The sequence below is a fragment of the Barbatula barbatula genome, assembly GCF_947034865.1.
Source record: "Barbatula barbatula genome assembly, chromosome: 5".
Taxonomy (NCBI): Eukaryota; Metazoa; Chordata; class Actinopteri; order Cypriniformes; family Nemacheilidae; genus Barbatula; species Barbatula barbatula.
In genome coordinates, this window is record NC_136769.1 from 22,260,128 (window position 1) to 22,396,206 (window position 136,079).

The 136,079-nt window shown below is 37.9% G+C and overlaps 2 protein-coding genes across 2 annotated transcripts; one reads left to right on the plus strand and one right to left on the minus strand.

Annotated features, from left to right (window-relative positions):
- Positions 1 to 25,400: 25,400 nt before the first annotated feature.
- On the plus strand, positions 25,401 to 102,891 carry mgat5b (alpha-1,6-mannosylglycoprotein 6-beta-N-acetylglucosaminyltransferase B; the record flags this gene model as incomplete). Its single annotated transcript, XM_079457418.1, has 17 exons — positions 25,401 to 25,468; positions 28,262 to 28,374; positions 45,706 to 45,850; positions 52,541 to 52,650; positions 55,520 to 55,593; positions 56,849 to 57,016; positions 57,698 to 57,862; positions 60,498 to 60,667; positions 79,914 to 80,045; positions 85,230 to 85,363; positions 88,223 to 88,353; positions 95,757 to 95,912; positions 96,011 to 96,157; positions 96,829 to 96,945; positions 99,409 to 99,483; positions 102,090 to 102,361; positions 102,693 to 102,891. The coding sequence occupies 17 exons, from the start codon at positions 25,401 to 25,403 to the stop codon at positions 102,889 to 102,891; spliced, it is 2,376 nt and encodes a 791-aa protein (XP_079313544.1).
- An 11,967-nt stretch (positions 102,892 to 114,858) lies between these two features.
- Positions 114,859 to 120,674, minus strand: LOC306894402 (uncharacterized protein). The gene is made up of 11 exons (XM_079456921.1): positions 119,893 to 120,674; positions 117,887 to 118,004; positions 117,597 to 117,771; positions 117,240 to 117,516; positions 116,987 to 117,164; positions 116,821 to 116,897; positions 116,547 to 116,727; positions 116,130 to 116,378; positions 115,838 to 116,009; positions 115,615 to 115,760; positions 114,859 to 115,502 (listed from the first exon to the last, which is right to left on the minus strand). The coding sequence occupies exons 1-11, from the start codon at positions 120,175 to 120,177 to the stop codon at positions 115,357 to 115,359; spliced, it is 2,004 nt and encodes a 667-aa protein (XP_079313047.1). The 5' UTR covers positions 120,178 to 120,674; the 3' UTR covers positions 114,859 to 115,356.
- Positions 120,675 to 136,079: the final 15,405 nt, after the last annotated feature.

The following is a 136,079-nucleotide window of genomic DNA, read 5'->3' on the forward strand; positions in this document are numbered from 1 at the left end:
CACATCAAGTTTTCTATTATCCAGGAAATGGTAAAACACTGTGTTAAAGGTCCAATGTGTAATATTTTGGAGGATCTATTGACAGAAATGCAATTTAATATACATAACTATGTCTTGATTGTCTTCAGAGAAATGTATAAAGAGCTCATACACCGAAGCACTATGTTTTTATTATCTTAGAATGAGATATTTCTATCTACACACAGCGCGGGTCACCTTACATCTTAATCCTGTGTCAGCCACCAAAGGGATTTGAAATGGAGGGGAGTGAGCCATTGGTTGCAATGCACAACCTCACCACAAGATGCCGCAAAATTACATACACTTGATCTTTATCCGTTTAGAAGCAGATATAGCAAAAATAGGCTGTTTTCACAGAAATTCTAACACAATGTGCAATCATCGTGTGCAAGGTATTATTTTTTTCTTTAAATAAATGAAGGTTATTGACCATTACTGTGTGTGTGAGATTGTAAATAGAATAAAAATAGACAAACATAAAAAATTCACTTCACTTCAGACACTTAGTAGTCAAAACATACTGTAGTAAATGCATTTTAGTGTCACTCGTGTACATAGTTTTCATTCATGAGCCTTTTATTACCCCAAGTGTATTCTTTTGCACTATTCACTCAAATGTGGTGGTGTCTGAAGCAGGTTTTGTCTTATTGTAAGCACAGGCCCACATCACAAACGTGTCAAAAATCATCCCGATCGCCTCTTCTGTTGTGTATCTCCTCTTTGCCATGTTTTGTTTGCTCATTTTATTAGACCGAAAACAGCCGCTCCGTATCTACCAGTTTATATTCGCCTCGTGCCGCTCTCCACAAAACCGGCTGCAGTTGGCTGACAGAACGCGAGACATTACCGTAATTTACCATACAGTATATCATCAAAAGGCACAGTTTGGCTACTTTTTGGAGCAAGTCAAATGTTTATTTTAGAGTTATGGTAAAATGAATAGGCGATGACACGTCTGGTTTAATAGGGTGAAAACAACATTTGTGAAACAGAATTTACAGTATGATAATTGCATGCTGACTTAAACACAATAATTATGGAAGTGTTATGTTGTTTGGGCAAAAATGACTTTCAGTAAGCTTGTTTAATATACAACACAATACTGTTCTCTTCACAGTTGGATGAATTCTGCATTGCATGAGACAATTCTTTATTAAATGGGGTGGCTGGCAACCCTATCTGTCAGTGTCAGATTTTTTAGGTCGTAGTCCTGTGGTTTGACAATTCACACAATACCCCTCTAAAGAATAGCTTGCAATTAATAACACAGATATCTGTGTGCCGAGGTCACATTGCGGGGACTATTTACAAAATAATATCTGTTTTAGCATTCCCTCAATGGTATCATTACTACGCACTTTTTAATGAACACGTTCCCTCTCATCCAGCCTAGAAACACATGAGACACTCTGGCAACCGTAACACGTCAATGTTAGCACATCGTAATTGCACATATTGCAAAAGAAATAAAATGTCTGCATTTGAACTGTTTCGCTTACTAAATATTTTCTGAATCGCAGTTATAGCCACACGTGAGCTAATGACAGTTGTCCTTATCAAGACTTTTATTGGCTTTTTGAAAGATGTTTCAATATAGCCAATGAAATAATCCAGCCATTCATTACAACACACAATGCCTGAAACTAATAAAACTCTTCTTTTTGGTAAATTAGCTTTGTTATAAAGGGCCTGCCTCTGTCCAAACATTCAAGAGTGCTTAGACGTTCTTTTTATAAATCCCCATTCAGTTCAAACTGTGTATGCATTTAACTGCACATTTGGTGTCTGTCATGCTCCATTGTTTCTATAAATTCACATTGAGACGAACGTGACTGCATACTTTCTCCAAGGCTGGCTATCATGCAGGGGTCATTTCAGAGGACAATTTACTTATATATATACTGTATATACCTTTGGAGTTTGTTTTCCTTGCTGCTGTTGGCCTGTAAAAATAGCAAATGTGCTATACATCCGAGGAATCTTTCTGTTTCTCAAAAGTTACTTTGTGGCGAAATTTTTTTCTTCAGATTACAGAAAAGTAAGAAAGAGATGGTTCTTTCAAAGATCCTTCGACCGAATGGTTCTTTGTGGAACCAAAATGGTTCTTCTATGGCATCGCTGTGAAGAACCTTTCAAGCACCTTTATTTTTAAGAGTGCGCTGCTGTTTAAACCGTCGTCTCAAGTGTGGATGTTTCACAACATTTCTGCGAAGCTGATCTGTGTACAGATCAGACAAAAGTTTAACTTGTTGGCACATGTGGACAACACCGCGTGGAAGAAAAAGGGTACTGCACACCAAAATCTCATTGAGAGTATGATGGAACATGGGCTGATTTGCTGGCTCGGGGCCTGGACACCACAACGAAACCAGACGTGTCGAGAAACATTTTATATGAGAATGAAACTGAATGATGCACAAAGACCCAAAAAACCTCATGTCTGCAGAAGACTTGTGGTTTTGATGAGTTTAATAGCTATATCATTTTTTCGGTATTTCATACACTAATGCTCCTCATTGAGCTTAATGGTCGAAGCTTGAATGTAGAAGAACTACATTGAAAATCCTGAAGTCCCTGTTGCCATGGAAACAAGAATCGGGGCAAAAGGGTTACCACCCAGTCTCGTGAAATGAATGTGTTGGGTCATTGGAAAGTGTGGCACAATATTAAGATGCGATATTTAATGCATGACATCCTAAAACCACAACATGAAGGAGGAAAAACTTTTTTTACGCGTGCTATTTTAATGCGTAAAGATTAGTTTTATGTGACAAAAGTGTCGAATGAACTTTGAACAGAACAATTAAATAACGTTATTAACCGGTTATGTTATTTTAAGTCAGTGTTTTTATTAAAAACTATTTTAAAACATGATTTCAGTTCCGTTTTTGTTCCAAAACGTGACTTTTGGATTGTTATTAAATTCTGCTCTCATTTTAAGCTATGCAATATATTTCTAATGATTTAGAAACTATCAAGAACTGAATCTAAAGAGGATAGTGTGAAGGGCAGATGTTTTATGAACTCCACGCAGTGGGTTTTATTTGTCGACATGGAATATTAGGTTCTGTGTTTTTACAGGTTAATTTCGGGAGCTAAAATAAAGCCCACGCCATATGATTGTGTGTGTCATCTAAAACACCCCTGTGCGATGCCTCACTGTAATTGGAAGCAATCGTTCATCCGTTAAGGTGTTTCTGCATAAAGATGAGCAGATGGTGAGCCGCTTTGTGCCGGTGAAACTTAAGAAAGTCTAACAGGCAATTACACTTCTCCTATGCACAATTTACTCAGCTGTAAGTAGACCAGTCATGCTCCTCTGAGAGGTGAAAGCCAATTTCTCTTCAACTGCTCCACCAATTAAAGGTGGAAACACACACACAGATGCCACGCTCACAGAGGAAAAACACAAGAAACGGGCAAAGAGAGAGAGAGAGAGAGAGAGACAAAGAAGACTGACACTTCCGTTACAAACAAAAGTGAACAGAGTTTTGCCGGACTTTGCAATTGAAGGTTCTTCCAATTGTATTTTCGACAACAGGAATCCGATGCAAACAAAGGGTCTACATGTGTGCGTCAAGTTTTTCTTTATATAACAAACGTTGAGATGTGTTTGCTAATGTCTTGTGCATGCTTCTGTAGTTCCAGCTTCGGCCACCGGGGCGCAGTCTGTAAACTCGAAAGCCACAAATCGTTTTTAGCTGACGCGGAATTCAACTTCCTGCGATTTCTTTTGAGGAACGTCTGTCCAATATCTCCCCTTCATGAAAATTTCAACTAATCGCCTTAAACTACTTCAATAATGTGCAAGCATTTAACAAAATGACACAGAATATTTACAACTCTGGCACATGGTTGATTTTGTTCTCAGCAGGGCACAGCAGTGTAATGCAGTTCACATTCAACCCCCCACAGCTGGTAATTTCCCTTTTTTTCATTCCATGTGACAATACACTCCAGTGTGCTTTTAAATGCAACGTGATTCTGATAATAACCAAAGACAATGAGACGGTCTTGTGTTTGTCTTCTGAGACCACGTGGATGTGACACATCACATCATAGTCTTCCTCGTGAAGCCAGATTTCTCTTTATGGAGTCCTTCGGCCCTGTATGTGTTTACACATTTAGATTTCATAAGAGCATTAATTTGAATGGGCGTATCGTTTCATACAGGCGTATACAATATATCAAAGTTTTATGGCTGCTATAAACTTTGTGGCTAAAAATGCGTGTAAGAAATTATGTAAAGAATTATTTAAATTTCTGCATGAATGGCTACAAATAAGTGATTTGTTTCCATATTGAGTAATACTGTTATAATTTGGTTTCTGCTATTTGTGCCTTAGTGTAGATACTGTTTACCAGTGGTTCTCAAACTGGGGCGGCCCAAGTAGGATCCGGGGAATCCTATTTTATGGAATATAGAAATGTATCATCAATTTTCTGCAATCAAACATCAGAAAAATAACACCACCAACCAAGAGAATTGATGTTCCAGCATCGCAACTGAATACGTTTTTGGTTTAATTAAAATTCTTCGTTTAAGATTATAAGTCTTTATTTGATAAGATTCAATTAAAACTTGATTTGTTTAATGATAATTAGCTTCTTTCTGGATGTTATTAATTCATATAATGACTATTGAACATCAAACTTTCTATATACAGCGCACAATTGCATTGCATTTTCCTCTCTGCATTTGATTGACAGGATGTATCGGACCTGATCATCAGTTTCAATCGGATGATTGTGTGAAAAAAAACATCAATATGATCAAATAATGGAAACAGATGCACCGATATGGCGCATACCGATATAGTTTATTGTGTAATTGTAAAGCATTTTCCTTTACAAAGACAGTGAGAGTAAAAACATGTTTGATAGTGAGAAGAGATAGGAGGGGTGTGTGTGGTCAGATTAAATAAGCCTGAGGTGACCTGTACATACTGTAAGCTTCACCCGGCAAAATTTCCTTGTGTTTCTGCCAAAGTCAAACTTTGTAATGAGGTCTTACCCAATGACACAAAGCATATTGTTTTGACCTTTGTTCATCTTCACAGTTAGTCATCTCATGACCGCGTGCATGCTGGGAAGTGTTTTGTAAAACGCGGCGTTGGATGGTTTGTAGCACCGGGGATTTGTATTAGTCATGTCTAATTAAACCTCTGAAATGATGTTTGTTCTGGTTCCTGTGAAGGTTAAAAGGATGGTTAGAGTTTTGTTGGCTTCTTCTATTAAATTATGAAAATGTATTATTGGACATAATTAGAATGCAAATTAATTCAAGAGCAGGTACATAATAGATCAGAGTATTCTCTGGAACAGGTGCATCTGCAGTCCTTTGTGCTGATTTGTTATTTGTATGACAACTTTATGATAAAGCTGATAAATTCAAATGAACTCATGCCCTCTTGTTATCAGCGGCAGTTCTGTATTTTCATCGTAGGGAAACACGCGGCTTTGATAACAACCTTTTGTGTTTCACAGGTTAAAAGTCACATGAGTTTGGAGAATGACAGAATTTTCATTTTTGAACCAAGATTGTGCAACTCGATTTGACATATAATTCATAATTGATGTAATGCAACTATCCAAGGTCTTTGGATCCATTTAGAATCCACTTGGCGTGGAAATAAAAAGAAAGTGAAAGTGAGTTTCAGAATAAACCTGAAGTGTTTCAACTGTGAATCTTTCAAATTTAGACTAAAATTCTTACAACTCGACTATGATCAAAAGTCAGCGATTTTTATATGAACTCAAATATTTCTTTATAATTTTTTCAACTGCTGGATTGTCAAACCTTTCATTACATATGTACATTAGTACTGCATTTGATCAATTGCATCTGTTTTATTTTTATCATGGGAGAAACGTCTGAAAGTCTGTCAAACTTCTGAATCCTTGAGGAACTAAATATATCCGACTACGAGACCAGACACTTGGTTTTCTTTTCCTTTAATCTTTTTTGTAATAGCTGGATTGTGCCGTTTGTGAGTCCACAAAAACACATCCACCCTCCACCAAAAAGAAAAAAAAACGGCTAAAAACACATTGGGGAGAAAAGAAATCTTGAGCTTCCCAACGAAACCCAAAAATATAACAGTTATATGTTAACATAGTCATTCACATTTGATACCCATACCTCCCCGTCCTACAAAATCCGTGCTTTGAGTAAATGAGATGACGAATTGTGACACTATTGGCACAAACAGTAAGTCCAGCACAGGCTGGCTGAAATGACCGCAGTATAGAAGATAAAGGTTTATCTGAAGACATGAGATTTCACATGAAATAATGAATTCGGAGCTCAGGGCTGCAGATCTTCTCTGGCTTCATCTCCTCACGCTTTTATTTATTAATGTCTCCATTCATTTTGCCCCTGCAGAGATCCAAGAACTCGGTTACCTGCAGAGCCAAGAAATAATCAACCTGCTACTGACATCCCAGAGAGATACATAAACACAACAATGAAGACACAAGGAACACAGAGACGACCATTCCGGCTTTATATAGTTATAAAGAAATCTTTCAATTTACAAAACTATCTATGATTGCAGAGAAAAGTAAATCTTGCTTTGTTTTTCCAAGAAATGCTCCAATTATTGAAACCCCCTTCAGATATTTTTCTTTCGACAGAATACACAAAGCTTAGTTTTTTATAAGAGCACATCTCCGTTGGGTAGCAACATAATTGGATCTATTGAAATGTTCGTGTTTCAGCAAAAATGCAGCAGCAACGTGTACATTTCAAAACCCAGTCCTGACCATAACAACAATCATTTGAGCAGATAACACAATGTTAAACTAAAACAGGCCGATTCATTTTGTTATAGGCCCTTGAAACGGCGACTCGGTTAACAATGGTCATCTGAAAGGAATGCGGGAGTGTGACGAGAAGAGCATCTTTTCTTTGTGTTTCTCAGTAGGGTTGCGTGAGTTTCTATTCTCAGCAGGTTCCTCTGATGCTCAGAAGATGTTGCTGATGGCAGGGAGCCGCATCATCACTGTCAGATATCCCAGAATTCCTTCTGCTTTGAGATCATCGGCTCAGTAGCATACAGGACTGAACAATAAATATCAAATGTACTGTATCGTAGAAATAGCAAAATCTTATACTAGGACCCGCCGGTACCACAGGCTTGTATAACGATACGAGTAATCCGATATAACACGAGATACTTGTTTTGCTGGAAATCAGATAACATACAGATCCTGGTGCATATTAAATTCATGTGTGTTATATAATAAGTTCATAAACATGTATTTCGGAAAAGTTAAAACAACATTTTTTATGTGATAACCATGATTTTATCACCATTTTCATCTCAGCTGTCAGTCTTTCACATTGCTGTTGGATGACTTTATGTCACTCCTGAGGTTTGATATTGTTGAAATTCTACAGACACTGGACTGTGATGTCAAATCACGCTTCATGACATTCAACTTTATCTTCAGAAGCTCTGAACTGTGGTGTTGTGTAGGAGCACAGGGCTGATGTGTTTATGCCGTCCCATTCCTACAGTTAAGTGCTTCATGTCTTGCTCTGATAGTTACGGTTGTAACCAACTTGAAAATAAAATCAACCATTGGACACGGACAGGCGAGATAATGGACATGATGTTAGCAGACGTTCCTGTCGAAGAATTACAAGACTGATTGCACTTCACAATGAATGGACAGCGATTATAAAGAAACTGGCGTTTAGGAAATCAATGAACAAGCCTTTTAGCAGGCGCTTATTATTGCTGTTCCTGTTTAAAAGCAGCTTTTATTAATAGTGAATAAATGTATTGATTTGAAATAACAATAGTGATAAAAATGAACATCATCATCCTTACTTTTTCTCCGGGGTATAGTGTAGAATATTGTATGCATGATGATCAATGGCAATCCAAAGCACTCCGTGCTCCGAATCACACGATTTAATGTGCATTTGTGTATTTCTACTGAAACAGGAAGCCCATGCATGATATATCAAGTAGCTCCACCCCTTTTTAAAATAACTAATGTAAAGTAACAAAGCCGAAACCTCTTTTTTATTATCTTCAGGCTCTTGAGAGCATTTGATTGGACGGGAAATTTGATGAGTACCGAAGTGCAGAAGGATGTCAACCAAATACTAAACAGCGAGCGACCGTAACGTTTTGAATGCTTATACGGCTAAGAAAAGGTTGTGGGTTTGGTTCCCAGGGATTTTATGTAAAGTATATATTTTTGTGGGTTTTATTCAAAGTAGCTTTGTATAAACGTGTTTGCTAAATGCATAAATGTCAATATTGTGATAGCAGAAAGTGTATGCTGCAGTTACATTCCATGCTAGATTCAAGACAAGAAGATGTCTCTCGCCAAAACATATCTTTAACTAAAACATGTGTTGCACAAACATTGCCGAGATGTTGGCACTAAAATAACAGTAAACAACATGCATACTGTATGTTTGTCTTCGGCGAATACCTGACACACAAATGATGAAGAAAAAAAAAACCCACACTAACCCTCTTCTCTCAACAGGTGGTTTTGTTGAAACTAGTAATTTTGTATTTGCTCTTGTATGATATATCGCTTATTGCTCCCTGAATTCTTTGTAAGTCGCTTTGGATAAAAGCGTCTCCTAAATGACTAAATGTAGTTAGCTATACTTTTGAGTTTGAAGTTTGATTGATATTAATTGGAGTGCCAAACTCTTCAAATATAGCGTATGTTGAAGCTTACATGAGGATGTGACGTGTCAGAGAGACTGACACAAAACAAGAAGTGATAACCGTCTAACAGGAATGCTACTTAGCGGGATCAAAGTAGCATGAAAGCGACTGGGATGATGGGAGATCTTCAGATGAGTTCAGGGACTTCACTGCACAGATGGCTCTCATACACACAAACATCACACAGAGCATCAGATCACTCAGACAACACAGAATATACATAATTAAAGAGAAACTTCACTCAATTATTTGACTTAATTTTATCACTAAATCATTCATCGTTTCAACGGTTACTTTGCCAGTTGTGAAATTGACAACACAATTGAATCTATTTTACGATTAATGCGAACGTGTTTGATCTCATTGGCACGTTTCGTGTGATTTGCTTTCACAATAGTGACTTCAGGTTCAGTTGTGGGGTTAGGGGAGGGGCTTCAATATTGCTTTTCTAATAATCGTACATTTTCGTGTGATTTATAGTGTATTATATTACATGCAACCACTTAGAGCTATGTGATAGATTTGTTGAAAGATATTTCTTTAAAGCTGCCATCTGCAACTTATTGGTTGAAATAAAAAAGCAAAACTTTATTGTGTTAGTACATGGAAATCAGTCCCGTTATCTTACTAATAATAAGCTCATAATACAGATTTATAATTTGTGGTGTTGGTATTTTATGGACGTCATTTGACTTCGACCCACGTGAATACAAATGTAAACTAACCTGCTATTTCACGTTTAATGCTACGCAGACAAAACATGTAGATCACGGCTTTAAGTAACTTAAAATGTAACAAACTACCGTACGAGTGAAAAGATTTATTTGAAGCTTTTTGTAACCTGACTGCCCTGGTTTCTATATGCTTTCTACTGTATAAAAAAGACCAGCATGCACAATCCCAACTAACATAATCTCCTTCGGTGTTCAAAAGAAGAAAGTCATACAAATGTGGAACGACATGAAAGTGAATAAATGATCACAGACTTTACATTTTAGGTTGCTCCTTTAAGAAACATACATGACTTTTTCTACCGCCTACTGTTCATTTAGCATATCTGGACCGGCCTCTTGCAGCAACCTGTAGTAACCTGATGACAACTCATTCTGTAATTTGAAGATCATTTTTATTCATATTATTAGTTTAAACTAATAACATATACATCTGCAGGTTTTTTTCTAGGGTGTTTTATTAGTGCTTAAAGATAAATGAGCCCCCGTTCTTTCTATATTCTAAAATTGGCTTCGGTCACTTGTTCAATGTATGTCCCTGAGACACCCTATGTTTAATCCTTAGGGGGTCGTTGAAATGTCAAGTATGAGCCATACTGAGGTGATGCCATTGCAAACAGCACTTAAAGAGACTAATAAAAGCTACATTGATTTATTACAGACAAGACAAATCAGCCTCATTCACTCTCTGAGTGATATATAGAGTTTTCTTTTACAGCTGGCAAGTGAAAAATGGCTTCTAATTGATGCTTCAATAATTATAATGCATTATGCATATGGCTGTCATGGTGTGAGCGGTGAGAAACAAATATTCTCCATTATTTATGAGGCAAATTTTCAGGATTATGCTGTAATGATCTGAGCGCTGATGTTTCAATGCTCTCTTGAACACTGAAGAGCACATCTAAGAGTTTGAGGACATTCAGATGCTCATGAAGATTTTTACCAAAGCTAAACACTAATTTAACAGAAATTATTTTCTCACCCTTTTTACAACCGTACAACCATTATTTAAACGTTGAGACTTCAACTGACTCTCAACAACATTTCCTCGTTGAAGGTCGGTCAAGTGCCACTTGGGAAGAATCATTGATGACAGTCAGATGCAAACGTTACCCTCTGGTGTTATTTGATCAAAATAAATGATTCACGAACTGTATAACCAAGAACTCTTATTTTGAAGTTTACTGTGCTGTGGGAGAATGGTCTGAAGGACTCAACAAAAAGAAGAGGGTCGAGTTAAAGTGTTGGTCTGAGAGTGTTGAGAAGTGCAAAGGACATCATTGAAGCAATAAGAAGAGCCATCATTGGCGGTCTGGCCAACTGGCGTATCGGGTGTTTTCCCACTAGGCCGCTATCGTTTGGGGCCGGTAATGGACGCTTTGGTATTACAACCCCCCCCCCCGAAAGAATTAACCATACACATCCCCCCGTCGACATAATTGGTGGAAGGCCGATGTGGTTGATCCAGGGCCAAAATTCTCTTCCCAGTCGAGCCCTGGTAACATCACAGAAGCAGCTGAGAAGACCTCAAGATGGCTTCGATTGAAGAAACGGATGCAGTGTCTGATCCATTATGGTGTTAAAGGGCTGATGACAACAGAAACATCACTAAAATCCATTTTCCAAAAGTAACATTTGCCGTATGGTTATTCACACATATGTCTATGTATGAGTGAACCATTTCTTTAAATGTGGAAATGTAAATGAAAGTAAGGGAGTAAGTCACTCTAATCCTTTGAACGTGTCATTATTTCTCCGTGAATTACACTTTGGCATTCTGTTTGAGACCTCATTTCAAATGCAATTCAAGACCAGAAATTGAATTTTAAAGGGATTTCTCAGTTCTGAATGGCACATAACCCCTTGACACACACCTACACACGCACAGCAGGTAACTGAGGAGTGCACCTCCTCTACTGAAGATCATTTTTCAGTCGGGAGAGTTTCTCTGGGATTGTCCTCCAGGGATACCGGAACTGCCAAATCCAAAGCGGATGGTGTTTCTGAGTTTCATGATTCTGGAGGGAATGTGTCAGACAACACAGAACTGCTGCTAAACTCACTTCTGCTGTCTCATTATGAATTCTGGGATGGTTTTACACACCTACATTTCTCATCTATAGAGACAACGGATGAGAGAAACAAACCCAGGAAGGTTTGAGCACTGTTACAATCCTCTTCTTTTTAGGAAAGAAGCTGAGTATCTCAGGTGTTGGAGCGATCTTGGAGGAAGTCTTACAAATTTCCTGTAAATACACATTATAAATCCCATCGGTTTTTAATGCCTAGTTGCTACGATGACACTCTCGTGATTCCATTTAAAACCTGAAAAACTGTATAAAGATCAATCGCTCTAGTGTTTATGTTATAGAAGTTTACACTTAACATGATATGACAACTTTGAATATGAATAGTGTGATACACTGAACGTGTAGGAACCATTGCTGCTTTATGTGGCCAAGGACCGCCCAAGAAGCCACGTTTTGTTTTGTGCCACCTCATACGTAGAAAATGTGTTTACAACAAGACCTTCATACCGTGAACCTTGCATACTTTTAAGAATGTATTGTTTAGTGATGAATTCTTAATTTTACTGATGTTAACACGACAGCTTACTTCTTCGATCAGACGGTTTCATGTTAGCCGTTAAAGAGCGCGACACACATCCTGCCGAATTCAACCATTCAGATGATGACTTTGAATCTGCTGAATCGTTTCCGGTTTAATGTGCTATGCAGCAGACATTTAGCCAATACACATTATGTCTCGTATTTGCTGTATGATTCCATGGCTCTATCCACCTGTCAGCAGTGGGTGAAGCTGAAATACAACCCGGTCATTTCAACAAGGTGTCCACATACATACTCAGGGGTGGTTGCATAAAAATATGAAATGAAGAGAGAAAGCAAGTTATTTCATTTCATTACATGTGTTTGTTTGTCCATCCGTTTCATTTCCTGTTATCGTCTTTAGCTCAAGAACAGATGAGCAGAGTGAAGTGACTCATGACTGCAGGATATCTGATCTTCTCATCTGCTGGATGCATTACAGATAAGAACACACACATACATACACACTCGAGCGCACTGCCGCAGAAAGAAATCGTAGCTCACAACTCGCAGCAGGCTGACAACTCGAGTGTGTTTCTCTTCATTTATTATCTTACTCACTTTCTGTCAGACTAGGACACACACACACACACACACATTGTAGAAAAGCTTGTTTCAGCAGTCTGTAGCAGGAGGTCAGAATGCAGATCAGACTGATTATATCCACAAACACAGCACAGTGCTTCTGTGAGCCGAATCCCAACGAATTGTCTTGAACAAAAATACGTCCATTTCCAGATTCAACGTCTATTGTTCAGAGGTTGCTCTTTCATTGCTCAGGAGATTTGACGGAGGTCTTAATTTTGGATGGTTTTCCTGAAATTGCTTATGAAAGAAACACATGAGATAATTATTGAAATACAAGAAGAGTACGGAGGTGTAAAATACATGTAGATTGTAGTGGGATAAAACAATCTAGATTTGGGTACATTTGATGGGAAATGTTTGAGTTCATATTGAGATCTTCAATGACTTTTGATTGCAGACCTGACATATCTTAGCTCTGTTCGAGACTTTGTTGAGATCTCTTCTAAAACTCCATTGGAGACTACAAGTTTTTTGTGAGATAACAAGTTTACATTCTTATGGTTGTCAGAGAAATTCATTTCAATTTGAGTTATTCCTCAGATATATATATATATATTTGCATTGAACTTCATTTGTAAAGTTTGATTGTTTTTTAGGTGATACACTCTTTAAAAAGGGGTTTCAAAAGGTTCTACGAAGCCATAGAACATCCTTTGGGATCCATAAAGAACAAAAGTTTATTTGTGGTGAAAAAGGTAAGAAAGAGATTGTCATTTAAAGAACCTTTGGCTCAATGGTTCTTTGAGCAACCAAAAATTGATCTTCTATGGCATCGCTGTGAAGAACCTTTTAAGCACCTTTTTTTTTATGAGTGTAGCTTTTTGTTGTTGATTCTGGAGATGTGTCCATGTTCTTCACTACTTTATAGATGGATGATAGTGACCTCCTACAGTATATGAAGGTTTTATCATCTAATCCTCTCCATCAAAATCCAAAGCTATATAAATAACTGTTGACCTCACAGCTGTGACCATTCATCTGGCTTTCCACCATTCAACCATTTCCACATTTACCTCCATTCATTTTTTATTAACTTTATAACTTTGCTGTCCAACAAGTCCCTTGGACAGTCAGTAATCTGTTTCTGATGAAGGGCTTACGTTTTTGTGCATGAAATCAACATTCAGTTCTTTCACATCTTTCACAATACAGCATTTCAAGACACTACTTCATCCAGTTCACAAAATAACACTTGTCGCCCCCCCACTAAACCCCTTGTTCCATCATAATGTGAGTTAGTAAATCACTGCAATCACTTGTCTTCATACACCTGCTGTGCACTTGTTACACACCTGTAGAGTAAAACAAGCAGCGCGGCTCGCTTGTACGTTATAAATTCAGGAGAAATTGTTTGTGTTAATGTGTCTGAAGCACCGCGACAGAAATGCGTTTCCCATCTCTGTGGTCCATTATCGACTGAGAGCTGTCTGGAGAGACCTCTGTTCAGATGACCTTGTGCTGAATGTGTTCAAAGAGCACCAAAGCTGATAAGAGACCAATTTCCCATCTGCTGCTCGCTCTATCAGTCATGTGTCGTCGAGTGTGTCTGAGAATGTGTGTGTGTCCATTGTCAAAGCTTTCTCACTCACCATCGTTATCGCTAACAAATAAGCTGAACAGGGTCGACCATGCAAGTGACCTTAAACCGGTTTTCTCATAAGAGAAGCTCAAAACTTGTTGTTTAAATGATTGTACCTTCAAATTAAACTTCTTTTCATTTAGTTTCTGTATATTCAGAAAAGGTGTTGCACCGGTTTTGACATCAGTGACATCAAACATCGTTGGCTCTCATGTGACTTTGTTGTGAGGCAGAAAGTTTGAATATGTGAAAGCATGAATAAGACTTTAACGCTACTATGAATGGCAGAATGAATGACTGGAGGGACCATTTTAATCATCCAATTTGCTTTAATCCTGTTTGACATAACCTCAAAAAAACACACATCACATCACATCACAGCTTTGTCTGTGCATAGGTGCCTAGTTTGGTCTGTATTGCAAGAACGCGAGTTTGACATTTCTCTCGTTTTACTTTAAATTGGTTCTGTTTAATAGTCAGTGGAATAATAATGGTCACTTCATTTAGCTGAACAAACTCTGCTTTGTTGAAATTCATTATGGAACTGATAAACTGGGCTGCTAAATTGCTTGCACCTTTATTTGTCACTGACATGTGACACTTTGCGGTCACACATTCTGCTTCCCAGAGATATGAGTTTATTTGTCAATTTTTTTAAAGTTAGGTGTAATTTGCTACTGTTTTTAAATAAAATTTTTATAACCTTTGCTGGAGATGATAATTGACAAGCAGCAGACCAATAGATGCATGCAGGCCTGATAGCTTTCCTGTAGGAATGCCAAGGTCGTGGGTTGGATCCCAGGGAATTGCACATACTTAGAAATGTGTAGGATAAAGCAATGTAAGTCGCTTTGGATAAAAGCTTCTGCCAAATGCATAAACTATATGTAAATAATTACAGTTGATCAGCTGTGGTGTGCAAGGTCAAAAAAGGTCAAAGCAACGCAACATGCACACAGAATTCATGCTAAATGTTCAGCAATATGAGATTAATGCCCAAAAATGTTGCCAAGGAGATTTTTGGGTGATTTTCTAGGATCCATTTAAAGGTCTAAAAAACAGGATATTAGGAAAATAGTCTCGATCTCAAACGTGCATTCCGTTGGATGAACAGCTTGGTACCAATAGCTCACAAAACTGAAAATGCTGGAGGATGCTATGGGACATTGTTAATTCCAATCTAATGGAAGATTATCTTTGGTTGTTCTGTTACGGTGTGGGAAAAAAGGTGGATCCAGTTGAAGTCATATAAAAATGAAACACCGTAGTAAAACATCATAAGAAATGGGAAAAAGAAACCAGGAACACTAAAACCATGAAACACCAACATATCAGGTACAACATCTGACAAAGGACAACTGAAACACTGGGGTCTAAACATACAGAACCAATGAGGGATCTAACAAGGAAACAAGACACACATGGTAAAACAATTCAAGGGGAACCAATGAACAAAAGGACTGAACAGGAAACAAGCACGAACAAAATACAAACTAAAAGTCCACCTAACAAGACCATGGAACAGGTAACAACATCAAACACTTCAATCGACCACAAAACGTCCTTACTATAGTCAAACCCCAAACCTGAGGAAGGAAAAGAAAAAACAATATACAATTCAGATCAGAGTGACAAAACAATCCTTTAATCGAGGTACATTTTATGATTTTTAATGAACCTTGCAGTGTAATAAATCGCTATAAGAACGTTATTCAAAACCTTTCAGTCTGTTGTTATATTAATGCTTTAAGAACGTTTTTGAAACGTTATTTAAACGTTCCATAGTCTTCTAATCAAGTGACATTTCACACCGGTTTATTATTGTGGGGTTCATGACGCTGAAGTAAGCGTACTGTAATTGGTTGCTTTATGTGTCGGTCCAACTACCTCCTGGGTGGTCCTTTGCAAATGAGAGCTGTAATAGAGTCCAGACCTTCTGCCGGCTGTCTGAAGGTCTGGATAAGTGAGACAAGGTCACCCTTTACTGAACCTTGAAACTTATAGAATCATATTTTACCAACATCAAAATATGATATGACTGATTTTGATGACCACTTGAAATCGTTTAAAATCATGAGCATTTGTGTACACACATACTTTCCTAATGAACGCACAGTTTACGTGAAATGTGGCAAGTATGTGCCTTAAATAAAACATTTAGGAGTCTGTTGGTTACGCCTTAAGGCATGCAGACAGAATTAATAACTGTTCTGCTGTTATCAACCCAGTGATCAGCATCACAACCCAATTCCCAGAAACCACGCTGGCCAAAATAAGCTCATGGTTTTCCTAGGTTAACAGAGCTCCAAACAATTTCAATGCTAATGAATTGATCGCATTTAATACGACGTGTCTTTACTTTATGAGGAGCTGTGAGATAGAGATAATTATCTGGTTCACACCCCCCAAGTCTACAGTCTCATTAACACAACACACTATGCATCTGCATGCTAGCTCACAAGACTTTATGAATGCTGTATGACAACATAATGTTCTCCTGCTGTGTCCTACATTTTTTATTGCAGTGAGCGCTTTAATTTCTCCTCACTTTTCCCTGTACAGTTCAGCTGAGACATGTATGGGGTTTCAGAGCATGTGGGATGAAATAGTGGAAGCAAATGAAACGATATTTGTTTATTGCGCTTAAGCAAATTTTGCCTTTATTTGTAATAAATTGGCAACATTTGTATTCGAGAGAAAATTAGATGAGAGAGGTTCACAAGAGAAAATACATTTCGTGCTCAATGTTGGGTTATTTTAACCCGGTTGGGTAACAGTACATGTGGCCAAACTCAACAGGTTTCATTTAGACCATCATTTAGAAGCGGTTGGGTTTCCACATTTGACCCAACGATGGGATGATACAACCCAGCACCCAGCTAACAATTTTACGTTATAAAAACGTTCCCGTAACGTTTCAATTAAGTTTTAAAAACTTTGATGTTTGAACATTCTTAGAACGTTCAAAATGTCCAGTTGTATTAATGTTATTGTTTATAAGAACATTATTCAAAACCTTTTTAGAAAGGTTCAGTCTGTTGTAAAACGTTATTTAAACGTTGCATTCGCCATTTTATTAATGTTCTAAAAACAATTTTTTTTTGAATGTTTTATTTTAGAAAACAAATTTTTTTTGGTTAAAGGAACATTATTCAAAACATTATTAGAACATTCAATTCACTCTGTAAACAATGTTTTTCTAACATTTCTAAAAACAGCGTTCTTTTCACTTAAACATTCTCAATATTTTTGTATGCAAATGTTATTGTAATTATATTGGTCTATAAACATACAATCTAGTAATGATCAAATGGAAAGCTCAACACTTATTCCCAAGTTATTTTTTAATTAAAACTACTATCCCGGTTCATTTAAAATAGCCTGGAATGAGAAAAAGACATGTCTTGTGCATTGTGTTGCGAAAATTTAGCTGCGGTAGTTCCAGCATCAGCCACTGGGGGAAAGTTGAAAATACGGAAAGCAAAGATCAATTTCTCCTCCTTTTGCCAAATTGAGACACGATCAGGTTGGCCGCGTTCTTATCTGCCGTGGGTATCTTGTTCATTTCTCATTTCACTGAACTAGCTCTGTTCCAATGAAATCACAAAACAAATAGTAACCAAATACTCCAGCGTTACTGAAATAAATCTGTCAAACAGATTACATTTAATAGTTTCTTTGAAAAAGTTAGCAGTCAAGCAAGATTCATGTCTAACCATTAATGCTTAAGAGTCAAAATATTTCTCAGAGCAACATAAAAAAACTCAGGAGTCTGCTTCCGGTAAGACTGAAGTCATGCATTAGCTTTGAATGAAACAATTGAGTCGAAAAGGTATTGCACCAGGATTGACGTCAATGACACCCAAATGCCAGCTTGAATTTGCAGAATGCAGAGTGAGATTTGATATCTGCAGTGGAGTTCTCTTTGCTTCCATCCCTTATTACATGAAATGAGTTACAGAGTACATGCAAATCCAATCACTGTCCCACAATTATAACCATTACTTGTGGTGAGAGGGACCAAAAGCAATTTAACATGTCATCAGAATTTGCAATTGCAATTCAAAATATTTTGAATTCATCAGAGAATAAATATAAATTAAAGTTTAAATTAACTAGAACATCATAAAACTAGGTTATTAAAAAAAGGCAGCGGACCATGTACATGGCCCTGTGGGGCCCCAGCAACCTTGCGCTAGCCCTGAACCAGTGCATGCATTCTAAGAGGTGATTTAGCTCCCACTGAAAGCCAATATGTAATTGGTCCACTGTGCACTGGTGCTGACTAATAACAAGCATAGTGAATACTGCTGAGCGTGGTGTCAGCTGTCAAAGCCCTTGTGACATGTGGCATTAGTGCCCTGATACAGAGCTGGCGATAAGGAAATATCTGGCTGTCACACTCTTGCACTTTCACTCTCTGTCTGTGTCTCTGCAGCCCTCTGCGCACGCCTGCAATCGCACCTGCAATTCATCTTCCTGTCCAGAGGGTAATGAAAATGAGAGGGTCACCGGTAATGAAATGTCAATGTAACACAAGCTCCATCTGTACAGAAGCTTATTCAAAAATAACGTTTTAGTAATGGTGCTAAAAGAGCACAAGGAAGTTTCATATGATGTTTAACATGGAAATAATTGAAATTTGCTAATTTTACAAATAAGTGTCAGACATCTGTACTGTAACCCACGGTCATGATAATGACATTGCACACTAACAAGTAACCCATTTTGAGGAAAAGCCTTATATATATGTGGAGTTTATTAACTGAATAATAAGTCATATGTGGATGTACATTTATAATTTTGACCTTTAGCTAAGCATTTACAACGATTATGTTCACCAAATAACATAGACTTCCATTATGGCCACACAATCTTATGAAATAACCTTATGGCGATAGAAAGCAATGGATGACAGTGTTTATTGAGGAGACAGTTGTCTGTGTCCCTTTGAAACACAAAGTGACGGACAGCCGCGATTTATAATGCATTTGATTTACTGTGGTTTGACAGAAAGTTTACTTATTTTTGTGAATCTTTACTGTGTTTTGAGCCTGACAGCACACAGCCAGCGGGAATAAAGATGAAAACAGAGAAGAGCTGCTGCTCTGGAGGAGACAGTACCATAAACCTCTCCAACAGCTGGAGGACAGACATCTGCCTGTTCCCTACGGAGAAGAGAAATGAAGTGAAGAGAGAGAGAGAGAGAAAGCTAATCAGAGCGTGTTGCTTTAGAGACCGGGGGTGCAGGTTTCATCTGTATAGGTGTGAATGGGAGTATAGTCACATTGAGGTCTGGTTGCAATTGATAGATAAAAATAATATTAATGAAAAATACAGTTCATTTTAACATGATTTTGTACTAACTTAAAGGTCCAGTGTATGAAATTTTGCAGCATTTAGTGGTGAGGTTGAAAACTGGTTGCACACTACGATGGTAGACACAGATCTAAGATGTCATCACAGTTTTGCCTCTTTGCCGAAGGAGATAACGTAGTTACGAAACACGCTCTGTAGAGAAGTTTGTCTGTTTAGGGCTACCGTAGAAACACCATGGAGAATTCTGTAAGTTGACCTGTGGTGTGTGTGTAGATAGAAATAACTCCTTCCAAGGTAATAAAAACACAGCGCTTCATTATGTAAGATCTTTATACACCTCTGAACACATAGTTGTGGATATTAAATTGCATTTCTGTCCATAGATGCTACAAAAAATGACTTTAAATGTTAAGACTGTCTAAAGTTAAATAGTTAAATACAATCTTGTATAATAAGAGGGGAACACTAAATTGCATTTATTTCATGATTTTACTGTAAATTATTTATTGTATCATGCTGGTAAAGATATGTTAAGTTAATGTTGTTTTCTCATTAAAAGTTTTGATTCAATAGAAATGATTAGTACTAAAATAAAGCTCTATACATAGCACGGTCAGCTGTGGCCTAATGGTTAGAGCATTGAGCTTGTGATCAGAAGGATGCCGGTTCTAATCTCAGTGCCAGCAGGTCATGACTGAAGGGCCCTTGAGCAAGACTCCCTACCCCTGATTGCTCTGCAGTAATGTGCCACTGTATAAAACTACTTGTAAGTCGCTTTGGATAAAAGCGTCTGCCAAATGAATAAATGTAAATGTAAAAATGTTGATAACACTTTTCAAGTGCCTTTTTTAAATTACATCTAGGATGCATCATTGTGCCTGGAAATGGCTTTCTTCTCCTCAGGTCCAGAGTCCAGGCCAGTCCGTTCTCGGTCAAAACATACAAACTGAAAACATGACACACACTCGCAGACATTTTTTCTTCTGTGAACATTTAGATCCTAATATATTATATTCTTGCATCTATATTTCTTTATCGTGTGTTTATATTGTTGTGGCTTGGTTCCATTGGTTGAGTGGCCTTTTTAGATTTGGATGACATTAATGAATTAATAATGCGAATAAATGTCACACTCTACAGACATACTGAATAATGACAACCACAACAGTGAACATAATGTTAGAAACGTGACCTGAAAACAACTTACAGTATGCTGTCATACTTTATGATAATATCTCGATTGATGCTGGATTGCCAAATGAACTGTATTAAAACATATAATTGCATTCTTTTTTGCACAAGGCACTGGTGCTTATTGAAAAGTGAATTCACTTTTCTACACTACTGTGTGTATATGTTTATACTGTATATCAGGGTATTCAATTAAAGTTCCAAGAGGTCCGGTCTTTATATTTTCTTCAAAACGGAAGTCAGGACAATATGTTTTTTTTAAATAAATGGAATCATTTTAGACCAATTGAATATACTGTATAAAAGATATGATCATATATATATATATATATATATATATATATATATATATATATTAATACAGTATAAATGATAGGCTCTGTGGTTTTAGAGGAATTCTCTTAAAATAAGTGGATGACTGTTGCATAATCATGTTTATTAATGAGAGAAATTAAAATGTTTAACCTTATAATGTCACAAAACAAAAAACCCTTATAATCTTAAATCATTTCTTATCATATTCTTTCTTTTATCATTTTAAGACATCCTTTTTGGGACCTGAATCTGGACATACTCGATGAGAGAGAAGCGTATGCTCTTAAGGAAACTCTCAAACATTGAGAAAAGTATTTAGAAGCTTTAAAATATTACACAAAAGTCCTCATGATATATTTGACTGCCGGAATTGTGAAATAACATCCCAGATAGCACAATCCATCTGGCTTACGTATATTTGACGCTTGCTTTACATCTGCAACACATCTGCGATGCATAGTTTGCTCCTCTGCAATACGTCTCGGAGACGTCTGAATGTCTGTAATACGTCTGCTAAACATCTTACAAAGAGCAGCTGTACATCCATTCTAAATCATAAACATCGTACAGACATCTTTTGGAGGTCTATATGACGTCTGACAGCAGACGTCTCCGAGACCTATTGCAGACGAGCAAACAATGTTTTGCAGCTGTAAATGCAGAAGTCAAATAGACGTTTGCTATCAGGGATGTCTGTGATTTGTTACATCGAGTATGGGTATTATCAGCTCCATACGGTATATTCAGATGATAGTCCATCACGTGATGTCGTCTAGCCAGTATGTTGGTCACTTGCCCTAGATCTGGGTTCTGGCAGAGTTGCTATAGTTGTCTTCACTGTAGACCAGGACGTTAGACAAATGACACCACAATAGCGTGTGATTAATGCACATTTAAACGCATACACACTTCATCTCTGAGCCTCCAGTTCTGTCATTCACGATACATGTGATTCATGAGGGTGATCATAACCAGTACACATGGGTGGAACTGAAGAAACGAGAGACAGAGATTGCCATTAATCACACACAGAACAGTCTATAAAGTCATTAAAAGCGACTTTCATTAGTGGAAGACCGATTACACAAACTATATACAACAACAACATCACAACAAACACCTTTTCAACCACAACAGTGTGAATCAGAGACTCCACGATAAAAACTTTGGAAAGCGTTCAATTATATAACCCAGCTCTTTATGTTTTATAATCATTTGAATTATTATGTTCTCTTAATATTGCTTTTTATCTATGAAGGACAGTTTAACATAAGTTTAAAATTAAGCTTTGTGTATGGGTTATATACGAGCTCACTATGTAATTGTTTCATTTGTGCAACAAAAAAATACACTTTCTCCCAATAACCATTACAGGTTTCCAGGGCATTGTGTGGCTCAGGTCCCTTGTTTAATGTACAGCATATCACGACTTGCATAGAAAACCAACAGAACACGGCTGCTAAACGTGCACATGGCGTGTGATGAATGACTGTGTGTGCCAATGTTTAGTACCTAGAGGTAAAGGTTTGTTTACATCCCTAAATTAATAATACCAAGAGTGAACGCTACACTACAAACAGTAATAATAATCCATCAAATGTAGTACTTATTTTGAGTCTTGATCCTGTTATTGTCATCATTCCTTAAGGTTTTGAGTCAAAAGGCCCCGAGGTTATAAAAGTGCACTCTTCCATAGCACCATGCTTTTAAAAGCAGCTTTCATAACATAATCGGAAAAGGATTGGATGAGAAATGCTAAATTAGATTCTCAGTAGTTGGAGTGGGTGGATAGCTCTTAACATACATGAATGAATGAGTGCATTTAGAGAAAGGGTGAGATCTAATTGAAATTGATGAGTTGTGAGCCTGAAGTGCTATATTGGCATCTAAACACACAAGTTGAGTGGCTGTCTTATAACAAGGAGTGTGAGATGAATGAGAAGGTATTGGAGACAGGTGTAAAATCGAGATCTTTTTGTATTGGAATAATATTACATGTTCTCTTTTAAAAGCAAGTTGGCGATCACATTTACATTGGATTCAAAGAGATGGCATAATAATTTGAAAAGTGGCACAGATAGAGTGTCACTCCAACTGGAGTCATTTATATTTCTCTCGTTTCTCACGAGTAACCACATCATTTTACAAGCTGTCCTCAGGGTGTGTTTAAGACAAATAAATTAAAATGGTCCTCTTTTTTTAAAAAACAGATAATTTCAACTGTGCTTCAATTAGCTTTTTTCAAAGCATATCTAAGCTGGAAGTCTTTTACGTTCTATGTTGCTTAGCAACCTTAAAATTCCCACAGTTATGTATATTATTTGGCATACAAATCGTATATTCTGATTATTGGGGATGCTTGCTATTGCTCACATACAAGGATCAGTTTGCACAACGGGCATGGGGTTGTTTTTGACACATGCTGGGTAAATATTGGATGGAACACACTGCTGGGTTGTTCCCACTCATAGTTGGATGAAGACTACCCAGCATTGGGTCATTTTAACCCTGCAGTGCGTTCTGTCCAAAATTGACCAAAAACAACTCAGCACTTTTTAGTGTGTGAGTTATATAAATGACTATGTACATTTTTGAATATGTGAATAATACAATAGTTCAAATCATATAGATTTAATGTATGGGATAGATCTGAGAAATGTGTCATATATAGACTTTGGCTAGTAAACAACCACCTAGCAAGAACACATTAGCAACACCACAGCAAAACTCTGGCAACCCCTCACAGCACCCTATCATTACTGTGGTGAGTTTGGACAAGTAGCACTCACCATTCATTTTCTTCTTTTGGACAAGTAGCAACACCATTCACCGCACCTTGTGTTACTTTCCCCTTAACTATTAATTGTACATTCGAGGAGCATTTCATTGCATTATTGGTGTTTTATGATGTATTTGCATTGTTTTTTAAATGATCATCTTCTTTTTCAAACACGCTTCCCTCTGCAACGATTAGAAATGCTGCCACCCTGCAGGTGCACTGAAACTATATGGATTCAGGATCATATGGATTTCACACAGCTTGAAAGTTCTGTACACCACTGTACTCTTTTTTTTTTGTAGTTATACTGCTACTGTGCGATTCTAGCTCTGGGAAATAGAGAAGTATTGATTTTCTTTGTTTGAAAGCAGATCCTCAGCATCTTAAACGGTACAGAGAGAGTCTTTCATTAATGGATGATCTGTCAGACTCAGCACTGGATATGAAGTGTGTCATCTGGAGGTGTGGGCAGCACTGATAATGGTCCTCTGGGTTATCGGGGCTCCAATGTAATGACGATGAGACCAGCAGAAACACAAGCCGTGCAAGTGCTACTCATGGTTTGACAAAGCTCTTTTTGCGCACTGAAAATGCTGTTGGGTTAAATAATTTGTATATATACCCACCGCTTGGGTTCGCTACTCTTTGACCTAAAGCTTCATGTTTATTGGTTGTAATTTTCTTAAAGATGACTTTTATTATGATTCTTTTTGGTGTAATACAGTAATGAGAACATTTCTTCCACAGAAATCGCAAGTGAATTCTCTTTTCAAGGCATGCTGGTAATACATACACCCTTAAAAATAAACGGTTCATTCAAGGTTATTTTTCAGGCTGTAGGGTTTCATTAGGAACCAAGTGCATGAGGTTCTTCCAGCCCTGACACAACACAAAAATACACTGACTGCATGAAATAGTCTTAGTCCTCTTGTGCCAGATGAGATTATCGCGGTACATTGGAATAAAACCATGGGATGGCGCTCTTGACGTCTCTTGCATTGAGCGCTGTCCAGCGTGCTGAAACCACAGCGGCGCGGTTTGTGCTTTTAAACCATTCCTCTCCAACTGCTCAGTCGCGTTCCCGTTACACCGAGAAACTGAAACAATGCCTTTCTCGAAGATGATACAGGTGATGGCTCATATAAAACAGAAAACGCCAGGTATGCCTTTGAAATGATCCGATCTCGTGTTGACGCTGGGTTTGGTTCTATTAATGCGCAGTGAGTTCTGGAGGGACGCGTTCATTCCCCTCGGGAGCTTCTGCCGGACTCATTCATACTTCCCTCATTATTTACCGACACGGACTATTGCCTTTGTGGACTATCGACTTCTGGCGCTGTTTGTAAACTGTAAGGAACGAGAGTTAATGTGACCAACTGGTGATTACTTTTTCCCAGCAATCTTTGGACTTACGGTGCATCGCGTTTCTCGGCAACTTCATCAAAGAGATTTCACGAAAAGGGGCTCTTTTGACTGCAAACTTACAAAGGAGACAGGATAAAGCAACATGATGAGAACAAGGGATGCGTTGTGTAGTTTGCATGTTGTTGTACAGTCGGAAAAATGATTGCGGTTAATACCGAGTGTGTAACTATGGGAAGAAGATGCCTTCTGACGTTCAAACCTTTCAGGTAAGACTTACTTCATCTTAAATATGAAAAGGTAAATCCGCGGTCGTTACCCTAGAAAATAAAAAGCTACGACCCAACGCGAGCCTTTAAATGATCTGTAACCCAGCATAAGGTTATTCAGATATAGGCTGTTTATTTATATATTTTTTAACCATGATACTTTAGTTCAACCATTAACCCGTGAAGTCGGTCAAAATGATTAATTATGGAATAAATTTTTTCATAAACGACACAAACTTTGCTTATTTACTATCATGGTGCTACCACATCGAGCACTTCTACAGAGACTGACAAAGGTAAAGACCTCTAAGTGTTTACTGTAGAAAATGTTGTTTGCGTAAAGATGTTATGGAGGTGGCACCATGTTCCTCTTTTGAGAGAAGATTTATTTAGGCTACATGTGACAATAAGAGGCTGAGCTCAGTGAATGTATGTGAGAAATAAGACATATTGATGTCATCTTTCGCGCGAACGCGAATCTTGCTGGCGATATTGTCTGGGTCAGAACCTTTTTTGTCCTCAGGATACTTTGACCAGAAATACACGAACATAGGCTACAAGTATTACCAATACACCATCTTTTTTTATCCTAACCTAACGTTCGAAGCTATTTTTTATATACATTTGATCAAATATAGAATTTTCTTTCATAAAATAGACTGTGGTCTTCGTGGGATAAATCTTTTTTTATTAGTAATGCTCTGTAAATCTACGCTTTTTGCTAATTTAACCCCTCACACATACTGTTCTTTTTGATAGGGCACAAAAAGTAATTTTCTCTTAAAACGCTATGAAACAAAATTACTTACAAACATCTGTAGTGCTGCTACAAATGGGGCTGAATTGATTTGTTGTTTAGGATGTGGAAAGTGGCAGGCCTGTTAAAATGAGATGTATTTGTGAAAAATAGTTAACTTTAATCTTTATTCTAAGATTTATTAGAACTTTATTATTTGCACAATGGCGAGATGTCTGTTAAAGCGTTATTAAAAAGACTAACAGGATATCAGGCACTATATTAAACATGAGCATGTCAACATACAGCATGTTAGGAACGGCTGATCTAAGACAGAAAAGTGTAAATAGGAACAGAAGTTTGCATCCCATCACTGTTAAAGGGATAGTTCAACCAAAAACGAAAGTTCTGTCATCATTGATTCATTCTCAGACTGTTCCAAACCTGTATAAATGTATTTGTTTTGCTAAACCCAAAGGAAGATCTTCGGATGAATGACAGTAACCAAACAGATCTCATCCCCCATTTACTCCCATAGTTTTTATTTTCCACTTTGTCGAAATGTCTGTAGGACAAACATGAATTTGCCGTGGATGAATAGCGTCACTTCGTTTTAGAGAATATTGTCCAGATCTGTTTGTTTTTTAACAATCCCCAGCAGCAGACAAGCACTCAATGAATTTAAACAGTTCCCTAATGAGAGCTTTAATGCGTCTAAGGAATTTGAAACTAGGCATTTCTGTAAAATGACCTCCAAAGCAAGAAGAGGAGGACCGCTGCACAATGTGTCTTAACAGCCAATATGCATGCTAATAAGCAACAAGTAGATATACAGAATCGGACTCTAATCTAAAGTGATTCCGTCAGGTCACAACTCATTCCAAATCTGCCTCCTGTGATTTTTCTCGCTGAAAACAACAATGTTCATGGTGACCATATCTGAGTAATGAAATAATGATGAAAAAGCAAAAAATAATGAAATGGAACACTCCATTGATGAAGACTCCAGTCTAATTAAAGCTGTTTTATTTGACATGAAACATAATAAATGAATCATGGCTGAATGCTGTATTAGCAGTTCTACAAGGACATTAGTAAGTAAAACTATTGCTGTTGCATGATTCATTGTCTACACCTGTAAGGGTCCGTCTCAATTCAAGGCAGCCCGATACTGACGACACAACAGACACAAATATACGTACCGTAAATCTTCCCATTGGCATCAGCCTTAATATCTTATTCTGCATATCAACCAATGTTTTTGTCACTTTTGGAGCTTGACAGACGTGGTTTCACACCTTCCAAGATTGATTTATGATGATTACCACATGGCTGCACGTTATTCTGTTACATATTACTTGCCACATATACAAGTATTTGGACACAAAGCATTTATTTGTGACTACATATTTTTAGTGTTATCGTGAACTTTTAGTTGGTAAAGTAGCCCGGCTGAGTAGTCACACGTCACTTAATCCTCGGATGTACGGTGGTTTCTGTGGAATCACAGGTCACTGAATAGCATGTGACATTTTTATAAAATAACTCATGATGTACAGGTGTGATATGACATGAGGCCGACATGAGGGCGAATAAGTTGTTTTCATTTAAGGTCACACTCTTAAAAATAAGGGTGCTTAAAAGGTTCTTGCCATAGAAGAACCATTTCTGGTTCCACAAAAAAACTATTCAGTCAAAGGTTCTTTGATGAAACGTCTCTTTCTTACAATTTTATAATCTAAAGAACCGTTTTTCGCCACAAAGAACCTTTTGTGAATCAGGAAGGTTCTTCCGATGTTAAAGGTTCTTTATGGAACCATTTAGACAAAAAAAGGTTCTTCTATGGCATCGAAGCACCTTTACTTTTAAGTGCGTACCCAAAGTGCACTTTCTTTAAAGAGTGTACATGGCCACACAAGAGGTACTGAAGCACAAAATTGTAATTAAGAATTTATAATTGTCGCATTATCGTCCGGGCCGGCACCCTTTCACCAACACGGTCTTTGTGTCAGCCCAGAACATTCATACATCTCTCTGTCTTGTTCTCTTCACTGCAGGATTTTTGTGGCGGGCATCGGCTTCTTCAGTCTGTGCTTCTTAATGACCTCTCTGGGGGGCCAGTTCTCGGCCAAGCGGTTGGGCGATTCCCCATTCAGCATCCGAACCGAAGGTACATTAATAACACACTGGTCTTTACGTCCACCTGCTCTGGGCGTCTGCGTGTCTAATTCATCTGCTGGCATTTAGAGAGTGTTAGTTTATGGGTTATTTAATGGGGGTAATGGTGGGTTTTGCGCTGGCCTTTAACAGACTTGATTATACTGAGGTCTTTGAGCTGCAAATAGCAGTTCTGTCTGCCAAGCGCACCCATTCGTCTTCAGTCATCACTTTTTACGGGTATGAAAATATATCATGCTAGAGGCCATTTCTCTGACAGCGATGTCATAAAAGAACGTGTCCGTGAGGAAGATGCAGCCACCTTTTAGAGAAAGGGAATATTTTATTTTGCAGAGATGCTTTTTTTGTGAGCTGTGCTTTTTCTTGGTCTTTGGTTAACCCTTTATAAGTGCAGACAGATTCACGCTGAATTCACTTGATGGGGGAAAATTGGTGAAATTGATTAAGACATAGTAAAAGGTGCAAAAGACTTGTGTAAATGAGGGGTATTAGTAAAACGTGTTCAAGATGTATCACTACATGCAAATGTGATGCAGTTCACAGTTGGTAGAAAAAAATTAGTGCTTTTTCCCTGAGGGGTCTGTTGTACCGTACCTAACTCGTACTAGTATCTGTAAACATAATTATATTTGCCAAATTATTTCAAAAACAAACACCTGAAGGGTTGAGGAATGTGTAACGGTTTATAAATTACAACCTCCAAATCCGTGGAAATGTGCAGAGCTTTCTGAGCTGAGCACTTCTGCAGACAGAGAAACTATGAGGCAATGGCCCTTCCTCTGGGATTCAATTAATAAAAGACTTCTGGGTTTGAGTTTGACTTCACCTAGCTCTCTATCACCCACATAGGCCTTCAAAGGTCCTGACAGACAGAGATGGAAATCAAAATGCTCTGCATAGGTATGCGGCAAATAAAAACTTGGTAGCACTTTAAATTAAGGTCCCCTTTATAAAGCATTTAAAAATGTGTTCATTAATGATAAATAAGTCATTTACAAATGCATTACGAAGCAGTTATAACTGTTATAATAAAAAGAGGGATTCTAACGAAATACCTGCCAAAAAGTGAGCTATGTTTAACTCACATGTTATGAATGCTTAATAAATGAATTTATTCATCATTTATTTGAGTCAAAAGCAGATTCATTATAATCTTGATGTTGTTTGCAATATAGTCTGTCTGGACAATGTAGGGTGTTATGTTGTTTTTATTTTACCCGCTCACTATTTGGCAGGTATTCGTTAGAATCTCCTTTTTATTCATGCAGTTATAACTACTTTATTATGCATTTGTAAATGACTTATTAACCATAAATCATACACAAACACATTTATAAATGCTTTATAGAGGGTACCTTATTGTAAAGTGTTACCAAAAACTTGACTAATGTTAACTTTCAGTGTGTTAAAACCTTATACACTAACTCTGATTTGAAGTATAAAAATAAATGTTCAATTTGATGTAACTCGAACTCTGTTTTACTACTAGTGCATTATAGGATCGCTTTCATCTCAAAGAAACAAGTGGTACTGTTGTAGATTTTGGCCAGAAGCACAAGCTGTTTTTTTGGGAGTGTGCCTTTGATGCATTAAAATGCTTCCTACTTAGAAATCAGGCTAATGTTTAGTACAAAGCCTTTGTATGCAATATTCATTTTTTGGGCTTTAACAATGTGCCCGAGATCAAATGGTGTACTGAAGTGTGTAAAATAGGTCTTACTGTAAGAGCTCCATTTGGAAAACTGCTGCGTGGTGTGTTCAGTGTAAAGCTGAAAATGATGGATTAGTGTTCTGTTATGTAGTGAGAGAGAGAGCGAGAGAACGAGAAAGAGAGAGAGAGCACAATCTGATTAATTAACCATTCCCAGGCTGACGTCTTGAAAAAGCAGCTGTGCACAATTCGCTCATTAAACAATGCCTGCTGATCAGCCTGACAAGGGCATCGTGAGTTTTTGAGCTTTGCTCCTCTCAATGTCTTGAGCTTCAGCGCTGTAAAAGATGAAAGGGTTACTTTAATATTTGTTCTGTTCTGTGTCAGATTGATTTTTAATAGCTAAAAAATACCGTTTTACTTTAAAACGTGTTGACTTTTCCTAATCCGGAAAAGTGATTACACACGAATTGCGATTGGATAACACTTCATCTGTCCTCTGTAATGTTGCATTAATCACATTTGGGGTCTTAGAGAGCCCAGCTGCAAGCGAAAGTTGCCTGCGCTTTTCAGTTCATTTTCAATTAGCGTGGTGAATGAAACAGAGAACATCAGATGTCCCGAGAGACTTCACTGTGGATCACCGATAGAGAAGTGTATGTCTGAGAGCTGTGTGGGGTTACAGCATCGCCTGTTGCTTATGTTACATATGCTTTATTTCTCCACTGCAAGGAAAATTAGGGCTAGTGCATATTAAGTTTAATTATTTCTCTATAAGCTTGAATGAACCAATTTATCCCAACCTAACATTTAACCTTGTCTACACTGGCAAAAAACTATAGAACAAACACTATAACAACTAGCCTCTTTTTTTCCTATAATAAACGTGTTATAATAATGCACATGTTTACAAAATATTTAAGAAATGTTATTTTAGATATTTTATTAGCATTAATATTAGCAATAGTTCATTTAAATTGTGTGACTCAATAAATGTGTAAAGCATTGTATAATAAAATGTTTCCCCTTAGTTCATTGGATGCAGTGAATTTATTTTAATAATTGAACAATTGAGAAATGTTGGGTTAGGGACCGTGTCAAAAGTTCACACTTTTCTTGAAAATGAAGTCACATGTTTTGTTGTTTTGGTCAAATGCTCGTGCAGCACAAAACTTGTTCATTTAACACACAGGTCATAGATTCTTGCACAATTTTAGAGGACAGGCTCAGTAATGCTCCAGCAATGCTCCAACCCCAGTAGAGCTCAATTTCAGTAATGCTTCACCCCAGCATGTTCCAGTTCACGCTTCCTGAATGGGAGCCGGTCTTTATTAGATTTACTAATACTCTTTCACACGAGGGATCCTTTCAGTTTTCACACCCTTTTTATGACCATGTTTTCCATGAACATGCTGAATATTATCATCACGCACAGTTTCTGGGATTAAGCCTCTAATGGATACTAATGGCTGTTCTAGAAGAGTTTTGTTTTTATACATTTTTAATGAACATTTATGAGTGGGTTGGCACAGAGTGCTCTTTACATAGCAGGCTTGTGTTAGTTAAGCCAGAAAAACAGAACGTCTAATTGCTGAAAGACAAGGTTTCATCAATCCTCTTCCATTATGACCCTGAAACCTACCTGAAATGTACATGAAGTACCTTTCAAATTCAGATTGCACACAATAATTTAAAGTCTGAGTTCATTCAACTTGTAAAAGTTACTAAAGACTTTCTGTGGTTTTCAAGACCTAAATATCCAGCTGTCTTTATGTGCACATTGTCAGTTTTACATCTGGCATAACGTATACATATGTTAAATAATGCATAGTTGATGTGCCAGCCGACCCACTGTCATCAGGATGAATGGGCACACTTTGGATAGATTTTAACCAGATATTATCAGTCGTGGTTGTTATGTTATTGATTTATATAATTTCAATGCCGCCCAGTCCCTACAGCTAAAATATAATTTGTTTTACTGAAGAATAGTAGTTTCAGTAATGGTGCAGTACTCTGACACCATACAATTTCATTGTGGTGTTCCTGTTATTGAAATCAAATCCGGGTTGGGTCCCCGCTGTCACGCCCTGTTGCTGGCAACTCGGTTTGCCACCTGAGGGTGCCATGCTATTCTACCTGGTTTTAACCGTATGTGTGTCTTCTGGATTCATATTAAACATCATTTACTGCATGTGGATCCGCTGCTTGTTTTCCCTCTGCTATCCGTGACATAACGATACACCAAATATGGATCCAGCAGATCTTGTTCCCCAGGAGCCTGTTTACTTATGCTACGCCAAGGCTGCAACTCCCTCAAGTATCATACCCAGGACTTTTTGGACCTCTCTCATCAAAACTCACTTTCCAGGTAAGTCACTTATTGTTTTCTACCGTTGCAGCTTCAATGAACCCCTTAGAACTCATCTTGCAAGTTTTGATCCTCAAGGCAGTTCTGTGAACTTTGTGGAGCAGGCCCTGGTGCAGAGAAGATCTCCCTTTACCGTGGGCTGATCCAGAGTCCACTCGCAAGATGGCCGCCGATCCAGAGTCCACTTGCAAGACGGCCGCCGATCCAGAGTCCACTCGCAAGATGGCCGCATCATTAGAATCTGCTGCTAAGTGGGTCTCTGGCCCAGAACTTCCAGTCTCCATGGTCCTAAGTCCTGTGGTCCCAAGTCCGGTGGTCCCAAGTCCATTGGTCCCAAGTCCGGTGGTCCCAAGTCCGTTGGTCCCAAGACCAGTGGCGTCCTTTCCTAAGGAGTTGTGCTTGGAATCAGCTTTACCAGTTGTACCTGCTGCTCCGCTGTGTGTCTGGGCTGTGCGCTGCTTCCAAATCTGCAGAGTCTTCTGCCTCGTCCAAAGTGGACGCTTCTGAGTTCCACGCCTCATCCAAGGTGGACGCTTCTGAGTTCCACGCCTCATCCAAGGTGGACGCTTCTGAGTTCCCTGCCTCATCCAAGGTGGACGCTTCTGAGTTCCACGCCTCATCCAAGGTGGACGCTTCTGAGTTCCACGCCTCATCCAAGGTGGACGCTTCTGAGTTCCACGCCTCTTCCAAGGTGGACGCTTCTGAGTTCCCTGCCTCATCCAAGGTGGACGCTTCTGAGTTCCACGCCTCATCCAAGGTGGACGCTTCTGAGTTCCACGCCTCATCCAAGGTGGACGCTTCTGAGTTCCACGCCTCATCCAAGGTGGACGCTTCTGAGTTCTCTGCCTCATCCAAGGTGGAAGCTTCTGAGTTCTCTGCCTCATCCAAGGTTGACGCTTCTGAGTTCCCTGCCTCATCCAAGATGGATGCTTCTGAGTTCCCTGCCTCATCCAAGGTGGACGCTTCTGAGTTCCACGCCTCATCCAAGGTGGACGCTTCTGAGTTCTCTGCCTCATCCAAGGTGGAAGCTTCTGAGTTCTCTGCCTCATCCAAGGTGGACGCTTCTGAGTTCCACGCCTCATCCAAGGTGGACGCTTCTGAGTTCTCTGCTTAATCCAAGGTGGAAGCTTCTGAGTTCTCTGCCTCATCCAAGGTGGACGCTTCTGAGTTCTCTGCCTCTGCAAAACGATCCTGGCCCGCTCCCACTTCATGGGCCAGGCCCTCCATCCCATCCCCGGTTCCGCCTCCACTTCACCGCCCTCCTGAACTATGTTATTTTTATGGGCATCTGGAATCTGCCCTTAAGGGGGGGATTTGGCAAATTGAACATAATGAAATGATGCTGAGTCAACTTTATTATGTGCAACCACAAGTACATCATTTCACTAGACTTTGGGCACCATAGTGTTTGCTTTCATTTATCAAATAGAGAAGGTGCTGTAAAATAGTTTTTGTAGCAGATAGCAGATATCTATATATTTCTCCAAAATAAAAATCAGAGATGGATTCTTTCATGACTGTCGAGATTCAGTGCAGGGTTCACAGACTGTAGCCTTTGACAGTTGACAGTTGGCACAGCAGGAGATCCATGCAAATACTATTCCTTCAGTCTGGTCAGTCTCTATACAGTGTAAGAATATCCTATACATTCACCTGAATGTGAATATCTCTCTTGCTTTCTGTTTAAATACCACACTGACATTCTAATATTTATGATTCTCCAGGGCTGAATGAAGGAAGGTAGTTCAATCAAAAGGGGTTGAAAAGGAAAAGGCATTTGCGACAACAGGCAAAATGGAAACAATTTCAGGGATTTATTAACAACATTTAATAATACAAATATGAATAAATAATATAAATATTAATGAAAAGTATTTGTTTTACTTGCAGTAACATATTAAAATACATCTTGAATTTGAATCTTCTGTGATGCTCCCAGGTGGCATACTTGAGCATTTATAATGATCAATTATATATTATTATTGAGAATACATCATCTATATCGCTAAGGACCGAAAAACATCATTTTTAATGATCTTATCTGTATTGGCCCCATAATAAAATCAGGCCGATATATTTTAGAGGATCAGTTATGAATCTCAGTTTTGAATTGAACCACTTCTGGTGCACATTGAAAACCCAGTACTGTTCCGTCTTTCAGACAGGATCATTCTCCTCCTGCTATTAGCAAACACTGTTGATGTACTGTAGGTACAGTACAGTATGTAGATATTTATGAATGTTTTAATCGGCCAATATATCGGTTACCAGCTTCTAATGTAATATAATGATCAGTTATCGTTAGCTGTCAAAATGTACATATTTGTGAATAAGTAATTATTACAACAATCAATCTCAGGTTCACAGGAAAGCAATATCCCACATGAACACGGGCAGTAGGGTTTAATCTTATGTCGACTTTTAAATTTGGGTACATACGATATGTGTTCATAGCGCTTCATATAGTAGCTCAACAGTTCAGTCCCTGATGCTAAATATCTTGGACAGATGTGGGCACACATTACATTTGGAGCTGAGAGGAGTTAGTGATTGTGGAGCTGTGAATTTGACCTGCTGCTCCCACGAAGCCCTCAGGTCACGTTACAGCTGGTGATTCATCAGTAAATCCATGCAGTTTAGTGGCAGAACCGCTTCTTCCCTTTTATAACGTACTCCCACAAGTACTGGGAAACAGCCAAGAAAAAAAGAGCTCCAAAATTTCACACTGACTCATCAGACAAAAATCCATATTTGTTTTCTTCACATTTTAACACCAACATGACTGAGTTGCGCCAAGTTGGTGGAATTATTAGATAAAGCATGAGCTTTTAGTGGAGGAAAATCAGTGGTGGTACTCTTTTGCAAATATTCGCGAAGAGTGCGTATAATGTGAACGTAAACCTATGTCTGCATTGAATTTTCAATTTCATGAAGTCCATGATTATTGTATTTGGAAAAAGCAATCTGTATTTTTTTTGTACATTTAGTTTAGTTTTTTTTGGGGGGGCACGATCATTCAGCATTAACAGGGTATACAGTTTTTTGTCACTAAAGACGATGTGGGGGAAATCACAAATTTCATTTTTGTACATTGTTTTTTATGAATCCAACCCAACGGGTTGTAATCATAACTAATAAAACATTGTGTTGTGTGATATTCTTATAATTCATGGGCTCTCTTTGAGTAAAACCGTGGTCATAATTCTTTTATACGAATGTATTTTTAGCTCAGAGAGACAGAATGAGATCTGGAACCTGCAGCAAGCAAACCCAGTTTCCCAATTTCATCTCTTTTGATTCTGATTCATACTGATTCAAAATCTACTCCAAATCTATAAACATAACTAGAAATCTTTCATGGGTTCATGGGTTTACGGGACTCTGACAAGTGATCATTTGATGTGTTCTGATAATTAATTCATCAGTTCACAGTGTGGGGACATGGCTTTCTATTTTTGCTGTTATATTGTTTTATATTTATTTTTGCACACGCACGCACGCACGCACGCACGCACGCACGCACGCACGCACGCACGCACGCACACACACACACACACACACGACTTGATTTCCTCCAGTGTAATGGTGTTAACAATAAACAACATATTTTACGCCCTTTATTAATCTCTGCTAATGTTAGTTAATGCAAATTAAATTGTTCATTTTTGTTCGGATGTTAGCAGAAATAAATATTTAAATATTTGTAAAAGTTCAAATGAAGCTCTCGGATTTATAAATGTCCTTGAAATTATGTTAAATCATTTTATCCAATATCTTATTTTGTGTTTCGCAGACGAAAGAATCATACAGGTTCTGAAAGACATGAGAGTGAATATATATTATGACTTTTTCCTGGGTAACCCTTAAAAAACAAATACAACCTCATTGTTAAATATAGAAAGAAAAATATGAAAACAGAACATCCATAATATATGTACAGGTAGTATTTACCATATTATATGAATTACCACTGTAAACAGTAAAAAATAATCTTTCTTTGTCAAGGAAATGTATCTTGATAGTGAGCATTTTCAGATATTTGTACTAGAAGCAAGACACAAATGCTGAGTAAGAAATGACTTTTACGCAGTGCGAATGAATGAGACATTGAAGAGACATCCTCTTTGTTCTGGCAAAATGGAGGCAAAACAAACTGTTGGCATAAAAGTTTACGATGCATAAACACTAGTACATCTGTAGACATGCAGATATTGCCAATGAACTAAAATGAGATTTGTTTAGATTGTACATGACTCAATAGCTTACTATATACAGTATGTCGTGCGTTGTGTGTACGGTGTAGCTTACGCATAGACGTGTACCCTACGCTATATCCTGACGTGCCCCTCTCTAAAAATGTAACAACACGTCAACTAAACGTCACAGTTCTGTTATGGTTTACTTGTCTGTCCATTCCTATGTTTATTAGTCTCTCTCACCTGTCTGTCCCTGATCATCTGTCCTATTTAAGCCGGTGCCTGTGTTCAGTTTATTGTCCAGTTTTGATTGTGTTTCGTGCGCTCGTGTGATTTTTTCCTTTGGATTCATTACAAAAGACCCTTTGGATTACCTTCTTCGTCATGCGCTTGTACTCGCACAACATTCCATTACACTCAATGCGGACCCCGCGCGCACTGTGATTGGTCTGTTCGAACCCCTCCCTCGGGTTGCCTACGGCGTTGAGGCCGCACCGTAGGTCCTACGCACAGCCACAACTTGCCCTTTACTCAGGCACGGCACAAGATGACCTGTTGATGTAAACCACAGAAAGAGTCACTGAACAAATCAATGAATGAATCTTTCGAATCTATTCCACATAAAGATTCCAAGAACTGGAATGAACCCTCATATCATGTCGAGGATCAACCTGGATTATAAAGAATTAACATGATTATAGTGATTCATTCATATTCTGGGCAGTGATCTGATCGTGATTAATTAGCTTTCATCTGATCATTACATTTTATGCTTAGGGGAATTGAAGCATGGGGATTACGTCGGCAACACAACGAACCTTTAACAGAGCTTGCACATGAAAAGCACGATGGGTGCTATTTATGACACTTTGACAGGCGAGCTTTTGATGCAGGACATCACGGTTTGGTTGGTTCGATGTGTGTAGAAGCTCTTCTCTAAATTCCAATGCACATTAGCTTGAAAGTGTGATCTGAAGTTTAGGTGTGTGGTTCAGCTTGGTTTGAAATTGGCATAAACAATCCACTACTGTACCAGAAATCACTTTCATGATGTACACAGTTCCATACAGCCATTCTCATTGCCACACTTCTCGACTGAAATCACAGCTTGTTCTTCACCTCTTTTGCAACGCTCGTGCTGTAATGTGTTAAGTAAAGGCATCCCAGAGGCACAGCAATACGAATAAAACAGTGAATGTGGCGTCTGTACCTGTCAAACAGCTGTCACTAGTACTCTGGAAACACGTGTTGATGATGCAAACATACCATTTAAAAGCAAACAATGCGATTCGGATCAGGCTGGGACCGAGTAATCAAACAAACATGAAAAACAGATACGGTTGTCAGAAATCACCTCTGTTCCAAAGCTCCATGACACGCATCACCGCCTACTGTTCACATGTCTTATAAAACAACATCCCAACCCATATGGAACCTTATAGGTGTTTAAACCTCAAGCAGTCTACATAAGTGTATCCGTTCTTCACGGTTCTGGGTATCTGTAAAAGTCCATGTTTGAGGTCTGCTTTTTTCTGACGTTCCCACAGGATCTGATTAGACTTTGGTCGTGTCAAAAGTGGGTGTTATTTCTAAGAGTTGTGGGAGAGATGTTTTCAAAATTATTAGAAAAGCATATGAAATAGAGTTTATCATCAATGTTGGCAAGTCTGAGGTAATTAATGAATGTAAGACTGATCTGTGATGGTTGGCAAATGAGATAAAACTAAAGATAGCCAATGCTGAACTCTCCAGAAGTTCATTACAGTACATGCAAGCCAACACCTTATACCTCAAACATTCTGGTTTCATCCAACTTTCTCTTCTGCAATTGATTTGGCCTAACAAACAGACTCCATTCATAAAGTATTTTGTAGATAATTGTCTGAATTTATTTTTGTTTAAATGTCACATTTCTACGGAAGCCGTAAAGTGCCAAACAAAACAACAAATCGCAAAACAAACAACAAATCTAAAAGCCAAAAAACGAATCCCAAATCACAATTACAAATCTGAAAAATAAATGAAAATGATCTAATTTATGTTTTTACTCACTAATAGCGTGGCACAATGAGAAGATGCCTGGTTCCTCTAGATGGTCATCGTTTAGGTGTCATAAGGGGCAGTAAAGTGTGTGAGGAGGAGCGTGTGAGGAGTCCTTTTCTGCTTATGAGGAAAAACGCATTCCTGCCCTCACCTCTGAAATATCATCCCATAGCTCTTTTGCCCTTTCACTAACAAGCCTTCTAATACCTCCTGCAGACTTCTTCACTCCCATATCTGCTCCCTGTGAAAGCATATGCTAATTTAAGCACATACACTCGATGAATCCCCAAGCGCTTTCATCACGAGCTGTCACTAGACGAAGATGAGACAAAGAGCAAGTCTGTGTAGACTGAAATGGGGAGAGAAGCAGGTAAACAAACAGGAAATAGTTTTTGATAATTATTTATATATTTATCTTTATTTTGCGAGAACGAAGGAAGGGATTACGTTTTCCGGATAAAATTGAGAATTCATTACTTTTCTGTTGCACACACATTTTTTTTCTTCCAGCTTCTTCAACCAAAATAACCTTTCATTTCATTTAGCTAGAAAAAGACTTAACTGTCTTTTATGTTGATGTTTAATATATCCACATATGCACTTGTATCCTAGTCATTCACTTAAAAATACGTTTTTATTGATTCACAAATAAAATCATGCCGTTCAAGAATATAAGATCCTGCACTTTGCATATCTTGAATTCAAACAGCACGAGACACTCTTGCTATATGCTTTGATATACATACTTTTTATGATGGGCGTCATAAAGCACCCTGGCAACCAGCCAGAACACCCTAGCAACCACCAATAACATACTATTAAAAGTTCCATGCTCACCATACCAAACACTGTCATTCTGGATATGTGGCACTTCACAAACATGTGACTTTAACTGTGTACCAATTAGCAATAACACATCTGCCTTTATTGCAGAAGAAAACCGATCTCGCACTGCTGAAGATTTCACCCAGCTGTTCTGTTCGCAGCTCTTACAAGACAGATGCCTTATATTGATCCCCAAGGGAACATTCAGCGGAGGATTCTTTCCATGCGCCAATATTTTACATTCCAGCATACTTGTGCTGCCCACTCTGCATAAACCCACCCCAGACAGCGCTCGTACTCAACACCTGCTTAAAAAGCCCATGTTTTATCCACTGAGCCAGCGAGCCTTACAACACACTACAATATCAACCCAGAGTCGATCACAGCAGTACACATCTCTATATTCAGAGGCTTGCAGCCAGCAGTGAATGTTTACCCATCAGTCTGAGCTGACTCTGAATGTTTACCTATCAGCCTGCTGCGCGAAGCTGTTCTTATAGAGTCTCTCAAAGAGATGCGATAGGCTCTGACTTAAAGATTGTATTAAGTGTGTTAGCGCAGCTGTGAGGCTTGCATTACACACTGCTATTCGTTTGCCTGTCAAAATCTGAATGCATAACTTATGTTACTTCATTTTTTATTTTCCAAAGGAGACATGTTACAGAAATGTGGAATTTCAGGATATTTTTTGATGGCTATTTTCCATCTATAGTATTGACACATGCTTTACTTTACTTTTCATTGCATTTCATTTGCAAAAAAAATACTAATGGACTACTGTGGTCCTACACTTAGATGGCAACCTGCTGCACAGACTCTGGTTTAATAGGCGAGTGGCCTGATCAAAAAAAGGCCTGGATTATGTCCCCACGTTCACTCCTGAGGGCACTGACCTCACTGAACAGGCCCATAATCCCATGAAACGTGCACTGATCTCGCACGGCAGTTACAGATGGACTGTTCATGAGTATCATTTTGAACCATAATATGGCAAATGAGACACCCTGCTGTACTCTGTAAATTCAAAAACCTACAAGACCATATTGTAGACGTAGAACGTACCTGACCTGCATGCCTTCCAGGGAAACCTGAGTATCTGAAGGAAACCCACGGCAACATGCAGAAAACATGTAAACTTTACAAAGAGAGGCCGTACGGGACAGCCACGCACAAATCAGTGACAGTCCTGCTATAAGGCAATAGTGCTTTCTCACCTGAGCCACTGTGCTCCCGAGGGCAGACAACAGATAAGACAAAATAAGGTGAGACTGTTTTGGTGTAAGGCTTACATTGTGTAATATGTCATACAGGAATACAATGTTTATGCTACATAGACAGTATAACTGTATTAAACCCTTTCACCCAGAATTAATACATATATAATCATGTCCTCAAGGACCTTTCACAAAGACACCTGCACACACAAGCATTTAAGTCCCTCATCCGGCTCCAGTCAGCAAAATACAGCCGCATGTGGAAGTCATGAATCAGCCCGAGTAAGATCCCACTGTTTAACAAATCGGGGATTTTCAGCAGACTAATAAATACATGAGGAAGCTGAGGCAGCATGTGTTAGCGGGATTAGTTTGATGGAGCCAGACACTGTTCACAACATTCACCGATCCCTAGCTTTACAACAAAGCCAACCTCAAAACAAGACAAACATCAAATTTAACACTTAAGGTTCAGAGCATCATGTATAAAACTCGCCGTAAATTTCATCCTTAACATGTACGTATGCACAAAAGCTAGGTTGCCCAGAACCTGCGCAAAAATCCCTTTGTATATCCCAGTCATAGAAAAATTGTATGTACGTGCATCTCCACCTCGTCTCCTCCCCGAAAGTACCATCTGTAATTTAGATCCTTCAAATACAGTTGTATTTTTCATAATGTTGTGGAAATGCCTTCACACGACATCAAGCTCTGTACAGCTGTGGTTGTACAGAAAACTTATATCATTACTTTTCAAACCGGACAATGGGCCGAGTACAGCAGTGTCCACCATAATATTGGAGAGCGCATCATTGATCATTGTTCAGGCTAAATATTTATACACTGCTCAAACAAATAAAGGGAATACCTAATCACAGCTCAACACCAAGTCAGTTAACCCTCAGGACCATCAATCAACCCAGTATGGAAGCATAAGTGATTGTGAACCATTTTCACTTGTTTTGGTGCAAATAAAAGTGACAACAGGTACACTGTAGAGGCAACAACAAGGGTGGTCTTGGGGACGACCATTCTCAGAGGGTCTTAAAAACCTCCATGTGCTATGAAGTACTGGGATGAAATCCTCAACTCTATTGTCAGATCTTATGCTGGTGCAGTGCAGAGCCCTCCTGGTGCATGATAATACTCTAGGCTGTTTCTGGATGATGAAGGCATTGATGACATTGACTGGCCCTCACGTTCCCCAGACCTAAATCCAGTTGAGAACCTCTTGGATCTCATGTATCCAAAGCCATTAAGCACCATAGACTGCCCAGGATCTCACTTATGCTCTGATCCAGGTCTGAGAGGAGATTTCACAGGAGACCATGTACCATCTCATCAGGAGTACGCCCAGACATTGCAGGGAGTTCATATGAGCACGTAGGGCCATACACATTACTGACAAACATTATGAGTTAGTTACTGTGGTAAAACTTATTATTGGGTTCCCACTAGTTATGCAAAGTATGCAAGTGAAGAGATTTAACCTGGATATTTTGTTCATTGAGATCTAATGTAGTGTGACTTAGGTGTTCCCGTTATTTTTTTGAGCAGTGTATTTTCTCATAACCCGATACATTGTGCACCAATAACATGCACTTCTGTCATAAAACATAGCATGCCGCAGAAAGTGATCAAGCACATCCACTATAAATATGACAAAATTTATATAATTTTCTTTAGCTTCTGCGTAATGTAAGAGTTTAAAATCTAAAACTTTTTTCACTCAAGGAAAAGAGTGTGTATGCACAGTCAAGAGCATCTGTACGGTGTACACATATTTACGCCAATATTTTTTTTTTGTAAATCCGGATTTGTGTGTGGAAAACAGCATAGGCACATTTCCATGCCCATTTTGTGCATACGCCTCGTTTATACATCAGGCCCTGGTCAACTTCACCTACAAATGAAGCCAAATTAAAAAGGAAATTAAAATCATGTTTCGCACATGAAACTTTAAACAGTATATTTCACCATTTCCGAAAATATTAAAAAACTAATCGGCACATCATGTGACATTAAACTGCTACTGACTGTAGTTAAAATGTCCCCAGAATACGTCAATGTTAATTTTATGGTGAACATAAACTTTCAGATAGATGTCCTAAAGTCCACAGGTAAAGCAAATAAAAAAAATCTTGCTCTGAAGAACAGTACGATTCTGAACTAGAGGAACATTATATTATGTACAAAGGAAGACATTAGGCCTATATATTTTTGTTTAACATTGTGAGTGCCTCATAGGCCTGTCCTGGGCCCACCACAACAATGACATATTTAGATGTCTCCCTTACCTTACCATTGATTCAGCTCACCACTACAGACCCTAAATGTGTATGCATAAGAAGGGTATCAGCTAGCTATAGAATAAAAGAGCTTGAATTGAAGATTATTAATATTAACCAAAATATACCAAAATCAGATTTTGAAGGTTAGACCAGACAATTCTTTCAATGAAAGTAGAACAGTCTTCCCCGGAAGAAAATATTCCCTACTGAAAATACATTTCTTTAGAGTTTATGTCAATTTGCATTGATGGTTAGTGCGGATTTGATGTTGACCTTGTTATTTAGCCCACATAGCCATCTTGCATGTTAAACTGTATGAGAAACCTTCTTAGTACACCAGTACACCAGCTAACAAGTATAACATTTGATGGAGAACAGTTGAGTTGTTTTCTCAGATGAGACACACAGAAATATTAGCTGTATTCTATATTCATTTTCTTTTTTTTGCACAGATACACAAATGCAGAATACCATTGAGCTCAGTTCTATCGGTACAAAACAGAGAAGACATTCTCATCAGATTAAGAAGCCCCTAACCACCATCTATTCTTGTAATTAAGCAAATGCTGTAGGGTTTCTATATGTAGTCTTTTGATAGGGTCGACTTTCTCATGCACAGTAATGACTGAACTGAGCCCCTGGTTTCACTATCTACAATACTTTGCCTGCTTAATAAGGTCGATTAAGGAACACAAAGGGAGAAATTTATAGTCGAGCTTAATGCTATCTGCCACTTCACAGCGTGCCTCTTCTGATTCAGTATTTGATAAAAATTGCATGAATTGCACTGTCTCTGAAAGAAGTGTTTCAGGCGATTCTCAACCGAATATATACTGATTGTATTTGTGGTAGTCTGTCGAATTTAAATAAAACAGATTCGAATTTAAAAGACAAGGCAAATGTTGATTTAACTAAATATACTCAAATATATGTCATGGTTTTGATAAGGGCTGGGTGAAGTTCCCAAAAAAGCATATCACAATCTTCATAACAAAGAATCTCGATCCACGATCTGAATTGAAATACAGGGTTGTACATTACTGTAGTGAGGTAGGCGGGACGAGACTCGAGATTCGAGGCCGGTGATATCGAGTGTCAGCTGTACAAGCAACGGTCTCATATCACAGAGGAGTTTGGGAGCATAAGAGGACGAGCGACCGGACCGTCAGGGAGATAGTACAAGGCCTTGCTTTTAGTTGTGGTTTGTGTGTGTGGTTTGAGTTATTCCACAGTTTAAATGAATATACTGTCATGTTTGGTATCTACACAAAACCAGTTACTTTAGTAGCCATTCAATATGGGACACATTAAATAGCAGTTACATAGAACACTTGCTGCATCACACATTTGCATACAATTCATTAGAAATAATATTCAAGACTAGAAAAATAGTAAAATAGGCAAACGTTGGCCAGATGGTGACCTCCTCCAGTGAATTTTAGAAGTGTGCTTCCATGCATCCATAATGCCCCCTAAAAACCTGTTCCTAGCTGACCACCAAATTGGTTTTAGACACTTCAGGCTGGACGCGTTTAGAGGATTTTCTGGGTGGCTGAACACCGGCACCACCATGTTTACATTATTTTTAGAACCCTCTGGGTTTCACAGTAAAGGCATCACTTTTGGTATTGTTACCCATAACTGAAAACGCAGCCATTGTTCATCACACTAATGTCACACTGTTCATTTCCCTACATGGAACAACAATTTACTGGCATGTTGACTGTCCACCTTCACAAAGATTCATAATCCGTTCCATGATACAATACATACTGTACAATCTGTGCACTTTATTCCAAATCTTCTGTTGCAACAGGATAGAAAACAAAATGAGGGTAGTGATTTACTGACAACCTCTAAGCTCTAAAAGCTTGTATGTAAATCGCATTCCTTCTTAAGACAATGCAGATCTTAGAAAAACCAGGCACAGAGTTCTTTGTCTTGTTCTTTAAAATATATTCGTCTGTAATGTTCTTATCGTTAGCTTTGATCGTAAGATGCATTTAGTTCAGTACGAAGCTAGCAGATCTGTAGGCCTTCAGACCTCACAGTTGTAGATATGTTCTGTTTAATTGGCCAGGTGAGAGACATCCATTGACTCCTTCCAACCAGCGCCTCGAAATAGACGGTTGGAGCTCCGAGATGTGATATTAAACCCCACTGTCATCCTAATTGGTCCCTTTTTCTGTTTTGTGCTGCTTGTATTGTTTCTTCAGATATGAGAGATGAAGTGGCTAATATGAGGCTTTTAAAAGCACCCCACAGCCTGCCCTGTTGCTTGTATTATGTATAAATGACACTGATATGACATCGGATTGGGCCATTCCATGAATTTCCGTCTTGATTTAGCTGGTGGACTAATAGACCCTATAGTCTCACAGTCTTTTACTATACAGGTAGTTATTTACTAAATATTTATACAAACCAACAAATCAATCATATGTGGTAGCGTGTAAAATTGAATTTATCAAAACCTTCAAAAGAGCTACTGTAGAAGAGAAGATTTTTGAGTCAATTGCGAGTCAACCTTTCTTAAAAGTATTTTTTTTGGCGTTCCATGTGGGGAAATAAACAAAGTACAATGAATGACAAAGTGTTGCTTAACAATGGCTGCGTTTCCAGTTATGGGTCACAACAACAAAAGGTTTTTAATGAGTAAAAGAGCGATGAAATAAGTTGTAGCCTTAGTCTGATTTAAGTGAAATGACATACTGTATTCATCTTTTTGACAGTGTTGGGTGGTCTGGAGTCTCGTGGTGTCCTGCGAAAGATCAGCGATATGTTGGAGATCATCATGAAAAGGATCGACACCCTATCAAAGCTGAGCAACAACAGCGAGTCTCAGAGACTGGAGGAGTTGAGCTCCGCTCTCCACAGGTACACCTTCACACGCTCATGATCAGAGCACAGCACAGCTCGGCTCAGTCAACACCTTCACGCTCACGATACAGCAAAACAACACCTCGGCTCCGTACACTCTTGCTTCAGTTCATGTTGACATGATTGGAGTCAGGAGGTGTAATTAGCACGGGGAAAATCTGGAATTTCTGGAGGCGCTGACTCTTTGAGCTCTTTAGTAATATTTCTCCTAGAAAACAACAAGATGAAATGAACAGAAAACAAAACAATTGCTGAAGGTACAGACACGATGGGCCCTATCGTACACCCGGCACAGTGCTAGTTTCAGTCCAACGCAGATCTCATTTTCCCGTCCTGCGCCGCCTTGTTTAAATAGCAAATGCATTTGTGCTCATTTGAGCGCCCGTGGGGGTGTAGGTCTGAAAAAGTGTGCTCAGGCGCCTTTTTGGCCCGTTGCTATTTTGAGGAACTGAAAAACACTGCGCCATAGACCAACTCACACCTGATCTAAAGTCTAAAATCAATGGCGCAATATTTGTTTAGTTAAACTAGCAAAAGTGGATTCGGACACACGCGTTGAATGCACCTAGGCTGTGCGCTTTAAACCATGTGCTTAGATCAGGATTAGACGATTGGTTGAGAAATAGGGCCCGATGTGTTCTGTTGGACTTGGGCATGGTACGCATGTGTGCATACTGGAAACATGACATCAATCATGTGTCAGTTCATTTGAAAATGGGTTTATTACAGGTCTGGTTTATTCATTGCCTCTGTAAAACCCTTTTGAAACGTGAGGCACGATTATGTGACAAGTCGCAAGCGTCATTAAACTATAGATTTATAAACATAGGCATGTGAGAGGACTGTGTGCCATTGCAACCCCCCAACCCCAAACATTATAAACCACAAACTAAAGAATATTATAACACGGACAGCCCACTGGCAAGTAGGCCTACCCATTGGATTTTTTTTGGTCAATAGGTACCACCATTGTTTAACATTTCAGTTGTGATTTGAACTGTTTGCTCTTCATATTGTTATATTTGCACAAAAAAAACTCAAAATCATTGGAATTGACATGGAATCATTGGGTGATTTCAACTTTCAACGATGACTCAAAAGGAAACTTTTTAATTAAATGTTTCTCATCTCAGAGAAACGCACAGCACTACTTGCTTATAAGTTATTTGAGACACTTCCTAGAGTTTTCACCTGTCACCATGGAAACAAAAGCCCGGCAAATCAGACATTCAGAAGGATTCTGGTGCCACCGCTTAGACATGATTTCACCAACAAATCACATGCAAAAAAAAACACCCACATTGCTTAGAATCCTCAATATGAAACTAGTTAATTTAAGTGGTGTTTAAAATATGACAAAGACAAAGTTCCCACAAAAAGGAAAAAATCTCTCATAATTTAGACACCTTCATACAATTCGAGATGTATGTGACTTCTCTTCATCAGCTTAACACAACTGAACTTTTAAGATATAAAAGGTCACTATATGTCCCAACTTGTTTGAAGCTCAAAAAGCACAAACATTAATCATGAAAGTAAATTTAAAGGTTTATAAATGTCTTCTGAAGCAACACATATGTTTGGGTGAGAAAACCTTTAATATTTTGAGCTTATTTAACAAAACCGAAGCCTATAATGGAACCAAATTGATTTAGTTAGTCCATAACTTCAAACACAATCTCACTGCAAAAAACATAACTATTACACGATGTGGCCTATTTTGGCACATTCGTATGAACTTTTCAGTACGATTTGCATTCCCGCCGGTGACGTTAGATTTAGGGGTGGGGCTTCAGTATTGCTTTTTTCTAGAATCGTACAAATTAGCCACCTCGTAAAATAGTTACGAATTCCCAAGACATCAGGTTATAACTTCAAATGTAATTGGTTCGGGCGTGTCTAATACTTTGTAGTCAAAAAAAATAATAATGTCACCGGACACGCAAGAATCAGATGCTTAGTAATGGATGTATGCTAATATTGTAATGGGTTACATTTCGCTAAGTTGTCTTTATTATGATAGATGGATGCATATGCATTTTGGAGCTTTAACAAGTGGGACCTATACAAGACCATAAAGTGAGTTATTTAAAAAAAACTTCAAAATTTCGGGCCAAACTAATCCTTTAAAACAAAAGATTCACAAACTTTTTATAAAACCTATTTTAAATGGTTTAAACGACATTGGCAAATGAAGAAAAAATTTATCTCAGAAGTACAGGGATCTCCAAAGTCAAACTTGTGTGTGACATCAAGGCCTAAACCCTTTGTTGTCTTCAGCTGTGCAGTAAGAAAGATCAGGGGTTTGTCGAGGTGTTTTGTGAGCATTCAGCTCTACGAGGTGACATTTATTGATAGTGACAGAGTTGCTCATGGAGGGGAGCTACTCGGTTCAGCATGACTCTGGGAGCCGCAGGGCGCGAGGTTGCAAGCGGCTCATGCGAGCGGTATTATGAAGAAATCAAAGTCTCTGCATGAAGCAATGATGACACACATTCCCTTCACTTACTGAAAAAGAGGTCCCTGTTTGTCTGACAGAGATTTAAGTCTCTTGGGGCAACTGAGATAAAACCTATTAATGTTGGTGATAAGGCGGATGTCAGAGTTAACCTAAAGTAGAGGTGCAGTGTGTACTCTTAAAATGTAAATGATCAAACCTTTATGATTTCTGAAAGGTCAGGAAAGGTGTACTGTATTTGGGACTCTGCCCTATTTCCGAGTTACTTAATCAACAGAAGCCAATTTGTGACATTGTCTATGTAGCTCCTTTGTAGAAAATGCCAGATTTCATGGCTTTTAAAGCACACTATACGTTCTTCTCATACTCAGATCATGCGAAGATAACATGGTTATCTCATCCAAACTCATCAGGTTTTGCACAAAGGAGAAGTTCTACTGTTATTAATGCAAAAGAGTGGTATTGCCAAATAGTTTGATATGCAGCTATGAAATTCCAGGGTGTACCCTTGCTGTGATCCAAGATGCTGGGAGAGACTCCAGCCCTCCTATGCAGAGGATTTGGAAGATGAACAGATAGATGGAATTTATGATGTATTTGGTTTGTTTTCACATAATTGATCCCCTTATGTCCATCGCCAGTTGGGCGCCATTGTATTAGACAAGGATTTGTATAGTTTTCTAAATTAAAATCTGAAAATGGACTTCTACTCTGGATTGGCGATTATTCTCTGTTGATGTCAGTGTGACGGTTTGAGCAGAACATCCATTAACCCCCAAACTCTTTGGAATAAACAGCTACTTTTATAAATCCAATCGTTTTCCAGTGAAAAAAAAGAAAGCCGAACCCTCTAATTTGTCTCGTTCAATAACATATCATACACTTACAGACGTTTAAAAAGTTTCAGATAGTAACACACTAACTGATCAAATCTACAGACTGGCACAGACTTTCTGCAACAAATCCAGACTGAAAATCTGGGCAAAATCTAAGCAAAAGTCTTTTAGTAGTGTATTTTAGACTTTAGTTTTATAACTTTGAAACAAAGGCTCAACTCTTCCTATGATAACCCAGAATACATTTGATCAGAAACTGCATCGTACTCAAAAAAACTAAATCAAAGTAAACAGTACCCACCATCAGTCTGCATCTCTAGGGAATTTATGATTCTGTAGCAGATTGAATCCGATTTTAGATGTCGGGCACAGATGAGCAATTTACTGCTGGATTTGACAAAAATTGAAAAGTTAATGGAATGGAATCTTTGAAATACATTTCATTTGAGGCCTTTTGGTTCGACAAAACAAGCCTCCGATTTGTATTTATCTTTCCAACTTTTTACAGACAGTGACACCATCATATGCTATAACCACTTTTTAGCTCTGTTATTGTGGTGTTATTATTTTCAGATTTATCTGCCCCTGAACAAAAAGTGATCTGAATATTAAAAGTCCCTCTATCCTCCGGAGATCTTTTAACCGAGTAAAATTGAGGTTCTTGGAACTCTGTTAAGCTCATTTTAGTCTGGACCTTATGGGAAGGTGAAACGCATTATGGTTGAAGATCCATTACTCAAGTTTAAACACTGCAATTGATGTTTATTGAACATCATCATCACTGTGCCCTTGAAGAGACTCTTAGCTCCAGTTTACGCCAGACTGTGTGTTCATATACTGAAGAAGTTGCATTCAAAGGTGTTTTAGAAGTCGTAACATTTTACAAATATATGATTCTGTGTTACACGATCAAACATTTCTAGATTATATGGATTTTCCCATATCTGGAAGGGTTTGTGTCTTTTAAAATAATCCTAATTTCATTTATTTTTTGTTGCATAATAAGCGAGACGCTTCCCCCAGGGTCCTGATCCTCCTGTCAGGGTTTATTTTGCGTCAATGAGCAGATGACTACGCATTATGCCTTACTTATGTTTCCTCCTTATTAGAACCCAAGTTTAAAATATCTCCGATCATTTCTAAAGCAGTCAACAGCGAGGGAATAAAGTCGCTACCGACTTAATTGCTGTAACGTCTGTCTCTCTCCCGGGGCTCGGCCTGAACGTGCCAAACAGCGTTTTCATTATCTCCAGGTATAAACGGTGTCAGTGCAGAGACTCTACTTCTTTCATGCTCCAAGCAAATCTCAGACAATTAGCATGTCCGATGGGTAATCACACTATTCAAGAGTGATACAATACAAAGGCACAACAAATAGAGAGAAATCTGCTGTAGCACAAGCTAGATGGCACGTTTGGTTGAATACATGTGCAGGTAGGCATTCATTCAGATTAGATACAAGCAATCATTTAGTTATGATTTTTACATGTGTTTGCCATGAACAGGGTTTGCTCCTGTCATGATTCCGCTATCATGTCATGTTTATTCTTGGTCTTGCAGCGGAGTCATGGCATAGCCTTAGGTTTTGTGTGAGAAAGACATGGCTTTGTTTTGATTCTGACATGCCATGTGCTTTCTCGTGTCTCGTCAGTGTTTCCCGCCTTTTGTCTCGTTAGCCTTCCCATTAGTGTTCCATTACCTTCACCTGCCCCTTAGTAATTATCCTGTGTTTGTTCCCCTATTTAATGCCCTCTTGTCTATTGTCTTGTGCTCGTTCGTTGTACTTGTATGCCTGTACTTGTTACCCTGTCTAAGAAGCCTTGTCCGGAGAGAAGTATTTAAGTTTATCCTAGTCTTGTGAGTGTTTGTTTAGCCTTAGTGTTTTAGAGTTGTGTTCTAGTTTAGTTTTCAGTTCATAGTATTAGTTATTGTGTACTGTCTTTTTACCCCCTCGAGGGTTTTTGTTTTCTGTTTATATATATTAAAGTCCTTGTTAACCCCTTCATCCCCGTTTCGCTGCCTGCAATTGGGTTCTCCTTGTCCATTCCATAACAGCTCCGTTTCTGTAATGCATTTTTAAACAAATATAACATCTTGTTATCATTTACTTGTCATCACGATATTGCAAACCCATGTTTTTCCCTTTCTTTTCTACAAGGAATGTTGGACAGAATGTCTGAGCTGCTATAACAAATCTAGATGATGATTTATGTCATATAAGCATATGGCTCGTAGACTATATATACAAGGAAAGTCATCCTAAGCAGCTGTCATGTCCATGTTTGCCTCCAGACAGTTCTTTCAGTCATAGAAGACTTGAATAAGAGAAGACGAGTCACAAGAAATCATTATAATTCCAGACAACATTAAACCTGACATCCATTTTCACCGGAAATAGAAGTTTGTTTCAGCATACTTTGATTTGCGACATTTTGGATGGATATTTTGCGAATTGGGAGTCAGGGAAAGGTCAAATTGCTTTAAAAAGAAAGTCTTTCTTCTCGGTTGTTGTAGCTACTGAACATGCTGAAAGGTTCACAATGCTCCAGACCTCCTCCCCAAGAGAGCATCAGTTGTTTGCGCCATTTTACTGGAAGGCGGGACTTACATAGCTAAAGTGGCCATACAGAGTGGTGCAGAGATTACATTTTTTTATGCAAATCCGGGAAGCGAGTTTTAGCACTGCCCATTCCTTCGGCCCAAAGTCTACAGGTTTTTTGAATGGGTTTTTTGGTAAATCGTCTGCAGTAAGAGTCGTGGTTAACAAAAGCTCAAATTTTTTTCAGGTTTTAATCTATGACATAAAGCAAACCAGTTATAAACCTCTCGTGGTTGTTGGACGTCATCACGCATATACATCTCACAAATAATGCAACACGGACACAAATCTTTAAAAACTTGGATGGGGATTCCTTCACGAAGTGTAAATACTTACCAGGGAACATGTTTTTAATGAGGTTTGAGAAAGTTGTTGGTGCTTGGTGGTGGTGACGTTGATATCGAGAAAGCGTAGTGCGATCTGTTAATAGCTTCATGTTTTCTTTTTACTTCTGCCAATTGTATTTAGGCTTCAAAAATTACAAATGTTGTGTTCATCTGTAAAGATTATCTTGAAAAGTATCATAAACCTTAATTAATCACAGATCTTAGTTTTTACTTCCAAAAGTGTGGCATATCAGGTTTGATGTCACCGAAGCCAAGCGTCATTGGTTATCATGTGTCATGCGATGCATTATGACAGAAAAAAACTGTTTGAAAACACAACCACATGGGGGCTGAAAACTCAGATTAAAATGTCTGTCCAATCCTCACCCACAGCAACTCTTTGATGTGTGAACTACTCTATTAATAGCACTGTTGTTGATGGACATCATCTCTCTCTCACTTTCTCAGGTTCCAGCCGGTAGGTCTGGTGGAGCGGATCCAGGCCATCGCCCAGAATGTGTCAGACATGGCTGTACGAATGGAGCAGATTCTGAAGAGGATAAACATGCCAAGCAGAGGTGTATATCTATTATCAATGCTGTTTTGGTGGCAAAGACACATGATGTAAGAGAAAAGAAAGATCGCAAATGGGAGCTCTTGATCTCAATTGTGTCTCCGAGGCACTAATGAGATTAAATTAACAGATAAAAGTCCCTCCTGAGAAGAAGACGCCAGTAATCTTAACACCGTCTCAAACTGTTACCAAGGATACCAAAGTCTGTAATCAAAAGTCAGACGTTCTAGTTATGATCTCATTATCTGAGTTAGCAGTCGTGCAAGCCCTTGTCCTGCGGTTGTCTTAAAACTATTTTGATATAACACATTTAGACAGAAACATCATCGGTCAATCAAATTTGATACTTTAACATCAGCGAAATTCATAATATCCGAATCTGTAAAAGCTCAACCTCAGAGCAATAACAAGTTCCTTCTTGGTTACCTTATTGCACATAACAAGAAAAGGGAAGAAAAAAAAACTTTCGTGCTTTATGAGCCAAAATTATACGAATGAGCCCTGGGCTGAGATCTGGGCTCTGTGCCATTTTTGTCAGGACAATACATTCCCTCTTTATCATTTCATGCAACTCATTTGGAATTCATAGCTATAATGCCAATCATCCTTTCTGTACGGCGAGCCCCACTGTGTCACGTGATGGCGCTTAATAAAGATTGCCAACAGACCTTGGTGAAGATCCAGCAGGTTTTAATTGAGCAAAGTGAACATATGTGCAGGCCGGGTGGGAGGTTTATTTACGCTTCTTAAATAAATCAGACTTAATTCTTACTTGCAAGCTCTGACATTCCAACAGAATGTTAGAAGAATTATTCTAAAATGAGGGAACACTGCATGTATTGTGTCAATGAATGCCTTTTTATAAGTCAGTCATTTTTGTAGGGGTAACCACATAGCCTCATGGGTAAAACATGTATCATGTGATCAATATCAAACCAGATATGATTTTCTTTTAACTCATATTATACTTGATGTTTTGAAGCAATATCCTTTGCATTAGGCCTTTTAAATGATTCACTTGAATTATCTGATTCATTACATCAGATGGTTCATTTCATATCTAGGTTACATTCTATCCAACTGCTTAAAAGCAAATGTATTATTTTAGAGCTGCTTTTATTGGTAGATTCGCTCAGAGATAAGAGGTAATGAAACAAGAAAAATATTATTATTTGAAGAGTTTGGTTTCAAAAATCATGTTTTTTTTATGTTATCATGTTTTAATTGTGTTTTATTGTGTAAGTTGGCTTAAATCCAAACAAACAAAATGCAGTTTGATTGATATTAATTGGAACGCACATTAAAAAATATATGATTTTTGAAAATCTGATTTTAGAACCAAACTCTTCATTTTGAAGAAGGCAGTTTGTGGGACCTAAAAACAAACCGATACAGAAATCGCAGATCAATATTTTACCCATGTTCTTTTTTCAAATATTGTTTATTCACATGTATAATATGTAAACATTTCAAACATTTCACCAGGTAATTTAGTTGACTAAGCAAAGACTAAAACTTGGCACATAAATAATAAACTGTGAATTGCATTACACAACAGCCTCGATATGACTGCCAGCCCGAGCCAAAACATAGCTGCTGTTTTTAATATATCATGGCAGTCCTTCTGAAACCCCAGATGGAGAAATGGAAAAAACACTTTACTTTAATATTTTACACATATACTGTGTAGTCAAAGTTGAGAAGCACTTTTTAATTCTTTCTATTGGTTGGATACTTGGAAACCCAGTGACAAACGTGATTAGTAACTTATATCAATGATTTATGGCAAACGAAATATGGAGATACAAGGTTTCAGAAGGGCGACATTTTCAATACACATCAATAAGAAAGTGTAGCGGAAAGGTAATGGGATTCAACATAGTCCAGATTCACACCTGAATCATCCCGTTATCCCACATTATGTGTCACACTGTTTCCAGACAATGTAGCTTCAACTGATAAAAACTATTTCTCAGTGGATGATACGGCTGTGGGGTTTGGTTTAGTCTGAAATGGCGACAATGATTCATTCATTCTGTTGAGACAGATGCTGTTTTTCCCTCAGTGTCAGTCTGTTCCTTCAAACAAAGAAGGTGTCTTATACAACTTATTGTAGTGTCTTTCTATGTTCGGTGATGTTTTAATATACACATGCAGTGTTCCATTCTGTTCTTAGATTTGCCAACCCACAAGTGCATTCGGTGTCAGACAATATAAACTATAACTCGCAAATTATCTGAGCTCAGCAATAGCTATAGATCTATAGATCTACAGAGTGTTATAGATCTATGCCCAACAATTGATGTATGTCTGTTCCTCCAAAGTTGGTTTTTAATTAAACTGAAATTCTCCAGAGCTGAAAAAGAGCAAACTCTGAGCAATAACATTTCCTCTGGGTAAATATCCTACACAAACAGCCCTCCAAGTCAAACCGCTTTTGCTTTAGGGGGTTGTGCGTGTTGTGTTTTCATTGCTGTTTACTGTCTGTTCATGAAGAATCTCCCATAATTCCCTGCTTGATTGATCTAATCTGGCCTATTGGATGAAGAAGCACCATTAATTAGGCTAACTGGGACCACCGGCTACCATTGAGCGATGGGAATTAATGAAGGCAATGTTTTTTTCTTCAGTCTTCACAAAGCAGAACCTTACCAAACCCCAAAGCAAGCCTCACGCAGACAGTGCCAGCGCCACTTTCATAATGCTTAATAAAGAAAGCGTAGAGGAAATTGAGGAGATGGGAGCAGATATGCAGGCTCTCCCAAAGCCTCATTAAAGCAGAGAGGAGTTTAGTCCCACTGGCTTTCCACAGCTCATAGTGTTGAAGATTGCTACAGTATCGGACTGTGACAAGCTGTCTTTTTCATCTGCAGGCCGAGATGGAGTTACGGGCCAGTGCGAGGTCCCCAAGGATCCGGGGTACCCGGATTGTGCCAGTAAAGTGGATGTGAGTTGACACAGAGATTCTTCTGAGAAAGTCGCACACTCCTTTTACACTCACATGTTTGCCTTAGAGAAAAACAGATTGGTAAACGCAACACAGACACCCGACAAATGGATTTCTTGTGGGATGTTTTCACACCTGTTCCATTGATTGATGATGTGGTCTGTTTAGATGTCTGTGTGTTGTTGTTTATTCTAGCACAGTTCATCACAGTTCATCGTGAACTGGTCTTAGAGTTGGCAATATAAATTCAACAGGACTTAATCGTTATTTCTAAAGCTTAAGTAATATCCATTTTTATCATAAACATTTTCTAATTCTAATGTAATAGCAATAATATAAACAAACGTTACTGCACATGCGCACTTTACTGGCCCGAACTTTACTTCTGGGACAAATTCGCAAATAATAGAGTCAATTATTTCTGATAAAAAGCAAAAGAAATAACAACTAAATGACATTAGCAAGTTAAAAGTATGTCTAGCCATGTATGTTAACAGTAGAAGAACCGTTACTTGGCTTAACTTAAATGCGACAAAGTTATACAACCCAGCCAACAAAATATAATCAAATCTACAAATTGTTTATTTCATACAATCAATGTACAATAAAATTGATAAATAATAATAATTAATTAAAATAATAATTGTTATATTATTTGCCACTAGCCAGATAAACAAACACAGACCGGAAGTCCACTTCAGGCCAGGCGCGTGTGTCCAATAAAACTGTCTATATTAATACACCTAAATGATATTAGCATCATGTTTGTGCTGTACAGTCCATGCCGCAGTTGCCCCTGACTTGCCCAATGGAGACCTAAAGATAAAGGTGTTTTATTGGACTGCTCAACAAGGACTCTAAGACAATTGGCACTACTGCTTTGTTTTCTGTAAAACCGCTTTGAAAAATGTTACATTATATTGTGAAAGTGTATAACTTGACACCATCATCCATGTGCAGTGGCTTTTAAATGAACGCCAGTTTAAACATTTGTTCAGCACTTCTTCCCAGAAAGAATCCTGAACGAGCATTTGAGAAAAAAAGACCACGCAAAGCAGCAGGCCGTGAAATCCACGGATTACCCTCCTCATCTCGAGTGCACAGGCATTAAGATGAAACTTAAACAAACCTGAAATTTATCGTGACTAATTTGTCTTGTTCCGCCATGTCAAATTTCTCATCGTGACACAGTCAAAATCGTACGTTATTAAAACGTTATATTTCAATAGATGTTTCTCATGTCCTAATGTTCAAGTGGATGAGATCCAGGTGGACGTCGGACCCTTGCTATGCCTTTTATGGAGTGGACGGCTCTGACTGCTCTTTCCTCGTCTACCTTAGCGAGGTCGAGTGGTTCTGCCCCCCGCTGGCCTTGAGGAACCACAGTACCCATCCAACCACCAGCACCCCACCAAAGAGACAGGTGAATGCCTCAAAACAGATCACAATTTCAATTCATGATTCCTTGCTACAGAGAGACCAGATGGGAGTCTGTGAGGAGCAATGGTGGCGAATTGAACTTTCTATGATTCTGTTTTAAAACCCGTTGATCTGTCTGCATACAGTGCAGCAATGTGTAAAGCATTTCAACCATATACTGCTTACAAATAAAACAGTTGCTAGAATGTATTTATTTATTAAAGTTATAACTTGTATATATCGTATGCTGTATAATTTACAATAATAATAATACAATTATTATTATTGTTATTATTATTATTATTATTACTGCAATTACATTTGTGTTCAGCCTTAGCCAGCATCTAAACAAACTAGTTTTTGTGTGCCTTTTCACAGGTTTACTAACTCTCACAGTGAGTCATTTGAAGGTTCCAGCTGTGTAACTTACACACAACATCATTGAACCATGCCAGGCTGAAATGAGACATTGCCTTTATTACATTTATTTATTTATTTCTGGGGTATAATATAGTGTTTTCAGACCAGGTGAAATGGCTTCTCTAAATCCGACGCAGCTGCTGCCAGTTTGAGCTGGAACTCTTTGAAACCGTGTCATTTGTCATTTGGAAACGGCAGGTTTTTTATTCGTATTGCTTTGGATGCCTTTTTTCTTTGTTCTCTTACTATTCTTCTCTTTCTCCAGGCATTTCTCCGCTTTGATCTGGCTGCGCTGTTGGAGCGGGTCGGCTCAGGGAAGGAATCCTTAAGCTTTATGAGGAGGCGTATGCGCAGATTGGCCGTGCAATGGGCTGCAGCCGCACGCAGACTTGATGAGCGTCTGCGCAGTCAGTCCAGAGAGCAGAAGAGGGTGAGCGGTCACACACTGTCTAAAGAAGGTGAATTAAAGGTGCTAAAAGATATAATGGGGTTGTTTGTTGTACAGTAAGGCTTACAGTAGCACTTTTCAGATCAGTGATGTGTTGATTTGCATAGGGTTGGATCTCTGTAAAGAGTGTTAAGTCACAAACTTTATTACAAAACCTACTGAAACTGACAAGGTATACTGTATGGTTTGTATAATTAATGTGTAATATAAATATTACATTTATATAGAAGGATAATACCTGACTCTAATTCTCAGTGAATAATCAAATCAGAAAACCTAAACCAGACTGATTATTTTCATTTCCTAAATTTCTACCAAGCCAGAATAAACATCTTCAGGCTCTTTAGACTAAATAAAAGTTGTCTCACTGTGTTGCAGTTTAGATGCATTTGCTCTAAATGAACTCTTATTTTTAGACAGACTTCTTCTGTCGCATAGAGAATAGTTTTTGCTCGACTTAGAGTTTGGAAAAGGCATTTGCTTGAGTGAAGCGTACACTGCTTTCAAGATGGGCATTTCAGCAGTTTCAGCAGCCTGTGAATCTGTTTGTGGATGCAGGTGAGATTTCCAGCATGCAATCGTGATTTTCTGTTTGTCAGTCTATTCTTCTGGATACACATCTTTTTCTCTGATATTGCTGAGAAATTCAAGTCCAGATTCATCCTGTTAAAGACCTTTGGTCATTCCATTTTTGATCAAAAATTGTGTAGTTTTAATGCTACACGTTTTCACACAACCACTTATGAGGAGCTGAACTCACTCTAGTCCAAGGATGTATGATGTTTGTGATGACATTCATAGTATATGAATACTTGAAAACCGCCCGTAAAAATGCGAGTCATGCACTAATATTTCAGAGAAGTCAGCATCTATTATTCAGAATATTCAGAATGACTGAAAATAAAACTTGTGTTAGGATGACGTTTCATTAAGCATTGAGTTAAAGTTGATACTTTCTAACTTTAAAAAAAAAACTTCTGCTTAAGTTTGACGAAAGCATGAGTTCAGAATGAGTCCTCAGCTGTAATATCAAAGGAAGCTCCCAGGCAAAACATATAAGCTAATATCATGCTCTTAAAAGACATGCGACAATTGTGTTATTTATAGTATAGTGCCATTTTTGTTGCTGATAACGAAATGTCTATTTTGAATACACAGCAACAGTAGCCCTCAGGTGTATATTTCCAGCATCTACCAGCAGGAGACAAACTGGACCGTGCTAACTAGCCAAACCTTTCCCAAGAGCCATTGAACAGCGTTTCCAAAAACATGTAGTAGTGTTTATCCATTCTTTAATAACATGGAGCTTTAGACATCTATTACATTGAATCGCAGGTTTATTTGCTCCAATGCTTCTTTTGCATGATAAAATAGTACAGTGGCAGTATATTGTGTCTTGGCATTGCTCTGGAACAGTAGATCCTCTAAAGCCTTGCGTCTGTCCCACCGCTTCACTGAGGCATTTACACTTCTTCCACTGAAATGGTGCTGGATTTTATGTCAAAACCAGCGCTCGAGTGACGCTCAGCCTGGGGATCTGCAGGCCTCTTACCGACCTACGTTTCCACTGACTCGACAGCCAAGCACAAATAAATGTTTCAGCATCTTTATTCCATCACGACCTGCTTCTGAGGCAAATTCTGAAACAAAATGCTTTTATGTTAGACAGACAGGGTAAATCAAGTAGTTGCTATATGACGTGACACACTTAGAGTCAACCAAATCTGCACTGCATCACATTTTCAGTGCTGGCAACTTTGTTGGATGTAATACTTTGTGATCTTGTTTTGAGTTGTGTCGTTTCTTGCCAAACTGATATGTTTTTACTTACTTTCAATGTGGAGATATAAACCGAGATAATATCATTTAGCAGATATGTGCTCTTTTTTCCGCTAGTGTTGATCCATTGACTTGGTCTTGAGTTCTTGATAAATAAATGAATGTTTTGGCTACACTTGAATATTTATTTAAAACATATTTTGAGGTGCCAGTCAAAACTGACTAGGACTTTATCTAGACTTCACACTATACCTGGAACTGGAGCAGAAAATCTATTTTTAAGGTATGCTACCTTATTCGTTTTCATATTTTGGTTATTATAAAACAAATACTTTTTTAGTCACTTTTATCTCTTTACATCTGACGTAGAGATATATCAGAGACATTATAAACTGGTATTTTTGTTTCTTACATTTGATTATAAACTCCTAATAGCATTATTGATGAAGTTAATTGTTGCATTTTTATATTATTAACTGTATGTACTTCATATTTTACACTGTTTAATAAATCAACGTTTTGCTACATTTATTCATTATTTGTTTTTTTACAGCTATGCATGTGATACACTGAAACTTGCGTTTTGATTGTAACATATTTTAAAGAACTTTGTGACTCTTTCTGTTCTTTTTTATATTTTCGTTTTATCACTTTCATCACCTTTTTTTTCTGGCTCGGGGTAAAAAACCTTCACAGTTTGCAGGAAGTAAGTGGCCTCCACACAAAGTCCAGTGTGGTTGTTTTCAGATATGGTGTGGATTTTTAGGACTGTATGCCTTTTGTAATTGTTTTTTTTTTGTTAATATTTATTTTACACCTTTTGCACTCTTCCTTTCAGATCTTGATACATGTGGGCTTTCTGACAGAGGAATCTGGCGATGTGTTCAGTCCAAAGGTATTGAAAGGGGGGCCACTTGGAGAAATGGTTCAGTGGGCAGACATCCTCACCACCCTTCATGTGCTGGGTCATAACCTCAAGATCTCACTCTCAGTTAAAGAGCTGCAAGGGTGAGTCGACCAGAATACAGTCAAACAATGAAAGCATGCTTCCTCTCGGATGGGTTTTCAGATGGGTAACCATTTCCACCTAAACTGTGAACGAAAGCAATACCACTAGACTGTCAGCTACACACATGATGACCTGTGTTGGTAGTTGATTGTGTTTGTTTCTTGATAGGACTGCAGCTTCCTCTAGTTTAAAATAAACCTTATGTAATTTGCATTAACGGAATTGAATGAATCTATAGTCTATTTTGGGCTCTAATTGGCTGCTTTTTCTTCATTACTTTGTCCAATTCATTAAGGAATCCATTATTTCATTCGTTCATTATTTGCCTACAACACAATTTACCTTCCGTTTCTTGGACCACATTGTGTGGGTTATAAAGACTAAGCCAGAACTGCCAGTGGTTGCCCATCAGATAATAGGCACATGAAGCCCACTGATAGGATGCTACGGGGTGGCATTCAGCACCACGGACAGCTCCCACGTACACATTTATATCTGGCCGGGTTTACTGTAGTTTTACACAATATCTCTCTGGAAGGTTTTAAGGCACTTCACTTTTACTTCACCAAAAGAGTGAAGTCATGGATGCTGAATTGGATTAGAGCTGAAGAGAAAGCTATTTCAAAATACCCTAGGGGTGACGCCTGCTTCAGTTTGTGCATGTAATGAGTCTGGCTTGGTCAAGTAATTGACACAGAAACAAACACACTGATGCAGACATACTTATGCACACTCACCCTTTACATCTTGTGAACTGTAACATGAAGCAAGTTTTAATATCTGCTTTGATAAATGCATATAAGTATAAAGCAGGTTTTGCTGTGGAAAAATATTGCCGCAAAGTGACACAATGAAGTCACACGCCCGTAAATTTGCTCCAATTTAAAGCCCCACAGAAACTAATTTTGCGATAGACAAGAGATATATTAGATTTATTCCAGAGATAGATATATTTAGGGAAGATCTCATATCTATTTTTGAGGCCAGATATGAATATATTATTGCTTTGCGTTTCATTTCAGTTGTTGTGAGGTTTGTGCTTTTGTTTCCCATTTGTGCGTAATTGGTGTACTAATGCATCTGGTAATATTGTGTTCATATTTGTGTTACTCAGCCATGTTGGTGGGTTTCAGGGACCCGCTGCAGTTTTGGGTCAAACACTTTATGTTAAAATAATTTAAAGATATTTACTTCATCCCAATCTAAACGGCATACATGGTTAATATTTGCCCTGTACCTTTGTTAGATCATATTTATGAATTGAAGTGCTCCACGTTTTCTTGCGGGAACGTCGGGGACAGTAAACTCACACTTACACACACTCTCTCTCGCACAAACGCACACAGAAACACACACAAACATACTAAAAGGAGGTCCAGACATGAAGAGGACACAATGAAGCACAGAACCTTTTCTTTCATACATTTTTTGGACCCGAACATCCTGTATGTAATATAAATGTGTAGGGATGTATGTTCTTCAAAAAATAATTAATTGTATTCTTTTCCTTTTGATAAAAAATTTAAACGGGTCCCACAGACCCGAACACCATACAAGGGTTAATGAACTGCATTAAAATGATCATCATTGATATGCCATTAAATTTTAAAAGCTTATACTGTATAATAATTTGTCATATTCAGAGTCACTGGAGCAATAGATTGCATACAAATCCTATTGTTATGAATATGTCATTATGATAATTGCTATATTCCACGTACCATTTCAATGTACAGACAAATATGCGGTGTACTGTGTGTGACAGCTCATTTGTCTTCAAATAATCCGAGGAACAAATGTTTTTATTCCAGTAGGACATATATGGCATCTTCCAAACTGCATTCACACACCCTTGCAGGATCGTGTGAGAAAAGGGACGTCATTTGTAGATGATTCCAAAATTTTGTTTCATTTGTGATCATGGATTAGGAATTTTCACAACTCATCTGGAAGTAAATGTACGCCGTGAACCTCGCATAGTTTTAGAATTAAGCATTTGGTCGATTGTGATGAATTCTTATAGCAACCTTGGTAAATAGACAGCTTACTTTTTAGATCAGACGTGTTCTAACGTTCTTCCATTTAATATAGCTGCTATACCAGAAGGAGACAGGTCAATCGTGCCAGCAGAACATTCAAAAATCCAGCAAAATATCAACACACTTCAACCTTTGTGTGGGGCTCTTGTCCCCATAGTGTTCTTTTAACCTAAGACATGTTTTTATCAAGATGTGATGCTTGGAATTGAGATAACATCAAACTAGGCATCATGATGGTCTGTAAATCTCAGAGTCTCAGAGCAGTGCTTTCTCCATGTTTCACATGATTCTTCGAACACTGTTAACATTACACGTTACACAAATTTTTTAAGTATTTTTAGGAATTAAAACACGCTCTTTAACCTGGAGTGGATTTGACTCACTTTACCATACAAGGCCTTGATAACAGAGGTGCAGAGAAAGAAAGAACTGATGAAACATTAATGCGTCACAATGCTTGTGGAGAATGTAAATGAGAGAGTCTAGTAGACACCATGACAACAGTCTCATTTCAGACTCAACAACAACCAGTCTGACCTTCTCCTGCTCGGTTCTTTTCATTAAAGTGACAAAACATACAAATGTAATAATTGTTAGCTACAGGCAGATCCTGTCAAAAAACAAACATCAGATGGCACTACACAAAAGAATAAGAAGCTATTCAAATACATAGTAATAACATGGAAATATCGATTTTTGTAAATGTTCCTTGTTGATTTAAAGTCAAACTGAGCGCAGTTGTGAAACTGGGAAGTTATGCGAATTGTCAAAGTTGAATTTGAACTGAAGCAAGCACCGTAATGTGGTGAGCAGAGTTCTAAGCTTTTGCCAACATTGGTCATCGTCCTTTTCTGTATAACAAACCATATTATCGCCTCTTCTCTGAGTAAAGCTTCTGCAGGCAAAACCAAATGTTTCTTTTCTTAAAGTTCAAACTTTCTTCTAAAAGTTTAGCTTTCATTTTTTGTCATTCGCTTTAACGGAATAAAGGATGTGACAATGGCTTTAGTTCTGGTATTTGTGTTCGACTAGTAGACGCTATTTTTTGATCTATTTTGTCCGTGTTAGCCCGCTAAAGTAATGATTCATATCTCTGACACACTTCAGCGTGCTACTTTGAAGTTAGATGAAATGTAATTTATACAGGCTTTTCACGGGAAGAAAAAGACGAATTCATTTTTCGTGATCTGATCTGTCTATAAATTGGTCCATGAAACTGTGATACTGAAGAGCCAAATGCGTCTATGTGAGAAGCAAACGAATAACACACTTTACAAATTCTTTCCAGTGTCTAGTAAAGTGATTGTTCTCGGCTGGACGTGTGTCACGGTTGTCAAGACGTATTGCTGCTCAGATTCAGTGAAGTGAATTGGTGAGATTCACGCATTGGCTACTTTTACATGCAATCTAATAATCTGGCAATAATCTGACTGCAGGAATGAAACACCTCAGTCTGAAAAAACAATCAGAGTGAGCTTCACTTAAACAGAAGAACATTATTAGAAATGTAAACCTTTGAATCTGTATACTTTATGATCAGTGTGTTCCTTTACATTTGAATCATGGCAACACACACTATTAAGGGTTTATTCAGCAGGACGCATTATGTTTTTCATGACATCATATAATTTATTCAAGCCCTCAAGTATATGTCGTGATGCTATGTCTAATTTTCTTCATTTGCCAAATAAAGCCATTATGCCATATTTTCACATACCGTATGTCAACAAAGCAAAAACACAATTTAGGGACTTTCTTCACTTCTTAAGAACACAAAAGCTTTAGTGTGACTACACTGGAAGTGTCAAAGGGATAGTTCAACCAAAATTGAAAATTCGGTCATCACTTCCTAACCCTCGTGTTGTTCCAAATCTCTGTTCTGCTGAGCGCATCTTGAATGAATGCCAAACAGATCCCATCCCCCATTTACAGGCACGGTAGGGAAAATAAACCCCATGGGAGTCAATAGGGGACGAGATCTGTTTGGTTACTGACATTCTTCCAAATATCTTCTTTTGTGTTCAACAGAACAAAGAAATGTAAACAGGTTTGGAACCGCTCAAGGGTGAGTAAATGATGAAAGAATTTCCATTTTGGGGTGAACTGTCCCTTTACAACTGCAGGAATAACACAATAATAATATCAGACCATTCAGTCTGGCCGTCTTTTATATAATTCGTATAAAAATTACTTTTTGGAATTTAAATTCAGTTGTTTACATATGATTAGAAATTAAATATATAACTTGAAGGGATAGTTCACCCAAAATGAACATTATGCCATCATTTAATTGCCCTTGTGTTGTTTCAAACCTCATATATTTGCAAGAACATTTGTAACCAAACAGTTCTGGGTCACTATTGACTACCATCAGCTGAATAGCAACTATTGTGGTAGTCAATTGTGACCCAGAACTGTCTGGTTTCCCACATTTTTCTAAATATCTTCTTTTGTGTTCAACAGAACAAACAAATGTATGCAGGTTTGAGGTTGAGTAAATGATGTCATTCTCTTCATCTATGGGTGAATGTCCCATTAAAGTAGTGGACCAGACCTGAGTTCAGAAACATCACAAGCTTGCTTTGATGTGATGTTTACTTAGACCACAAGTTATAGATCAAAATAAATTGAGTCACACATCCTGTATGATATTTTTACATTATTTAACTGGTCCATCTAAAATAAAATAAAGTGGGTGAGGTGAGGTGAGGAGCGGGATGGAGTCGATCATCTAAAGGCACATTGAGACTCAACACAGTTATGCTTTCACTTTAGACAGTTTTACAGTTTAATGAGGGAAGTTTGCTTTGAAGTGTAAACACAGCATTCGATATGATTTTAATTCAGAGAGTCATACCAGAATCGGATCTCATTGCATCTCAATTTTACAGCAGCTCTTTGGCAACGTGAGTTTCAACATATATCGTTGAAACTATTTTAAAAGCCTAAATAAAATATCTGCTCCAACCTGCCAATAAAATACAATGAGAGCGACATTAAACTCATTGTCAGTCAGAGCACATCTTGCTTTTAGTGGATGTGGATGCGAATGATTAACTTTCACGATTGTTGTTTGCGTATAAACATAATTATTTCTGTAAATTATCATTTACCCGATGACTTTTGTTAATGTGTGCCCACTGTGGGTTCAAATCATGACCAAAATTGTAATAGATTTTAATAAGCTGTGTTGCTGTCTACTGTAATACAAAAATAATACATTGATAAAAATATAAAATAGAATAAAGAATAAAAAATAGAGTAAAATATTTAGATGCCGTTTTATTATATTTGTTATATTTTTATACAAATAAACGTATTTTTTTCTAACCCTATGTATCATAACGCATAATCCTTAATTAGGCTAATATGGGAGAAATACAATTATTTTCATAAACATAATCTATATTTGTATTTATGTTTATACTTAACATATACTTGGGGATATACAATTATTTTCATAAACATAATCTATATTTGTATTTAGTTTTATACTTCGTTGATTTAATAAGCCATAAAGATGACTTTATTTACATGCACTTCTATTAGCTAAACTCATTGCAATGCATTCTGGGATTGCATTTTCTGTAAAAGAATATAAATTTGCCTTAGAACGTCAGCACGACGGGGCTTGTTATACATCCTACATATGTTGGGACCATCTCCATATCTGCTCACAGTCAGTGGAGCATGTCCTGATTCTAGATCAATGTATGACGACTCTGTGAAACCCTCGGACACGCACTCATTTTCTCTGGTGGGTCTCTCTAATGCAACTAGTGCTCTGATGGGCTTTCTCTCTCTCTCTCTCTCTTCACTTCATTTCTTTTCTCTGTAGGGAACAGGCAGATGTCTGTCCTCCAGCTGTTGGAGAGGTTTATGGTACTCTCTCCACCACAAAAGCAGCTGCTCTCTGTTCTCATTGTTATTCTTGCCGGCTGTGTGATATCGCTCTCAAAACCCAGCCTAACATTCACTGGGAACACACGCAATAGCAATGTTTCCTTTCTAAAGCCGAGCACACGCCACAAAACAGTGGCTTGTCCCCTTTCATCTTTTAAGCCGCAGATCGTAGCCAATTCTCAATGTCCAGACTGGGCAGTCACATTCAACCTAATCTCACGGATCTCAAGTAGCTATTATATGAGGTGACATTTTCTTAATTTGAATGATGGGAAACATACAACAAATAGCAAAGATGAGTATCTACCCCACACTGTTAAACCAAACCATCACTGCGGCTAAAGCAGATTGCCTACAAATAACTACAAAGTTGCCTTAATGCTTTGGGTCTGTTCTGACCTCTCATGGATCACATGACTTGAATTTCTCCTGTCCTCGTGTGTACATGGCAGTAAGAAAGCTACGGTTCACTCTCTACGGTCTCAATCTCTAATCAGATGCAGTTTTATTGAGAGCCTAATTTTGTAAATCGTTTTAATTGGGTGTTTTTGATGCAGAGCATGATGGGTATTTCTTGTTCTCACCCTTTGGCATATATTACAGTTTGCTTTGGCAAAGTTTTTAGAGAAGCTTTGTTTTGGGTATCCTGCAGAAATAAAATGCACCTATGGCTTTGCCTGCTCACTGTCATTATTGTAATTGTACCTCAGACACAAATCAACAGCTGTTGCTTTTGCAAACGTCGCAACTAAATTGCTAATCTGAACAGAACAACAGAAGTGCATTGTTTACTTTTCTTCAGTAGAGTCTCGTGTCTATTGCATTGTGTGCTCACCTCGGGGAGTTAAATGTTGTGGGATGTTGAGATGTTAACATTGGACCAAAGAACTATGCCACATTCAATACCACATTCATGACAGGCACACCATTTTATGCATTAAACATGCATTGACAAGCTACACAATGACCTTCCTCCTCCTTCCTATCCCGTAACCCAGGGGTGGGTCGTGGGGGGGCAAATGCGACGACAGCCCAGCCAAAAACAACGGTTAGTTTGTTTATTTAGTCAAGAATGATTCAAATAGAATTTTGTCTTTTTAGTCGTAGCTAGTTTTCAATCTTAAATAGTTTCATGTGTTTTATTTATAAGTTTGTAAATCTTTTTTTCTGTAAAAGTATCACCTTTCACTAGTTGCAGGCTTTTCCTATGTTGTTTGCATATGTTGGCAGTTAAACATGACTTTGTTTGGTCTGTTATAATATAGAGAGACACTCCACTCACTAAACACTGACATGTGAAGTGGTAAAGTATATGCAGTTGTGGGTTAAATGTTTACGCTTGTGACACATTATTTTGTTAAGAAACTTTATTTTTCTAAACTAGTCGCCCAATAACTTTTAAGTTAAGTTATTTTAGAGGAACTATTGACAAAAATGCAATATAATATCCATAACTATGTCTTCGGATGTGTATAAAGACCTCTTTATTACCTTAGAATGAGATATTTCTATCTACATACACCACAGGTCCCCTTCCACGGAATTCCCCATGTTGTTTCTACACCAGCCCTAAACGGTCAAGCGTTTCGTCACTGTGTTGGTGTTCTTCTACTTACTATTTCCTGTGTCGGCCACCGTATAGTGTTTCGATGAGGTACAACTCACCGCTAGATGTCACAAAAATGTACACATTGCACCTTTAACTACTTTCTGCGTGAAAGAGGCATTCACATCAGCAGAGACTTACAGCAAAGAGCAACATTTATTTTAAATGAGGGAATGTCAATTTTATTGTTGTTTCGCCATCTGATAACTATCAGGGATGTAAAAATCATTATAATGAATAAATGTTGTGAACGATTGTTGCCATTCAAAGTTTGGTATAATACAACACATAAAATAGTGCAATTAGACTGACATCGTATTACTTAAAGAGAAAAAAAGAAATGTCCGATATTTAAAAGCTTCGGCCAATTATGCAGCCCAGAAATAACATCACAACATTCAGCAAGGAAATTCAGCGATAAATTGTTCGACAGGAGTGGGGAACTTGTCTTGAAACATCAGTGTGTTTATAGCATGGAGTCTTCGGCATCTGCGGCTCAATAAGAGTAAGAGCAGAAGTCACTTGAACACACAGTTTGTCACAGAAGCTGAAATGCCATGTGGTACAAGACACCAGAAGTGACAAGAGAGACCAAGACAGCTGTCACGTCGCATCAGGAATCTTCCTTAACCAGACGTGATTACTTTTCATCACTACATGTGAGAGAGAAACGAAATGAAGATTAATGCAGTGTTAATGTTGTTTAGTACAGTCGGATCATTTGGGACAGCGCAGTAGTGTCTCTTCTTCTGTAAGCACCTATTACCATCATATTCCCTGGAGAGAAATGAGAGGACCGCAGTTTAGTTCTGTATTTTGAATCACAGCTGTCTTTACTTGTATGAAATGTTAATGATGAATGCCATTACACCCCAAAATGAACGTGCATCCATTCAGATTCATGTCATTACAAGACCTTCCGAGCCAAATGACACAGCTATATATTCTTTATTACTATTTTACAATCATTTAAATCAGGAATGCACCGAAATGAAAATTCTTGGCCGCAGCCAAACGCTGAATAGAAATACACTTGGCCGAAGACCAAATACCAAATTTTTGCATTCCTTCCATTTATTTCGTTAATGTTTTCACTATTGCCTAAACGGAATGATCAAAATGCATTTTTTGTGTGTCTTGCTTTTCAATATAGTAGAATTCAACTTAAAAATACTGAGCCAACCAAGTAAATACAAAAATATATTGTTCAATAATTCAATGGACTAACTATCTGCAGAAATACTCGCAAGCACTGCATGCCGAGACTGACTGACCACCATTTCAGTTCATGTCTCTCTAAACTCCGCCCACAAATGCTGACTGACTGTTCTCTCAGAGGGTGTACTGGGATGCACAGACATAGCTTGACCTTCCGAGTTGTTTAGTGCACCGAACTGTGTGCACGCTACCACTGTGCGATGCCAGAGGATTTCGGGAGTGGCTTCAGGCGCCCGCTGCCGTCTGAAGTACAGTGTACCGGTTTCGTCCATAAATTTACTCCCGCGCCGCAGGTCCCTTGTCTTGTCTTTCTCTGACACTTTAAAATGCTTCCACACACTGCCAACGTGTTTGCTGCATTAATAAAGCATCATGTTTCCATATTTCACTTATTCCACCGAACATGCTTTCTTGCCATTTTCGGCCGAAAAGATTCTGTTGCAGAACATTCGTTGCATCCCTAATTTAAATGTCCAGTCACCTTACTGGAACATAGACACTGATATCAAATCAAAGAGTTTCCATTGTAACCTCTTTGAGTTTCAACATTCAGCGCTCTCATTATTTTCGGATGCATTCTAAAGATAGCAGTCAATGTTGCATAGATGTTCCGCTCAGTTTTCCTTTGAATGCACTCTCAAGCCCTTCAAACGTTTCTCTCTCCTGCATTAGCTGTATCTTTAGTGCCACAAGGCCACTAGCTGCCTTTTGTGTTTCTTTTCCTCCCATTACTATAGTGTTGTGTAGATGTTTGATCTGAGCTGATGAATGCCGTGTTACATGGCCATCGGAGATCTGTGTCAGAATAAGATAACAGTTATGTCATGCAAAGACACAATGAGATCTTTCATTGCCACAAAACATGTTCTTATAATACCATTAATAACTGTTTGTAAGCTTTTTTACAAAACACAGATAAAATAATGCACAGTATTTGGAAACACATCCGTGCCCTGTGGTGCATTGATTTGATTTTCACTAAAACTGTGTCTTCAGGAGTGAAATACAGTATGAAGGAACTGTGCCGTTATGTGCCGAATGAGGGGCTTAAGATGTCAGGCGTTAATAAAACAGTAACACCTTTATAAAAACAATAACTTTCATGAATACAGACCTAATTTACTTTACAATATGACATCAGAAAGTAGTAAGAAATAAATGTTCAGACCAGGGAGGTTTTTGTTCATTCTACAAATTACAATACGTTTTCATTCATAACAAAACAGAACTGAATACATTGAATCAAGGCTATTGACTTTTTTTTAAAAGAAAAGCATTCAACTGCAGGTATGAATTTGCCATATAAACACATAAGGTTGATTGCTGGCCTATTACGTTTGAACAAAACCTGCGTAACCTGCATTGAAATAGCCGTTGAATTTCCTTAAATTTGCCAGCAACATGGAAATCTACATTATGTCAAGTACCTGGTATCTCAGGGATCGAAAACCTCTGAATCATTTATTTTCTGATAGATTCGGGGCAAGTTTTCTATAAAAAAAGCAATTTAAGCTTAAATCCTTTGCTTCATTCAGGAAGACCAACAACGTTATCCAGTAAAGACATTGGTAGTATTGTACAGGGTGCAATGACAAGGGCTATTCTCTTTTGTCCTGTTTGCAATAAATTCATTTCTGTCATGACAATTCTCGTAGGGTTTAGCATGATGGTGTACATGACATATAAATGTATTTGGTCTTACATTTAGGCATTTGGCAGACGCTTTTATCCAAAACATACATTTTACATAGGTATCTGCAATCCCCTGGGATCAAACCCACAACCTTGCATTGTTGACACAATGCTCTTACCACTGAGCTACAGGAAAGCTTGGTAAAATAGATCTGCTATGCTGCTGCCGCGGTGCAAGTACGGTGACTTGCTGCTGCCGATACATTGTTGCGACCTCTAGGAGTAAGCCGAAACAGGAAAAGGATACAACATTTGTAAAACAGGGAGTTCAGTAAACCAAGTTTATTGATACCATATGCGATTTTCTTCAGGGGCAGACAAGTCCAACATAATAAACAAAACAGTCTTCTTTTAGACTTCTTAATAACCTAAGAGTAGAAACAATAGAAAACAAAATACACAGTGTCTTCTCTGACTCCCTGAGGATAAACAAAGTTAAAACTGGCATGTAAATCAAAATGGCGTCTAACCCCCCTACCTCTCGAAACTTGGTGAAATATGTAAAAGGTGTTTACAGTGTGAGAGTGTACTTAAAAATAAGATGAAGTCTAAATCTACATATTCACAATAACGAAATCACATCAAATAACATAAACCAGATGAACCATCAACAAAATGGCACGAGAGCTCAATGGCACACAAGGAACACAATGCATCGAATGAGTGTTTAGGGCTGTACTTATAAACACAGGGCACCTGGGGTAGGACCCATGACCATCTCCAAGTGGTTGGTAGAGAATCTGGAGCAGTGACGTGTCTGCACACGACCAAGAGAAAATGCAAAACACAGGCTACACAATATAGCATAACGCACAAATTTCTCCAGGTCATAACAACATCCGCAACTTGCTGCTGTGTGCATAAAAGGAATGCTGCTGCTGCACATATAACATATATGAATAAACCCTCATAGCTTACGTGATCACCTTGTAGCAGATCTATACAGGTGGAGCTGGGGAAGGAGGTGGGTTTCTGAGACGCGCTGCACTGCTAAAACAATCACTAGCCAAGATTAAACGTAGAGCAGCAAGCTAAGCATTGGCTGCTGATACGGACCAATCTGCTGCACCATGTAGTAAGTTGTTATGTCAGATTTGTTTAGACGTTAGGACTGCGCCATCTAGAGTTTCATGCCGGAACTACACTGTCATTTATTTACTGATTATAGACAAAATGTACCCTCCTGTGTTTGGCAGCCTCTTCCAAGGCCAGAGGAGCATGCTGATGTCCCAGAGCTTAGACCCAGACTATGTAGTATAGTCCTTCATGAGGCCTGTGTTCTCTTGTCGGTCCTCACATAAGAAGGTCAGCTCTTATGTGTGATCCCCCCTTCAGCTTTTTATTAGTAGACCACCTCCACAAACATTACAAAAACGTATTTGCATTCAAGAATGAACGTTAAGCATTGATTGTTCTTGCTTATTGTATTTTCTTTAAAATGTAAGTAAGAGTGAGTGATTGTTGGAATTATTGTCAGTATACATCCCACATCTATAAGTTTCACTGTTTCAATTTGAGCTCCAGTGACCCCTTGGGCAGTTCTAGGATCTTACGTTTTTTGGCAATTTTTATAAACACAGGGTCACAGTGAAGTGGTGCATGCACTTCACATCCCTTCTGATGCAATATTTCACTTCAGGAGAGAGAGATTAGTAGGCCTTTATAGGATTGGTCTTTTGTAGTCAGCCGTGTATTACAAGAGCACGTACCGCATCCTGTAAATGTGCTTCCGCATTTGGTTTTGCCAATATTTCTCTCAGTGTGGGTCTGATCCCCACCACATGCATCTGAAAAATATCAAAAGGCCTAACACCAAACCCATAACAGAAGATATAACATGACAAAACCAAGAAAACCCATACAACGTCTGACAATGGAAACACCAGGACTATATTCGGGGCTCGACATAAAAGACTGCTCTATGGCTTGGGGCCAGCATTGGAGATCCTCTGGCCAGTTGAGATTACTGTCACTTGCCCGATCGGGCCAGAGCTGTATTGTAATGGAAAATTATAGTTTGTACGTTTTTAACACTTGCCTATTTAAATATTCCCAAGAAGATGCTATAGATTCGGTTCTCACGTACTGTTTGAGATACGCGCGTGGCCGTAATGCCGCATCAGACAAAGCGCAAAATACTGAATTGAGTTCTCTTTTTATTTCATTTCTTTTATTAAGACCAGGCAATATTTAGGCATAAATATTTCCAACTATTACAGTTGTATTCGTCCAGATGAGACCAGATTAACAATCCAGGGATTGAAAATACTATTTAAATCTGTACATGAACAGAATATATTTGTGTGTTGCTCCGTTAGACCGAATTAGAAACATGAATCATCAATGAAGTTTTGTGTGAATGTTTAATTTTATGAAGTACTCATTTTACAACTCGTATGCTACATAACTGCAAATGTGAACCACTGATTGCTCTGCGATTTCGTGCTGGAATTAACATACATCCCTAAAAGTATCTCGCAGGGTTGAGTTAATGAAACTGCCGTCTGCTAAATACGGCCTTGTGCACTTCCATTGTGACGTATTCATTCTCGCTCTGCCACACACCGGCACTTCTCTTGATTTGCCCGCCACAATTGCCCATCTATTCATATGCGCTCCGCCTTGTAATCTGTTGCATTTGTTAAGAAAACGCAAATTTCAGACGTATTAAAGACATGCCCTGCTGTGATGGGGCTCACAATTCCTTGCATTTTAGGAGAATAGGCTTTAGTTTATTATTATGTGCAAACAGACAGTTCTTTAGAGAACAGGAAGTGAATCTCGGGCAAGGGTGACTCTGTCATTCTGGAACATTTTTGCTCTTTTTAAAGGAAGGGACTGTAGATTCTACACTGCATTTAAAGAGCTTTAAAATGATTATAGTTGGCAGCTAAAGAACCGTTTTGAAGCCGTGAAGCTTAAAACGTATGAAAGGAATTTTAATGTTTAATTGCTCCACTGTTGTGACAGCTGAACCTGAACAAGTAGGCCTGTAGCAGTGAGACACTGAGGTGTGAGAAAGCTGACGTGTGGATGACTGTGTTACTGTGTGTGTGTGTGTGTTATTGACGTTGGGAATTACTGCTGTCTCATGATGTTTGATAGACTGTGAGGTAAAAGCTACTTTAAAGCGTTAATATAGAAACAGACTTAGCCTCTGGCAGCACCACAGACCACAGTCTGATATTGCTCACCAAACTAAGAATATAATATAAACATAAATATTTATAATAGAAACAATACAATATATATTAAAATATAGTGTAAATATGTATACTGTAAGGGTTATGTATATAGACTATTTTAAGTATTTTTTTCTTTTTGTGTGCCTAACTACAGCAGATATAAACGAATTGTAAAATCTGAAAATATTAACTTTTGATAAAGAAAATATCTGATGGTAAACATACTTATATCGGTGCTAAAATTATGTTAATTGACATTTGCAACATGGAAAGAGGGGTGCACTGTTCACAAGAGGGTGCACTTTATGTGGTCCTGCATACATTTATCACTATATAACATAAACACAAAGTAATACCTAAAAAGGATGTGAATTACGATCATTTAATAGTAGTAAAATATCTTTAACATGTCATAAAATGTATCATGACATATTGTCAACCATGGACATGTGCCACTTTAGTCTAACAAGCAGAAAGCACGTCTTGTTTTGTAAGCTGTGTATTTTCAATGACACTATTTAGGGCGTCCGTATAGTTCCGCGTATCACAGTCAGTGTTTGCCAATCTCGTCTTAATCTTGAGTGCCTATACAGTAATATTGCATACGTCTGTGAAATAAAAGAGAGATACAGCTGTACGATTATTTCCGGAAAAACACGAGCTGCTGGAGATGGGACTTTTATGGATGTGTATTAAATGTATTTGTAGTGCGCATGTATTGAATGATGATGATAACACCGATTAGGAGTGGTTCTTCATTAGAGGAGTGGACTAGCTTATGGCCGGGCAACCACTGTTTTCGTTCCCCCTTTTTTGGTCGTTTTTGTTGTTTGGTAAGTTTGGTTTTGTTTTCTAATAAGATGATCTTTGGCTTCTAATTCATTTGTTAGTATTGCTTGAGTGAGGATATTTTCTTATTCTTCTCCTATCATTTATTAGAATAGGAGCGGCGTAGATGTCTACTTAAGATGAATTTCCTACATAGGAAATTCCTTTTTATGTTCCTTTAGCCAATGGTCACCTTTTCACTCACGCCTTTAAGCAAGGCTCGGTCATATATTAGAGACAGCAGAACTATCTGTTTTATAACTCAAGCTTTTGTAATGGCTCGCTTTGCTGTGGAACAGTAGGCTAGCTTATAGATTTTACTTTTCAGCTATTGTTTGGAAAGGAGACATGACATTAACTCTTCCCTTCGGTGGAAGCTGAAATTAAATACTACAGCAAATTGAGAAATCCATAGCAGGGAAATAGAACAGCTGCATGTATCCGATTTTAACCGTGTGAGAGCATTTGCTTCACTAGGAATAGTTTTAGTGTGTATGTGTGTTTGTGTGTGTCTGTGCGCACAGGAGAATTGTATTACTCAGAGGTTACTCTTTTCGCACAGGACACCTAAAATGCCTAAAGAAAATAAAAATAGACACAAATAAAACCTGATCCTGGAAAATGGCTTGTCATATATCAAGAGCTAAAAACAAGATTGCAGATGGCATTACTTTATTCGTTTTTGGTCTTTGAATTGTGAAAGTTGATGTGTATGATAAATCTATACTAAAACTCTTTGTGTGGAGATTGTCAAAGCTGGTTCTGAACATCATTTCATTAGAGAGTTTTCAAGTGAAGCGTCTCCATTTGTTGTCTGAGACACTACTGCAAGCTGTTTTACACTGCAATGATGTCATCTTTCTACGGCAGTAGTAGATGGGGGAGATATATGATGTGTTTGTGTTGAAATTCTGTGTACCGCTCACCGTGACAGCTTGTATGTCTGTCATCTGTCACTTTCGCTGAGCTCCAGTGACCCACAGAAATACAGCTCACATTTTCGACTGTTGTTTGTGAAAAGAGAGACAAACACACACACACACACACACACACACACACACAGCTCTACGGAGAGCATGGAGGATGGGGACTATTCAATGGGAAACACATTGGTTTTTAGCCTTATAAAGACACTAGTCAAAAATAACCTGTTTACAGGTCTCTTGTGGAATTATAGGGAGACATATTGTTTGTGGTGTTTGCCCACTACACAGTGTAAAAATGGTTAGTTGTTATTATGAAATTACATTATAGGAGAATAAAATGCAATAATGGTCATATTTTACATGCGAATACATTGAATTACTGAAGCATTAAAGCTTCAAAACGACATTATAAATATTTGATTTACATTTCAATTGCTCTGACGTGAATTCACATCTTTGCATTAAGGAACAGCCTTTGTACTAGAACACATATGTGTGATTTTTCCTTTCTTCTAACCATTATATATTAGTGCTATCTTTGCACTACAGTATTCATTTAAATCATTTTTGTTTCTAATATGTACAGAATATAAAAGAATATGAGTCTTATTTTATACTAACTGGTTTCTGCAAACAAACTAAAAATCCAACTTGCAAAATGTTCTCCCTACAAAGATAAATGAGTAACTTGAACATAGATGTTTTTAGTTAAAGGACTCAAATGATTGTTTTACACATATTTCTAACAAAGATTAGTGTTTTAGTTCTTGCTGGCTTCATTCATGCTGTAATATCGTTGTTGCTGTTAGTCTTTTTAATGAATGATGGTTTTTTGGTTGAGGTGTAGGTGCATGACACATGGGCACACCATATAAATGCATTTACCACAAACAGTTAATAGAACAAAGTTTTGGTCTGTCTGAATGCAGAAAACGTTTACAATCGTAATGAAAGACAAACGCATTTGTTTATTTATACATAACCCCATCTACTGTATATCCTCTATTTATGTTCAGCTAACAACAAAAATATGATGTTCTGTTGTTACGTAAACTTGACTATGTGACCGCTAATGACTTTTTTAAGTTGGGTTGACTTCAGTCTCCGTTTCTTGAGTAAACTCAAAAACATGCTTGTGATAGGTTGCCTTATTATTTTAAATTGACTACTTTTAGATCTCCTGAACTTATATCTCTACCCTATTATTTCAATTTAAATTGATAGTACTTTGCATTAGGTATTCAGGACAAACACAGTAACAGGTTTTGGGTCTTGCTGATCCATGGCATTTTGTGAGTTGGTGGCCATTTTTTGTTCAGGGTTCAGTCAATATCCTAGTCACGTGTGAATGCTTCTTAATCTCTATGGTCTATATTGATCTGAGGAAGGGTTTGTGAGACTGCAGGACTTGCTTTGGGTCATGCTGCACAAAGACTTACCGGACCGCAGGAAGAATATAACAAAGTAGATCTTCGATGCTACAACCACTTCTCCTTATTCATTCCCGAACACAGGGACAGGACAGTTCACCTAAAAATGAAGATTGTGTCATTTTGTACTCACCCTCGGATTATTCCAAACCTGTAAACATTTATTTGTACTGTTGAACACAACAGAAGATATGTGTAAGAATGTCAGTAACCAAACAGATCTCATCACCCGCAATAATGGGAACTATAAATACTATGGGAGTCAATGGGGGATGAGATCTGTTTGGTTACTGACATTCTCCAAAGATCTGTGAAACAATCTAAGGATGAGTAAATTGTGACGGAATAAAAATGTTGGGGTGAACTGTCCCTTTAAGGATGAACGCCTCTAGTGCCAGCAGCTTATTACGACCTACGGCTATATGTGTATTGACGTGCCAGATATTCCGTTGCTTTAGCTTGTTCACTTTATGCATTTAATTCTTTTACGTTTATTATACAACCAATAATTGTATCAATATTTTGAGTTTTACAGATCCCTCACAACACAATCGTTGTCGAAAATCACACTCGTGTCATTATTACAAAATTTTACCGCAATGCGTCAGTTTATAATGTAGGTAGAGGCGTTCCAAGTGAATGGTCCAATGCATCACATTTGAGTTAAGGAACAAATGTTTTTTTGGAGGAAAGCTCTACTTCTACACAAGTCACGATCTATGATTATAGTATGTTATGTTGTGAGTCTAAAATGATGTACATTTGTAAATAGTTTATGTCTTTGTATGGATAAACATTAAATTCACATTTACCGTTGACTTTGTTATATCTCTTTCTTAAATTGTGTGGGATTTAAAGGGGTCATTTGACGCGGCTAAAACTAATTTAATTGTTTGTTTTAGATGGAATGCATCTAAAAGTCTTTTACAATGAAAATATACTCACAGGAGCCGTACAGTCCTTGCAGAGTTTTAACTTATGGAATTGCCCTACTTTTTAACAAAAGCTTCTGTGCATAGCCGGTCTTGATCTCTCCCAGATGTGTGAAGCAATCGTTGGTGAAATGCTCTGCACAAACCTGAACATTTGGATTGTTCGTTTTTTGTTGTATCGTCTTTGGCAGGTCAAACAAAGAGGATTTTCACAACGAAACACACATTGTCTCCACCACATGGCTGCGCCAGTGAAGGTAAAATTAGATTTACAAGACCCCCCACCTTACTTGCGTTTAGATTTGGGCGGTCTAAGTCATATCGTGTTACGAACCTGATGCATTTTAGGCAGGTCCGGGTGAGCATTCGCTTTTAGATAAAATACACTTACATTTTTGCAATTTCACTTGTCTAATACATGCATGGGCAACTTATAACACACCAAAGACAAAAAAAAAACATGCATTTCCCGCAAATCATCCCTTTAACAAGGAACTTTACTCTAACGGAAGACAAAAACATGTAAAGACACTTACATGTTACACATTTGCATGGCTGACGTCACAAAACCAGGTGGTTTACATCACCTACATTACCTTGTAAAAGCATCTGTAAGCGAATCTTTGTGCTTGTTTCTCGAAGGATGCAGGTAACCAGCCAAAAACTTCACACCCTCCACAAATCCCTCTTGTTCCCCATGGCTGCATTCAGTTGTTGAGTAATGGCCACTTTTCACAATCTAATAATTCTAGATTTACCAAAGAAATGGAATCACATCCTTCATATTTCTCATTGAATATCCTGTTCCTGTCTGAAATATGCGACATTACAGAAAGAAAATAGGGTTGCAGATGTTGCTTCATGTTGAATTTAAACGCTGCCCAGGGATCTCTCCTCTAATGTGGACCCACAAACCTGGTTTATGCAAGAGATCATCTCGCTTACAGTGGTGACATTTATATAGAAATGGTTCAAAGAACAAACTTTAAAAAGGCCTCACCATTGCCTGAGGGTTTGCACTGCTTTAAAATAAAAAATTATTTTCCAGTATTGTCTATTAAACGCTGGGTGGTGCCATGAAAGGATCTGACATCAAAAAAGTCATCACAAATGATTTTTTTGCGTCGTTCTAATCCAATTTCATTGCATCACTCTTGATGAGTAATGAAGGTGTGCAAAACCATCCCAGAATTCATAGCAGAAGTGAGTTTAGCAGCAGTTCTGTGTTGTCTGACACATTCCCTCCAGAATCATGAAACACCATCAGCTTTGGATTTGGCAGTTCCGGTATCCCTGGAGAACAATCCCAGAGAAACTCTCCCGACTGAATAATGATCTTCAGTAGAGGAGGTGCACTCCTGCTGTGCGTGTGTGTGTGTGTGCTATGGGCGATGAGGTTTACCAAATTCATCCGCAAGGCCTCAAGCTTCAATTCTGACTCAAATCCCACTTTAATAAATGCAGTTCGTCTATCTTCTCTTGTTAGGGCCCTTGGTGTGCCTCCGGGTAGAGGAAGTTGCCCTCTGATTGGTCCATTGCCCTTTGACCTCATCTACACAGACTACCACGGCCTGCAGCAGATGAAACAGCACATGGGCCTGTCATTCAGACGGCACAGGTAAGTCAAACGCTGCCTCCTCACTGCAATGCAACCTTTGAGTGTAATAATTTGAGTGGTTCTCAGCACGGAGGACTCATAGATCATTTTAAAGAGTTTGCTTCTAACATGTCACCAAGCTAATGATATTTTGTGAAATCCTCTTTAATATTATATTTTGTTCAATACCTAATATAAATATTCACAGTTATTAAGCTAAAATTATATATACGTGTACTAATATTAATAATCACAGTTATTAAACTCAAATAATATGTACGTGTACTAAATCCATCAAAGTATACGTGAATAGTTTGCTTTCATAAATAATATAACTCATTGTGCAATTAATATGAATCAAACTGCAGTTGGTTTGTTTTAATTTAAGCCATAATAACTAAATGAAAATACTGCTAACTTACACAATAAAACACGATAAAAAATGATTACATAATAAAACATGCAGTTATGAGTTATCTGATTTTGGAACCAAACTCTTAGTTTTGGTTTCCAATACTTTGTTTTGTAAGTTGAACATAACCCTGCGACAATAAACGTTTGTATTATTGTGTAATGTATATGCATTTTCTATCCCAAAACATTTGTAACATGACGATAACTATGAGCCATTGGTAACAGTATTTAGTGCCTTGGTTTTCTACAGTTGTAAGAACAGCTTCAAAATGTAACAGATTATTAATAAAGGCATTATGTAAATTGTATTAGAATTTTAAAGTTGTAGCATTGCAGCATTAACAAGAAACACAAAAAGATGCATAATAATAATAAATAAATATACATATTGTGAAGTTAAAAAATGAAATTTCTCACTTTATCTCGATAACGATAACACCATCATCTTTACATGTGATACAAACCACGACATTAATGAATCAATATGAATGTATTGATAGATTGAAAGACGAGGATACAACCAGATATTCAAAGTATATGTAATATGTAAAAATGAAGCTAAACAACTAGCGTTTCCAGTGGCGTAGAGAGCAAAGCATATGTTGACTACTTATTATCGTCGCAGGTTCAGATCATAAAGCCATTTATTCTTGATAAAGGAAAAAGATGGCTAACAAGTGTTTAATAATACGTTTGTAAGGTAAAGTTGGGGTGAACGACTGGCAACGTAAATAAACAGACCTCTGGCATTCATATTGTCTCTCCCGCCAATGATCAATGGTCCCACCGATGTTTTGACTAAATATTTAATTTCTTAAAATATTGTACCTTTATTTATTCTAATGTGATTACAAGCAAGCTGCTAACATCTGAAATCAATGACAAATAAATAAATGTCTTTTTGGATAATGTTTGATTGGCGTGTGTTCTCAACACTCAGCTTGTGAGTTTGTGGTTGGCTGCCCTGTCGAACTTTTCCAGTACTTTAGTGTAAAAAAAATTGACTTTTGGAAAGCAGCAAACTCAATAAAACATCACTTCGCAACTAATCGCATTGACCTACAACAGAAGCTCTCCATTTTACTGCAGAGAGCCGCTCAAGAGCAGGCAAAGCGGATTGTTATGCCCGCCGTGGCAAATCAGAGCATGGGTGCGATCTCACGTTTACGTTATAGTCAATTGTGAATAAATTTAACATTTTGATTAATCAGCACTTTATGGGGACGTCGTGGTCTTTGCTAAAATGAGTGTGTTTTTCTGCAAATTCCGTTTCAATACAAAGAAAAGAAGACTATAGCACTGGTTAGTTTGCTTTTGATTATAGAAGGAATAATGAGGCGAGCGAAGGACCCTTTAGTAAAAGGACTCGAACCTTGTGGATATGCTTTTTTCTCTTAACAGAAACCTGTAAACCCCTCCCACCCTCAGCAACCCCAAGAAAGAACGTCCTGGCGCCCCCCCTGACATGATCAATATTATAATATTTAATATTATTGTTAATATAATAAACATATACATATTTATCCTCAGAGAACATACATTGCAACACCGTGAAGTCTATTTTAGGAATGTAAACAACAACAAAGAAAACTGCAAAGTCATGAAACATTTCCGGCAGCTGCATTTTTCATCATCTAAAACCGTCAAAACAAAATGATTAGTGCTTTGTCTAAATAAAACACAACAAATATACACAAAACACAATCACATTCTGACTTGTTCAAATGCGTACCATTACCTGGACCTATAGTGCTTTACTACAAGAGAGGCGATGAAAGCACGGCACAGTTGGATGCTTATTTTCTCAGCAGCGTTTGATGCATCCCATTTTAATTAATGAAGCTGTTAACACTGTGAGTGTATGTCTCTGGCGGCTTCATTCATTATAATGAGAGTGATCTGAAAGGTCACCTTTACAGTCCCACACTCTAAAACATACTGGCTTGTTTTAACTCATGGTTGGGTTGAATCAACGGAGCATTGTTCAAGTGTATAGAGCAATTAAAAATAACTAGTCAGGTCGACTCCATCTAATAAACTTACACGCTGTTGTTCTTTTCCACTATCAGAGATGAAAATCTCTTTTACCTTTCCCCCTTTACCTGGTAGAACAGAAAGCCATGAAAACTAAAATTTATGAATTGGTCCAGAAAACAGACAAAGCTACAAAATATATTTGTATTTCCCTTTTTGGCTTTTACAGTCCAGGGGCCCTATATTTGCACTCCGCACAGCGCGTGTCCGAACCCACTTTTGCTAGATTATCATGGTCTAAACGGTTTGTCCCAATTCTCTTAATAAGTAATGGGTGTTTTTTGGGTGTAAAGTGCAATATACCAATCAGAGTGTCATCTCTCATTCCCTAAGAGCCAGTTGCGCTCGCGCCATGGCGGATTCGCTATTCTCACAGTAAAATTCAGGAGAGCAAACGCGTCTGCTCGCGTGAGAGGTTAAAGCACGCAAGCAGAACATCTACAGGACAGGCCAGACATTTATCTTTATGTCCACTATAATAATCTTTTACATTGTAATTCATTTGTATAAACATTTGTCATTATTGTGTGCTTCTGCGCGTCCCTCTGTATGTAATAAGCAAGATGTACGAGCGCTGTGCACCCGCCCATAGGCGTATATTCCCAAAGCGCTCTCTAAATAACAGAAAAATCGAATTTAGACTTTAGATCAGGTTTGAGTTGGTCTATGGTGCAGTGTATTTCAGTTCCTCAAAATAGCAACACGCCAACAATGTACCTGAGCACACCTCTTTTTCAGACCAACACGCCCCCGGGCGCACAAATGAGCGCAAATGCATTTGCTATTTAAACATCGCGGCGCAGGACGGGAAATAAGATCTGCGATGGGATGAAACTGGCAAAAACACTTACCCCAGATCTCAAGTCTTTTCAAGCTGCAACCATTTTTTTGTTTTTCTCCTTGGCCAGAGTGAATGACTTTCAAGTATTTTCTGTCGTGGTCTGTGAAATAGATTTATTGGGTTTTAGCGTCAGTGGCTGTAACATAAAAACATCTGACGGTCCTCAACGATTCTTCAAACTGTTTGTATGTAGATGTGCTCTTCATTCAGTATGTTACACAGAGACACGTAAAGCATTGAAACATCAGCGCTCAGATCATTACAGCATAATCCTGATATTTTCCTCTTAAATAATGGAGAATCACCGCTCACACCACCACAGCCATATATGCATAATGCATTATAATTATTGAAGCATCATTTAGAAGCCATTTTTCATTTGCCAGCTGTTAAAACGCCTGTATATTTTACTCTGAGGGTGATTTGTCTTTTGTGTAATAAATCATTGAAGCCTTTAAGATTGTAATTTATAAAGGAAAATGAAATACTGCCATTTACTCAGCGTTCACAAGTCATTCCAAACCTGTTTGCTGTTTTTATGGAATGTTCACACAGCAGAGTTTACAGCGATCATGGCTGTTAAACTTCAAAAAGTCATATCATTTAGCTAAATATTTTTCCTTTGTATTTGTATTTCAACTGTTTATTGCATTCTGTAATCTATCACAGAAATCAAAATTTTTATTATCAATTTCAATATTATATAATTACTTTACATTTTTAAATATGAATATAACGTTGGCAAGCACCAGCAGAGATCTGTCTTTTGTTGGCATGTACCGTATGGGCAGACTTTTGCATCCACTGTGACCATTACGACATATAAATATAAAGGTCTGGTCACAATTCTGTAGAAATCTTTAACAGTTAGTAGAGCTAAATCTTATTAAAATTTGCATTAAAACCATACTTCTTACAGTAATACCATGTGATGTGTCTTATAATTGTCCTGTTTTTATAACATTACTTTTAATTTCTAATTTCTTATTTTTAAAACAATTGCAGTAATATTTAATTCATTTGTATTCCTAATTCAATATTGAACGATACACAACCTAGTGTGACAATGTTTGCAGACAGGAGGCTGATAGCTGACTGCTGATCGTTCAGCTCAGCTCTAATAACAGTGTTTCCCATTGGCTGGACTGCTGACTTCACCTCTTTTTTCCAATCTATTCCCTTTTGCCTCTTTTTCTTCCCAGGAAGCAATTTTGCTGTGATCGTAACTCTTATATTTGTTTACCTTATAAAAGTCACAGTAACACTTTGTTGAGAAGCAGCAGAATGCTTTTACAATCTATTCCCACTACTGTGCAGTAAGGCCTTAAATAAGTGTAGAGTTTAACCTGTGGATCTTTCGGCCTGCGCCTTCCCTGCACTATTTTTGGTTAGTGAAAACAACACAGAATCTCAGCCAGACTGGTGCGGTTTGGAGATGTGATCTGACTCTTTTAAATTATTATTTCAATAGTTCCTGTGTCCACCACATCTGTTGAATATTGAGTGACATGGAGTCTTTTTTTTATTAAAAATGTCATTTCCACCCCAAAATGTATCATTTCATATCCAGATAATGTGTTTTATTAAACTGCTTGCTTAAAATCACATACTCTATGCCCTTATATTAGCAAAACATTTCAAGTATGTTGTCCTTTCTTACTTGAATGATGAAATTCAACTGAATGTGCTGATGTACCTGCACATGATTTTATTTTACACAAAATTGTTTTGAAATGTTAAAGTGCCTGAAAAGAAATGAAAAAACGCAAGTTGATTTCTGATACTGATACGAACAGGCATCCGTTAAACTCCCTTTTTTAATCATAGTTAAAATGTCGGAGCGTACACTATAGCATAAACCTTTTTTTGGTTTCAATGGAATGTTTTACAGTAAAGTGTCATATTTGTGTCTATAGGTGTCACATTCGTGTGATCGACACCTTCGGGACAGAGCCGGCGTACAATCACGAGGAGTACGCTACGCTGCACGGCTTCAGGACCAACTGGGGCTACTGGAACCTGAACTGCAAGCAGTATATGACCATGTTCCGTGAGTCCATCTTTGAGTCTTATTCGGTGTTGTTGAATAATGTTTGTTGTTTGGATGTGTCTGCAAGTGCATCCATGTCAAATACAGTCAAACTGATCTTTTAGACACAATCAACTAACCATAAGTCGCCAACTGCAGTAAAAGAAGACACCACGAAAAAACACAACTTCCTACTAGAAAATGGTCATGTACATCATTTACAGCAGTATTTTCTGGGGCTTAAAGAATGAAAATATTCATTTGGGTGTTGCATTGATACTTCAGAATTGTTTTAGTGATGTTACTTTAAGCACACGAACTAAGCTACAATTTTCCATTACTTGATAGTAGGTTAGTTTTTTCACACCGGTGTTCAGCTTTTCCAGGAACAGGCAATGTTTTAGTTTTTACATGAGCTGAACACTGAATGCTCAAATCTGGGACACTCTCCAGAAAACCTAGGATTGTTAAGCAAATCGGTTTGATGGCGTGATTTGTTTTAATGAAGCATCCCAGACGTCCCCGTGCGGTGTTTATTTTCAGTTATAGTTAACCCCAAATTCTTTCATGATTTATTCAAGCCATCCAGGATGCATATGCCATCGCATTTATTTTTCTTGACAAGTATGACATGAAATTCTTTCTTTTTTCTATGTCCATTTCATTTTAGGAAACAGGACCTACACTAAAGTGAAAAACTACAGTGAAAGTGAAATATTGAAAACATATTTAGCTAAATTGAAACAAGGGTCATATTGTTATAATTACTTCCCAGTTTATTGGCAAGCGGCAGTGTTCTTCAAGCTTGTGCTAGTGATTGTATCTTTTCATAGTTGTGGTACATCATTGATTAATCAGAGGTGGGTTTATTAAAAACCAATTAAACAACATTTCACTTTTATGTGACCAAACAGGAGGAACATAACATAACATGGATTCTTGCCTATTGCCCTGAGCTCTTATTTTATAGAGAAATAAATGTCATTCTTATGTTAAGAATTTGCCATATTCCCATATTCTTTAGTTTGTGTAAGAACTCGAGCTGCTGCGTTTGGATTAGTTGGAGTTTTTGTAATAGGCCCACAGGGCAGCTACCTAATAGTGTGTTACAATAATCTAGTCTGACGTCATGAATGCATGAATTAACTTCTCTGCATCTTATAGTTACAGCATATGACGTAGTTTATTTTTAATGGAAAAACTTGGTTTTGGCTTCATGGCTTTCAAATGACAGATTACTATTGAATAAAACGCCAAGATTCTTTGCTGACAACAGAGTTTTTATGGAACATACGTCAATAGTTAAACAGTACTCTTTGTTGTTACGTATGAAGGTTTTCGGTCCAATAAGTAACACTTCTGTTTTGTCCGAGTTACAAAATGTTTAGTTGTTACTCATCCAATTTTTATATCGATTTTATGCATTCCATTATTCTGTTGAACTGCTGTGTTTTGTGAGGCTTCGAGGAAATGTAAAGTTGAGTATCATCAGCATAGCAGTGAAAGCTGAGTCTGTGTCTCTTAATTACAGTATATTTCCTAGAGGTAGCACGTATAATTCAAAGAGCAGAGGCCCTAAAACTGAGCCCTGTGGTACACCGTACTGGACTTGTGATTTACATGACACCTTCGTTGTTTATTGCTACAAATTGAAAACGGTCGGATAAGTAATATTTACACCATTTCAAAGCTATTCCATTAATGCTGACGTAATTTTCAAGTCTATGTAAGAGTGGGCTGTGGTCAACGGTGTCAAATGCAGTACTAAGGTACAATACTGAATCGCTAAACGAATCATTTAAGAGTCAACCAAGAAGTAAGATAATAAAATAACTGCCTATTATTAGAAAATTAAAGTGTTTTTACACCGTGTATGTACGTAAACTTGTTGTTGGACACTCCATAAACCAAAGTAAGACCTTAAAAATCACAAAATATTTGCTCTTTAAATGTTCTACATGTAGTTACCAGATTACACACTTTGCTTGCAGTGATGCGGCTGTTTTATCAAGTAGGACACCATAGATACTATAATTCCTGAACACTAGAAGAACTAATAACATGTGAAATATGGGAATATCTTGAAATTCTTGTGTTGCTTCTCCAGTTAAAAGCTTTATTAGACCTGACAGCAGGACCCTATGTGCATCCTTTCTCAAATCCTAGGCAAATATGGCATAAGGGTCTTACAGGGTCAGAGAGATAGTTAAACATGTTTTAGAAACAAAGACCTTCACTGGCCTTGTAAGTGGGCCTTAGGGAAATTAGTGCTAAAAAAAAGATGATACAACACCTTTAGCAGGTCATTGGCTCTCTACTGCGTTTCATCGCCTCTGTATTTGTACTCTGAACAGTGAAAGCAATGTAAACCTTTAATGGATGTTTAGTAAGAACACAAGAGCATTGAGTACATGTCTGGGTAGCAGATGCTCCTCGTGAGAGCACATCCACAATATGCTCTCACGAGGAGAGAAGCATCTGTTCTGACAACAAACTGGAAAAGTCTTTATGTCTGTATGAGACACGGCTTCTCATTTACATTTGTTAATATCCGACTCAACAAGAATTACTCTTTCTGTAACAGGGTGTTAATGATTCTTAAAGATGAACATTCATAATTGAATTGATAACACGTTGTTTATACTAAAATGTTTCTAAAGTTTTAGACACTAAAATATGTTTAATGCACAATATAAAACAAACATTTTTGTATTTACGTATAAATCTACTTATGTTGGCATCAAAAGGGTTAAAACCCTTAAGTGGAGAAGGCGTTGTTTTTTCTAGCTGGTAAACTGTCTAAAAAGTCAAGTAACCATAAACCAATAAATGTAATGTAATTTTAATTTATGTATTAACAAACCCTCTCTTTCCTCATAGCCCACACCCCTGACAATTCTTTCATGGGTTTTGTGACTGAGGAACTAAATGAGACTGAAAGACTCAACATTCAGAGGGACAAAGCCAACAACATAGCAGTGGTTTATGGCAAAGAAGCAAGCATGTGGAAGGTAAGAATGAATGTGGCCAGTTTTAACGAGTCATACAAGATTAAGCCATAATTAACTGCTCAGATTATGAGCAAAATCTTACAGCACTGTATATCACAGTTTATGTTTAATATTGTCATGCAAGTGTGTGTATTTATGTATGAATATTGTACTGTCTGTACAGCAGTTTGCACAATATTTGCTTTTGTTGATCCTACAGGTTCAAGAAATGCATCAATATATTAGCTATATGGTACAAAAAAAAAAAAAACATTCAACTTGGTTAAGTTGTTTAGTTTACAAATCGATTTGACAAAAGATAAAACCACAGAATATCAGGAGTTACGTCTTTTTAATTTGGAGTGTCTATTTACACTGAATACAACAGGTCGCTTGCACTGCGATCTTTTTCTTTTTTGTTTTTGTGGTGCGTTAATCTACAAAACTCTTCTTCATACAAAACGATTCGCTCTCACAGAGATACAAACGTATTCAGTTTTATTCCATCATTGAGGGACAAAGACACAGACGTTTCAGCTAATGCCTTCAATCTGTATTTACACTGAATACAAATAGCCCGTCTTGTTGGCAGAGACCAGAGCCATTGAGAGAGAGAGTTTGCCAACGGAAATTGCAACAATTTATCGGGATTTATAGCATCCAGAATGAAAGTTTGTGTTTACATAATATACAATATGCACAGTGCACAGACAAACACGATGATGTCTGTGCACTTTCATGTAACTTTTATTCTGGGTGCGATAAATCACGACTCATTTTTGAACATTGTATCAGACTTTAAATTCTGATGGGATGAGTCTCATCTGGAAAAAAACACATACAAATTTTGACTGCTCCTTTTCTTTGTTGTTTATTCATGAAAATAATATATATGCAAAAATAGCAGTGTGTGTGAACATATTACACACATCTCTAGCAGCTGGCCATTGTTACCATTGCACGGTTCAGGCCCACTGCTCAGCACTGCTGTAGACTTGTTTTGAGCTGGTGTATCTGACAGAACACACACAGATTGATTGCCTGGGTCTTATCATGGCTTGTTGGGCGCACTGATTGTACTAAAGTGGCGTTTGGACGTGCTGACAGCAAATAACATCGGCTGCCTTCAAAGCAAGAAAAAAAGTGACTATTCTACAAACATCAAGCAAGAGTCAGCCTGTGAACATCGCCAGAGGAAACGTCGCCCGCCCCCTCTCCCAACGAAAAAATGAAAGATATGACAAGCATCAGACCTTAATCAGAACGCGTGTTCGAACCGCGGGCACTCGGCAGCTGAGATTTGGTTTTGATGAGAGCAGCAGCTACGTGAAGCTTCAAGCCTTTGAAGGATGAAGCCTCCTCGTTTAACCTGAATGTTTTGACTACCGTTTTCCTCCGAGTTGAGTTATTCGCTGTCTTTGTGCCCGAGTTGCGTTTGAGGTGCGTATTGTCGTGTCTGTTTGTGTGACAGGTTGCCATTTTAAAGCTATCTGCACTGTGAAGTCCCTAAACACTGACAGTTCCCTCCAGGCCCTAATGGCAGGCCATTTGCTTCTATTGTGCAAGTGTCACTCAGCTCGGCACAACCACTGTACGCTTCGAGATTGGAAAGACAATCACCTCACCTTTCCCTCATTCTTACAGTGTTTGCTTTTCACTCTCGTGTGACTGAATTGAACTCTTTCTTGGAATCTATAATCTATTGATGAATGGGGGAATATTTAAACGGGCCACATCCAATATTTTCAAGTGTCCAAAAATCATTTTCAGGGGGTTTTTTGAGAGAGAGAGAGAGAGAGAGAGAGAGAGGAAGAGAGAGAGACACTACACAAATGTTTGAACACAATACAACAATCCAAAAAATTTTAAACAAATCAAAATGTTAAACTAATATAAAGTATTTAAGATTTATTTATATACATGATATTAAAAAAGACGTTCTGGGCCAGTGTTCAAAGACGTCAAGCGGTTGAATGCTGAAAGCTAAAGTTGCTAACAGGTAGCTTATCGACCATTACCACATGGATTTGTGTTTTAGTGTTTACTAGTCAGACAACCACTAAAGTCCTTGTGAAACCATGTGTTAGGTGTTTTTTAAGGATGTTACGGCCCTAGGCAGGACGTTTTTGTGGAAAATGTGTAAGCGCAATGATACCGTAAAGAAAATGTGCTTGTGGTGCCCACGATATGAGGGTACTGTTCGAGGTTGTCATGGTATTTCTATGTGATCACCAAGATGTTCTGAGTTGTTATTAGTATGTATCCATGTCATTACGGATGTGTTCTGGGTGGTTGTTTGCTGGCCAAAGTGAAGAGTTCACCCCGTATGTCTTGATGTTCTGGTGTAATGGGTTTGGAATAACTTGGCAAGCACCACTACTGAGCTGTTTTTGTAAGTGTGTTTTAATAAATGGTCGAAGTGGACTGGGAGTTCTACAGTGTGAGCATAAGAGCATGTCTGCATAATACATCAAACCGTTTTTTTTCTAAAGGAATGGCCCGTTTAAGGCGAATTTACACTACACAAATACATTTGTTGGATCTGTGAGGAACCCTGTTGTTGTATCAATGTCAATGATAGTTTTGAAGGTTGGTGTTTGTTGGTGTTTGTTGGCGTTTCTTGGCGTTTCTTGGATCTGTGTAAAACCCCCTGTTGTTGTTTGTTGGATCAATGTCAATGAGAATTTAGAAAGTTGGTGTTTGTTGGATCTGTGTGAAATATTTTTGGTGTTTTTTGGATCACTGTCAAAAAGAATTTTGGTGATTCTTGGATCTGTGTTAAACCCCTTTTGGTGTTTGTTGGATTAATGTCAACGAGAATTTGGAATGTTGATGTTTGTTGGTCTTGGATGGATCTTTGTTAAACACTTGTTGCTGTTTGTAGGATAAATGTCGATGAGATTTTGGAATGTTGGATCAGTGTGAATGAGATTTAAGATTAACATAAAATGACATTGACAGTTACTTCCATAATGTGATGTATTTGGGATTGAAGTGGATAATCAGTAAAAAAATCTGTCGGAAAATATAACAACACTGTTTTGCATTCATTTTTAACTGATTGAATTGTAAATGTTTGTGTTATGTGACAAAATGAAGTCAAGCTATTGGAGGAAAGGGATCGAGCAAAGAAAACGAATCAGCAGGAATATATTTTTTTTAGGCAGAGACAGTTATTACATTTTGATGAAAGATTTTGTAGACAATGTTTCTGTAATAACATGCACCAGTGAATTGGGCACACTCGGTTCAGAAACATTTATTAAGAAAGTTAAAAGGTGTCATTTCGTTTTTATTCTGTCTTTAAACTATATACAGAAAGTTTTGACAACTTTTTTAATAATACAAAATGTAAGATTGTATTTTGACTCCAAATAAAAAACGGCCATCATACGGCACAATATTCATATATTTTCATTACTATTATGAATGACTATTATGATTAGATTTTCAGTTGCTATTTCAACAGAAATGAATGTGGTTACTACAGGTTTAATTTGGATCTGGCCATTTCTGTAGCAATGTTTTATTCTCAGTGTTGTTAATCTATTGTTTGCATCTAGAGGTCGATACACAGATGTCATTAACACAGTGCTGCCGTTCCTAAAATGGGCAGAAATATTTTATGTTAACTTTAATGAGAGCCGATATTGATTTTCTGAATGTCATTCTGCCGCTTGTAATAGTACATCGTATTTTTCTCTGAACCTACAAATGCATGTCCATTGTAGCAGAGAGGCAAAGCAATTTTGATTTACAGAAGACTGATTGGGTTCTTATATGTCCGGTGGGTCGGTAACTTTGTTTAACTGTTTTTCTGTTGCCTGTGGTTCCAAAGTATAACCAGCACAGGTTCCTTAGCAACACAATGAAAGCTATGATGTTTTTACGAGGCCCTGATTTGTTTCAAAAACGTAATGGTGTGTGATAAAAAATTACTGTAGGTGTACAACTTGCCTGAGGGTCTGCATAAAATGTTAATGTAGTAATGATTCAAATAAGTAAATAATTCATATTACTCTTTAACTGCAGCATATGGCTTATGTAGGAAATGTTATTACTGTCCAGATGTTATGAAAAACACACCCGCTTTGTTCTGGTGGGATGAGCAGCACTCGCAATTGATGAAAGCCTACAACTCATTTTGGGCCTGCCCTGAGCAAAAAATGATGTACATGAAATGATGATGTACAGTATATTTTATTATAACGTTCAGATTATAGTGCATTATGCATGATCATATATACATACATAGTTGTTAATAGAACTGTTGATTTGCAACATTGACTGGAATAGAAGTTATCGCTATAAAGAAATAAAGGCTTTGTAAGGCTCATTGTGAATTCAGGTCTGCTTCTCGTCGTATCAGTAATAATTAGGGCTGTCAGTCGATTAAGCAAGTCAATCTGATTAATTACACGATACGGTTATTAATTAGTTGAATAAATAGCAAATAATTGCATATATCAACACTTGCTGGGAAAACCTCCCAAGTGAACATAATGCAGTAGATAATGCATTGAAAAAATCCTGTTTACACAAAAATTGGTAGTTACTGTGTTATGTAAGGAAAAAAGTCTGTTCCACTTTATAATCAAGTTTGTCATGGACAGAATTAAGGGTTCATGAACAAGAATGTAAGAGTCAGAACCTTTGGCATCCTATTCCATTTTGTGATGCTCTGTCTAGCTGTTTTCAAATGTAATGTGTCCTGGGTCGGGGGCAAAAACACACTTTGCATTAATATTAACTCTGATGCTGTAACACATGCTGATTATGATTCTTTTATTTGCTCGTGTTTTTTCAACAAGTGAAACAAAATAGCCTTAGTTTTAATGCATGGTATCTTATGTTTATTCAGTGGAGACTTGTATATTACTGCAAGCGGTTCACATACTGTAGACTTTAAAGTATCGTATTGGCACGTGCAGCTGACGTGAATGCTGTTTTTTTTTTTGCTGTTGACATGAGAAAGTCCGTACTGGTTTATCTGAATTTACAGGTGTGAAGGGATGACAGAAAGAAACATGCAATGCAAATATTAATCTTACCCACTGTTAAACATTGTTTACTGTTTATATTCTGTTCTTGGATTGATCCCACTGACTAGGTTATTTCTACATCTATATCTATACAGGATTTGTGTGCATTGCCCATTTCTATTAACATTTATCAATTCAATCATTTCAATTTTAATAAATGTAATAATAAACAGTGCATACATTATATATTCATACACATAGAAATAAACCCTCCCACTATTTTTACTATATGTAAATGTTGTCCACCACCGAGTTGTTTATTGAACAGGGACTGGAGTGCAAACTGATGACAGGTTCTTGGCAGACCAGATCTCTGTTTTTGTCAGATGCAAATGAAAATGTTTCCTTTGACCTTGTAATACCGTAGGGTTGTATTTGTGATTCCTTTTAATCTTCAGATGACAAGGTGAAGCTGTTAGCAGCTGTGGGTCAATTCCACAGCTTTCCACTCTAGTCATGTGCTTCTGTTTGTGCCAAAGTTCTTTCCACAAGTCAATTCACTTCTTGGAAACAGACAAAGACTTGAAAGCATAGCTCTGATTGATTGAGTATAAATGAAAACAATTGGCTTATGTTTCAGTAACAACAGAATACATTTTTTTTAAGTAACGCTTAAAAAAGTCTCAGTCAACATTTAAATGATACAGTTTTAAAACAAAATATGTTTGAGATCAAAGTATCACAGAATTATGGAACAGTTGCCAATAATGTTCTATAATTTGGGAAAGAATCATCATTTAAGTTGGTCCAGTTGTTGCACACCCTTTTTAAAGTACTAAAATGACTTCATTTCTTTTCCAATAAGGTAATTTGGCAACTTTTGACTGCTGGCCTTACAACATCTCCCATACTGTTCATTGAACGTACTCAATATATGGGTTCTGGTTTGTCCGCTGTCCATGGTGCTGATCTGAAGTCAAGCATTGCCTTCATGTCTCAATACTGCACTTTTGTGATGAGTGCACGTAAACAACTATTTAGTTTCTATACATTTAAGGTCTATTGCCTTAAGTAATCGATTAAATGCTTTCATGACCAAACTCTCAAATATGCACTTGTTACCGAAGACATTTATGCTTCATTTAGAAGTATTAGTATTAGTAAATATTAGAAAAGTATTTTACTTTATTTTGCTGTATATTTTCAGTGCCTAATCTTCAGGTCCAGCAGTAATAAAAAAATTTGTTCAGTGCGTCATGTGTGTGCTGCACATAAATAGAATACGTGCCTGCTGCCGATCGTCAAAAGGGTTTATGATAAAAGAGATGCTCATGTTCAAAAGATACTCGCTTAGTGTCAAGAGTTAAGCAAGTGCCTTGCGAGTATCTTTTGAACACGAGCGTCTCTTATATCATAAACCTTTTTTACGGGTCTGCAGCAGGCATGTATTTTGACATGATGCACGATGCCCATAGGTTCATGTGGCGCGCCGAGCATGTATTTTGACATGACGCGGCACACGCATGACGGGCTACATACATGTTTGTCCGAGCTTCACTTTACTGCTGGCCCTGAAGAGGAAGCACCGCTTGCCACTTCTTCTTTCTTATATTCTTCATTCTGTTGGATGCTGCATTTTTATTGTCTTCACAAGTAGACATGAGTTTGCAGTGGTCTTATTCTCAAGGATCATATACACTCTAAAAAAATGGTGCTATATAACACTAAAAGTTGCTTGTAATCATAGGGGAACCATTCTAGTGCTATATAGCACCATATATTGGTGCTTCAGTGGTTCTTCAGAGGTTATTTGGGGTAATTGAGGTACTATACAGCACAGTTTATGTATAGAGAACCTATTAAGCCCCTGTATGAATGACCCCTGAAGCACCAAAATATCATTCAATATAACACTAAAAGTGGTTTCCCTGTGATTACGAGTCAAGAACCGCGTTTTGTGCTATATAGCACTATTTTATTTAGATTGTCTTGTGACATTATTACAATGTTGTGAAGCTTTATTTTTCCACGGCCTATGTTGGTATAATAACACCTGCTCAATGTGTTTCTAGTCTGATGAAGTTAGACAAAGTTAGACGGAGACTCTAGACAGAGTCATAGGCAGTTAGAATGGGAATCCGAAGGCAATATGTTTTCTCTCTAAAATATACTTTGTTCATTTTATTATTACATCACTTTGTCTCCTGCCTGCTGTTCTTCCCCTCTGACATCCAAGACTGCAGGATTGTCAGATCTGTCAGTTTTGGCATGTGAACAAGATGGAACAATACTACGGTATAATTTTGGATCAATAACAAGATAGTAGAATCTATCAACACGTTAGCATTTTACTCTTTATTTTGTTGCTTGAATGCACATCGCCATTATCGCTTTATACTTTATTTCTGGACCGAATGATCTTCCATTTCTGTGCGTCCGCAGGGTACGGAGAAGTTGCTGACCATCTTGCATCGTTACATGGACATCCACGGTACAGTCTACTATGAGGCGCAGCGCCCACCAGAGGTCCCGGCATTCGTGAGAAACCACGGCTTGCTGCCTCAGCAGGAACTACAGCAGCTTCTGAGGAAAGCGAAGGTATTGCTTCCAGACTTCTGAGCGAGAAATTTAAAAATGTAAAGCTTCAGAAGCCTCCTGTGTTTCTGGATTGTGTGATCTTTTTTATATTCTCACAGCTCTTCATGGGACTAGGCTTTCCCTACGAAGGCCCCGCCCCTTTAGAGGCCATAGCCAATGGCTGTGTTTTCCTGCAGCCGAAGTTCAATCCCGCTCGCAGCTCCCTAAACCACGAGTTCTTCAGAGGAAAGCCCACTTCCAGAGAAGTACGTGTAGCACCACAGGACTCTCTTTCAGTTCATCACAGTCATTTGTCATGTAATGTGTATCGGTTATCTTCATTTGGTGAATTTGGTTGTTTTGCCAGCAAGTATTTATGTGTTCAAATGTAATTGATTCTGTTATTTAATGAGATTCGATAATGAATTACGTGATATGCCATTGACAGCCCTAACAGAAATGTTTTTCACCGCACTGACAACAAAATCGTAATATTCTTCGAGCCCAAAGGGCTCAATTATCTTTCTAAACAATCTTTATGACAGAAGCATTCGGGTAAATCACCCTATAAACATTGATTATATAATCCATTGATTGTAGTGCTAATGGCTGTGGAACTTTACAGAAGCGTCTCAGGTAATAGAGTTTGTGACCTTCATTATCACTCAGACTGTAATTTTTGTTCGTCTTCATTTGCATCCCGAGTTCAACTTTATTTACCGTCTCGGTAGCAAACTGTTAATAAAATGCAGAGCAGGTTTGAGTGTAGAATGTTCAATATTCCTTGAAACTGAATCAGATCTGCTCGGCAACAAAAATATAATGGTGGGCTCCACGAGGTTGTCTCCACCTTACAGTGAGCAATGAACTGACACTGCAGAATCATCACGTTTAGACCTATTAAAGAGCAGGATGGTTTGTTTCTTGTCTCCACCAGGTGTCTTCTCAGCATCCTTATGCTGAACATTACATCGGCAAACCCCACGTCATAACCGCAGACTTCAACAACTCTGAGGAGTTTGAGGCAGCCGTTCGGGAAATCGTCAAAGTCAAGGTAAAAATAGAAATCCTAATTGTGTTTAAATGGACTATAATAATAGTCAACATGAGAATGTAAAGCCTTCGTGTACTGTAAATACTTTAGATTTAAAAGTGAGTACCTGTGTTGTGTGATGTGATGCAGGTCAGTAAAGAATCAATAATCATTTATTTTATTACTTACATGGAATTGATATTTTATAGATTATGATTCTATTCTTAACCCATGAACTCTATAAATACTCACTGGAGGGGAAATGGAGAATTTGAGACATTTCAAATGATCATCTTTGGATACGTAAAGCTTTTGAAAATCAATGCACCAGTTCTACACTGGGGTTTCATGAAAAGTATTTTCTTGCAAGCTTTTACAGGATTTTACATGCTTCTCATTGTTATGATTGACTTGGACAAAGAATCCACACTCGCAACTATGTTTTGGGAGAGAATTCTCTTTATTTTGTACCAAAAACTGTTTTTACATTGTACATTGCTAACCACATTTAGCTTCTCGGAGCAGTAAGTGTACAGGAGAAGCTAAACCTGTGTGTTGGAGCTATTTTTAACCAAAGTGATATAACCAGTCCGATCTACAGTATTCACACTGAGAAAATGCAGTAAATCACTGCCAACAGTACAGTTAAGAGAGAGACAGTGTTTGTGATTTTCTATCACCACATCGCTCCGTCAATGTCCAGAAGACAGAAATAGTGATTCTCTGTTTCAGAGTGCTATATATAGAGTTACTAAACGCTGAAAGCTTTAAAGGGATCATAAATGATCTGGATAAGTAAATACTGTTGTAATTTCTAGTTAAGGGCTATCCTTGAGCTTGCTCGGTCATAGTTGAGGAGCCTTGATCAAATTCTCGATTGTGTTTGATTTAAGTCAAGATTTCTTAGTCTCAGATTTAATCTATAATTGCTTATGAAAAATCCAATTAAACAAATGAGACGAATGTTAAAACACATGAAGAGTATGGAGGTGTAAAATATAGGTCAAATAATTTGGATTTGGCCAAGAATTCCTACATGCCCCCTATTTCCCTGAAGTATACAGTATGTGTTTTTGTACATTCATGGTGTTCACCAACTAAACCAATTAATTTATTATTGAGAATTGAACTTTAGGTCTTTGTGCTTAAATGACCGAAGGCTTCAGTATTGTCTTTGTATAAACGGTCCTGGATGTGTTTTTAGCCAGTATAGGTGAAAAACACTTAGTCAACGTGTACTTCTTTACTCAAAGTTTTAGCTGTAGAACAGCAGTAACGCTAATCAGTGCAGAGCACTCAAGCGTCTCCAGCAGACCCGATCGATCAACCCACACTGTGACTTCTGTGTCTTCAGCCAGGTGTGTCGGGGAGAAAGCAAACAAGTCAAGTCAGCTTTATTTATATAGCGCTTTTTACAATTTTCATCGTTACAAAGCAGCTGTACAAGAAAACATTGACTATAAGCAAAACATATGAGGTAATGCAAGTCAAAACACAGGTCAAATATCAGAGACACTATAAATTCCTATATGCCGTGTTAAATAAATAAAACTATAAAATTCAGTATGCAAACGGTGGCGAGGAACCCAAAACTCCATTGGAGGAGAAAAAAACCTCAGAGGGAAACCAGGCCTAACCAGGGGATTCCAGTTCCCATCTGGCAAAAGCTGCAGCCTCTGCACAAGCTTGATAGTGCGCGCACAACAAGGCAAAATAAAAAAGTAATTCGATTTAAGATAAGTTAAGATTATTCGTTTGTTAACAAACAGTCTAAAGAACAACTCCATCTTAAAACATTTGCCTTCATGACGAAGCAGTCAGAATGTTAAATATTTGAGGGATTCATGCGACACAAAATCTGCGTGTAGATGCCAGAGCTGTATTGTGCACCAATGTGAATATAGTGTGAATTATTTGCTAATGTATGAGCCAGAAACTAAAAAAGGGCTTTAAGACCCATTGATGTTAAATGTAACTCCTAAACTGTTAAATAAACAAAACAGAATAAAATGAAACATTTTTGCAGCACATTTTATTCAACTAACTGTTGAGCTAAAGCGCTATAGAATAAAACTAGATTCAAGACTGATGACCACAGAACAACAATGCTATTGCAAGTGCATTTAGTCCAACCTGGTGATATGCTTTGAAAATAATAAATAAATAAATCATAAGTCACTCAAACCTGAAAATGTTGTTCATTTGTAAGGAGGCTAACCACTTTTTCCTGTTATCTTTTGTCTTATATTTTTGTAATTTACACTTTTGAAGCCACATTTGTGGCTTATCTCACTATTTAAAATGTACAGTGTTTGTGTCGCGAATATATGTAGCAAAATATTTGTCTTCCTTTATCCTCTTTAGTTAATGCACTTAATTATCCTCTATAACATGCAACATGAGATGGTCATACAGTAAGGACTTGGTTGTGAAAATGTTCAGAGAACATTCCTGAAAGACGGTGTTGATTTTGTGTTTATACAGGTGGAGCCCTTGATACCCTTCGAGTACACATGTGAAGGGATGCTGGAGAGAGTGAACGCTTACATTCAGCATCAGGTAGAGTAGTTTTCCCCTGCGTCCTCGACACAGATCAGAATATACACACGCATACTGTACACTTGATGGGTGTGAAATGTATTTTACGTTCTACTGTAGGGTATTGCTTGTGAGGGGAAGTACACACTTCCGATATACTTTATATACTGTGCATGGTAACCTTGCATGCCTCAGTGCAGTGTCCCTCTACAATCTTCACTGTATAAACCAACCAACAAACAAACAAATATCAAAAAAAGAAACAAAACTTTCACTTTAGAATCCACCTGAAAATGTGTATTTGCTCATTATTTTGACTTCAGGGTACAGTCGGTGCGTTTGGACACAGTGTAAGTATGTGATCTGTTACGCAAACATGCACAACAATAACAGTCTGCATATGTTTTTCATTAGTGTTGTGCATGTGCTGAGCTTGCCATTGGGATTTCATGTCAACTTTGACGTCAACATTTATTGTATTAATTTAACAATATTTTCCAATGCACTATGTACCGCTTTTCTTCTGATTTTATTTCGGTAAAGATATTGTTAAACCGACTAGAAGTTAGTTGTTTGTGTAGTAACGCTTTATGTTAGATAAGCACTGAAAGTTGCGTTTAGCCAATTTATATATGTGAATTATTTCAACAGCAGTAATTGTATTGACAACTTGCGTTTATTCTTTTCTAAATACTGGACGTCTCATTCGGCCAGAGAACTCTCTTGAAAGTAATTACAGATCACTTGTTCAATACATTTTCAATTAGCAACAGTACTGAAAAACATTTAGTCATCATTACAGAGGGTTTTAAGCCACTGTTTGCCTCTACAATGAGAGGCCATCTTGAAACATTAAAGATGTTGAAGGTTATTGAATAAACACCTTAACCTAAAACAATGGTGACATTAAAGACACACCAGAAAAGTAAAGCTGTGAAGATTACCACACAACAAAAACAACAGCTAATGAAACTCACAGAAACCAAACACCACAAAGGTAACCATGTCATTTATTCATGGTGCAAAGGATGCTGGGAATTTTTAAACAGCAATATTGTTGAACATTAATTGGTTGTTGGCATAACATGTGTTTGAATGGAGATACACCTTTTTCATTCACATTTCCTGAATTTTTGTATTGTATATATTGTTAAAGTGATAGTTCGCCCAAAAATGAAAATTCTGTCTCACCCTCTTGTCATTTCAAACCTGTATAACTTTCTTTCTTCGAAATAACACTAAAGAAGATATTTTGAAGCAAGTTGGTAACCAAACAGCACTTTGCTCCCATTCACTTCTATTGTATAGACACAAAGCCAATGCAAGTGAATGGGGGCAAGTTAACAACATTCTTCAAAACATTTTCTTTTGTCTGAGAAGTCATACAGGTTTGAAATGCAAATGATGACCGATTTAGTTTTATTTATGGTGAACTATCACTTGAAATCATAGCCCTACACCTACCCGTAAACCTTTTGGCATTTTGATATTGTTTTACCATCACACTTTTTATTCCTTTTTATAATCATTATCTTAATTTATTTGAATAGGACAGTTGAAATGTGTTTCAAAGGTAACTGCTTTAGGTTTTTGATGTGGATGCTTTTTTCTCTTTTCCTAACAACATAGGTCAAACGAAACATACACACTTACACTTTACAGGCAAGTCCCTGGTCTCTTTTGAAATAGTCAGCGGGGAAGTTTCATTGAAGGGACAAAATTAAGTAATAAAGAAAAAACTCAGGCAAAGTTAAAAGGATGCTTTCCCCAAAGATGAACATTTACAGATCTTGGACCCCATTCACTCCCATAGTTTTTTGGTTCTGTTAAACACCAAAGAAGATATTTTGAATGATGTAGGGCAGCAAACAGTTCTGGAGCACTTTTGACTCCATTGTATTTTTTCCTACCATGGGAGTCAATAGGGGGGGCATATCTGTATGGTTAAACGCATTCTTCCAAACATCTTTCTCTGTGTTCATCAGAACAAACACATTTTATACAGATTTGGAACAACTAGAAGGTGAGTAAATGATGACAGAATATCTTTTTTTGGGGGGGTGGAGTATCCCTGTAAAGCCACTCTGAGACACATGAGTTTTAGTTCAGGAGCCACTTATGTCTTTTACACTATGGGTCCCCTTTGAATCCACCCATAAAAAGTATAAAACATGGCAGCTACTCAGGGGTCTGACTTTTATCTGCACCCAGACACGCTCTCTGGTTAATATTAACACCTGAAAGTCATTTTTAGGGCTGATCTATTATTAACATTGGTCCAGTGCATTAAACCAGTTCCTTGAACGTTCTTAAATTCACCTCAGCTTCTTCAAATATCTAATGTGAATGTACGCATTTGGCAGACGCTTTAATCCAAAGCGACTTACATTGCATTATACTTTACATTTGTTTCTAAGTATGTGCAATCGACCTTTGCGTTGCTAGCGCCATGCTCTTACCACTGAGCTACAGGAAAACATTCATTATGAATATTAGCCTTAACGATAAACATTTTGCTCCAAAATTGCTCTTTTACTAATAATGCATCATGAAATATGGTCATATGGTCACATGAAACGTCATATTACATATAATTCTTAGGTTTTTCTTTTTCTCATTTCTCGCAGGATTTTTGTCAACAAAGTAGTCGGTTTCCAGCGGCCAACGAGTCCAGATCATGGCCAGGGAATCCACCCAGCCCTTTCGTCCAGCTGTCAAACTCCACAGCTCTGATTTGGGCTCCCAGCATCTCTGCTCCGGCCTGCTGGCCCCCTCTCAGAGCCCTCCGGCTCTTCCTGTCTCCAGAGGCCTCGTCCTGTGTGAAAACCTGTCAGGACGCTGGTTTTATCTGCGAGCCAGCTTTCTTTCCTTTCATCAACAATATGGAAGCCTTCAGCGGGTGAGTTGCACAGCTTTCTATTGATGGCGTATATGTGTGAAGAAATGAATTAGCTCTTTGAAGTGTAACAGTTAATATAAAGTTATAATTGTTTGAGGAACGAATACTGTGAAGCGTGTATAATGTTGAAAACTCTAAATCTGAATGCTTTTTTATTATCAAATGACCACAATCGAATGATTTTCATTTTCATTTTGTTAATGTGCACGGATTGCTGTCCAGAAATACTGCGAAGATGTTCTCTGATTCCAGAATGAAAAAACTTCACATGAATCATGCTGAATAGGCTGTTTTATCTCATGTGACCTGAATCTGGCTGTTCATTTTGTAGGCTTAACGCACGATGCAAGTCGCTTGAAGTGGAGAAGAACCACGTGTTTCCAGCGGTACAGGTGGAAAGAAGAGAATGTTTTGTGCAGAAGGACCCACTGCTGTTCAGCTGTGCCGGGTTCAGTGCCAAACACCAGCGCCTTTGCCCCTGCAGAGACTACCTCCAGGGCCAGGTGGCGCTGTGCAGAGACTGCCTTTGAGCGCTTTGACCATGGACCTTCAGAGACGTCTGCAGTAAGCCGAGGCCAGTCCTGGACCCGTATCAACAGGTTAATGGGAACTGCTCGGTTGGGGCTGTTGGTTCATTCATGAAGCGCCCAGAGAATTGTTTCTTTTTGCACTTTGATCCAAAGCGAAACTTAACCTCTGGAGTTCAGATTAACATTTCGAAAGAAAGATGGCACCACGATGTCTATGCTGGCGGTGGCTTTAGGGTCGAGTGGTGTGTGAATGCAGTTCAGGTGGAAAATAAATGCAAATTGCAGTTGCGGGTGCTCAGCTCCTTTGTGATTCAGGTCAGACTGTAGAAGCTGTAGTTTTCAGAATGCTGAATGCGTTAAAATTGCACATGTGTTTTGAAGTCAACATGAAATGGCATTCACAACCAATTTACTTTGGTATTGTGCCATACGTCCAAATACAATGGGTTATTCAATAAAGAATGAGATTTAATTTGAGTTTAAAAAATTAGCAACATACTAAATCGGACCAGGGTTTGAATGTGCTTGCAGTACTCCCCTCAAGAAACAAAGCATGTACCAGGTTTTGAGAAGATGTTCATCCTCTGAATCGTCTTCATCTTTATTCCAGACACCTTTTCAGTATTGTTCTTTGTTATTACAGTAACCTTTCTTAGATTTAAATTACGCAGCCATTAGCACTTCATCACAACATAAAACGGTAATCTCAAGCACTCCATAGGTAGCTCTTTGGCTGTTTGTTAGCACTAAAGCCCCGTTTAGACCGCCATTAACACCCGGCGACAACGCAAGGGGATATAATTCATTTCAATGGTAGCCTAGCGATACGAGCGACAGTGACCGAAGTGGGCGTGTCTAGCAACTCGACAACGTTGAGATTTGCTCAGCTTTATGCAAATGATGAACGACTTTCGGCAGCGACTATCAAAAGGCGCACAGCAGCGGAGCTCACGTCATCCGTCTCTCGTCTGTTACTGCAGGGTCTGTTTATAAATGTTTCTAGGAACGCCTTCTAACGGCCTCATAGCGAGAGACAAGCGACATGGTCACTGGCGCTCTGAACGCAGCTTAAATAGTAGCCTGTGCAGCTTAGAAGACATCAGGCGAAAAACTGAAACTTGTTTCTAATGTAAATCCGGTCATTTCCATTTTAACTTGAAGATCGTGCGGAAACAGAAAAAGACAAAAGTCTCTCTGAAATGTGGTAGAGAACGGATGTGAATTATTTACAAATGTACATAAAGTCATTGCATTTACCAATTTCATAAACCGGATTGTTTGTACAAAATAAAATATACTTTTAAAATCAGTTTGTTGTATATTTAACTGCTGCACTTGGAATGAAAATGAACATCAATGTTTCAAACCTCAGAAAGCGGTGGGATTATTGACTATACTGATAAGTATGACTCATGTGTTTGATATCTTTGTTCAGTTCTGTATGTTACTGTGCTGACGTTCTCAAAGCAGGAGGCATTCTGGGATATCTGGCAGTGATGAAGCGGCTCCCTGCCATCGGCAGCATCTTCTGAGCGTCTGAGAAACCTGCTGAGAATAGAAACTCACGCAACCCTAGTGAGAGATACTAAGAAAAGATGCTCTTCTCATAAAAACACTTCTTCCTGAAAAGCATTGGTGGTGCGGTGCATACTTAGAGAGTAACTCACTGCTTACATGCCTTACTTTTACAACAATAGCTGGGGCTTTGCTAAAAATATACACTATAACTAAAACATTTTTCAAACATTTGACAGCTTAGTTCAGCTCTGAATGTAATAAAAAAAATCTGCCATTACTTACTCACCCTCACCTGCAACCCCTAGCATGCACTATATTATCTGTATTCTAGACACGGTAGCATTGTGGGAGGACCACCTTCAACTGAAAGTCTCCCCTAATCAGTAACTCATAGATCTAATTCGTACTTGGCCTTCATGCAAACGGAATGTACGTAACGTCAAAATTTAGCCATCATTTCTAGACTGGCATGTGGTTTTTGCACTATAGTTTTTATATTATGGTTCTTGTGGAAATTTGCAGCCCAACTTGTAGGAGTTCCAGTGTGATTCATGTGATGCATCTTACAACGTGTCTATGATCTGCAGGCTAAATTCATCTCGCCAATGTTCCAGACACCCCCTCAACACTTCTGTCTCCATCTGGCTCTCGTTCTCATTTATTTATTTAGTCGATTCCTGTTCTGTTTGTAATGCTGCTAGCTGTCACAGAACAACATTTAAAAGTGTTAAGATTTTAGAATAGTGTGAAAACTACATATAATATTTCTTAAATAGACACTTTACACACACAGAAAGTTGGGTTATTTCAGCCCAACACTCTTAAAAATAAAGCTGCTTGAAAGGTTCTTCACAGCGATGCCATAGAAGATCCATATTGTTTCCAGAAAGAACCATTCAGTCAAAGGTTCTTTAAAGAAACATCTCTTTACTTTTTTATAATCTGAAGAAACTTTTTTCACCACAAAGAACCGTTTGGAACCAAAAGGTTCCTCTATGGCATCGAGGAACCTTTTGAAGCACCTTTTGTTTGAGAGTGAATGTTGGGTCAATCTAAAACGTTGGGTTTTAAAAAAAACTTTGCTGGGTTGATTTGATCCATCGTTGGGTCGAATATAAACCTTTCTGTTTAATTTAACCCAACAGTTGGGTTTTCTCATTTTTGATCCATAGTTGTGTTAGCATTAGCTTTTTTTCAAATAGCATGCAATGTACTTGACAGTACAGTAGAAAGCAATGCTTTGTAATCCATTTTGTACAAAGCCCTTCAAGACAGCAAAATCAGGACATTGTGCGGTTTTACATTTGATACCTAGATGTATAACATCTTTGAGAAAGAAATAGGAACATGCACTCAAAGGGCTACAATGCACTCGAAGCTTCTAATGGTTTTACGGACGCTTTGAATCCCGAGGCCTTCAAAGATTTCACACAAAAGCTGCAGCAGCCGGTTTAAATGTCTCACTCTGAAATGCCCTTTTGCAGTTACATTTTTACAACATTTAACAACTCATGTTTTATGCTGTTTACAGGCTACAACTGTCAAGCCTCTTTTACATGTACTCAATCTAACTCACACTAAATATAACATTGAGCTTGTATGATTATTCGTCTGAGCACATACGTCATACTTTCATAATCAATGTCACGACAAAACTGAATAAACATGTCATGTGATGCCATTTCATGCCAACATGAGAAATCGTTTGAACAGTCCATTTGCCAAACAAATGAAGCTCTCCAGATCTCCTAATATCTTATGAATACATTATATATTTTTTTTATGGCAACACATCTATCATCCGTTGGAGATGTGCAGTAAACTGATCGCATGAGCCACATGGCGTCCACAGTTTCATCAATATTAAGTATGAAGAGGTGCTGCCAAATTTACATACAAATATATTTTCCAGGCACGAGTTTTCTTATCAGTGCACTGCACAAGAATATGCATGATGTGGATAATTACTCCGCACCAGATAACAAAAGATGCAAATCAAGCAGCGAGCTTAAGAACAAGATGCCTCGAGTGTGGACACAGGGTTGAAAGGTTGAAGACTAAGCTTTATGTTAGCAGCTTATGATTCGAAAGGATTCCTGCTCCTGTGCAGCCATGCAAACAAAAGAATCCAATATTTTTGAGTGGGGTGTTGCGTTGTGGTTAGAGGACATTACTAAATGGCAAACCAAACTGATCCCTGTATTTTTGTCCTTTTGCATTTAACAAAAATACTGACACAAATTCAAAAATACATAGAAAATATCTTCCGAATCTTAAAAACAACTATACAATACAATAAAATGAAAGACTTGATAGTGTTTCAAGCACATCAAATAGCACTTTTTCACAAAAATGGCTCTCCCGATGCTGTCGCAAGCATGCTGGGAACTCTAAATTCACTGCTCAGTTGGTGAAATGATCTAAATCAATGAATGTAGTCGCAACACAAAATAATTAAGTAAAGATCCTTTATACAAGTTTACGTGAGTTGAATTCACTCAATAATTTGTGCATTTAGAATTGCACGATTTTATCTGTAATTTGGTTATAAATGTCGACTCACAGAGATGGGCAGCAGCATATTGTTTTTATTCACGAGAACATTCAATATAATTTTTTATAAGGTTTTGCACATCAATATTAGTTAAACAGAGCACTACAGATAGTGAGGTTTAATCTGACAAACACAAAGCCATGACCTAAGACAGGTTTAGAGGACATCACCAGCGGAAGCAGCTTCACTGCTCTCTGATATTTTCTCAGTGGAATAGTTTCAATTGCCCATTTTTTCAATCTAATGAGAAATCTAATGAGAAAGCACCAGAATATAGTTGTGGCCAATGAACTAGTAATGAAACTTGATGTTTCTAGGCTATTTAAAATTGCAGCTTTTGCAGTTTTATAGGCAGAACACATAATGATAAAATACACAAAATGACATTCTGTAGCTATCCGAATGGGCATAACAGTATTGTTTTGTTTTAGTATTTGTGTTGGCCCGGTTTCACAGACAATGCTTCGCTAAGGACAGGACTATGCCTTAGTTGAATTACGATATTCATGTTTCTTTTATAAATATGCCGTAGAAGAATACATTACTGGTGTGCATCTTGAGACAAAACAATGGCACTGAAATAGTTTAACACAAGTTATATTCAAGTTTAAACAGGTCAAACATTCATTTTATTCTAAGACTAGCTGTGAGCCTTGTCTGTTAAACCAGACCATTATGTAATATATTTCAATTCAAAATGTACATTTATCATTTCAAACACACTCCGGTGTTTCAGTTTTGTTTGATAACACATCTATTGGTCATTATTATGAAAAATATATATTTTAAATAGTACACTTTATGCAGTTACATTAGGCTACATTCATTCTAAATGGCATTTTATCTGAATTCTACTCCAATTCTGCACACTGTTTGTTACCTCTGTGAAACTGAATTCACATTGGAAAGGGAAATATTTACATTAAGTAATTTAGCAAACGCTTTTATCCAAAGCGAAGAAGTTGTAGTTCTTCAGAATGTAAAAGAGGACTGGAATGAGGATGCTGGTGCTTGTACCTTTCATATTTAATGGCAACACAAATCATTTTGTCATGATCCTGCCTCTCCTTGTCTTGGTTTTCGAGTCTTGTGGCAGGATCATGTCAGTCCCATGTGTTTTGTGTGGAGAAAGAGCATTGTTTTGGTTTAAGAAGCCATGCTCTCTCTCCAGGGGTGTATTCCAGAAAGCTGGGTTAATTTACCATCAGATTAACCCTGAACTGTGGGTTGATTAACCCAAAACCTGCTTACTCTGGGTATGTCGGTTCCAAAACACCTGTGTCGAGTTAGTTTAATCAACCTACTGCTAATAACCTTGAGTTAATGCGCGCGCACGGAGAACATATCAAGGCATTTTCAATGGAACGCCGAATTCAGGAGTCACCATGGAAACTAAGGGTGAAAAGTTACGTGCCGCGTACTTCTCCGAAGCGGAGTTAGAAGTTTTAATGTTTGCTTATGAGGAGTTCAAGCCCATTATAATGAAAAAAAGCAATACAGCTGCATACGCGAGGGAGAGACAATTGGCTTGGCAAAATATAACTGACAGAGTCAATGCGTAAGATTGTTTTTATAACATTGTAAATATGCTTGCATTTTGTTAATTTGCAAAGTAGAACAATTGTCTTTTTGAGCATGTGGCATGACTCGACAAGCATTTACTACATCAGTTTACTACATCAGAATACAGTGCAATGTATATTGACAAGAAATATTTAGGCCTCTTGTTTTATAAGGTGTAATCCTTCTGGAGCCAAAAGAACTCTTTCCCAAGTCAAAATGAAACACAAAAACATTCTCCAAAAAGGTAATATTTTATTTTAACTGTTGTAAGATCAATGTCTTAAGTTACTTTTACAGTATTCTTCCTATATAGCTAATAGAAAGAAGGCTGAAGCCCGTCTAACTGGCGGGAGTCCACCTCCACCTCCTCTCACCCCATCTGAGGAGTTTAATAAAGGTCGCCCTGTGGTCGATGGGATTCCAGAGGGCACTTCGTCAGACTTTGCTACCTCCCACAACAACTCGTTGCGTTTGGGAACCCTGATATTAAGATTAAGAACAAGTTTAAAAAGTCTGTGTAGCCTTTACGTGTATGTGTGTGCAGTCAAAATAAACTTATTAAGAAATGTCATTTAATTGAAGTAGATGACAGAATTTCTGAGAGCAAACCTGCCACCCAGTGGAATTCTTCTTTAATAAAGCGCACAGGTTTATGGCCAGGGAACTGTACAAAAGTGTGTGGAAACCGTTTCAGTGCCATGCATACTGTACGAACTGCTCTAAACACTGTTGCCTTTCCCACATGCTCTGCATCGCCCACATTGTAGAGAAAACTCCCTGTAGCAAAAAAGCGCAGAGCAATACAAAGAATTTGTTCGGCGCCAAGCGCTGACCCGCGGTTTGTCACATCTGAGATGTGTGGTTTTAGTAGGTTTGTTAAATAAATTAACGACTGCCTAGAAAAACGATAGCGCTCCTGCAAATATTCGTTAGGATAAGAAAAGACGTGGATACGTGGTCTTATCACCCTCTCACGGCGAAAAAAAACCCGTATAATCTGTGCCTCTACGTCCACAGGATCCTCATCGAAAGGGCACGCCATGCTCGGAAACCTCTCTGAAACAAACTAACCCTGTAACATAACCTGCTCCGGAGCAGGTTATCCTCAGAGAGTCAGTTGCTATGGTTACTTACATAACCCGAAAGTTACCTCCGTTTTTGGAACCGAAAGCAGAGGTTATCCGCTTACTTACTCCTAAACTTACCCGGGTAAGTCACATAACCTGCTTTCTGGAATACACCCCAGTGTCGCGTCCTTTAGTCCCGCCCCCTTGTTTCCCCGGTTAGCGGTCCATTAGTGTTAGTCTTGTCTCCAGCCCTGATCCATCTTTCCCTTAGTGTTTCAGTCCCCTCACCTGCCTCGTGCAATCCTCCTGTTAGCTTTCCCTTAGTGTTTCATCCATGTCACCTGCCGCCACTCTCCCTGTGTCATCAGTCCTTGTTAGTGTTTCCCTTTATCAAGCCCCAGTTTCCCTCTGTCTCTTGTCGGTTCATTTTGCACATTTACCCTTCCTAGTCTGTCTGGATTACCTGTGTTCCTGTTCCCTGGACTCAAGTTTGTGGATTTATAGTTTGTTTTTCTTAAGACCTTGTTTGTTTTGTTCCCCTTGTGGGAAGTTTTAGTTTTCAGTCTTGTTTGTGTTCATGTTTTCCCCATCGAGGGTCTTTTTTTTGGAATAAAGTCTTGTTGTTCGACACATGTCTGCCTGCGCTTGGGTTCTGTCCACAGCCATAACACATTTTGTGCTTATTTGCTCTTTTTCGCCTAAGAATCAAACAATAAATCCTTTTATTCATGAAATATAAACGAGACGTGTTTTTGACAAGAGATTCACATTACTGCTTTCTGCTACGGTTGGCGCTGGATTTAAGTCATTTGCTCCAATCAATAACCGTGATGACAGTGGCAGTGATCAGTCAGACACGTCTCGTTCTTTCTTCAGGCTGCTGAAACACTGAAGGTCCAAACCGTTAACAGTGCTCAGCCTTACTGACCACTGCTGTATTGAGTTGAGAAAATATGGTCATACATTTTTTTTCCAAATGTACTCCTAAGCAGCCTATAATTGTGTTGGTGGTTAATACTCTACATGCACTTTAAGTGTTATTATTAACAATATTTTGTTGTTTCTACAGTAGCCCTAACATGACAAACTGTGTGTTCCGTAAATAAAGGATCTCCTCCTGCAAAGAAGCTTAAAGCGGCAACATTGATAAATTCACACGCAGAACCTGTAAAGTCATTCATTTAGCAGACACTGTTATCAAGCTTTAAAATCATGGACCATCAAGTTTTGCCTAGGAGCCAACCATAAGCACGGTATACAACACTACATTCTAAATACTGGGTTGTTTAAACCCATGGTTGGGTAAAATATAAATGAAACTGTAGGGTTATATGCTGTGTCCACCAAAGTGGAAACAAATGGATGCGTGCATGTTTTTCAAGAGTGATTTAGTGTCTGGTCGGTGAGGCGTTGCTCTTTTGCTGATTTTAGATGGCAGGAGGGAACACATACTTGTAGTATATACGCGTATTGTGTTCATCATGTTTGAACATTTTATAAAATGAGGATTTTGATCATTTATAAAAGTAATCTTACATTGTGAGAGCCGACGGCAATCCGTGTTTGAATCCCGTCTGGGGGTCCTTTGCTGATCCCGTCCCCCTCTCTCTACTGTGTAGTTTCCTGTCCCCACTGTCCATTAAAGGCAAAAATACATAAAACAAAGTAATCTCACCTCTGTGTCAACACTATTTTATATTAAATCTATGTCAATACGGTTTAAATTGCATAACTATAAGTGGCATTTATTGTAACTACAGTAATGTTTTTATGAATCACAATATAAATATGACAAAGTGACCCTTTGTAACCTGCAATCTGTGTAAACATCAAATGACACTAGAATGCGTTTTTTTATATAAATATCCATATCCATTAAAGGGAGAGTTTACCTTCAGACTTCCGAATACATTCAGAGGATTTTTTATTTTTCTTTCATCTTCAAAGATCAAGCAAATCCTTATAATATGACCCCCTGATACCTTATACCAAAGAAGTATTGTAATCATATGAAGAAACTTCCGGCTGGATTATTTCTGCACATTTGATGTCCTTCATCCTCACGCACAGCTGTTGAATGTCAAGGCACTTTTCAGAGGACGTGTTCTCAGAAGACCATCAAAAATCCATTTGGCGTGTTCATAATAATGCCCATTAAAAGCACATAGTTCAGAGATAGAGAACGAACATTTGCTATGCCGTTTTTAGGTCTCATCTCCTAATTATATAGTACATTGCATTTACACCTAAAATATGGAATGCTGTGATTGCATTTAGTCGTGTGTACGACTAATGAAGATATTTAGGTGACATCCTAGAGATTTACAGGCCTCCTCATAGACATCGTGGTATCAGTTTTTGTCAAGGTCCAGAAAGGTACTAAAGACAACGTTAAATTGGTCCGTCAGCTCATAGCCGCTCAGTTGAATCTTTATGTGCAAAAAACAAACCAAAATACCGACTTTAATCGATATAGTCTCCTCTGTCTTGTCAGTGTACGGCGCGTTCACGAGAGCACTTCTTCTTCTGCATGAAGAAACACAGAGTTGTGCTTCCGTGTTGTGAGTCAGAGCGCTGGCGTCCAATAGGGTCAAGCCCCTATAGCTTTCGGCGCACAAACCTTATAGACATGCGTCAAAGTGCTCTGGTCCAAGAAGAAGTAGTGCTCTCATGAATGCACGCAAGACAGAGGAGAATATATCAATTAAAGTCAATATTTAGGTATGTGTTTGGTACATAAAGTATTCTCGTCGCTTCAAAAAAGTACTTTTCTGGACCTTGGCAAAAACTGACACCATGATGTCTATGAGGAGGCCTGGAAGTCTCTCGGATGTCACCTAAATATCTTCATTTGTGCTCCGAAAAATGGCGGAAGTTCTCTAAACATGTTTAACGTCATGTGGGTGAGTAAAAAATCACACAAAGTAGATTTTTTGGTGAACTTCCCTTTTAAATAAAAATCAGCGCGCTCTTCCAATTTCACAGATGGCGATCAAATTTAAAAGATCAAGTTCAAGAACGAGTGGTCTTTCACCGGGGTCCAGACCGGAGTATAATCTCTCTGCAGACACAATGGACGAGCAGAGTCCCATCTGGGGGAACTCGGCTATGCCTCTTACTGATTCAAAGCTTTTGATGTCAGAGGCCTAATACAGTCTGACATAACAAAGCCATTTTGACAGGCCGTAGACTGGAGGTGACTTATGCCTATATCTTCACTGTTTAGCAATAAACTCCTCTGTGATGAGCAGGAGTAAAAATGCTGAATACATCAACTGAATGTGGGTGGCTGAATGTGAACTGCATTTAACTGCTATACCCCACTGTACCTTTACCACAAATGTGAAGAGGGGCTAATACACTCGTGCCGTGGCCTATTCAGACCTCCGGTTTTCAGCTATAGGTAAAGTGCACTAGAGCCACTTGAAGTAAAGAGCACCTACTTGGAAACGTATTCTGTAGATAGATGTAAGCGGTGTAGCGGAAAGGGGAGGGGCAATGATGTATGGTGATGGGTTCTCATCTCTATATGCTTAATTGCAGACACCTGTTTGGTGTTGAATTCAGGAAGTTATAAGAGGAAGTGTTTGGTGCGTAGAGGGGTACTGCTGAGATCTGTATTGTGGGATTAATCGTGCCGGGGAGTCCTTATGAATATGAATTATAATGGTTCCCCAGCATTTGTTTATGTGTGTTTGGGAGTGAGTGTGAATGGGGGTTATTAGAGCATCTCGTTCATTTCTCATGTATTCACCAGCTTACATTTTACCGCTATTGACGACAGCTATGTGTACAGCTTGAGTGATATGAATTGCATGTACTAATTTATGGTGTTTATTTATTATTGTGTGGAGTATTGAATAACGTGCATTGTAAAGCTTTCTGGGTCTGTTGATATTTTCTACGTAACGTGTGTATACTGTGGGTGGCCGCATACTTACCTTATGAATCGTACGATCCTTTTGTATCCCTGCTGGTTGCATACGTTGTATGTGTGTGTCCATAGGAAATATTCTACAAGGACATCGTGTGGACCCTCCGCTACTCTGGGGGTTTAATAATAATAATAACTTTATTTTATATAGCGCCTTACATGCGGGCATCTCAAAGCGCTTTACATAGAAAGGAATAAAGGAAACAGACATTCAAATAAAATAAAATTAGGAAAACAGTAACGTAAAAACAAAAATTACAATCCGATAAAACACATAGACACCTCATACAAAAGTTGAACCAATAAAATAGGTTTTGAGCAATGATTAAAAAATATTAAGAGACCCGGTGGGGAGGGAGTTCCATCATTTTGGAGCAAGAGAAGAAAAAGCCTTATCCCCATGGTTATCAAGCGGGTTGCCGGGGAATTTAGGAGACCAGCTTCAGTGGAACGGAGAGTGGGTGCTGGGGTATAGGGTACTTAAAGGTCTGACAAATATTGAGGTTTTATGTAATGCGATGAGACTGATCGGTGGCTCCCCCTGTGGTTTTAACTTGCATTTATAGAAATAAAGAATTTTGTACTTTGAGTTTGGTGGGTTGATGCTCTCTTGGCTCTTGGCCCGAATAAACGTTGTCCAGTATTGAACCTGTCGATGTGATGTGATTCTTTAAGTTCTTTTGATGCAGAAAAATTGGTCATGATTTGGTGTGCAGTTATTAAAAGATTAAACCGTGAAAAAAGCCAAAAATCACCACACTGGTACTTGGGAGACGTAGAACAAGAATATGGTGGAGTTTGCAGAAAACAATTAGATTTTTTATCTATGTGAATTCTTTAAATGTCTGTATGAGGGACCAATTTTTTGAAACCGGTAAACAGCATGAAAACGTCATATAAAATTAAAATTGTTTTTAATATAATTTGATACAGAACACGATTCTGAATCAAAGTAAAACTTTCCCACTAAATGATTATCTTATAGAATAATTTTTATAAAGTTGAACACACTTATCCGCTTGATAAGCCTGACATCAAACCATATATATATATTTTTTAATTTAACAATTATTTGTATACAAATCCTGGCATTACAAGACGTTGTAAAAGAAAATACAGTCCATGTGCATAAAATTAAAACAATTATAATAAAACAATAATATACATTTTATAAAAATAAAATAAACAAATGATAATTAAACAAGGGGCTATGGTTTTCATATTCTAGAATATGTCATACCATATACAAAAGGCCATTCCGGATCCAAATGCTCTGGTTGCATAGGCAAACCATCATCAACACAAGTAAACCAACAAATGCTGTTTTTTTTAACATGTTCTCTTTATAAAACGCATGTAACATTTACAGAGCACACTATCGTCCCTTGCGGTTACGTGGATTGGAACAGTAAGTGTCACGGAATATTAATACAATTTTCATTTTTAATTTCAGTTGTTTCAGCACTTATTGAAATAATCAACTTCATGGTACCCTTATTAACATGCATACAGAGAGTACATGTATACTAAATACCTAACGGTATTATTTGATAAACCCACTAAGGAAATCACGACACAATGCGTGTAACATATTATTTAATTTCACAAAGTAAAAAAGGATCATTTACAAATAATCGTTAAAAGTTGACATGTCAATGCTTCAATGTATTCAATGAAAACGGCACACATCACTGAATCTGTTTTGGCGTATCGCAGTGAGCTGGTGCTGGTGTTTCCTTGGATCCCAAATACACGTAATTCCAGCCTGTGTGGTCCTGAGGATACGTTATGCAGCAATGTAGGTTTCAGACGCCTCTGGATTAAAACCCTCAAACAGCGACATCCTCCTTCTCTGGCCGCTCATACTCTGCACTCAGTGGTGGTGGTATGTGGATCTTCAAGACTTCCTCCATATAAGGTGCGGGGACCACAAAGACTTCATCAAAGATGAGGTCTAGCAGGTCATCCACGTAACCTGTGCAATATGACATTTTTTTGTGCATTGTTGTTATTTAGTATTTTAACCTAAGGAAAAAGTTCAGTAACCGCATGTATATTTGTGTCATATATTGTAAATAAATACATACAGAATGTTGGTTGAGTCTTCACTTCATACACCCAGTTTTCTCCTTTCTTTGCCTTCCGAAAGGTCACTTTGAACCGGGACTGACCATCTGCTGAGGCTTGTGGTCGACTGGTGTTCTCATTGAAATGTAGTGCAGCCAGATAGAGTCTGCAAGCGAAGAATACAATTTCATACATCACGATCATAATCTTTGCAAATGTGAACTTTTATTTGAATTACTTTACCTGCACAACATTCCAATAAATGAAAAGACCATGTGTTTTGGTGCAAACTGCAAGATAACGCTGTGGAAAGACTCTACAGAAGAAGTCTGGGGGTGAGGACTTAGTTTTGTTACATCCTTCAGTATTCTCTTGTTGGAGAGAACTTTCTCCAACTTGTAGAATAGCGGTGTCCCTAAGGAAGTGTGCATGTATTACAATTGATTTCAATAGTAACTTGATTTAGGCTTAACTTTTAATTACAAATTACAATACTTTTTTTAAAGCATTTTTAAAACGTCTTCAGTTAACATACCTGCAGCCAGCCATTTGCTTTTGTTTCTGCTTCTCCCTTGTGCATGTAAACATGCGGGGAAATTTGTGTCCTTGTGTGTGTGTTTATCCTGGACGTGGTTCAGGATCGATGTCAATTTTGCAACTCGCTCAGGTCCTGTGGTTGATGATGCAGCAGTCCAATAAATGTGATTTTTAATACTAGGCAACCACTTGCGTAGTTTCTCACACCCCTTTAGCTGTGCAATTTTGTCAAGCTGTTTTGAAATACCTGGAAAAGAAATACAGCAAGTACGACAACAATCAACGAGTGGACGATGTAAAGACAAAAATGCTATATAATACTTTTTGTAAACATGTGCCCTTTTATTATTACAATATTTCTGAAATGAATCCTTAAAATCTCTAAAGTTATTCATGACATACAGAAATTAAACACCTTTCTCTATGTGACAAACATCATAGAACTGTGTCACATTTTTTCCCCTTAGAAACTTCTGGATTTGAGGATGCCGGTCAGTTACAATGCAGTCCAGAGTGACCCCTTGAGCTTCCAAAAACTCAAGGCTTCTCTTTAACCCTTCCTCTTCCATGCGATAGCTTCCTCCTACTTCATCACTCTGTTAAAGAAATGTTGCGTTTGGCGTAAAATAACATGTAAACTGAATCATGCCAACTGAACCTCTTTTACACAAAGTTTATTTGTCACTGACCTGTACCAGCTGTATATGAACAATGGTGTTTGTCTGGAGTTCCATCATGGTGTAACTGGCAAACTTGGCAGAATGCCCTTCAAAATCAATGGTACGTCATTGTTACATCAGGGTACATAGTGTATTGCTGTTTAGATGTGTTTTTACTAAGCATGCTATAATTTACCTGTTGAGTTGGCCCTCATATCCCCACCAAGAATGACTTTTTCCTTCCGACTCATCTGATTCAGCATCCCATCCTGCCAGTTCTTCCATTTGTGCACAATGGCAGGCTCTATGTACATTCTCGCATGGCTGCGAAAGGTGTTGTACCTGAACACTTGTAGACGCATAGCAGCAAATACCTTAAACAGATAGATTCTTTAGTAAACGCTAAAGTGGTTACTGAAATTAAGATTTAGAATAATTCCTTCAAGTACCTTTTCTAGTGTAATGTAGGAAGCCCCGCTCAGATACACAGCACAAGAAAGGTGAATGTTGCCAGCTGGAGTGCTGCCCATAATAGGCTGACTGTTCCATTTGCGTGAAAAGTTGCATTGTTGGCAGAGTTGGTCTACGCGTAAAAATGTTCCCTGTGTTTGTGAACGAACATCACATCGTCGCTGACATACCGGACAAGACTCAAAGAGTTCCATGATGCAAGTCTCATACACAATATATTTGCGTATGTTTTGGACAGGTGTGGATGCTTGAGTCCTGGAAAAATAAGTATCAGTGGAATAAAAAGAAAGATACTATTGATCATTGTAAAACATCTGCACACTACACAAACATACGCAATGTCTGACTCATCAGAAGAACAGCCCGCAATGGAAATATGATCTTCCTCAAGCTCCGTGCGAGGTCTTTTTGATGGAGTTTTAATTGGTATTGAAGACATCGAAGTTGCACGAGCTGCAGATGTGAATGACGACATGCCTAGGGTCTGACTTGACACCGTAGTCTGGACACCTGTAATGCAATATGCATTTGGTGTTTTGTTTCCCCTGTTTTGCACCATGCCAACAGTATATCCATTGCAGTTACTGTATACAAGAAAGAAATCTGATCAAACCCATGCTCATACCTGTACTTCTGTAGTGGGATTGAAGCGTCCTCATTGATAGTTGTGTCCCAACACAATGCAGCTTTGGAGATTCTGTCTGGCAGCCAACTTCTCTCGTGCGACTGATAGATGTTGAAGCCTTTACAAATAAACAGCATTTTCAATATGTTACCTTAACCAAAACCATACACTAGTTGTAATAAAACGATCACCTTACCGCCTTGTTCATAAATATGAATTACATGGCGAGGACCAAAAAACTAGATACAACACCATATGTTGATTTTTTTCACAGAGATGCAAAACTGAGTTTTTGGTTTTAGATCAGGTGATTTGAGATGGTTCTATCATCTCAGGGTAGGCTAACCTTTAGTTAAGCGCGAGCACCACGACTACGACAAGCCATGATCAATGGAGCTCCGATAGACATGGCGGCAGAAAGTGCTTTAGAGCGAGGCACACTTTCCGCTCTGCAGTGGATTTACAAATAATAGAAATTGAATAAATAGAGAAATCTGCCAATAAATTAATGAATCTGTAAATGAATGAAATAATTGAAATATCATATAAATAATAAAATAAATCTTATGTTCTCACTCCCGCATCAGTGCTCTAGTGAGAAGTCATGATGTATAGGACACTATAAAGGGTGTCAGACTTTAAATCATACCGATCATCTGTTCAAACCCTGCTTGGATAGGAATGGCTGCACGTCTAAATTAAGTGTTATGACCTTTATCGCTTCATTTCTGCATTTATTGATTTATTTATTCATGTACTTTATTTATAGAAAACTACAATTTGTGAGAAAATGTAAGGGAAAGAATATGCTCCGATGTAGTACACGGTCATGATGCCTGATGTTATGGATGTAAGGATGGATGATGTGTTTTGATATATCCATTTCACTGTAAAGCAAAATGTTACAGTTTTAATAAAAATGCACAGGGAGATGACAAATCCACTCGGCTCCTAAATTGCTCTCCTACATCTCCAATGAATTAATGCAGCCTCTTCACATCCTCCAGGGTTTTTCCTACATAGAAAAATTGGAGGCGGCCGCTTCCGCTACATTTCATGCCGCCTCAGACTGTCGCCAAAATGAGTTTGGGTGTCTTCACAAGAACATTCGTCTGCTGTCAGACGTCATATAGACTTCCATAAGATGTCTGTACGATATTTATGTTTTAGAATGGATGTAAAGCTGCTCTTTCTGAGATGTTTAGCAGATGTTTTTATGCAGCAGATGTTTCCAGATCTCCAGATCTTTAGCAGACGTATTACAGACGTTCAGACGTCTCCGAGACGTATTGCAGACGAGCAAACTATCTATTGCAGATGTAAATGCAGACGTCAAATAGACGTAAGCCAGATGGATTGTGCTATCAGAGTTAGGATCTGTATTAACTGTGTTTCGCATTGTTTCTGGTGAATATCGTTTGTTTTGCATACGAGTACGTTCAATTACTCAAAAGATTTCTTAAATAAACGTTTAGAACATCATTGTAATGGTTTGAGGTGTGCAGATGGTCCGTTGAATCAGCGGTATACCGTACGTTACACAGCGAGCGCGTCAGTGTGAACGAACGCATAATTGCGATCAGAAGGACTCATTTGAACCGATTCGTTTAAAGTGTTCAGTCACTATCGCGAATATAAAAGATCAGTGAATCATTTAAAGCTCAGTGAACGCAGGAGCTTTGCTCATTTAGTGAGACTGGTTGAAACGTTAGTTGACAAGCTTTATTTGATTTAAGAACATTCGTGTTTGGTTTAATCAAAGTCATATTTTATGTAACTTAATAATTGTCATTTTAGAACGTTTAATACGTTTTAATATGTAAAGTGGTACAGTAGCGTGCGTCCGAACAGGTTGGCACCACCTCCGCCTCATTTTGAGCCAGGAAAACTAAAAGCACATATGACATTTTATTCACTCAGATGGTCTCTGTGTGATAAAAATGTGTGCCATTTAAATGAATACATTATTAAAGAAAGGCGATTTTATAATGAAGTGTAATACTTACGTCTTCCGGAGATGAAGCTTGATCGCGAACAGCTGGTACTGATCCACTCCTGAGGATCAATTTTTTGGCGAAACCCATGCTATACTGACCCGCGTTGACAAAGCAGTCTGGTGTAAAATGATTCGCACACACATAAACGCACTTCGGTAAATTGAGGGGCGCGTTTCCTTCAAAGATGAAACGTTTCCACTGCGTCTTCAGCGGCTCAGATGTCGGGAGTAAATGAAGACTTCTATGTTCGTTTTTACACCAGACAACAGCACACCTCAGTTGTTTCGGAGACATTCTTGTCAATGCCTACAACCGCTCTGTCATGAAAATGGCAGACAGCGTGTCTCTGTCAGACGGGCGGAGTCTTTGAGCGGTCATGGGCCGGGCGTGTTAAGTGTGACGTCACTTTTCTACGAGATCGCCAACAGCCTGATCAGTGCGGCTGCTGTGGTTTATATGAGATTACAAAAAGCAGAATGGGTGGACTTGTATAATTACAGGGAGGTTCTGCACACACACTGGCCACTGAAATGTATGTAATAATAACACGTTGAAGACAATATTCTGGATTAGGGGGCCTTTAACATATCTGACACGAAGTGTTAACTGTAAATCCAGGTTTCGTTCTTTGCTTCTCTTTTCTGTAGCTTTCATCTGTCTGTTTAAAGACAGCGGCGATTTCACGTTAAATCGATCAATAAAGTAAATTGCACACCTGGTCTTTCTCATTTTAGATGCGCTTTAGCAGCATTAAATCTGAACAACACGCTTCTGCTGTGACTTCCGCATACGTCATGTTCGTGCCAGTCCCCCTTAAAGTAACAGTGCATTATTTGTTAAGTCAATCACTGTAACGATTGATTGACAAGAAAACCTTTCAATTTGAAACATTAGTGACAATACAATGGCTAAGAGGGGGTTTATTTAATACTATTTTTGGATGTTTTGGTTATTTGTTTTAAATCAGTTTAAATAAAAATATCCCAGTATGGAGAATTCTAAGAAATTCCAGGAAGAATTTGTTCTAATTAATCCAAATTATTTATATGGCAAGGCAAGTTTATTTGTATAGCACATTTCATACACAATGGCAATTCAAAGTGCTTTACATAGAAGAAATTAAAAATATCCATTTGATAAAACAGTTAAGAAATAAGAAAAATAAAAGTAACCAGTTAAGAATAAAAAATAAAATAACATAGTTTAGAAGAAATAAGAAAAATAAAAATTAACCAGTTAAGAATGAAAATAAAATAAAATATAGTTTAGAATAGATAATAAATAAAATAAAGTACAGCACAAACAGTCTGACGGTCAGAGGCACAGTGGCACATTAATTAAATGTAAAGTTAAACAGATGTGTTTTGAGTCTGGATTTGAATGTGACTACTGTGGGAGCACATCTGATCTCTTCTGGAAGCTGGTTCCAGCTGCGGCTCGCATAATAGCTAAATGCAGACTCTCCTTGCTTGGAGAGAACTCTTGGTATTTCTAGCTGATGTGATCCTAATGACCTGAGTGTTCTTTTGGGTCTGTATTCAATGAGCATATCTGCAATGTATTGAGGTCCTAGGCCATTGAACGATTTATATACCAGTAATAAAACTTTAAAATCTATCCTATATGTAACTGGTAGCCAGTGTAAAGACCTGAGGACTGGTGTGATATGATCATACATTATATAATATATAATAAATCCTAGTACCAAAACAGTATATTAGGCTGTTTAGTGGCAAAATTCCCTGAGTTCCCTGAACTCTTTGTAAGTCGCTTTATATAAAAGTGTCTGCAAAATGACTAAATGTAAATAATTTTTTTGCAACTGTTAAATGAATAGTTATTCTAAACAGGTCTTATTGTGTAGTTATGCAGGAGACATACAGCATTTATTTGTTATAAATAAATATTTGGTAATAAGTAATTATTACTTAATCTTTTTAAACAGCATATGCTGTTTACTTACTGATTAGTTAATCTATCTTAGTTATCAGGAATGACAGTGTTAATGCACCACTAACCATTTGTTCTGCTTTTGTTCCTGCATAACTACATGTTAAGCATGAAACCATATTATAAAAGGTTATACCGATTGTTTTATTCGATTTTCTTTATTGTTTGTTTCACAAGTTCATCTGACCATTCAGTCTCAATAGTTTTGGGCAAATAAACTTAGCTTGCTGTCCTCAGAGGGGGCTTGAACCCACTTGAGCTCTAAGTTTAACTCAGTTTAACTAAGCTTAATAAAACTGCAGAGGGGACGATTGTGTTTAACAATAGATTTATATTTTGGGAATTGTTAATCTTAGGTAACAAATACGCCAGACAACAGCCTGTCAGGACAGATGTGAATGTTCTGTATTGTTCATAAAAGTCCCATACTGAGAAAAAAGATGTGATTGTTTTCGCAAAAATGTCGGTCTGGATATTTTTCCACAACAGGCTTTATTTAAGTCTGTTTTGCACAAATCTTAAGTCCTTGAATCTTAAAATGAGAAACTGGAATGGCCAGAAAAATAGAGCAGTGAAGGAGCTCTGCTTTCATCTTGTGCCATTATCTCAGCCGGGTGACGGTGAAGCCCTACAGATGACCTCAGGCTAACATTACGCTCATGAACACAATTCAGCATAAAGCCAAAAAATATAAGGCGTTTCTTTTTTCTGTTATCAGAAGCGCAAGGTTAATGTTAAATCCACAATGCCGAATACAGAAAATAACATGATGATAACACACAGAGAATATACTGAGAAACATACAAATTGGCCTACATGACAGCTACAGTCTTTGCTTGAATCCAAATTGTTAGCATTGTAATAAAACATGTTGTATTTGATCTCTTTACTGTCATATTTTCTTTTGTCTTAATTTAAGCATCCAAATGAAATGAAAACATTCTGATGGACAAGATTTCTCAATTACCATGAAATAAATGATTATATTCAGCAACAATATTGTGCAAAATTGTGATAATTGAACTTGATGACCTGCATTTGTGTTTTCTTGTTTCCAGCTGGAACCGGCTTGGACTTTTAAATACTAATCCTGCCTTTAATATTGCTTTCCTGAACATAAAACCAAGAACATGTGTCTGCAGGTCCTTTGAAATTTTTTGAATTGAGTTTTTTACCTTGGTGTACTTTCCGTGTCATTCTTTTAACCCTATCATACGGAGATTTCGCATACTGTACTTCACTCAAGTGGACATCTGAAAATCTCTGAAAGAAATGTTTAAATTTTTTGTGTGTACCACACAAATCTCAATGTATTGACAATTTTACACAAGATAGAAAGTTGCGTGATAAAACATGACTTAACATTTATGCATTTGGCAGATGCTTTTATCCAAAGCGACTTACATTGCATTATCCTATACATTTATACATTGCACTTTATGTGCAATCCCCTGGGATCGGACCCACAACTTTGCGTTGTCAACGCAATGCTCTTACCAATGAGCTACAGGAAGCTAGGTTTAGAGAATGTAGGGCTTTATAAAGGAACTGCCATAGATGTACACCTTGATCTTCTTAATCCTCTTAGTTCTTCATTTTTATGTTTGTGTCTGCCATGTTTCAAATATAAAAGTACACATACGGTTAGTGAAGCACGGTAACATTTACATTTCTCAACCGAACAAACTATGTGTAATACAAAAAACTCTCTCCAGTGAAAAATCTGAATAGTTAGATACAATTATAATTCATTGTCATGAGGAATTTTGAAAACTCTGGCCTTATTTTTTGTGATTATTAATTCTGGAGACATCTCTGCTGTAACAAAATTCGCTGACATGCAATCCATTCCCTCTGAACAAATACAGAAAGCTGTTAAAGATGTCATAACAAACATTTGAGATTTTATCAAAAGCAAGAATTGGTCAATATTTGGCAAACTGCCCTGACATTGAGATCCTGTTGTTAGTTAAAAAACAATTATTGCTTGAGGTGTAATAATGACTGTAACGGACCAGCTCTGTTCTCATCAGTTCACAGAATGGATCATTTGGTGAAATGTATGTCAATGTCTTTCTGTTGAGGTAATCTTTTGCTGACTGTATATGTATGATGTCAGAAAAATGCTAATGTGCAAACAAAACATTTAGGAAGCTGTTTTTTGACTACAGTGTAGAATTGTGTAGTTCAACAACCTCTTGAAATTTTGGGATTCCCAGTTCTTGACCCTTCATTTTTACCCTTGGGAATACAGACTATATATATTCATTCACTTCCCTTCCATTAATACATATTCTGACTACTGTGCTAACCAGCCAAACCTTAACCCCTTGTCTAGAGAATAAAATGATGTTAAACTGGTATTATGGGTCGGTTATTTCTTCCACTCAAAAGATGCGGTCTCTGTCAACACAACAACTCCGGGCTATTTTTCCATCTTTCTTTGATTGTTTTGCTCCTTCCATTTATCCGCCTCTCGCTCTACACTACTTGTCTCATGCTCCTGTGTGACAGCCAAAGTGTGTTTTCATCCCTAATTGGTTAAGAGACTGGAGAGAAATTGGCTCAGTCCTGTCCGCTCTCAGTGGAGGGTGACTGGGCAGCTCTCACCAGAGTAAATTGTGCATAGAGAGAGTGTAATTGGGCTGTTAGGGTTGAACCATTCTATAATAGCACACAAGCCTCAGATTCAGTCTGTGTACAAACATCGCTGAATGAACGATTCTTTTCAATCACTCCGAGACGTCACAATGAATTATTTCAGTCACCGTTCAGGAGCACATTGTGTGAAATTCCCTTGCATTTGCTGGGGTGGTCAGCAGGAACATATTACCTGGGTTTAAAAATGGTGCCAGCTCTTTTGTTCATTTTAGACTCACCTAAACTGTTGACCATTGTCTGGTATAAAGTCACTTTTCAATGCTGTCAAACCATACCTCTATGCAGTGGCGCAAAAAGTGGGTATGCGCTATATGCGCCGCACCATGGGGGGAGCCAACGCGATGGTTTAAAAAATTTGAAATAATAAAAGTTATATACATTTTATAATGTATATAAGTTATTGTATATATAAAAAGTTATATACATTTAAGAGGAGTAACAGGCTAGGCTGCACCGGTGCCCTCATAAGATTCCATCATATAATTTATTTAGACGGGTAATATCGCGAGTGGGCGGGGCGCCGTGAGTTATGTTAAGTACACAGTAACGTTGGTGAGTTGTCGTTGAAATTTGAATTTGAAAAAGATGGATAAACCAAAAAAGCCTTCGGGGTCTAAAATAGAAAAAGAAAGATGGAAAAAGGAGATGGCCTGTCCAGGGATGCGACAGCAGCTAAATACGTGGATGGTGAAAGGCAACGGATTTAAAATGTGACGTCTATTCTTGCAAATACAATATTCATGTTAACAGACTAACATTAGCTAGCGAGCTTGCTGAGCTTCTGACCGTGGAATCATGAAAAGATTTGCTACCAAACTTGGAGGCTTGCAAATATAAATATTGACTGGCAAGTGTTTGCTAACTTAATGCAAAATAATGTTGCTGCTGATATCTACATTTAGATTTTGGCCAAAATTTGGTCTAAATGTTTGGTTAAAATCATGAATGTGGCCTAATGGTTAGAGCGTTGGGGTGTGATCAGAAGGTTGCTGGTTCTAATCTCAGTGGCAGCAGGTCATGACTGAAGTGCCCTTGAGCAAGACACCTTACCCCTGATTGCTCTGCAGTAATGTGCCACTGTAACAAAAAAAACTACTTGTAAGTCGCTTTGGATAAAAGCGTCTAATAAATGTAAATGACTAGAAGCTGGAAAACATTGCTTATTTAATAAGGCTTGTTTATAAAAATTTTTACCATTAGCTTCATGTTAGCTCAGCTGTGCTGTCAGACATACAGGCTACTTTACATCTGCTGGGTGACATGGAAGCTGTAATTAGGGCCACATTTCTCTCTCTTTAAAGATCTGTGCTATATGTGTATGTATGTATATCAGCACAGACCTTTAAAGAGAGAGAGATGTGACCCTGTAATGACTTTTCTATATGTGTGTGCGTGTGTGTGTGTGTGTGTCATATTTGTACTTTATGAAATTTTATTCAGGTGTGAGGATGGTGGATCAGGAAAGACAGGGGAGGCAACTGGTAGGTCTAACATTAGGTGGAAGTATAGAGGGAGCTTGATACCAACTTCATACCAACAGATTGATTTCTTAATATTATTAATATGGAAAAGGTGGGGGTGTAATGGTTCACAAAATTCAGGGTTCGGTTCAATACGATACACTTGTGTCAGGTTTCGGTACGGATCGGTACGTTTTACATACGACAGAAAGAAAGAAATGGCAGAGAAATTTCCATGAATAGATTTTTATGTATTTGTGTTCATATACCATATAATTATGGTAGGCTTACAGTAGCTGTCTGATATGCTTTTAAAATAAACCTTTATTATTTCAAGCCCATACATGATGATGTACGGCACACTTTTTTATTAAGCAGGGGGGGCGCCAAAACTGTTTCTGCATACCCCCCTAACATTGGGTAGTTGCGCAGCTGCTCCTATGAAATATAGTTGCAAGCACCAATTGTGGTAACCAACAAAGGCCACAAAGGGGGGAATTTGTGGCAATATCAGAGCCTGCGGGATTCAGTGTGATTCAGCCAAATAAGAAATCATGTTTTTTAATGGCCACATTTTTAGAAATGCTTTTTCAGAACAATTAATTTGTTCATTATTTTTGACCCGTAGGTGGCACTTTAACAAAATTATTATGTGGTGGTCTGGAATAGACGGATTTCCATCAACCGTTTATATGCCTTAGGAAGTTTCGCATCAGAAACGAGTAATGGAAACGCCAAATTTCAAATTAAAAAGCGCAAAAATGTTTTATGCTCGCTTTAGGTGTTTTTTCTCTTTTTGCCAAAAACAGTTAGGAAATAATGGAAGATTGAAATGCATTTGCAGAATAAATTCTGAAGTCCCGAACATTGAACCCACGAGACTAAGCGGCTGTTGCCATTGATGGTGTCTGTCTGTTGGTAACTAACCCACTTCTCTCAACAGTTAGTGGTCTAGCTTTTGTTGAAACTAGTAACTTTGTATTAGCACCTATTGTACTATTGCTCTTTTATGACAGATCGCTTATTGCTCCCCGGACTCTGTGTAAGTCGCTTTGGATAAAAGCGTCTGCTAAATGACTAAATGTAAATGTAAATGTATGTTACCAATACACCCACAAGCATTTTCTAAAATAGCTTTGAGATCTAGTTATTTCTGTGCACGATACAGTATCAATCATACAGTCTGTGATCCCACTGTGGGCAGTCTGAGACTTGCCATCTGATGATGAGATGATGATGTTTATGAAATTATATTAATGTTAAGTTATGGTAAGCTAATAAAATGAGAGTTACAGTTTGAGTAAAGAAAATACAGAATTTGGAGCCTGTGTCACCCACTCAAATAGTCAGTCTTGCCCTCAGTAACACCAGAATTGATGATACTGTACCTGTATAATAACAAAGCTGGATAAAAACTATGTTGATGAATGAAATACCAGGGAAAGGTCCTATTGAAAGAATGAATTGCCTTGGTGAGGATGATCCTGTATTATGAATTTAGGAAACGTTTGCTGTCAGGTGATTCATTGCTTTCAATAAACTCGGCACATGGACGCTTCTCCTCTCAAATATTCTCAGCCAGCATACGCACATAATGACTCTCTGTCATTCAAGCCTTCATCTCAAAATGACCAGGACGGATTCTTTTTCGTTTTATATGAGCTAATTAATTTCTCCACTCCACTTCTCAATCTTGACTTTGGCTAGGATCAGGGCCAAGGACTTTGACCTTGCAGCTGCCGGAACTTTAATGGGTTGTGAATGGCTTTCAACTGCATCACTGACTGGTGTCAAACTACCAATGGCGTTTAAAATACTAGCTTCTGAATCGGACAGTTTAAAAGCAAGTTCTCTCAACATTACAGTTCTTTTCATGTTTAATTGTCTAAACCTCTTTTTTCAAGATTCCATTTAGGTGCAGCAACAACAACAATAATAATGCTTATAATAATGATGCATTTATAAATATTTCTTTATATTAAAACAATAATAACAATAGATTTATTGTTACTATTATTATTATTCTTTTCATTGTTATTATTATTTGAAATGACAATAAATACATTATTGATATTATTATTAGTAGTAGTAGAAGTATATATATATATATATATATATATTATTGTGAATATTCATATAAATTAATTATAATTGACATTATTTGATTATTGGCCATTGGCAAGTTTGTTTAAAAACTTGTTTTAGACACTTTTTGTATTCTGGGTTGCAGCACAGAGATTTCATCCCCTGTTGTTTTGAATGTATGATGTCTTTAAAAGGGTGACGCGGCTTCCTTTAGCCCATTGTCAAAAACATTCTCTCACTTGTTCTGAGAAAAAGAGCAGAGTGCAGTGTTAAACTGCGCCGGATCGCCTAGAACTAAAGATTTCTAGTGACGCAGCTCCTCTGAGAGAACATTCTGAAGGGAATATGAAAGCATCGTGAAGATGTCTTTTTTCAACTTGTTCTTGCATGTTTGTGGAAAGATGGACTCAGATAAGAAAATATTCCTTGGTCTCTGATGCAGAAACTTTTAGTGGAAAATGTTGGAGATGTCTGAGAGGTTCAGCGGCGGAAAATAATTGAAAATAAGGCCCATATGTTATTTGAGACTTCAGTAAACCATCGGTGGCAGGTGACGATGGACCACATTTCAAATGTGTTTATAGGATATGCCTGCAGATATGTGTGTCCTGAACAGAATGAGCTGATCCGAGTGCTGAAATGCATTTCAGATTAATCACTGATGTAAGACTTTATTGGAGCTCTTGTAAAATAAATTAATTTTAATGGACTTCAGTGTCACACACCATTAAACACAAATCAATTACACTTCTACCTTAGAGGATTAAGACCGTACATAAATATAACAAGATGAACAGACTCATAGTTTAGCGTTTAGATGCTTTATATAAGTGGAAATGTGCTCCAATGAAGTACAGGAGATATGATTGTCTTAACTTAAAAAACGGATTCAAAAGCAATAAATACAATGTATTTTTAGATCTTACCAGACAATGCTGTATGCTGAACCATATAGAGGGGATATATTAGACTCTGCATTGTTCAATGGCCTGAACATGATGACAACACGCATTGTTTTATTCTCCTCGGGCAGTAGGATTTATTTTCATAATACAGCTCTGAGAACCTATTACAGGAAAAGTACACCTTGAGTTGACTGTGACTGTACTGGATTGACTATACCCACAGTATTACACTGTATACCTCCACAAAAATAATTTTGTAACATTTTGTAATTGAAGAATTACATTTTTGGTTATAATCTGTGGTTGTTGATATTATAGGCATACCCAAAAATAACAATTCTGTCATCATTTATTCCACTTCGAGTTGTTCCAAGCCGGTACAAATTTGTTTGTTCTGAAGAACACAGAGAAAGAAATCTGGATATATTTGGGTGAAGTATACCTTCATGTCAGATGCAGTCGATGGAGCTGAACTTCTATTGAACCTGGAACATTACGTTAAAGAAATAAAGGCGATGGTTAATAGCTTATGGGAATTGAACTTCTGTAGATGAAAAAAAGACTCACTATGCCCAACCTTTAACTACTCCAACGCACTGTTCATATGTGCAAACTCTAGAGACAAACCTGTCGAGATCCCTCCCTTGGGAGTTTCCTAAATGGGTCAGCGAGGGGTGTGGCTTTTATAGTCGTCTTATTAGCATGAATTTGCATCAACGTGTGATGAGCTAAAGGCAACGGTTCCTCTTCCTTTGCTTAAAGAGGATTTCATTGTCACGCATTAAGCAGAGTATCGTGAAAATCCATATTTTATGATTCCTTTCTGTGCCTGCTTAGGAGAAGTGTGCATAATACTTTATCAGTGGTATGCAGGCTGTTACCCATAACATTTATGAGAATTTCTCTAGCATGGTTACATGTAGTCTATGGTACTATGGTTAGTTAAACCTCTCGAAAAGCATAAACATGCATCATTAGGTTTAGACAGGAAATAAAAACAGCTCTGTAACATGTTAAAATGCTGTACAAAGACGAACCCAAATCTTGAAACATATTTATGGAAAATAAAATCGGATCGCTACACGAGCCACTTACTAGTGTTTCTCATTAACACTTGAGTGTTATAGTGTAATCTCAATCTACCAAATACCATTCATAAAATGCGCTATAACAGAAAACAGAAGGCACGTATCCTGGATAGTGCACAGCTGGCAGGATGTATGTGTGTATGAACCAGAACAGTTTCATGTTGAGAACATGCAGAATTTTTGGAGCAAACAGCAGTGCAATTGGACTGTTTTTTCACCATGACTGCCTGGACGCATAATGCTGCACAAGAAAACCTATTTTCAGAACACTCAACCAGTTTTGTTCTGTATTTCCCACCCGAGGCAGCATATAGTCATCACAACTTAAAATCCTTTTGCGAGGAACACAAATATACAGAAAATGTCTAATCCATTGTCTGATGTGTTACTGTCCACAAATTTATTCACATCGAGTGACTTACAAATGAAGAAAACCAAAAGCAATTTATCACGTGAGATATATAAAATAAACAATGCATCAACATCAAATGTCAGGTATAAAATAAAGCAGAAGGGCGGTTTTTACATTGGGTTGAACACAACCAAACCGCATTATACATAGGTCCCACAATAACTCCATTGAGTTAATAAATGTCTTCAGAAGCCAAACAATCATTTGTGATACATTTGTCAGCTTATTTAATAAAACCAATCTAAAACAAACATTTAAATATGGTGACACATGGACAACATCAATATCTCATTGGTTGTCGCATGTACAGTATTGGGGCTAGTCGTGATAACATTTACATTTATGCATTTGGCAGAAGCTTTTATCCAAAGCGACTTACATTGGATTATCCTATACATTTATACATAGGTATGTGCAATCCCCTGGGATCTAACCCAAAACATTGTGTTGTCAACGCAATGCTATTACCACAGGAAAGTCTCTCATAAGATATTTTGTCCGGAACAAATTAAATTGTAACAGAATTTAGTGCTCGGGTCTGCTTGCTTTGGTTTCAGTTTTGTTAAATGAGCTATGCGAATAGGCTAAATGTTTAGTTTTGCTTCAGAAGGCAGTTGAAAGGTTTATTTGCAAAAACAGATAACTCTGTTTAAAAAAAGGCAGCGGCTATTTTCACTTAGTGTAAATAGCAATAGATGCTTTTTACATCAACTTTAAATAGCAGTAGGTTCTGTTTACACTAAGTGAAAATAGCTGTGTTTTCTTTTGGTTGAGTAGAAAGGGCAGTTAGAAGCTATTGGTACTTATAAATGTTGTTTTTATTTCTACCTTAATTCATTATGCAATAATAAAAGAGTGTGAATCGTTTATAAAAAGAAATAAAATGATTGCAACTTATTGAGATATTAAAGCCCTACACCAGGGCCGGCCCGAGGCATAAGCGAACTAAGCGGCTGCTTGGGGCCCCCTGACCACCAGGGGGCCCCTCAATCGTTTATTTTATTTATTTATTTTTACAATTAAATAACTTAAACAAGTGATATAAATGAATGAACGAATGAATATGAATGAATAAATAATTTAATAATTCAAGACAAGAAAATTCAGATTTCCCGACAACTGCTGCTGTGTCTTCTAGCGTTTGAGTCATGCGCAATAGACATCTCGCGTGCATTGACAATTAGCGCCGGTGCGCGTCACTGTAATAAATGGTAAGCCATGTAACAAAAAAGGATGTATCCTCTGGTGCCGAAAAGAGAAAGAAGAAAAGGACAGAAAATGAGAAAAATGAGCAAGATTAGCGGTAGCACAAAGTTTGCTCACGTCACTTCAGGTACCATGATCTTTTATAAGCCATCACCAGAGCTAACGTAAACGTCCCCGCCATCAAAAGTAAAATGTCTCGCATTATTAATATACATTTATCTCGGTGTAGTTCACGTATTGATTATATATATATATATATATATATATCAGTTTAAGTTGGTGAAAACAGCCGAAGGGGAACTTAACCTTCTCGGTGAAAGCGATGCCAGCTAGCATTGCTGTGTGTGTTGAAGTGAACGTTAGAAAATATACCTATACCGTGGGGAGACTTCTGTGATGAAAATAGACTTCAATTTTATTAATATGGTGGCGAGTGTTGTAGCAGGGCTATCCTCAAATTTATAGGCTGCAGTTATGCGATTTTGAGGTCATTGTTGAACCGCTTGCTGTTCTTATGTTTGCTTTCATTGTTTAAGTATCTATTTTTTTGTAACATTCTGTGGTATTGTAAAGATGATTTAAGAATAATCCAGGCAACACGAGTAGTGAATCCGTAACTTTCTTTACTCAACTTTCTTCTTCTTTCGTGCGTCATTACGTACGTAAGTCACATCTCATCACGTGACAACAGCAAGCGTTACTATTTACAAAGTATACACAAATAGTAATATTGCACATTTCTCATGAACACAAAACATTCTATTTTTGATTATATTAATGTTTGTCTATTTTTGTTTTATTTTTAAGATTGCAAATTATTTATTTCATGTTTTGTGACAGTTTGTATTCAGAAGTTTAAGAGTAAAATATTTTATTTAAGTATCGATTTTGTATTATTTATTTTGTATTAATACATAACCTCACTATATAAATTTATAATGTTACATTATAGCATCACATTTATGTCAATAATCTTCAAGCATATGGTGACTCCGCGTGGTGGGAGGGGGGCCCCCAAATCAAATTCTGCTTAGGGCCCCCAAGAGGCTCGGGCCGGCACTGCCCTACACATACACCTAACCTTACCCTAAGGACGTCGTTCTTACACTTTCTCTTTTTTTTCAATCACATATTGGTGGGCGGAGCTAGTGCAAATAGCCTCTGCCAACAAGGCAAGCTATTTGTAGCAGTGAAAATAGACACTCCGTAAAATCATGTTTTTATAATGTTATCATGTCATATTGTGTTAGTTCACTAATTCAATTTGGTCGAACTAGCCCTTAAATCTGTGAGTGTGACAGATCTCTAGCAGAAGAGAGGGAAATTTCAGCAGCAACAGTCAGCAGGTGTTACATCTCCTTCTGAGTTACAAGAGGTTTGTGCGAAACAAGCACGAGATCCATCAAATAATTATCCTACCTCATGTCGTAAAGAAAACGATTTTTGCAGCGCAAGCACAAAATTGTTTTCGCTCTCTGTCCCCTTGTTCTGAGAGAGGCCTTTAAATAGCTTAAGTGGCAATTCAGGCAATGAGAAAAGGTTCCTGACAAGCCTAACAGGCTTTAGATCAACATGAGAAAGCAACTGTCCAGCAACAGCTCCGCATGATAATGGCTTCCTCTCATGTGTCTCACAGAAGCTCTCTTACATTAAGTAGAGGGTGTCCATTTGTTTGTTCATACAGATAAGACGCTGTGCTGTTTCTCTGGTGTCTAAAAAGCCCTCGGTTCCTTCTATATCTCCATCTGAGATGAGGCTAAACGATCACAGTGACAGGAGTCCTTTACAGCAGGATAGATTTAAGGTTCGAGAGTGGATTACAATTATTGATTGCCTCTTTGAAACTTCATTGCTGGTTTTCCCTTTGGCTCAATAGTTTCAAGCAAACAAATGCTGGCATTTGTCACACAAGTTCAAAAACAGCACGCGTTGCCGAAAGCTATTTCGAGGGGAACTCGAGAGACGTTGAAGACGACAATTTATTTGTCGATCTTCATGCTGAGAAACTCTCATAACGCCTCTCGCTCATAAAGCTATCCCTGCAATAAAAACCCCAGAGATAGATCTTATCTTGACACATCGAGAACAAAAACAGCGACACACGGGGTGCGTACTCAGAAAGACATCGTGTCCCTGCACGAATCAACGGGATGCTGAATCCGATCGCATTATTTGACAGATTTAGGTTCATAGATTTGAAAAGAATAAAAGCACGTTTACACAAACGTCTGTTACCATTTTACTGGGTGGATAATTCATTATTGCAAATACGATAGAACAGAATGGAATATGTTTTTAAGACATGGGCTCTCTTCCTATAGTTTACACTGCGAGCCGCCTCAGGCTTGCGAGGAAGGAACACTCTTGGTTAGACTCAAAACGACATTCTCAAACCTTATGACCACGCAAAAGGTCAAAGCTAATTTCCTCTTCTACCTCCCTGTGATCATTCATTCTCAGTTATTAGGCCATAATGAAAGCCCAGAATGCACTGCAGCCTTTTTCGTGAATTTTCACTCTATGGGACTCACTGCACGGGTCAATGGAGGCCTATTATTGTTTCATTAGAATGAGTAATCAGCAACATATTCATCACGATGATTGATGCGTTCAATATGGCATTGGAGGGAACCGGCTATTTTTTTCATCGATATACCTTACACCGAGGACCTGGTTTTGAAAAAGAGCTTGAATAACAATATGACTTGACATTTACATCTATTTGCTTCAATCAGAAGCATTCACATACAATCAGATCTTATTGAAGTTATGTTGTGTGTTTGCACAAATACAATAATTTTTACTTGATTTGAAGATTTACTTTTACTTGATTTGTTATATAAATAATAAAGCACAATTATGTAAATTATGAATAAATCATTTTATAATAATAAGAATACTATGAAGAATTGTTATTATTATTGTTGTTAATATTCTTAATATTATTATGAATTTTCTATTTAATGATTTGCCGGAAGTGTTGACTATAATAATCACAATAAACTTAGCGTGACATTGATTTACATAGAATGTTGCAAACACAAGAAAAGTCACAGGAAATCTAAGCAACTTTGTATTTATCTAGTTTGACCTGGGTCAGGATATGCCACCATATGTCTGTGTGTTGACTATTGACTGAAATATTAAATCAATTCATTTGAATTATTTCATTTTGTAACACATTGCAGATGGAGGCGTTCAGTTCTGCTGAAAATGTCATCGGTTTACATATTTGTATCGCTGTAAATCAAATGAATTTGTTCCGATGTCTTGTGAAAACCTAAACACATTATCTTACTGTTTTCAGTCTTCGTACCCTCCTACACGGTCATCATTTTCTAAACGTTCTGACGGCAGAGCAAATGTTTTCAGCCTTCTCCAAATAAAGATCTGTCTGCACGTCTCAACCGAAACATCAATAAGGCCAATGGATCTGTCGCTCTGTGTGCAGAGATAGCTGCAATATCAGGCCCTTCAAGGTTTATGTAAGATTTATTAGATTGCCGTCTAAACTACAGTGTGTGTGTGTTCATCTCTGAGAAACCAATGCTAAATAATGACAACACAAGACTCTGAGGAAGCCTCCTTCTGTGAGTCTAACACAAGTGCAATGTATAATTGAATTTAATGGAATTGCTCTCAGAGCAATAAGAGAAAATGCTATCTATAAAAATAATCTTGATAGGGAGTGTTTTTTGGCAGTGTGGGAGCCTGTGACAGCTTACGCGCACTACTCTTCAGTTGTTCATGTAAAGGGTCCAACATTTGTACTCGACAAGTGCCAAATGCACGAAAAATGAGGAGTTATAGGACAGTTGGTACATAATGTAATACACACTTTAAATCACAGTTTTTGTTTTGTTTGTTTTTGTTGGGAGGATACAGTGGCACGAGATTCAAAACATTTAAGAGAAACGAATTTACTATCAGACAGGCAGCAGTAACATTAACCTCTCTATCGCCATTTTTGTTTGCTTGTGACATAGCACATTATCCAGGAGAAGATGGACTCACAATGTTCATGATGAGTAACAATACTCATGGCATTTAAATGATGCTAAATTGTCACTAAATGTACCCAAAATGTGCCAAAAATGTCCCTCACATCATTACACCATCACCACCTGACCATCTGGCGCATCAATAGTGCCATGTTCAGTTCTACTTAAATCCCAATTTTTCCCATTCTGGTTTGAACATCACTGAATCTTGTTAACCTTGTATTCCCGATCATCCGGTCTCTAGTTCAGCAGTCAGGGCACCAATAAAGGAGTCTTTATCCTTCCAAGTGCACTAAATTGTTTGCTCCCTAAAAAGTCCCACAATCGACTGCAAAGACACTCAGCTCAAAATCACCTCAGTTCAAAGCCACTTTAGACATTATTATGATATTTGAAAACACAAACTCTTGCTGTGGGCTATTTTTCCA

Bases quoted from the DNA above. Each gene is read 5' to 3' on its own strand.
- LOC306894402 (XM_079456921.1), bottom strand. From the start codon at position 120,177: ATGTCTCCGAAACAACTGAGGTGTGCTGTTGTCTGGTGTAAAAACGAA. The intron at 117,165-117,239 runs GTACTTGAAGGA...TATCTGTTTAAG, and splicing joins CCTACATTACACTAGAAAAG to GTATTTGCTGCTATGCGTCT. The intron at 116,728-116,820 runs GTCAGTGACAAA...TTTCTTTAACAG, and splicing joins TTCATATACAGCTGGTACAG to AGTGATGAAGTAGGAGGAAG.